Source organism: Tamandua tetradactyla, chromosome 20, assembly GCF_023851605.1.
Source record: "Tamandua tetradactyla isolate mTamTet1 chromosome 20, mTamTet1.pri, whole genome shotgun sequence".
NCBI classification, from domain to species: Eukaryota; Metazoa; Chordata; class Mammalia; order Pilosa; family Myrmecophagidae; genus Tamandua; species Tamandua tetradactyla.
Window position 1 is genome coordinate 44,962,038 of NC_135346.1, and position 144,179 is coordinate 45,106,216.

At 36.8% G+C, this 144,179-nt stretch overlaps 2 long non-coding RNA genes and 1 pseudogene across 2 annotated transcripts; 1 reads left to right on the forward strand and 2 right to left on the reverse strand.

Moving 5' to 3' along the window:
* Window positions 1-3,466: 3,466 nt before the first annotated feature.
* Window positions 3,467-119,944, reverse strand: LOC143664582 (uncharacterized). Its single transcript, XR_013166524.1, has 3 exons — window positions 119,751-119,944; window positions 115,616-115,746; window positions 3,467-4,673 (listed from the first exon to the last, which is right to left on the reverse strand). It is a non-coding gene; the product is annotated as an uncharacterized LOC143664582 (long non-coding RNA).
* On the reverse strand, window positions 26,953-28,415 carry LOC143664579 (isocitrate dehydrogenase [NADP] cytoplasmic pseudogene; annotated as a pseudogene).
* On the forward strand, window positions 97,950-101,409 carry LOC143664580 (uncharacterized). The gene is made up of 3 exons (XR_013166523.1): window positions 97,950-98,135; window positions 98,379-98,521; window positions 101,117-101,409. It is a non-coding gene; the product is annotated as an uncharacterized LOC143664580 (long non-coding RNA).
* Window positions 119,945-144,179: the final 24,235 nt, after the last annotated feature.

A 144,179-nucleotide genomic window follows, 5' to 3' on the forward strand; every position in this document is an offset into this window, starting at 1 on the left:
AGAGACCTGACAGAAGCCTGTAGTCAGTTTTCATGTTACTAACTTTGAATGCAGTTATCAGGACATGGCTAGACACACAGACCTGAGAGCTACTTTGATGTGAAGAGATGACTTGCCAAAGCCAATAAAAAGCATGCTCTTTTTATACTTCCAGTTTTGATAGGATCTTTCCTTTGATACCTTCCCCACCCTTTCCCACTGGTATCATTTCATTTTGGGGAAATAAAGAGCAGAGAAAAGAGGCTGCTTTATGTGATCTTCCCCCTTCCCATCTATGTCCACTGTGCCCAGAAGTCATCACATACATATGCAGAGTCACACAACACTCACAGAGTTGTCTGCTCCCTCTCTTGGCTTCAGAGAGGGAGGGAAGTTACATGAGTGACGACACTTTTCATTTGGGTTGAACAGGCTAACAAGTCTCACAGTCGACTCCTTGGCTCTTCCCTGCCTACCAACTCACAGATCCTATAGTTCAATAGTAGAAGAATTACAAGTGATGAAGTGTCTCCATTTCATTTCATTATGGTTAAGCGAAGAACTGGAAAGCAGAGCTATCTCCCTCATCTTCATCAGGAAGAGAGAGGGGTCTTGGGTGAAAGTGTCATTTCTTCCTATAATAGATTGATGGATGTAGATCACTTCCTTCCCTTCTGAACTCAAGACCTGGCCACCCCCAGACTTTCATATTTCACATTGAAAATATGTGAAACTGCAGACCTCTTATCCTTCCTGGAAGGTAATTTCTGGTAATCTCTGGGTCTGTTAGGCCTGTGAATCCCCTTCCACTCCATCCTCCTCAAGAAAGTGGAAGAGGATAGGGAGGAACGATTTGAGTCAGTGACTGGAGTTGGGATTTTAATGAATTTTCTCCCCTTTATAGGTTCCTAGAGATTGTAATCGGTGGTACTGGAAATTTTTTTAGTGAAAAATTGAGGAAAAATATTTTAAATTAAAAGGATATCAGAGAAGACTTTAAGGCATATTATGAAGCCACAGTGGTCAAAACAGCATGGTATTGGCATAAAGATAGATATATCGACCAATGGAATCGAATAGAGTGCTCAGATATAGACCCTCTCATCTATGGACATTTGATCTTTGATAAGGCAGTCAAGCCAACTCACCTGGGACAGAGCAGTCTCTTCAATAAATGGTGCCTAGAGAACTGGATATCCATATGCAAAAGAATGAAAGAAGACCCATCTCTCACACCCTATACAAAAGTTAACTCAAAATGGATCAAAGATCTAAACATTAGGTCTAAGACCATAAAACAGTTAGAGGAAAATGTTGGGAGATATCTTATGGATCTTACAACTGGAGGCGGTTTTATGGACCTTAAACCTAAAGCAAGAGCACTGAAGAAGGAAATAAATAAATGGGAACTCCTCAAAATTAAACACTTTTGTGCATCAAAGAACTTCATCAAGAAAGTAGAAAGACAGCCTACACAATGGGAGACAATATTTGGAAATGATATATCAGATAAAGGTCTAGTATCCAGAATTTATAAAGAGATTGTTCATCTCAACAACAAAAAGACAGCCAACCCAATTACAAAATGGGAAAAAGACTTGAACAGACACCTCTCAGAAGAGGAAATACGGATGGCCAAGAGGCACATGAAGAGATGCTCAATGTCCCTGGCCATTAGAGAAATGCAAATCAAAACCACAATGAGATATCATCTCACACCCACCAGAATGGCCATTATCAACAAAACAGAAAATGACAAGTGCTGGAGAGGATGCGGAGAAAGAGGCACACTTATCCACTGTTGGTGGGAATGTCAAAGGGTGCAACCACTGTGGAAGGCAGTTTGGCGGTTCCTCAAAAAGCTGAATATAGAATTGCCATACGACCCAGCAATACCATTGCTAGGTATCTACTCAAAGGACTTAAGGGCAAAGACACAAACGGACATTTGCACACCAATGTTTATAGCAGCATTATTTACAATTGCAAAGAGATGGAAACAGCCAAAATCTCCATCAACAGAAGAGTGGCTAAACAAACTGTGGTATATACATACGATGGAATATTATGCAGCTTTAAGACAAGATAAACTTATGAACCATGTAATAACATGGATGGACCTAGAGAATATTATGCTGAGTGAATCCAGCCAAAAACTAAAGGACAAATACTGTATGGTCCCACTGATGTGAACGGACATTCGAGAATAAACTTGAAATATGTCATTGGTAACAGAGTTCAGCAGGAGTTAGAAACAGGGTAAGACAATGGGTAATTGAAGCTGAAGGGATACAGACTGTGCAACAGGACTAGATACAAAAACTCAAAAATGGACAGCACAATAATACCTAATTGTAAAGTAATCATGTTAAAACACTGAATGAAGCTGCATCTGAGCTATAGGTTTTTGTTTTGTTTTGTGTTGTTTTGTTTTGATTTTACTATTATTACTTTTATTTTTTTCTCTATATTAACATTCTATATCTTTTTCGGTTATGTTGCTAGTTCTTCTAAACCAATACAAATGTACTAAGAAATGATGATCATGCATCTATGTGATGATGTTAAGAATTAATGATTGCATGTGTAGAATGGTATGATCTCTAAATGTTGGGTTAATTTCTTTTTTTCCGTTAATTAAAAAAAAAAAAAAAAAGAGAAGGGATAATTGGAGCTGAAGGGATACAGACTGTACAACGGGACTGGATATAAAAACTCAGAAATGGACAGCACAATACTACCCAATTGTAATGCAATTATGTTAAAACACTGAATGAAGCTGCATGTGAGGTATAGGTTTTTTGTTTTTGTTTTTTTTTGTTTTTTTTTCTTTCTATTATTGTTTTAATTCTTATTCTGTTGTCTTTTTATTTCTTTTTCTAAATCGATGCAAATGTACTAAGAAATGATGAATATGCAACTATGTGATGTTATTAAGAATTACTGGGCGGGCCGCGGTGGCTCAGCGGGCAGAGTGCTTGCCTGCCATGCCGGAGGACCTCGGTTCGATTCCCGGCCCCAGCCCATGTAAAAAACAAACAAACAAACAAAATACAATAAAACAAGAAAATGTTTAAAGATGTTTCCCTTTCTTCCTTCCTTCCTTCCTTCTCTCTGTCTTTCCTTCCCTTCCTCCCTCTTTAAAAAAAAAAAAAAAAAAAAAAAAAAGAATTACTGATTGTACATGTAGATTGGAATGATTTCTAATTGTTTTGTTAATTTTTTTAATTAATAAAAAAAAATGATAAAAAAAAAAAAAAAAAGGATATCAGAGAACATGCAAATGAAAAACCGTCCAATGGCAGTGGGTGTGCAATGTCAGTGTTAACTTTCATCCCCAAACAGGGTCTTTTAGAGGCCAAAATAGGAACTAAATAGATGCGGAAACTACCCCTTTATTTTATCTAAGTTCAAGCTATTGCATACCCTAAACCTCCACCCCAAATGTGGCACAGAAAGACACAACACCCTTTTATTTGAACAAATAAATATATTTTAAAGAAATTTCTTGAGGTAGGAAGAACAGAAAACATGGCATGTGGGGGGAAGTAGGATGTATAATTAAGTGCAGGAGACACAACCCATAAAGCAGAGCAGGGGAAAGTGGCAGCAGCCGCCTCGAGAACCTGGCTCCTTTGGTACTTGCTGGTGGGCCTTGATGTGAGACACCGACTTGCTAGGAGGGATGGAGGGAGGATGGCGTAGACACAGTTGCTGGGAGAATAACACTGACCTACTTGGTTTTAGGGAAACTTGGTGACTAATTCCATTTCTCCATCAACAATCCACTGAACCATATGGCTAACCCCTTTTCACAGTTTGCTTTATTTTGAGGACTATGACCCTTTGGGGTCAACATCCTGAAAAGCTTGGCGTTTCCCTCTGAAAAGGGAAGCCCCTAATCATGCATCCCCTTCTGGGTACTCTCAATGGGAGCCTCTCAGCATCCTTTTTTCCTGTATTTAGATTTAAATTGGTATCCTGGACCCTACAAGGGGCCTGAAACTTAGATGTCCTTTGCATCTGTTGTATTGGAACATGCCCTTTGCCTCCAAGAGGATGCAGGATCCCTGGGAAGAGGCCATATCTCCTTTGTACACAGTTGGGATTTGGGACTCAAAGTTCTTGGAAGAATAACTGAGTCAGGGGACGCTTCAATGTCATAAGCAGGAGCCTGGCTCTGTGACTCTCTCTCCAGTTGGAGCTTTGACTCTCTATCAAGATGGTCTTTCACATGTGCTTTCCCTATATTCTGCTCCCGCAAAAGGCTTGGTGGTAAAGGGCATTCATCAGTGACTGGATTCCCAAGACAGGTCAGTTGTTCAATGATAAATTGGGAACTTCCAAGTTCACTGGCCATCAGGGAATTTCTTCATTTGGATCTGAAACAGTGGGTTTCACATCCTTGATGCTTCCTCATACAAACTGCTCTGGTTGATCATCAATGCTCAGGAAAAGATGGGTTCCTGGGGTGTCCTGATCAAGATCAGGTAATTCTGAAATTATCCCAGAATTGAGTTCACAGTCCTGCCTCAGTTGTCTTAGAAATAATCCCTTCTCTTCTTTCTTCAACCATGTCTGGATGTCTGTTCTCCTTGTGACTCTTATGTCCCGGAACTCCTGAAGAACAAGTTGGAGACTAAAGAAGATTCTAGATGTCACATGGAAGTTTCTGGGTATCCCCAAAGTAAGTCCTGTGAAAGATGAAAAGAAAGACATCCTTTATGGAGAATGATATGAGAAGGTGAAGTGGACAAGCTTTTCCCAGATAACTGCTTTTAAAAGAAGGCTGAAATGGGCAGACATGAAAGCTGGCAACCCACAGAGAAACTGGAGATGAACTCTCTAGGCCAATGATCAATAGAAAGGAAAGCAATTCAGATTGAGTCAGCAATAAGGGGCCATATATGGTGGGGGAGTGGAGAGGCAAGTAGTGGAAGATGCAGGGGAGTGATTTAATGGGATACATAGGGTAGCAGGCTGAGTTTGGGGAAACAGTGATGTCCTGAGAATGTGGGGTCAGCTGAGGACATCTTTCTCTTCTCTCTGCCTTGGCCCTGAAAGAATGAGGGGGTGAAACCCAGTTCTCACTTTCCTTTCTCATACAAACTGAAGACCTTCACTATTCATAAACAATAGACTTTCTATTATGGGACTCTGTTCCTTTCTTGTTATTCTTTTAAAAGGGATCAAAATATTTTCTATCATTCCTCTTTTGATAGACTCAAAGAAGGTTTTTTTGTGAACAATCCTTTATTGATAGTCCAGGCAGTAGTCCTGTGCTGAGGAAGGTGCAACCTCTGACCTCGAGGTATGTGTGCTCCCTCAGGTAGGATTCTGTTCCCTCAGGCCAGAGCTCATGTAGAGCATTTGATCATCAACTTTCAGGGACTCAGTCTTGCAATCCAGAACAGCCCAAAGATTGAGGCTTTACCCAGACACACCAGAATCTATATATTCATCTTTGTGTGTGTGTGTGTGTGCGTGTGTGTGTGTGTGCCTGGCCCACAGACATATCCTACACTCTCTTAATCATTAACCCCAGGGACCCTGAGTCACAAGACTTGAAATTTATCCTGGAGTCCTCTGCCATCCCCAAAGAGATTAGGCTCTGAGTGTGGACAGAAGCCCCTCTGCCTGCTCACACTGTAAGCAAGAAAATTTCTCATCCTCCCAACAAGGCCCATCTCTGGAGTCTGTGCAACCATAACTGATTTACTCCAGTGAGAGGTACAGGGAAAGTAAGAGTCCACTCTGCTGGGGGATGGATCTGGGGCCATTTTACTTGTTTTCTGTCTTCTTCTTCCAGAAATAGATTCATCTGGACGATGTACAGAAAAAGAAAGAGCAACATCCCACACAAAAAGTATAAAAAACAGAAAGTGGTCCACACGGATGAGTTCATGCTCACTTATGGGACTCTGGGGCTTCTGGGATAGTAGAGAACTGTCTCCATCTTCCACAGTGCACATCTGCCTCCGGCAGGACTGAGCCCTGGGCACGGTGCCTGGGCTGCCTAGAGGTCCAGGCCCATGTCACAGAGGCATGGTACAGCCAGGGGGGTGTCTCGGGCAGGGGGAGGGGCAGGCAGAAGGGGATACCAGCCCCTCACCCACCTTAAAGATCCCACAGCCCAGCCTGGTCCTTGCTACTTTCCAACTCCATAGTTACAGCATATCATACGTATACTTAAGTACAGTGTCTATTCCCCATGTTATCAGATATGAACTGGTCCAGCTTAGTCCTCTCAAGTCTGACATCATCAATTCCACAACCTTGAAAGTTTGACATTTTCCCAGGATTTGTTAATTCCCAGGGCTTTACATTTTCAGGGTCTCCTCTGTCCTCAACTCCTGTTTCCGTTCATAAAGTGGTCTTGCATTTCATCCACGTGGACATAAAACTCAACCCCTCACTTGAAATTTACTCCAAATAATCTACTTTTACAAAAAAGCAAGAGTGAATGATATCGTCTACATTAAAGATATTGAAGGAGTGGCAATGTGGGAGGAGATGTCCTAGCACACCCCATGGGAAATAATTTAGCAACCTGTCACAGTAATTTTTTTGTTGTGGTGACACATATATAACACAATTTTCCCATTTTAACCATTTTTAAGTGTTCACATTATTGGAATTATTTGCATTCAGAATGTTGTGCTACCATCACTACCATCCATTACCAAGCCTTTTCATGACCTCAGTCAGAAACTCTCTGTACCTATTAAGCAATAACTCTCCTTCACCTTTTTCTAGCTCCTAGCAACCTGTAATCAACTTTCTGCCTCTTTTGATTTGTTTCCTTTAGGTGTGTTATTTGTGACCCTTTTGGACTGCTCTACCTCTAAGTCTTTTGAAATCTACCCTCTTGGCCCATGATGCAATGTCCTACTTTGACATAATTTTAAACATAATTGTACAAAGTCATTCTGCTCTCCCAAGTATGCCCTTCAATTCTTACATGCAAACCTGTCTTGATTTGGAACCTGCAAGGCCTTCTCTCTAACAACTCTGAGAGATCTTCAAAACAATATATTTTCTCTTTCTCTGATTACTTTCCCTGTGAAAGGGTTTTCTGACTTTTACCATCTACAGCCTAAGTTTTTACCAGAATATCTGTTGGCCTCACCATAATTCTTAAAAATCTGTGTGTGTGTGTGTGTGTGTGTGTGTGTGTGTGTGTGTGTGTGTAGTTTATCTTCCATGGTTGGTAGACACAAAATAGAGTTATAGTTTCTGACAGCTATGTTACCAACAATATGTTCATAACTTTGAAGGATTCTCTAAGACAATACATGTTTTGCCTATAATTGTCCTCACTTCTTTCTGAGTCCTCAATAGTAAAGTTGATAATATACATGTTTTTACTAACACTGTGTTCAATGTAATTTAGGCTTTCACTATCATTCTCCTCACATTTTTTCCATCCTATGGCCATTTCCCAAATCTAAAACCACTTCCACATTTTTAGGTATTTTTATAGCCTCACCCTACTTTCACATCCTAGTGTCTATATCGGATTCCTTTTGCTGCTGAAACAGATTGCTGCAAACTTACTGGCTTAAAAAACAGAAATTCATTACATTATAGTTCTAGAAACCAGGAATCGGAAATGGGTCTTTACTGCATAAAATCAATAAGTGAGCAGGGCTGCATTGCTTTCTGGAAGCCCTAGAAGACAATCCATTTTCTCCCTTTTTCTAACTTCTGGAGTCCACTTTATTTCTTGGCTCATAGAAACCCCCTTCCTGCATTCTCAAAGCCTTCCATGGCTGGTAGAATCACACATTACTCACTCTTCTGCCTCTTTCTTTCATTTGTCAGGTCTGTTGTGATTACACTGTGCCACCTGGATAAGCCATGATCATCTCCTTAACTCAAGGTCACCTGATGAGCAACCTTTCTTCCATCTTCCACCTTAATGCCCCTTGCCACGTGACATAAAAAATATTCATTGGTTCTAGAGATTAAGTGGACATCTTGGGGGGCATCTTTGTACCACTGTTGTCATATGAAGAAATGTATCAGAAAAGCATCATGAATCACAAATACATTTTAGTTTATGAAAACTTTGTCCTGCATAAACTTATGTTCTTGAGCTTATTTATATATATATATATATATATATATATATATATTCTCCCAAAAAAGTAGGGAAATGACCTCAATATTATAAACTATGGTAGATAAAATATTTCATATAAAAAGTGTATGGGAGAAAAATCTGATATGATAGTAAGATCATGGTCAAATAGATCATTTCAAATATGCAGTTGGCATAATTTGTTTCAGAAGTTTCTTTTACCCTCAGGCAGATCATACAGCTTGAAATAAATCTGTTACAATGCAGACACATTTATCATTTTCAACTATTCCTTCAATTTGTGTTATAAGAAATTCATTTGGAGATGCTAGAGAATCCTTCTCAAACACATGCTGTTGATTAAACAGTAGCTGTAGACCGAAATTGGCAGAGTTATTGAGGGAGAAGGCAGTGAGAATTGATGTGAATAACGGTGTCTATCCAGGCCTTGAAATCTTCTTTAAATTACACTTGTGAGTGGATGGGAGGGCACACTCTCTAGAAGCCACCATCAATCCTCTCCCCAGCTTGCAGTTCTCTTTAATCGAGCAGCCAGCCTCCCTTCTAGCACAACCACTCTTCTGCTGTCTGGAAATGAGGAATCAGCTGCAGTCTTTACAGTGGCAATGAGGGCCATTGGCTGAAATCAGAGAACAAACTGTTTAACTTCAAGTCCTCTGGAAAATTAAGTCAACGTCCAAGGATGAAGATTTTCTCAGTATAAGTTGTTTACAATTGAGTTGACTTGAAATTTTAGCTGATTTTTTTTAAAGGCAGGGAAAGAACACATTTATCAGCTTCCTTTCTTGGTTCTTCGTACATATTCTTATGTCTTTAGTAGTTGCCTAAGAGCGGTTTTTAATAGAAAATTTACCTAATAACCCTTTGTAGAAGCAATAGAGTCTAGTAGTTAAAGGGCCCACAATTTGGATAATACAGATTTTTTTTTTTTTTTTTTTTTTTTTAAAGGAAAGACAGAGAGAAGGAAGGAAGGATAGAAGGAAGGAAGGAAGGAAGAAAGGGAAACATTTTTAAACATTTTCTTGTTTTATTGTATTCTGTTTCTCCGTTTTTTTGTTACATGGGCTGGGGCCGGGAATCGAACCGAGGTCCTCCGGCATAGCAGGCAAGCACTTTGCCCGCTGAGCCACCGCGGCCCACCCGATAATACAGATTTTAATTCAAATCCCAGCTCTATCACTAGGAAGCCATGTGCTTTGGGTAAATTAGTCAATTTCCTTACCTGTGAAATGGGAATAATTATATCTAGTGCATTGGATGGTTATTAGGATTACATTGAATACTACATGTAAAGAATTTAGTGACATGCTTTTATAAATATCTTGATATCATCATCGTTATCCTTTCCCACCAGACTTCTGAAATCCTTTCAGAAGCCATAAATTTAGTGTGTATTAGAAGCTGATTGTAAAAGATAGCGAGTAGGGGAACTTTAACAAATTGGTGAGCACATGAACTTAAATAAAAAAACTGCTTAAAGCACTTGGTACAGCAAACAAAGTAACCACAGGAAAACCCTGGCCTGCAAGTTCACACACTCCTGCCCCTCTAATAGGTCTTTCAACTTCTGAAGACCATAGTGCAGTCGAATTCTTGGAGTTGGACATACCAAGATTTCATGTCTTGGTTCTGCCACTTCCCTAGCTGGGTGAACCACTTTTAGTTTCAAATGATCCGAATCTATAAGAGTATCTGTGTCTTCCCCACAAGAAAGTTGTGAGGTTTAGAGGTAACAACTTAAAAATATCTAGCCAAAGGCTTGAAAACTATGGGTTCATAATCTATGATAGCAATGAACTCTCACAAAAACAATCATGGTGGTTCCTCAGAAAATTGAGAACAGAATTACCATATAACCCAGCAATTCTATTTCTTGGTATATGCCCAAAAGAAGTGAAAGCCGTGATTCCAATAGATATTTGTACAACAATGTTTATAGCTGCATTATTCACTATTCATTATTAAAGCCAAAGAATGGAAGCAATCCAAGTGTCTATCAATGGATGAATGGACGAATGGATAAACAACATGTACTATATACATACAATAGAATATTATTCAGCCATAAAATGAAGGAAGTTCTGATGCATGCCACAATATGGATGAACATTAAAGACATTGTGTTGAGCAAAATAAACCACACAAAACAACAAATATTGTATGATCTCACTTATATGAAATACTGAGAAAAACCAACTTCATATAGACAGGTGACAGTTTATTGGTTATGAGGGACAGAGAGATGGGCAGGAAGGGGGAATTATAGCTTAACAAGCAAGTAGTTTTTGTTTGAGGTGATTAAAAAGGCAAGGTAATAGTGAAAGTAATACAATATTGTGGATATATATAATACTACTAAACTGTATACTTGGAAGGTGTTTAAAATGGGAAATTTTGTGCTCTATATGGGTTGCTGCAATGAAATGTTAAAAAATAATCATAGCGCAAGTACTCATCTTCTGGTATAATCATTATAATTTTTTAGTCTTTCTAGAATTATATATATATATATATCTGTTCCCCCAGTGGTAACTACAAGGATTCTTACTTCATTCACTTATTAAATCACAAAGCTCCATGCATACAGCTGTATTCAGGTTTAACAGGGCACAAGGGGAAAAGTACGAATGAGATTAAACTGTCCAACTACATACATAGAAAATCTATTCTTGTAGTAAAGAACAAAAATGTTAGAATGCATCACCTCTCAGAAACAACTTTAGACATTATACTTAGGTTTTGTATAAAACATTGGTACATTTATATGAATGAAATCTGAGTTTGTGGGTACTCATATAAATACAAACAACATCGATGACATGGTTTCTAAGGGAAAAAATATTCTCTGACCAAGCAGCTTGATCAGAGATACAATATAATAGCTGTTAAAAGAAACAATACAATAATCATTAAAAGCGTAGGTTCAGGAGGCAAAGAGCCCTTCATTCAAGCCAAGCTCTACTGTATCCTAGCTGAGTGATTTGGAAAGTTCCTTAATTTCTTTGTTTGTTAGTTTCTTCACCTGCAAAACGGGGGGTTGCAGGACCACTATCTCATTCTGTATTTGTAGGAATAAATAAGATAACGAATGCCGAACACTTAGTGAGCATGTATTAAATTCCAAATATTGGCCTTTTAATATTACTATTGTTACGTGTTTGAAAAAGCTCTTTTTAAAGTAGCCAATGTTTTTGTTTAAAATCTTGAAAAATGAAAGGACAATTGAGACACGAAATACAATGGCCTAAATGAATTGTTAGTTTGTGTTTTTACCCAGTAATTGAGAACCAAGTGAGGAAAGCATTTATTCTTGTATTTAATGATTGTTTTTCACAATTTTAAGCCTGAATAAGGCCAAAAGTAGAAATTTAAGAAAGAAGTCAGTAATGCAAACATGATGATCTAAGAACAGTGCTAAATATTTGTTCTGTTGTTTTAGTGTAGTCTATAGTCATGTAAATATATTTTAGAGTTTGGTATATAGTGTGATCTTTATCTAATGCTTTAAACAAAATGTAAGAAAATATAGTGCTTTCTATTATATTGTAATTGATTTCTCCTATATCTTTACATGCACAGACACACTATTGTGTTTTCTCAGAACTTATATCTTTCATTGAATGAAATAACATGGATAAAATATTAAATAAAAGAAAAAAAATGAAGATAACTCAGTAGTTTGTATCTGTAGCATTTTCTATTACTTATCCTTGAAGGTACTATAGCATGGCTTCTACTGAAACACAGTAAGAAGTAAAAGTTAAAGTTATCTATATGATCCATCTTTCCGTACACAAATTATTTCTCTCAATGTTTATATACGCACATCATCTAAGCTGCTATTCATTTGGTATTTAGCAAGATGTTAGACTGATTTTACAGACTAAGGAGACATAACACCCAGATAATCGGCAAGTAGTACACACCCAGTTTTATACTAAGGTTACAGAATAAACTACAATCTCTAAAGGTACAATACTTTATAAATCTAGGGCATTTTTATCATTAACATTAGTTTTGGTGTCAACAGATTGGAAGAAGAAATGATTTTTTTCCCCAACGTGTGGTGATTTAAAGATGTATATACCCCAAAAGACACGTTCTTAAAATTTAATCCTTTCCTGTGGGTGCAAATCCTTTGGGTGCAAATCCTTTTGCTAAGGTTACTTCAGTTAAAGGGCATCATACCTCAATCAGGATGGGTCTTAACTCTATTACCGAAGTCCTTTATAAGCAGAATGAAATTCAGATGGAAAAAAGAAAGCTGCAGGAAGCAAGAAACAAATTTGATGGAACCCAGGGCAGAAGAGAGAGACTCAGAGACACCGCCATTTGCTTTGTCATACGACTAACCAAGGACCAAGGATTGCTGGCAGACGGCCCCAGAAGGACGGTCTTCAGGGACAGAGCATCACTGTGATGATGTCTTGATTTGGACTTTTTCCCAATCTCAAACCATGAGTGAATAAATTCCCATTGCTTAACCTGAGCCACTCTATAGGCTCTGCTTGAGCAGCTTAAGAAACGAAAGCACAAGATGTGATTGGGAGTGAAAATGATAAGTGAAAGAGTGTCTCTTTCTGTTCTTTATTTCTTCCCCTCTCCCAAAGTTATCGAACATCTTCATATGTTAGACATGACTTCCGGCATGGAGATAAAGATTGTGGGATTAACCCTCAAAGATCTCAATCTATGGGAGAGAACAGACATGAAAATCACTGAGTATAATTAACCCAGGATGCTAAGCACCAGGATAGAGGTGCATCAAGTTTGAAGGGGAAAAGGAGAAAGGCTGTTTAAGGGCTGGCATGAGGAGCAGGGGTAAAAATGGTGGAGGGAGGCACTATTTCCAAGAGGAGGTGACAGCTCAATGAGGTTTCCTTCTTCATGCACTTCTTTTTAAGATCAGATTTATAGCAGTAGAATTTACATGCAATAAAATTTACCCTTTAAAAGCGCTCAGTTCAATGACTTTTGACAATCTCCTCATTAGTATAACCACTGCCACAATCAAAACATAACATTTCCATAACCATATATCGTTTCTCCTTTGCCTCTTTGCAGTCAATCTCCTAATCTTACTTCTAGTCCCTGGAAATCACTGATCTGATAGTTTTTGCCTTTTTCAGAATGCCACATAAATGAAACTGCATGCTGTGTGTTTTTTGTTTCTGGTTTCTTTCACGTAGCACTGTGGTTTTGAGATCAACCATTTTTGTTGCATATATCTATAGTTAATTCCTTTCTGTTGCTGAATAGTATTCCACTATATATCCCTACCACAATTTATTTGTCCATTAATCAATTGATGTGTATTTGTGGTGATTCCAATTTTGACTACTGTGAATAAAGCAGCTATAAACATTTCTATATAGGTCTTGTTGTGGACACATATTTTCATTTCTCTTGGATATTTAACTAGAATTGAGATTGTTTAGTTATATGGTGGGTCAATCAGTTTTCCAAAGTAGCTGAATCATTTTGCATTCCACAGCAGCAACTGATGAGAATTCCAGTTATCTGATCTTCGCCTGCAAACAGTATGGTGAGGTTTTTTTTCCTCTATTCTTTTAGCTTTTTAAACCTTTCTAAATAATAGGTATGTGGTGATATCTCTTTGTAGTTTTAATTTGCATTTCCTTATGACCAAAGATGCTGGGGTATTTTTCATCTGTATGTCTTCTTTGGGTAAGTGCTTATTTAAGTCATATGACCATTTTTTAATTTTTTTGCATGGGCAGGCACTGGGAATTGAACCCTGGTCTCTGGCATGGCAGGCGAGAATTCTGCCAGCTGAGCCACCATCACACCACCCCCATTTTTAAATTGAATTGTTTTTTTTCCTATTGTTGAGTTGTGATTTTTTTTTAATATTCTTGGCTAAAGTATTTTGTCAAATTTATGTTTCACAAGTATTTCCTCCACTCTGTTCTTGTCTTTTTTTTTTTTAACAGAGAATAGGTTTTTAATTTTGATAATGATCAAGTTATGAATTTTTAGTTTTATAGCTCATATTTTTGGGGACATATTTTAAAAGTATTTGTCTAACCTAGGGTCATAAAAGTTTTCCCCCAAGTTTTTTCTTGAAGTTTTATGTTTTAACTCTTACATTTACATCTATGACTCATCCATCCCTTTTGTGCTAATGTTTCTATACGATATGGGATAAGAGTGGAGATTCTCTTTGTGTACATGGATACCTAACTGTTGAAAAGACTATCCTTTTTCTACTGAATTACCTTGCCACTTTGTTGGAAATAAATTGGAAAAATATATGCATTCTATTCTTTTCCCTTTAGTTTATATGTATACCCTTATATGAATGCCACACTGTCTTGAATATTATTGTTTTCTAGAATGTCTTAAGATGCAGTAGCGTGAGTATTTTGTTCTGTTCTAAAATTTGCTCTTTTTCAAAATTGTTTTGGGCCTTCTAGTTCTATTGTCTTTCCATATACATTTTAGAATTAGTTCTTAATGTCTACAGAAAATCCATGGAGATTTGACTGAAATTGCTGAGAATTTGTAGATCAACTTTGGGATAATTAACACCTTTCTAATAATGAGTTTTCTAATCAATTAATGTACCTTTTAGGTCTTTTAAAATTTTTCTCAACCATAGTTTGTAGGGTTCAGTGTACATGTTTTGCATACATCCTGTTTAACTCATCCCCAAGTATTTCAAGTTTCAATGCCATCATAAATGGTATATTTTAAAAATTCCAATTTTCAATTGTTTGAGGAAAAAAAATGCACTCTTAAGGTTTCATAGGCCTCCATGTTCTCCAGTTTATGCTGTGTAGAACGATCAGAAGTGTCACTTTAATGCATGATTAAATCCAGGAAATAAGGCAAAATAAGATAAAATACTTATGACTTGTTTGTATTTGTTTTATCCTTTCCATTTACAAGGTAACCAATACTTCCTTAGAACAGCCAAGGACAGTCAACTCATTTCTTGATGTTGGTAAAATAAATATTCACTGTTTGCCCAAGCAGTTGTGCTGTGGCTGGTTTGTGACCTGTGAGGGGCAGGAAGTTGTGTGACCACGAATTGAAGGGCTTAGGGGAAATATGGCTGATTACTGGTTAGCTGCATGTGGAAGGTGAGCAGGAGCTCAATAGGCTGAGGCTATTGAGCGTGTTCTGAACATTACTGCTAGAGAGGAACTGATATGTATCATATTGCGAAATAGGCAAATATATATTTTATTGTTTGGTGACACATTTAATGTTGGAATAAAATACCTTTTTGGGGGTAATGAACTAAAACCCGAAAGTGCATGTTAAATAAATTAACTCCTGAATTTCTGATTTTCTAAGCAGGTGATGAAAAACATCTAACTTACATGAAATATTTGTTGATCTATGCCACTGCCATGGAGGGCACAGTGGTATCAGTGATCACGTAGGAAACAAAAGACAAATATGCTGAAGAAGCATGAGCATCTACTTCAAAAGTGAAGAGTTATATAAAGAAGAATGTGCCTGACGACTGTGATTTAAGATGCAGCTACAGATGGTATGTTTATATGTCACTCTGTGAAATATCATTTATCATTTAGATAAAATAGCTGTTTAACATGGATTTTATTCATTTTTTATACCAGACTTTCTTACGCAGGTATGGAAACTGAAGCAGTAGCTGTGAATGTGTTGGCTGCATTAGCATAAGAACATCTCCAATCATTAAATGATGGCAGGTTTGCATCAGTGTGTTCACAGCCTTACAAGAGAAAATTACTTAATTCCAGTAATGGATCAATTTTTTTTTCCAACCAATTTATGGAATCAAAGTAAACATCTTTGAACATTCATTCTGTCAAATGTGAAATATCTGCTACTAAAGGGGGATGTTTTGTAAAATTCGTTTAAAAGGTTCAACATTCAAAATAAAATTATTTGGTTTTGCTCAGCTACTACAAATGATAGAGTGCAGCATCACAGGATAAACAGTATTTTTGTTAAAATAAGAAAACTTGGAGCAGTATACTTGGTATTCATCTTGGTAAACACATAATTTATCATTGTTCATATTCTATCAATGACAATGGAAGAAATAGTTGTCAAAATACATGAACTTTTAAATATATACACAGTTTAGAGTAACTGAACTATAAAATTTTCATGCGGGAATCTCCTCTGAATAAGAATAACAACAACAACAAACTGGAAAAACTTTTCTTCCTTGCTACCCACCATCAATCAGATATTAGAAATCTTTTAGACTCTGGAGACTTTGGAAATAAACCTAAATTTCTTATTATGAAATTTAACTACTTTTGAAAACAAGCAGTCTAAAATTTTGTAACATTTATCCAAAATCAGTTAGAAAACTTTAATTAATGTATTCAATGAATGGAACAACAAAAATCTTCAGCTCTTTTTTCCTTAATGCTTTTTTTTTTTTAGCAAACTGCATTTTTGAAGACAAAGTTGATGAGCATAAAATTGTTGCAGCACATCCCTATAAAAGCAAGAGAAATTCAGAACAATTTAAGTATGATTCCTCAAATGTTATGCAGGATTTAATTATGAAATTCTATAATTGCACTTTCAAATATTTTAACTTGTGGGAAATTTTTGTGATGGTAGCTTCTATTTTTAACTGAAAAGAAATTATATTCTGTACTGGAAAGGATGAGTTTGAGAAGTTCTATGAGTTCTTAGCATTTACGTTTGGTGAGAGATGTAAAATAAAATATAAAAAAAAATAAAGACATTCATGTTGTATAAATGTTACAAAGAAAGGTACTTAGAAAGGAGGCAAAAAGGTAGTACCCGAGTAAATATATTCGGTTGGAATTTTTACAAAATCCAATATTGAAACATTACAGTTGAGAGTGTTTTCCATTTGGCAGAATTTTTTCTGCTCACCTTAAAACGTATGCAGAGAATCTTTCGTAATTAAAAAAAAAAAGCATGGCCTATAGAGAAGAGTCAATTGAAAGTGTCAACAATTTCAAATTTGTTAACTGAAAAATGCAAATTTGAGGACTTCAGAAAATTTTACTTAGAAAATAAAAATAATAAGACAATATTTAATAAACACATACTTCAGAATAATATAACACTTTAGCATGATATGAGAGACATATGGTAAGAAACTGATTAAAGTATATGAATATGTTCCAAGAAAAATTATTCTTGTTATTTTTAAATGTTCAGTAAACTAATAGAAAAAAACGTTTAAATAAACATATGCATAAGTTTTCATTTTTACAAAGAATTTTATTCATTTTTTGAAAATAGCTTTTGAGTAGAACTGATAGAGAATTGGTATGACTTTTCAAAGGTAACTATCTTCTGAAAAAGAATTCAAATGTAATTCTTCCTCTCATACAAGATTCCTCTTTGACTTAAACATTTCAATACTATTTCCTAGAGGCTGCATATTAATAAAATAAAACACAAAACACTATTAGCATTTTGGTAAATATTTCACATTTACAAAATGAAGATTCAATATATAGAGAGAATCTATTTAAATTATTGTTCCATGTCTCCCCTTTTCCATGCCTTTTCTGTCCTATCCGTACTTGATTTTCATTATTTTTTATCAGTGTTATGATTGTTTATATCATACAGGGCAGGAGTCGGAAAACCATGGTCTTCATGCCAAACCTGAGCTACTGCTTGTTTTTGTAAATAGTTTTATTGGAACACAGCCACAACCATTCGTTTATACATTGTCTATAGCTGCTTTCACAGTACAGCAGCGTATTTTGCAGTCGTGATAGAGACTGATGGCCTAAAAAGCCAAAGTGTTGATTATCTGAACCTCAGAAAACATTTGTTGACCCAGATACAGGAGGAAAGTGATTTAACAAGGGTTCTAAAAAGAGTTCAGCCAGGAACAGAAGCTTCTACCTGCCGGAAGTAGGAGGAGCTCGGACATTGTGTGGTATAGTTTTCATTTAGCAACATGCTATCAAAAAAGAAAAAAAAAAGCATATCCACAGCCTTTTCCTCTTTTTGTGTGTTTCTCAACAGATATATGGGCTGGGCTCATGTCCAATTTGGGAGAAATGATAGTTGTGCACTAGTTTTAAGAAAAACAGCTCATCAAAATTTATGTCATTTTACTAAAAAGGTTAATATAAAATGCCTATAAACATATTCGTTATTTGATTTGAACACTAAATTTTTATTGGTTTATGGGTTGTTTTTATTTTATTGGCAATGAACATGTTAAAATCAAAACAAGATTCAGCCATGTCATTGTAAAGAGAAGCTCTAGAACACATTTTGGCATGTCTCTTTTCTTTCCCCACCACTCATCCCCCACAGGTACAGCCACACTACATACATGCTTGGGAACCACACACACACGCCACGCAAGTGGATCATACATACATGTACTCATATATTACTGTAAGTATAAATGTATACGAGTATGCACCCATTGTCTATAGCTCATATTATCTATAATTACACTGTACCTTTTCTTGTTCACTTGGTCATGATTCCTCGATATGAAGAACTGTAAACTAAAGAAGGCAGGAATTGCCTTTATTTTTTCCCTAGTACATACACTCAAGATACAGTGATGGGAGCTAGATACATTAGCCTTCTACCAAAAGAGGAGAAATGGGAGACGCATGCCAGTCACTAGTGGTACAATTACACTATCTGTGTACATACTGTCAGTTTTGTGACTAGGGCTCATTCTTGCTTTCTGAGAATGATTCTGTACAGTTCATGGTTCTGTCCTCTGAGTAATCCTCTTTCTCCCCTAAAATATAGCCAGTGTTTACAGCTAAATAGCTTTCTTAGCTTCTTCTCTGCCCTTAGAAGTTTTGGCTAGCAAATGCCTCTTTTTAACACTTTGCATTGTCTCTATCTCTTTTAGTGAAAGTTGATACACTATCTTTAAAAAGTTTTGGGATTTCTTATGTATAAAATTATAAATCAAAAACATTAGGCAAATGCCACACTCACAAATGGTCTACAGGCTAAGTTTGTATCTTGGGCTCGCTGTCACATTGCTGAGGGATAATAGCCATATGGGTCTTAGAAGCACTATTATATAATCTTGGGACCACTATTGTCTAGCCCTTAATGTTCTTGGAATCTTTTCTGTATAAATGAAAAGATGTTTTAAGTACTGACATTTGAAGACAGGACCTTATAGCCAAACTTGGATTCCTTGAGGATGTGTTTTATTTGCAGCACTCTGAATCTGATCTTTTCCCTAAGGTTATCTCTTTGATTGTGTTTCTTGAAAAGATTGTCCTGGGCACTTTACATTTTCTCTAAATTTTATATTAAAAAAAATGAACAGTTTATCTTTGTTTCATTTTGCTTATCATTAATTTTGTTATAGGCATCTTGAAGAGGTCAGATGGTATCTCCAATACTTCCCAGAAATCTCCTTAGCTAGATCACTGGATTCGCCAGGAATAATTTCTATTTTCTTTCTCACATAGGTGACAGTGTTGTCAAGCTTTCTGACCCTACATAACAGGGATCTCTTTTCCTCCAGTCTCCAATAAATTGTTTCTCACTTTCCATCAAGCACTCTGACCGCCAGCTTGAGAACCTCATACCTGCTTCCATTCCATGTTCCCCAGTTCCATGCCACATGTTGTACTGTCAGTTTTTCCACTTCTGTTATAAAATTCTGTTCCATCACAGAACTGCATAGCTACATCAAAACTTCCTGGCTTAAAACATCAGCTATTTTATTATATACCTCAGTTTTCTCGGTCAGGCATTCAGACAGGGCTTGACAGAGTATTTCTTCTGTTCAATGTTTATGTTATTATTATTAGAGAAGTAGTTTTACAGAAAAATCATGCATAAAATACAGAGCTCCCATATACTACCTTATTATTAATACCTTGATTTAGTGTGTTACATTTGTTACAATCCATGAGAGAACATTTTTTATAATTTTTGTATAAACTATAGTCCATCATTTGCAACAGGGTTCACTGTTTGTGTTGTACTATCCTATGTTGTTGTTTTTTAAATTTTTATTCTAGTAAATATATATACCTGAAAATTTCCCCTTTTCACCACATTCAAATATATAATTTAGTGTTATTAATTAAGTTCAGTGTTAGGCTATCACCCCCACCATTCATAATCAAGACTTCTCCATCAATCCAATAGAAAACCTATGCAATTTACACATTAAATATCCACCCCAGCCCCTGGTAAACTATATTCTAGTTTCTGACTCTATGAATTTCTATATTCTAGTTATTTCATATCAGTGAGATCATACAATATTTGACCTTTTGTCAGACTTATTTCATTCAACATGATTTCTCCAAGGTTCATCCATGTTGTCATAGAAACCAGAACTTCATATCTTTTAATGGCCAAATAATAGTCCACCATATGCATTTACCACATTTTAATTATCTACCATCTGATGGACACTTGAGTTACTTCCATCTTTTGACACTTAGAAGGTTACTATAAACACTGATGTGCAAGTATCTGTTTGAGTCCCTGTTTTCTTTTCTTTTGGGTATATACTTAGAAGTGGGTTTACCAGGTCATAAAGTGATTCTATACTTAACTTTCTGAGGAGCTGCAAAACCGTCTTCATAGTTGCTTCATCATTTTACATTCCTACCAACAATGAATAAGTCTTATTTCTCCATGTCCAATTCAACAATTGTAATTTTTCCCCTTTTTTCAGTAGCAGTCATTCCAGTGGGTGTAATATAGTATCTCATTGTGGTTTTGATTTGCATTCCCTAATAGCTAACTATGTGGAGCATCTTTCCATGTGCTTTTTGGCAATTTTATATCCTCCTTAGAGAAATGTCTGGTCAAGACTTTTGCCTATTTAAAAAAAAAATTGGATTGCTTGTCTTTTTACTGCTGAGTTGTAGGATTTATTTATATATTTTGTATATTAAATCCTTATTGGATAGGTAGTTTCCAAATATTTTCTCCTATTGTATAGGTTGTCACTTTATTTTCATGATAAGGTCCTTTGAGGCACAAAAGTTTTTAATTTTGTTGAGGTTCCATTTATCTATTTTTCCTTTTGTTTCTTGCACTTTTGGTATAAAGACTAAGAAACCATTGTCTAACATGTCTAATCATCCTGAAGATGATTTCCTACATTTTCTTCTAGAGGTTTGATAGTTCTAGCTCTTATATTAAGTTCTTTGATTCATTTTGAGTTGATATTTGTATATGGTGTGAGGTAGGAGTCCTCCTTATTTTTTTGCAAAATGAGATCCAGTTTCCCCTCATCAATTACTGAACAGACCATTCTTTCCCAATTGTGTGATCTTTGCCACCTTATCAAAAATCAGTTGGCCATAAATGTGAAGGTTGATTTCTGAGCTCTCAATTCTATTTCATTTGTCTATGTGTCTGTCCTTGTGCAGTACCATGCTCTTTTGCTTACTGTGGGCTTGTAAAAAGTTTTAATATTTGGAAGTGTGAGTCCTCCAACTTTGTTTTTCTTTTTCAAGGTGGCAATAGCTATTTGGAGTCCCTTGCCTTTCCATATAAATTCAATAATTGGATTTTCCATTTTTGCGTAGACAGTTGCTACAATTTATATTGGGATTGCATTGAATCTATAAATTGCATTGGGTAGTATTGCTATCTTAACAATATTTAGTCTTCCTATCCATGTACACAGAATGTCCTTTTATTTATTTAGGTCTTCTTTAATTTGTTTTAGGAGTTAATTTATGGTTTTCTATGTACAAGTCCCTTACATTCTTCATTAGATTTTTATCTAAATATTCTATTCTTTTAGTTGCTATTTTGAACAGAATTTTTTTCTTGAGTTCTTCTCCAGAAAAACTGTTCAACAGTATAGAAACACTATTGATTTTTGGGTGTTGATTTTTTTAACTACTTTTTATTGTCTACCTCTTCCACTTCCTGACCTCCATACACACTTAGTGCCACACACTTTGCATGCATTATCTCATTACCTTTCCAAGTCTACAAGGTAGGTATTACTATTTCCTTTTACATATGTAGAAACTGATACATGTAGAGATTATTATTTGCCCAGGGTTACTTGGCTAATAAGTAATTCAGTCAGAAATTGAACTCAAGGTGGTTTAACTTTAAAGCCAATTATCTTGCCTCAAGCTGGATTCCTATTTTTATGTTTCCATTCTATTGTTTTAAATCCATAACTGTTTTTCTTTCTCTGTACAGTAGATTAATTAATAAAATTTGGTGTTTGGGGGCTTTTTGCTCTCTATAAAAAGAAACTGGTCATTTTTCCTGTATCCCCGCATTTCCAGGGCATGCATTCTTAAAATGTCCATGTGATATCTCCTAGTTCTTATTTTAAGCAACTGCTAACTAGGACCCAAGTGTGTTAGTGCACCTCATTGGAGTTTTGTTAGACATTTTTCCCCAATTTTTCTAAGTGAGAATTTTCAGTTCTCATGAGAAAAGTGAACTTTGGGCCTTCAGTTTAGTGGCCTACTTCTATATCCTTCATATCTGTGTGTGTATGTGTGTGTGTGTGTATTTAAATTAGTTTGGGTACCCTTTTTACCTCCTTCAACTATAGTTCAAAAAAATCAATAAACTTTAAATACCTGACCATAAAATGATATCTGTGTTTGGCATTATCTAGGATTATAAAATGGTTTCACTAGCATTTTCTTAAAAATGCTCAGTTATACAGGTGTGAATACAGACTCTAACAATTCTATACTTAAATTCCATTGGAAATGGTTCTATGGGAGACATGGTTCCCAGAGCTTCTAATATCTCCACTAACCTTGACCTGAAGAGTAAATCCAGCAGAAGCACAGTTTTGTGATGGTTCAGGTATACTAGTTGAAGACGCTTTCATGTAATATACATTTTTAAAGAGAAGATCTAGAGCATTAAGCTGAGAGAGAGAGAGGGCAGAAAGAGAGGGGATAGACAGGCCAGACAGACAAAAGAATTGAAACATTTCTGAACAGCAATTGAATTATAGGTCAACTTGTGTTAAGATCAAACATTAGAAAAACGAACTCAAAAGTAGCTTACCTTCTTCTCTAATTGCAGCATTTCTAAGTGAAAGTGCATCCAATTCTGATAAATTGCCTTAGGTGAGATCCATAATCTTTATTTTTCCCTCATCTTCATTATTTGAAGCAATTATTTTCCCATGTGACTCAGTGTGTCAACATACATGCCAATATGTAACTGGGGATTTAATTTGTCGGTCATGGAGCGAAATGGAGGATAAGATCCCAGATTATAACATCACACATGTTTTCTCAGGTGCTTCTAAGTGGCAAGCTTTATTGATAAAGTGGTCTTTTGATTACTGAAATTTCCAGCAGTATTTTTAGTTCCAGTACAAGTAAATAAACTCTTATGAAGTTATTTTGAATCAAATCATTCTGAATCTGGCCCAAGAAAGATGAGGAAAAACATGCAGTAACTATTTTATGTTTATTTTGCATCACACATTGTAAAGTGCGAAGAGAAGAGCAAGTGCTTTAATTAAAAGGGACAATTTTCTTAGGAAAAACAATTGCTATGCTTGCTAACTGAATCTCATGTGCTGCTGATCCAAACTGGGGCTTTAATATATGCCATCTTTTTAAATGCCAAATGAACCAGCAGTAGTTGTGACTGCATATTTACTCAGTGTAATTGATAGAAATGTTTAATTAAATATTATGAAGGGTAATTCTCTAGCTTTCTCTATCAGACAAATTGAAACCACGAGCTTCTGAGATTAGTCTCCTATAATTAAATAAAAACGCTCAAAGAATGGAGAAGCAATGCTGCCAAAGTTTAAAATAGTTTCAAAATACATTTGTTTACCAAACTTTGCATAAGAATTTCCTCAATTGTTTCCTCTACCCTCCTTTCTTCCTCAAGCAGCTACAATGTGAAATGACTATAGGGGATAGAACTCATCAAAGAGTCTATGGATTAGTGATAAGGGATTAATTGTCAAGTAAATACACAGGGAATTAATGCCACAAGGAAGAGTAAAGTATATTATATTTTCAACTGAAGGGGAAAACCCCATTTGAAATCATTCACATTTAAACATTTTCCTGATTAAAAAAATAGGCTGCCTCCATAAACCCTCGGTCATGCTTGGTAAATAGAGGGTGGATCTTTCATTAACAGTCTAAGTGTAAATAGGTCCCTGTCACAATGTTAGCCATGAATCCTAGTCATTTCATGCTCAGGTTAAATATCCAGCTCTACACTTGCACATTTTAGCAATTGAGCATTAAATGGCAAATGCATGCCCCCCTTTAAAAAACTGATTTAAATTTTTACAAAATTTTGTAATTTACAAAATTTGTAGTTTTTTACAAAATTTAAATTTACAAAATCACTTTTTTACAAAAGTGATTTAAAATTTTACACTTTTATGAAAGTGTCCAAATATCAACCAGTTCTGACAGCATTGTAATTCAAAACAGCTGCCCTCTGCTCCTTCCCTTACCAATCTCCTTGCCCCACAATATCCCTCAGAACTGTTCTAAAAGTATTCTAGTTGTTTCATCTGGGAGTTACCTCCATGTCTTTAAATAACAAGATTATCCTGCCCATCTTTGCTTTGAATGGTGAAGATATACCAAGGATGACTATTTGGGAAGTTTCTTTCTGCATGTCTATCTCATCTATTTTCAGAAAAAAGATAACCAGTTTTCATCTGATTATTTGAGAAATTAATTTGTACCTCACTCAGCCTTTCTCAATACAGACATAAGGAAGGTACTTTTCCACTGAACAGACAACCAAGTTTTTTCTGGGTGTCATTTTAATTTATAGGAATAATTTGTGCAAAGTAGAAAATTAATGATGTCAGAAGGCCAAATGCTTTATTATGTTTGCAACATGAGAAACAATAAGTGACATGCCAGGAGCTCTATTTTGCTAAAGAAAAACAACAGGTCTTGAATGTTAATGTTGTTTTCTAGCTAAAACCTCAAATATTTACAAGACAGAATCCTTAGGATAATGTTTTCTATGAAACTGACCTCCTATTTCATTCAGGTTGAATCCCCTTGCTGGGCGTTTCCCTCTCCATTCCCAGACTATTAGATTCCTCTAAATAGCTTGTTGTGATTCAGTTTCACTGGTTTTCTTTGTCTTATTCCTGTGAGTTTCTTACTGTGTTTCCCAAACTGTGTTCCATGGAATAATAGTTCCAGGGTGTGTTATGGTGTTTTGACATTTTCTTTCCTTGCAGATTCACAACATGCAATAACATACCGAAGTCTCTTGAAAGTGCTACCATGGGAAAACAAAAACAAAAACAAAACCCACAGAAACAAAAACATAAAAACCTCTCTTACACTTACACCCTTTCCTTACTTGTTAAAACTAGAATATTTTTGTTTGAGAGTCAGCTAAAAAAGGTGATGAGCAGGCAACCAGTTTTAAAAGCATTTTTTGAAGATTTTCTCTTACCTGTAACATTTTTTACTTTTTTTCCTGCTTTCTATGAGAAAATCTCATTCATCTTGTAAGAATTGTGTTCTATTACTTTCATAGAAATGTGCCTGGGATTTGGGTAAGTAGGGAAAAGGAAAAGGTATTTTGGGTCAGAAACAATATAAAATGTGTTTATATTATTTAACAACTATTAATGTCAGTGTATCAGTCTCATTTCTCATCCATATTCTGAGCTTCTTTAAAACAAATAGCACTACAAATACAGCTTCTCAAATTATCCTGAAATACCACGTGCACTTCTGGAAATCACACCTTAAAAGGACATTTTATAGCTTAAAAAAAGATCTAGTGAAGGATTGGAGACAAGGAATTACCACTTAGAAACATCCGGCTAAGGGGAAAACCGACTTTTTGTCCTAATCTGGAAATACCAGCTCAAGTAACTATGATGTGTGATTTGAATGAAGAATAGGAAAAATAAAGGGAAGCAGTAAAGAACCACTAACAGATAACCTCAGAAGAAAATATAAGTGAACATAAAGACGGTTTAGATAAACTTACAAATGGCATTATGCCTAGTAAGAGAAGCTGGAGATAACACTACTGATTTTCATTTGTTACAGAAGAAAACATACTTCCGAGGAAAGGAAATCTTCACAACATTTTTTCAGATGACTATCATTTACTGGCTGGTGTGACTTTATGCAATTACATGACTTCTCTGTGCTATAGTTTCCTCATTTATAAAAAATGAAGAATGGTGCTTATGTCAGAGACAATTTTTTTGACATTAGTACTCAATTTCAATTAAAATTAACCATTCAGGTGAAAAACAGGACTAGAATAATGTTGAACATACACTTCTGAAAAATCATATTTATAGAAAACAAACAAAACAGGCCAGTAGGAGTCCAAAAAAGGTGCAGCTTGGGCTATTGCACTTGGATGAAATATGCTAATTAAGGTAGCATAATACTTAAATTACACAAGACAAGGAGGAGGGGAAAAACAGAGAGGACAAATCTCCAGGTTGTATTTATCTGGATTTCAAATTCTCCTGTGGACTAAAAACTATTCAGCATTTTCAAAACATTCAACAAGAACTCTTTTCAAAAATGACTGCAGAGTCTTCAACATGTTTTAGTTGCAGGCAGGCTCTTTGCTCTAAATTGTGTTCCTGCCATACACAGCTCCTCCTCTCTAAAGGGGGCAAGGTAGGGAAGGGAGTGAGTTTCTGCTTTACACGTGTTTTAGGGAACGATACTGTGGCTATAATTTACCTTTCAAAACCAACACCCTTGATTTTGGTCATTTATTCCTGAACACGAGTAAAAGAGCAGCACACATGAGTACTAAAGGAATCCGTAGGCTGCTACTAGAAAAGGAAATCAAATCAAGTCAGAGTCCCTTGCCATATTCATGAAAGTGGCAATAAATGTAGGCATAAGAAGAAAGACTGTAAATTTACAAAAAATATAAACTTTAGGCTTGTAAACAAAATTACAAAATTGATTTTTGCCTTTTTCTTTGAGAGTTAAACAGAAAAAATGTAAATCAGTGAACTTAGCTATAAAACAGACAAAAAACCTTAGCTGAGGCATGACCCCTGAGCCAGTTTTATTTTCAAGTTTTCGCCAAGTTTGTCCGTGAACTCAAATGTATTCAAGTAGTCGAAACGTTGCATGTTGGACAAACCTTTAATGCAAGCAGCCAAGTCCTTGGTCATGAAGCCAGTCTTGATGGTTTCAACAGACTTCTAAGACCTTTACAAAGAAGCAAAACTCTTTGTTCTTACCAGGCCTAGGTCTACGGGCTAACCATCTGGCCCAGGCAAAAATGGAAGCAATGGGATTGGTGGACATCTCCTGTCCTTTCTGGTGCATGAGGCATGGCCATGTTACAGTCCTGTGGGCAGCTTCTGCTTCTACCACCTTGCGATCCAGACATGCTGTCATCATGCCAAGAGAGCCAAAACTTGGGCCACAGACCTTGATTGTATATCACCATCATAGACTTTACAGGCCCAGATAAAGCTTTCCTTGACTTCATGTCTTGGACCACCATGCCATCGATGAACCTGTGTTCAGACCAGATCTCTTAGTCTTCAAATTAGGATTTGTACTGCTTTTCATGCATCTCTTGAAAGATGTCCTTAAAATGCCCATTGTATTTCTTCAGAATAGTGTTTTTGATGCTCAGATACAAAGACCAACCCTCAGACAGAACCATATGGAAAGAACTGTGTGCAAAATCTTCAATGGATTTATCTTGATTGTACATCACCATGGTAATGCCATAACACTCTTCAAAGTTATGTACTAAGTATGCCATTTTTTAGGCTCCATCACTTGGTGCATAGAGTACCTCTACTTTGCCAGGTCTAGAAGCAACAAAATCAGCTGCTCTGTATTGATCCTTCAAAAGCATAATGACTTAAGATGATGGCTTTTATCCATCTGCTCATAAGCAAGGAGATATTTCTGCAGATAATAGCTTTCCTGAAGACAGTGCTATCCAGAATATTCAGATGGTGCCATATTTAGATTTCCACATTTGTTTCAAATTTAACTCTTCAACTGTTTTCTCATCAGGGGTGCTAGTTCACACTTGACACCAATGTTATACTTTATAGTTCTGCAGCGTCCTTAGTGATCTGGCTATGAGTGCCATCAGGATTCTCTATGCCTAAATCATAGCTGTGCAGATCCAGGCCCACATAGGGTAAAATGAGCTTTTCTTTAATCAAGTCCCAAATGATCCATGTCATTTCATCTCCTTGTGTCTCTAGTACAGAACCACCACGGATTTTCTGGGACATTTTGACTTTGATAAATTAATCCTCTGTAATGAATCAGCCTCTAGTCTCCCAACACAGCTGAATCTTGCTGACTCAGCTGAGTACAACTTGTCTGCTATAGAAGTGGATGTGCGGGCGAGGCACTGGCTGCACCACTGCCACTCAGACTCAAACTAAGGTACACACGCTGGCAACCCCAGGTGGACTCTAGCTGTTTGCTTCTGATACGATGTCTGCAGAAACTCCCTTCTAGACTATTATGAAGATAAAAGCAACTGGCTTTTAGTAGGGGCACAATGTGTGATAGCTCTTTTTATTATCACTTTTCTCCATTCCCTATGGTGACTATTAATGACATTAGTAGCTAACATTTGGTGAGTTGTTGCATATATTTTGTTACCCACTTCAATCATCTCATTTAATTATCACAACGCGGGGATGTGAATATTATCATCTCCATTTTACAAATGTAGAAAAGGAAGCCTAGCTAGGTAAAGAAACTTCCCCCAAAGTAACACAGCCAATTCATTAGGATTTAAACTGAGACAGTTTAATTCCAAGTCTGATTCTTTACCAGGACATGCTCTTCTCTGACTTAGACCTTTCCTTGTAGGTTGAGAATGAGTTTCAAGTATGCTGAAGTTTTGCTTCGTTGAATCCTAGGTGGAGACTTACTTCAATGAACCATACAAAACACATTTGTGTGTGTGTGTGTTGCAATGTGGAATACACTGAAAAGTCCTTCTCTGCCAGAGGATGAGAACACTAGGCCCTTAGAAAATGCTAGTTGATTGAAAAAAAACAAGAAACTTGACTGAAAGATTTTTGATTAGAAAAAATTTTCCTTTCTCACCTCCTGTCCATCTCTACCATTTTCTCTGTCCTTCAGCCTTGTGACGCATTCCATGCATTTATTCTTCTCTCCTCTTATATTTTTCTTAAAACTTTTTTTTATTGTAGTAACATATTTACAACTCAAAATTTTCCGTTTTCACTACTTTCAAGTATACAATTCAGTGGTATTAATTACATTCACCATATTGTGCTGTCATCACCAACATCCATTATGCAAACTTTTCATCACTTCAAACAAAAACTTGTACCCATTAAGCAATAATTCCTCCATCCCCTCACCCCCAACCTCTGATAACCTGTAATCTACTCTCTATCCCTGTGGATTTGCTTGTTCCAGGTATTTCATATCAGTGAGATCATAAAATATTTGCCTTTTGTGTCTGGCTTATTTTACCCAACATGTTGTTTTCAAGGTTCATCCATGTTGTAACACGTATCAGAATTTCATTCCTTCTTATGCTATATAGTAAGTCCAGGCCCTTTCATGTCCTGATGCACATTACACCCACCACCACAAATACCCAGCTATGCTTCATTCTTTTCTGCTTGCCTGAGATCCACTCTTGCTCATAGGACAGAGAGGGATTGTTGAAACATGTGGTGAGTTCTCTAGACAGAGAAAGTCACTCCCTACACACCATTTTCTACATAACTGGGTCATTATTCTTGTTATATTGCTGAAGTTGGCTGTGTGATTACAGGCCTGCTGGAAGACAGGCTCCTTGAGGATGCAGCAGAGAACTTTTCTTGTTTATTCCTGCTGCTATTACCTAACATGTGGTCTAACTCCCATCATGACCCAGTCAGTGTCTGCTGCATTAACAGGAGCAAAATCTTGAAGTTAGTATTGTCTTTACTGTGAAACCGTTTCCTTGGATTGGAAAGCTGGAACATGATTTTATATCCCAATTGCAACTTCTCTTCTGATGGCTGTATTCTATTTGTGATAAAGAGAAAACTATGACAAACTTCTTTAAAGGCTGAGAGACATGGATAATCTAGTCTAGTGTATCCATCCAGGTCTTGTTATGAATTTGGATTGAAACTGATTTTTTTTTTAATTGATGGCTTGGTCTAGTGAGTGTTGCTGAAGCTCAAATATACAAAGAAAGAAAAATACAGATGCAAGCGATCTATGAATGATTTGACAATTTTACTGCATTATAGGGATATTATCTATTTAATCTTTACACTACAATGGTTTTTTAATCATCCATGGTATGCATGTTTGTGGTTTAGGGCTATGTACCTCAGAAAAACATGCTTTGAACTTAATTCATTCTGCTGAATGTGGACTCATGGTAAATACAATCTTTTCAAGATGTTACTTCAGTTAAGGTGTGGCTGAACTCAATCAGGATGAGTCTTAACCGATTACTGAAGTCCTTCATAAGCAGAATGAAATGCAGACAGAGAGAGAAAAAGCCATGGGAAGCAAGAGCTGGAGGTCAGTGGAACCTGGAAGAGAAAGAAGAGGCCAGGAGAGACAGCCATGTGCATTGTCATGGGAGAGAAGAGCCCAGGACCCAGGAGCATCAGCAGCCAGTCGCAGAAGGCCACAGTCTTTGGGGAGAAAGCTGCACTTTCATGACAACTCCATTTGGACTTTCCCTAGTTTCAAAACCCTGAGCTAATAAATCCCCATGGTTTAAGCAACTCAAACACATGTCATTTGGTTGAGCAGCCAAGGAAACTAAAACAGAATGATAGACTCTCCTAGACTTCTGCTGAACCAGATCTGAGTAGGAAAGGAGGATTTTTGCATATCCTAAGACATCTTAAAATATCCAAGATTAGTTATCCTGGAAATTATTGTCTGGGAGTATGATTCTCTTTGATGGTTTTTGATTTATAGTCAGTGGACATTATACAGAAAAATAGAATAGTCCAAGAATATCAACATATCATGAAAGGAATTTTAAGATTTTGAGTAGAGAAAGATCTTTATTCTGATGAAAGATATAGGAAAAGAATTATAATTTTGAAATATTCGGTGGCCTGGGTATATATTTTTTCCATGTCTTTGTTATCATCAGCCTTCCTTTATATGTTTTTGTAAATTGCAATAACTCTTGGAATTTTAATAATCTATTCAATGTTAAGAGGTACTGTAGTTAAAGTAGCCAAATGAAACCACCTTGGCCATGAATTATAGCTATTTTAGCAAATTTCCTTTTGATGGTGAATTTGTCATTTTTAATGACATTTACTCCCTATGCAAGGTACTCTGACCATAGTTTCTGTCACCATGGTAACAAGTTGTTGCCAGAGTCATGGCTTTTATTCCCAGAATTGACTCTTTCATATTACACTATTTCATGATTCCAAATATACCTCAGCCAGTGTTTCCCAAGTATATGTTTCAACAGAAACTATCAGAGATATTACAAATGGACCCGTCCACTCCAACCTTGGGATTTAGTGTAGAGCAGGCACACCACTCCAGACTTTTCAAAGGGCAGTTGGTACACCTCTGCCTATAAATCCTGAAGGAACTATTAAAAATACAGATTCAGGAACCCATGAAGACAGCCTATTGAATAAGCATCTCTGGGAGTCCTAGAAATCGCAGGTCAAACAAGCATGTCAAGTATAGTCTGCTCACTGTGGGAGAAGAAAAATGACATCCTTTCTTATGAAACTCAGCAAATTATTATTAAATCTTAGTGATAAATGAATGGTCATTCATATGTCTTCTTCAGATCCCAATGGATCTGACAGTTTTTATTGTATGTGATTTCCAAGAGTTGGTATAGAAATGCTCCTTAATTGAAATAGTCCTCATTTTTGGTTTTTATTTTATCGTCCTTTACTTCTTGGCATCTTGTACATGAAATCAGAGGCTGTTTTAGAGACATGAGATGACAGCTTTTTCAGAGCCCCGTTCTGGATGCTGATAGCTCTGAGCTTCCCAAGGCAAGCAGCAGGTCGATCTTGCGAACCACGGAGAAGCTTATTGCATGATGGACATGTCACCTTGTCAGATGAAAGGCCACTGGTATCCAGGTTCCTCTGTCACGTGGAAAGGCACATGGTAATATCTGCAGGTTCTTCTCTCCTGGTTCTGGTTTCAATGGCAGTCTCCAAATGTATCTGGGCATTTCTCTCTTAGCTTCTCTGAGCTTTCTGAGTTTCATCTGTCTTTTCTCCAGTCTGAAGAAACATTCACCATCTTCATCATGTGGTCTTCAGCTTTCCAAGGTCATTCCAGGCACTGAACTTTTCTATTCCTGTGGTTTTCCTGCCTTAAGTTTGGCACTTGTAGAAGAAGGTCTGTTTCCCAGGGAGTAGAGGTGGCATTGACACTTCTGTAGTAGGGAACTCCGAAGGCTGCTGGCAAGTGCAAACCCAGGAAAAGGCACACACCCCTATTTCTATCTCCTGAAGGTCTCTGTTACCAACAACATATTCCAAGTTTATTCACTAATGTCAGTTCATATCAGTGAGACCATACAGTATTTGTCCTTTAGTTTTTGGTTAGTCTCACTCAGCATAATGTTCTCAAGGTCCATCCATGTTATTACATGCTTCATAAGTTTATCCTGTCTTAAAGCTGCATAATATTCCATCATATGTATATACCACAGTTTGTTTAGCCACTCGTCTGTTGATGGACATTTTGGCTGTTTCCATCTCCTTGCAATTGTAAATAATGCTGCTATAAACATTGGTGTGCAAATGTCCATTTGTGTCTTTGCCCTTAAGTCCTCTGAGTAGATACCTAGCAGTGGTATTGCTGGGTCATATGGCAATTCTATATTCAGTTTTTTGAGGAACCGCCAAACTGTCTTCCACAGTGGTTGCACCATTTGACATTCCCACCAACAATGAATAAGTGTGCCTCTTTCTCCACATCCTCTCCAGCACTTGTCATTTTCTGCTTTGTTGATAATGGCCATTATGGTGGGTGTGAGATGATATCTCATTGTGGTTTCATTGGCATTTCTCTAATGGCCAGGGACGTTGAGCATCTCTTCATGTGCCTTTTGGCCATTTGTATTTCCTCTTCTGATAGGTGTCTGTTCAAGTCTTTTTCCCATTTTGTAATTAGATTGGCTGTCTTTTTGTCATTGAGTTGAATAATCTCTTTATAAATTCTGGATACTAGACCTTTATCTGAGATGTCGTTTCCAAATATTGTCTCCCATTGTGTAGGCTTTTTACTTTCTTGATGAAGTTCTTTGATACACAAAAGTGTTTAATTTTGAGGAGCTCCCATTTATTTCTTTCTTTCTTCAGTACTCTTGCTTTAGGTGTAAGGTCCATAAAACTGCCTCCAATTATAAGATTTATAAGATATCTCCCTACATTTTCCTCTAACTGTTATATGGTCTTAGACCTAATGTTTAGATCTTTGATCCATTTTGAGTTAACTTTTGTATAGGGTGTGAGATACGGGTCCTCTTTCATTCTTTTGCATATGGATATCCAGTTCTCTAGGCACCATTTATTGAAGAGACTGTTCTGTCCCAGGTGGGTTGGCTTGACTGCCTTATCAAAGATCAAATGTCCATAGATGAGAGGGTCTATATCTGAGCACTCTATTCTATTCCATTGGTCAATATATCTACCTTTATGCCAGTACCATGCTGTTTTGACCACTGTGGCTTCATAATATGCCTTAAAGTCAGGCAGCGTGAGACCTCCAGCTTCGTTGTTTTTCCTAAAGATACTTTTAGCAATTCGGGGCACCCTGCCCTTCCAGTTAAATTTGCTTATTGGTTTTTCTATTTCTGAAAAGTAAATTGTTGAGATTTTGATTGCTATTGCATTGAATCTGTAAATCAATTTAGGTAGAATTGACATCTTAACTATATTTAGACTTCCAATCCATGAACATGGTATGCCCTTCCATCTATGTAGGTCTTCTGTGATTTCTTTTAACAGTTTCTTGTAGTTTTCTTTGTATAGGTCTTTTGTCTCTTTAGTTAAATTTATTCCTAAGTATTTTATTCTTTTAGTTGCAATTGCAAATGGAATTCGTTTCTTGATTTCCCCCTCAGGTTGCTCATTACTAGTGTATAGAAACACTACAGATTTTTGAATGTTGATCTTGTAACCTGCCACTTTGCTGTACTCGTTTATTAGCAAAACAGTAGTTTTGCTGTGGATTTTTCAGGGTTTTCGATGTATAGTATCATATCATCTGCAAACAGTGATAGTTTTACTTCTGCCTTTCCAATTCTGATGCCTTGTATTTCTTTTTCTTGTCTAATTGCTCTGGCTAGAACTTCCAACACGATGTTGAATAACAGTGGTGATAGTGGACATCCTTGTGTTGTTCCTGATCTTAGGGGGAAAGTTTTCAATTTTTCCCCATTGAGGATATTAGCTGTGGGTTTTTCATATATTCCCTTTATCATTTTAAGGAAGTTCCCTTGTATTCCTATCCTTTGAAGTGTTTTCAACAGGAAAGGATGTTGAATCTGGACAAATGCCTTCTCTGCATCAATTGAGATGATCATGTGATTTTTCTGCTTTGATTTGTTGAAATGGTGTATTACCATTGATTTTCTTATGTTGAACCATCCTTGCATACCTGGGATGAATCCTACTTGGTCATGATGTATAATTCTTTTAATGTTTTGCTGGATTCAATTTGCTAGAGTTTTGTTGAGGATTTTTGCATCTATATTCATTAGAGACATTGGTTTGTAGTTTTCTTTTTTTGTAATATCTTTGCCTGATTTTAGTATGAGGGTGATGTTGGCTTCATAGAATGAATTAAGTAGCTTTCCCTCCACTTCAATTTTTTTGAAGGGTTTGAGCAGGGTTGGTACTAATTCTTTCTGGAATGTTTGGTAGAATTCACATGTGAAGCTATCTGGTCCTGGACTTTTCTTTTTGGGAAGCTTTTTAATGACTGATTCAATTTCTTTACTTGTGATTGGTTTGTTGAAGTCATCTATTTCTTCTTGAGTCAAAGTTGGTTGTTCATGCCTTTTAGAAAGTTGTCAATTTCAACTACATTGTTGTATTTATTAGCATAAAGTTTTTCATAGTATCCTGTTATTACCTCTTTTATTTCTGTGAGGTCAGTGGTTATGTCTCCTCTTCCATTTCTGATCTTATTTATTTGCATCCTCTCTCTTCTTCTTTTTGTCAATCTTGCTAAGGGCCCATCAATCTTATTGATTTTCTCATAGAACCAACTTCTGGTCTTATTGATTTTCTCTATTGTTTTCATGTTCTCAATTTCATTTATTTCTGCTCTAATCTTTGTTATTTCTTTCCCTTTTCTTGCTTTGGGGTTAGTTTGCTGTTCTTTCTCCATTTCTTCCAAGTGGACAGTTAATTCCTGAACTTTTGCCCTTTCTTCTTTTTTGATACAGGCATTTAGGGCAATAAATTTCCCTCTTAGCACTGCCTTTTCTGCATCCCATAAGTTTTGATATGTTGTGTTTTTATTTTCATTCACCTCGAGATATTTACTGATTTCTCTTGTAATTTCTTCCTTGACCCACTGGTTGTTTGAGTGTGTTGTTGAGCCTCCATGTATTTGTGAATTTTCTGGCACTCTGCCTATTATTGATTTCCAACTTCATTCCTTTATGATCCAAGAAAGTGTTGTGTATGATTTCAATCTTTTTAAATTTGTTGAGACTTGCTTTGTGACCCAGCATATGGTCTATCTTTGAGAATGATCCATGATCACTTGAGAAAAAGGTGTATCCTGCTGTTGTGGGGTGTAATGTCCTATAAATGTCTGTTAAGTCTAGCTGATTTATTGTAATATTCAAATTCTCTGTTTCTTTATTGATCCTCTGTCTAGATGTTCTGTCCATTGATGAGAGTGGGGAATTGAAGTATCCAACTATTATGGTAGATGTGTCTATTTCCCTTTTCAGTGTTTGCAGAGTTTGCCTCACATATTTTGGGGCATTCTGGTTCGGTGCATAAATATTTATGATTGTGATGTCTTCTTGTTGAATTGTTCCTTTTATGAGTACATAGTATCCTTCTTTGTCTCTTTCAACTGTTTTACATTTGAAGTCTAATTTGTTGGATATTAGTATAGCTATCCTGCTCTTTTCTGGTTGTTATTTGCACGAAATATCTTTTCCCAACCTTTCACTTTCAACCTGTGTTTATCTTTGGGTCTAAGATGTGTTTCCTGTAGACAGCATATAGAAGGATCCTGTTTTTTAATCCATTCTGCCTGTCTATGTCTTTTGATTGGGGAGTTCAGTCCATTAACATTTAGTGTTATTACTGTTTGGGTAGTACTTTCCTCTACCATTTTGCCTTTTGTATTTTATATGTCATATCTAATTTTCCTTCTTTCTACACTCTTCTCTACACCTCTCTTTTCTGTCTTTTTGTATCTGTCTCTAGTGCTCCCTTTAGTATTCCTTGCAGAGCTGGTCTCTTAGTCACAAATTCTCTCAGTGATTTTTTTGTCTGAAAATGTTTTAATTTCTCCCTCATTTTTGAAGGACAATTTTCCTGGATATAGGAGTCTTGGTTGGCAGTTTTTCTCTTTTAGTAATTTAAATATATCATCCCACTGTCTTCTTGCCTCCATGGTTTCTGCTGAGAAATCTACACATAGTCTTATTGGGTTTCCCTTGTACATGATGGATTGCTTTTCTCTTGCTGCTTTCAAGATCCTCTCTTTCTCTTTGACCTCTGACATTCTGACTAGTAAGTGTCTTGGAGAACGTCTATTTGGATCTATTCTCTTTGAGGTGCACAGCACTTCTTGGATCTGTAATTTTAGGTCTTTCATAAGAGTTGGGAAATTTTCAGTGATAATTTCTTCCATTAGTTTTTCTCCTCCTTTTCCCTTCTCTTCTCCTTTTGGGACACCCACAACATGTATATTTGTGTGATTTACATTATCATTCAATTCCCTGAGTCCCTGCTCATATTTTTCCATTGTTTTCCCTATAGCTTCTGTTTCTTTTTGGATTTCATGTGTTCCATCCTCCAGTTCACTAATCCTAACCTCTATCTCTTGAAATCTACTATTGTGGGTTTCCATTGTTTTTTTCATCTCTTCTTCTGTATCTTTCATTCCCATAAGTTCTGTGATTTGTTTTTTCAGACTTTCCATTTCTTCTTTTTGTTCATTCCTTGCCTTCTTCATGTCCTCCCTCAATTCATTGATTTGGTTTTTGATGAGGTTTTCCATTTCTGTTCGTATATTCAGAATTAGTTGTTTCAGCTCCTGTATCTCATTTGAACTATTGGTTTGTTCCTTTGACTGGGCCATATCTTCAATTTTCCTGGTGTGATTTGTTATTTTTTGCTGGTGTCTAGACATTTAATTACCTTAATTAGTTTATTCTGGAGATTGCTTTCACTTATCTTACCTAGGATTTTCTTGCTAGATAAGTTTGTTGTCTATCTGTTCTTTGACCTTCAGTTCAGCTTTTTCTGGGTCTCTAGCTTAAGTTTTGTTTAACAGAGGGTAATTTTTCAGTTCTTGTTTTCTTGTTTCTTGTCCTGCTTGTAAGGTGCCTTTTCCCTCCCCACACTTAGGAGGGTCTACATAGGTATTACAGACTCCAGCCGGGTTTTCCCGGACCAAACTTGCCTCCTATTAGGGGGAAGGAGTCACCTGCATCAGTTTTCCCTGAGGGTGAGACCCACCAAGTTGAAAGACTTTCCTGTGAAATCTCTGGGCTCTGTTTTTCTTATCCTGCCCAGTATGTGGCACTTGTCTGTCTGCGGATCCCACCAGCAAAAGAGGTTTTGGCTCCTTTAACATTGGAAGGCTCTCCCTGCTGGGGGCATGGTGGAGACAGAAGAGAGGTTGTAGGTTGGTTTTAATGGCTTCAAATTGCCAAGCCCTGGGGTCTGAATTCCTTGAGAGAGGGATTCCACCTAAGTTGGGCTTCATCCCTCCCCTGGGGAAGGCACACGTGGGAGATAGCCCTGAAAGCAGTCTGTTTCTGCCTATTCCTGGGGCAGTTGCAGCCCGAGTAGTCCCACCACTGAATCCAGAGGTAGCCAAGCCTCTCGAGAAACAGCCACAAAAACCTGTTTCATTCCCTTTCCTCTTTTTCAGTTATCCCAATAAACAACCTCCTCCTTGACCAGTTTTGCCTGAGCTGGGGGCCTATTTTTAGCAATCAGAATTCGTTTATTAATGCCACAATTGGTATTTGGTTGGACTCTGTCCCTGCTACTGTTAGAGTCTCTTTCCTTTCCCTCTAGGAAGCTGCCTGTTGGGGAGGGGCACCAGGTATTGGCCGCCACAGCTTGGGGAACTCACGGTTCCAGAGACTCGCAGCCAGTCCAGCTGGTCCAGACTGGGGTACGCTGTGTGTCCGTTCACTATCGTGGCTCCGGGAGCTGTTCTCTACTGTTTCTGGTTATTTAGTAGTTGTTCTGGAGGACGAACTAAAACGTGCACATTGCTAAGCCACCATCTTGGCCCCTCCCCTCTTGAATTCCCCAATGGCCTCTTAATTGCTCATGGAGTAAAGTCTTTCCTAGATTTTTAATTGTGCAGTTCTGGTTTGGAAAGTGGGTTCCTCTTCTATGGTCCATTCAAATAGGCATAATGGTATAAATGAAATGGTCCATTTAATTAACATTCTAATCAAATAATCAAACATAGGCATATAAAGTAAATGCTTTCCTTTCCTTGAAATTATTATTTTTTCACCAATATTACCCAATTGAAAGTGGTGGTGTATGTGGAAAGAACCAGAATGAGTGACAGAATCTACAACTTATGGTCAGTCCAAGAACCAGAAGTAAAACTCTTGAGTTATAAGTTATCATTTCTTTTGTATAGTAGGCTTGAGAAGTGCCAGATAAATATAAGCAAGGAATAATATCTGATATTTATATATGACTTCATCTTTCTTTGAGGACAAATTTTTATAGTTTTCTTTAAGTGTATGGCTATGACTTCTTTGAGCTCAGTGACTGCAGCATCTAATAAACAGACATAATTTCACTTCTGCTCAACCTTTTACAAAGGGACCAAATGAAATGGCAACATACAAGCATTTAGTGATTATCTGTTAAGCATATCCTAGACACTGATAATAACTGAGTGGGTTACAAAATACGCTTTTCACTCAAGAAGTTGAAATTATCGAAAGAAGGATGGAAGTTTGCCTCAGGTCATTTGACTTCTTAGTTTTAGGGTCAAGATTCAGATTTTTTCTGAAGCCAAACAACACTATGGGATTGTCTTCTGAGACAAACCATGTCCATTAAACAGTGCTTTCTGGAACTGAAATTCAGGCACTTTAAAAAGAACGTATTGACCTTTCCCTCCTTTTTTCATGCAAATGAGAGCAATGGGCAATGAATGAATTACAAATCTAATGAGTACACAATATGAACATAGATTTCATAACCCTTTTGAAATTGAAGATTTGTGGAGGTCATTGCTTTGGCACTTTTCAGTCACACAGAATAATCTGTTCTTTTAATTTTCATCCCTTAAGAGCCCTTGGTTTGGACAAATGTGCAGAGGATTCTGCTAAATTATAAGGCCAACTCATTTTAAAGGTTAAAGGATGAGATGCAATTAGCCTCTAAATTCAGACCTGATTATTGAAGTCAGTTTATCCTTTGGTTTAGAACAATGTACCTAGACATTTCAATGCATAAATGTGCCCACAAGTGGACAATTAGAGCTGTCAGTTTAAGTAGTCAATTGAAGAGGGCAGGCTAAACTGAAATCGGTAGTATCTTTGTGACCTTGCACTTAGAAACGTTTCTCTGGAAATACAATCATGAGCTTTGAATTGGTGAAGGAATTTGTAGAATCTAATTATGACTAAAGTTCTATTAACTACATGGTTTCATATACATCACAAACAACTGACCCATGAAAGGATGGATACTGCATGGATATTCTCGACAGGCAGCAGTAATTGGTACTTAGGCAACCAAGAAGATCAAGCGAATTTTGTAGACTATGATATGTTTTTGAAATAGAGTCTGGATCAGGGCTAGAAAGAACAACAAAAGAAAATACTGTTCAGAGTTTTTGGTAGAAATTTTCATCTCATCATTTATTCCTGTCTCCTGTTTTATGTGCATGTATATGAACTATGAAAGGAGAATTATGGTTTTCACCTGAGCATGAAAATAGCAGCTTACTAACTGATGGTTAATTAGTCATTTTTAATGATGTTTACTGATTCTGAAGTTCTTTGTCCAGAGTGCCTGCCACCATGGCAACCAGTTATTTGAAAAGTGCATTAGGCTAAAAACAAACATTTGTGTGGGAAGTAAATGGATTTTTTTTCCCCATTCAAATTTGTATTTAATTATGTGAGTGTTAATGAGAGATGAGATGAGAGATAATTAACCCAGACCATCAAGAATTTCTCAGGGCAAAGACCTGGGTAGAGCCGGCCTAGTCAACTTCAGTCTGCAAATAGCAGCTGGGGACATGTGAACTGCAAAGCCAAGCCAAAGAACACAGGCAGGGACTTTAGATGGGTGTGCCCAGCCAACTCAGGGGAGAAACAGGTGGTCAACATTTTGCTCCAAATTCAATAAAGATTAGCTGTAATATATTCTTTTGTTCAGGAGATAGAATTATTCTTTGTAATCACATGTCATGATAGCATTTAATTTTACACCTTGGCTTGTCTTTAAGGAATTTTGTATGTTCCTAAGATTATGGCCAATGTGAAAATGGTTACATAGGAAATATTTGTAAGGCTAGCCAGATTCATTCATAGTGCTTTAAATAGTTTCCACAGTAAAACTGTACTAATTTACCTCCTTTCCTTGTCTCCCCAAATATTATATTTGCATCTTAACAACCTTTACTATAGCAATTCATTGGAGGATATGTCTCTCTACTACTGTGTAAAGTAAGTAGTAAGTAATATGCTTTAGTAATATTAGTAAAGTATCAGTAATATGCTTTTCTAAGTCCAAAAGCATATTAATGAATTTAAACTGGATCAAGGCAACAGTTCCCTGGCAACTAATTCATACTTTGTTTAATCAAAATTTACAGTGTGTAGTGTGATTTCTTGCGAAGCGTGTGAATATGGATTGAATGGCATTTTTAACTCTTTATCTCCTCTAATTTACTTCCCATATGAGTACCTAATAAATCTGTAGTAAATTGGACATAATTATTTACTTGTATTTTCATTTGAAGTTGATTTATAAACTAACAGTTAGACCGCATGATACAGATGCCATTTGTCCAGAGATGGTTTTGGTCATAAGGAGATAAAAAAACAAAATCTACCAGATGTGATTGTGTGATTGTGAAAACCTTGTGGCTGACACTCGCTTTATTCATTGTATGAATAGATGCGTAAGAAAATAAAGACAAAAAGTAAATAATAGTGGGGGTAGTGATAAGGGGTATGGAATGTTTTAAGTGTTCTTTTTAAATTTTTACCCTTATTTTTATTTTTTTGAAGTAATGAAAGTGTTCAAAAATTGATTGTGGTGATGAATGTACAATTATATGATGATACTGTGAACCACTGATTATATACTTTGGATGGTTATATGGCATGTGAATATATCTCAATAAAATTGCATTCTAAAAATCTACCAGAGAAGAGAGCTGGACATCCTTAATTATTTTACATTGTTCTCATTCTCTATGTTAAGTGATATTTGGTCAAAAGATGGAGTTGCATGAAATAAAGAAGTATATAGACCAAATGATACACTGCCAGGTTGCCTATTGATGTGTGTCAGTGAGAAGATATTTTTATAAAACCTTAGCAAGCTAGATTGCCAAGGAAATGGGTAAGCTGGTTAGCTGAATTTTCTGTTTAATTGAGAATGAGTCAGAAGGATATTTTGATTGCATTTTGTTAAAGATTCCAAATTCAAAGTTCCTGCATCTTTTTCTTAAAATGTACTAATATAATTTTTAATTACTTTCTTTGGTGAGACTCTTCCAGGGGCAGGGTATCATAATTCTGAATAATAATTTTTGTTGTACACTAGTTAAGTAAATGACAAAGAGTTAGGTGATGAATGTGGTCTGACCCCTGGACCAAAGTATCCCAAACTGGTGGTCACATCTTTCTGAGACACAGCCAGTTCCACAGCCTTGCCTGCAGAACATATATGTTCTATGTTTCAAGTATACACAATTCTCTAATTGTTAATGAATCCATTTTTAAGTGCTACTGAATTCAGTGTGACTTAGCTATGGCATTTTCCCTTAGATAGCTGCTTAAAAGTTTAACTCCTATTATGTGATGATGAGAACAGTGGATAAATGATAATAGTTGATCAATTATCGTGACTAATGTTTATTGACTGTTAAGTATAGGTCAGATGCTCTTCTATGCACTTTATAGGTATTATCTCATTTAAATTCTCATTAACTCTATGAGATAGGTAATTTCAACACCATTTTTCATAAGTGGAGAAAATGAGACACAAAGAGATTAATTATCCAGTCCAAGTTCATATTGCTAGTTACTGATAGATAGAAAGATGTTAAAAAATAGGTTTTTCTACCTGAAAAGTTTGGGACCCAGTGCTCTAGATGGCAGCATAATTTTTCAAAAAAATATCCTTGGGAGACTTGTTTTGGTCACTTAACAGCTGCTAAGGTTTGAGGCAGGACAAGAAATCTGGTTGGTAACATGGAATAATTGGGCTCAAGTTGGCTGTGGTTTATTCTAAATGAGTATGACACAGAAGTCTGTTTACTGGTCGCCGTGGCAATCAGGAGACGTCTGTTGACAGCAGACATACCTGTGTCACTTGGAATGTGTCTGCTTAGTATTTCTTGAGATTACCTGCTTTTAGCCCTATTTGAGGTGTTCAGCACTGCAGCAGCCAATCTCCGGGGTCTCAGCAGAATCCAGGCACTTGCTCGCCAGGCAGACCTGAAATAACTGTTATTTATTTATAGCCTCTGGCACTGTCTGAGACATTCTGCAGCACAACTAGGTTAACAACTTCAAGTTAATGTAAACACTCTGAAAATGAAAGCGCTGGAGCTGAACTGCAAATATGTCCAGGCACAGGATAGAAATGGGTAGGGGGCAAGGAACAGGGCACCCACAGACTTCAGAGTCCGTGAAACATTCTCTTAAGTGAAAGTTTGAAAACGACTGGTTGCTGGTTGGTGCTTGATGCTATGAAGGCTGTATTCTGTAGGCTTAGGGATATCACTGTTTGGACATGGCTATTACAGGTGAAAGGAGTAGGACTGAGAGGCAGAATTTCGTGACAGAATATTTTAATGACCACTGCTCAAGGAACTCCTCTCCTGCCACTTTACTTGTGCCATGTGAACCACAGGGCTGATGCTCCTTGAACATGCCCAGCTTGCTTTCAGCTAGATCCATGACTTGCTCTTCCCTCTACCTGATACTGGCATGGCTTAATCCCTTAATTCATTCAGGTGTTTGTTCCATGTCCTCTCATCTTAGAAGCATTTCTGACCACCTCTTCTAGTTATCTATTGCTGCATATCAAAGTACCCCAAAACCTAATGGCTTAAAACAATAGCCAATTTTATCATGGCTCACAATTTTGTGTGTCAGGAGTTTGGGTAGGGCTTGGCCAGATGGATCTTCTGTTGCAAGTAGCACTGACAAGAGAACATGTCATTCAGTGGTATTCAGTCGGTGAATGGGCTTGGAGGGAGGTTCCAGCATGTTCTCACTTACATGCCCTGCACACTGGCAGGGATGAACGGAAGGCTGAGCTCTGTTAGGATTGTCTTGAACCCAAAGCTTAGCTGCTTAAAAGAATATATAGCATTATCTCAGTTTCTGTAAGCCAAGAATCTTGCACAACTTGGCTAGGTCTTCTGGCTCGGGGTCTCTCATGAGGCTATGATCCTTTAAAGTCTCAGCTGGAGTTGCTTCTGAGCTAACTCATGTGGTTGTTATCAGACCTTAGGTCCTTGCCTTTTGTTGGCCTGAGACATTAGTTCCTTGTTACATGGGCCTCTCCATGGGCTTACTCACTGTTTTGGTTTGCTAAAGCTGCCAGAATGCAATATACCAGAAATAAGATGGCTTTTACAAAGAGGATTTATCAATTTACAAGTTTATAGTTCAAAAGCCATGGAAAGATTCAACCAAAGGCATCCAAAGAAATATACCCTGACTGAAGAAAAGGTCGATGATGTTCAGGATTTCTCTGTCACAAGGGAAGGCACATGGTGAAGTCTTCTGGTCCTTTGCTTCTGGGTTCCTTTGCTCTTAGCTTCAGATTCCAGTGGCCCCCATATGCATGGAGGGCATAACTTAGCTCCTCTGAGGCGAACTCTGGGTTTCATCTCTTAGTTCAGCATCTTTAATGCCTGCATCTGGTTTCATCTCTCTGCTCTCTGTATTGGCTCTCCAAACATCTGTGTCAGCACTCTAAGCATCTCCAAAGATCTGCATCTATTCTTTCTCCAAAATGTTCCCATCTTCAAGGACTCTGGTAAGCTAATTAAGACCCACATTGAATGGGTGAAACCATATCTCCATGGAGACAATGTAATCAAAAGGTCTCACCCCACAATAGGTCTGCCCCAAAACTGGATTAGGATTAAAAGAACATGACTTTTCTGGGGTGCATAACAGTTTCAAACCAGTATGCTTACTTGGCAGTTAGCATCTCCCAGACTGTAGATACTTGTGGGGAGAGAGAGAGCAAGGCAGGTCAAACAACATGGAAATTCTTATGTTTTTTTTGTAACCTAATCTTAGAAGTGACATCCTGGTACTTTGCCATATTCCATTTGTTAACAGCAAGTTACTAAGCCTGGCTTGTATTCAGGGGGAGGAGATTATACGAGGATGCGAACACCAGGAAACAGGGAATAGTGGAACCATTTTAGAGACTCCCTACCTCAGTTTCAGGGCCTACACATGGTGTCTTCAGTATGGTTCTCTCAGGACTCCCAGAGAGAGATTTCAGAGAGACCTGAGCAGAAGCTGCAAGGCTTCCTATAAACTGACCTCAGAAGTCCCATAGCACCACTTCATCTGATTCTATTAGTCAAGCAAGTTCAGCCCAGATTCAAAGGGAAGGGAACCAGACTCAACCTGTCACTACAAGGAGTGTCATCTTCTATCTACCACTCTACTCTATGTAATATAGTACAGCCCCATCTCCTAAACATTATTTAAAAAATATATATTTTTATTGGCAAATCTTCACATGCATACAGTCCATACATGATGTACAATCAATGGATCACAATATCATCATGTGGTTGTGCATTCATCACCATGATCATTTTTGGAACATACGCATCACTACAGAAAAAGAAATATATATATAAAAAAGAAAAAAAAAACCATATCTCCCGTACCCCTTACTTTTCCCTTCATTGATCATAAGTATTTCAATCTACCTAATTTATTTTACCCCTTAACCCCTCTATTATTTACTTTTTATCCATATATATTTTTTTTTACTTATCTGTCCATACCCTGGATAAAAGGAGCATCAGACATGAGGTTTTCACAATCACGCAGTCACTTTGCGAAAGCTAAATCATTATATAATCATCTTAAAGAAACATGGCTACTGGAACACAGCTCTACAGTTCAGGCACTTCCCTTTAGCTTCTGTAATAGACCTTAAACTGTAAAGGGGATATGTATATAATGCATAAGAATAACTTCCAGGATAACCTCTCAATTCTTGAAATCTTTCAACCACTGAAACTTTATTTTACCTCATTTCTCTCTTTTCCCTTTTGGTCAAGAAGCCTTTCTCAATCTCATGATGCCTGGTCCTGGCTCATCTCAGGAGTTCTGGTCAATGTTGCCAGGGAGATTTACACCCCTGGGAGTCATGTCCCATGTAAGGAGGAGAGCAGTTGTTCACCTGCCAAGTTGGCTTAGAGAGAGAAGCCACATCTGAGCAACAAAAGAGGACCTCTGGGGGGTGACTCCTAGGCATAATTATAAGTAGGCTTAGCTTATCCTTTGCAGGAAGAAGTTTCATAGGGAAAACCCCAAGGTCAAGTGCTCAGCCTAATGATTTGGTTGTCCCCTTGCTTGTGAGAATATCAGGATTTCTCCAAATGGGAATTTGAATATTTCCTCCTTTCTCTCCAGTCCCCCAAGGAGACTATGCAAATACTTTTTTATTCACTGCCCAGATTACTCTGGAATATATTGGGGGGATCACACTAACCTAGACAAGCCCACAAGATCTCATGTCTTATTCAAGATTCCATGTACTTATGGTGTTCAACTAAACTGACCATACAAGTTAAATTAGGTAATGTGCTAACCAAAATATAAATTTTGCACCAAATAAACATTTCTTCCATTGATCTCAGAAATTGAAGTTTCAAACTGTGGACAATTCATCCTTTACTTTTTACTCTGATTTATTTCAGTCCTAACTAGATCAGCTTCATTCATATCTCTAGTCGAAGTCTGATTCCTTTTTCAACTTTTTAAACAGTTCCTGTATGGGGTAGTGCTGACCTTTACAGCTTCAGAGCTCTAACTCTGTGCCTCAGGTGTCACATAAATACCTGAAGTTTGGGGGAATGATCAAGTTATATACAAATAGCTCAGTATCTCAGAATTTAGAAATAACTCTTAAATATATGTGACTGCCGTAAGAGCTTACAGTCTAGGACCCTTTACAATAGGCCCCAACCTGATAACCCATGCTCTCGACTTCCATTCCCTGAGTTTCTACATTACAGTTAGTCCACAGAGTGAGGCATGATAATATTTGTCTTTTTGTTTCTGACATTTCATTCAACATACAGTCTAAGGTTCATACACCTAGTTGCATGCCTCACAACTTCATTTCTTCTAGTGGCTGCTCAGTAGTCTGTTGTATGTATACACCACAGTTCCCCCTTCCTTCTCTCAGTCATTGTACCCTTAGGCCACCTCCATTCAGTGTGAATTGGGAACACTGCTGCCATAAATGCCAGTGTTCAATTGTCCATTTGTGACCCCACACTCAGTTCCTCCAGCTATATACTGTGTGTTTTATCCACTGCTCTGTCCTTTAGCATCCAGAAGAGTGTCTGACTCATGACAGGTACTCAAAGTAATTTTGTCTATCTATTGAAACAAATCTACCAATAATCAATGTATAGAAATGCTGATTTTCTCCTTAGTTTTTTTATTATAAAATTTATCTTAAATTCAACGCCTATATGTCTTTCTCATTGCCCCCCACAGTGCTCGTTTTATTGCTCTAATCACAAAATCACTGAATGTCATTACACTACTTTACTTAATGGCAATAAAATATCTACTCAAGATGGGGCTAATGACCTGGAAGTAATTGGAAGAGTGTGCAAACAACGAGAGCTGCCAGCTGGCCAACAGGGCTGATATTTTATGCACAGAACCTTGGCCCCGCAGCAATAAATCTGGTTTGGCACTTGGCTTTAGACCCATCAGTGAATTGATAATTAAAACTTGGGAGAGCTTGGAAAAGCCACCTGGTAACCAAGATCCTTTTAGAAGGTGCATATACAAAATAATGAAGGAGAAATAAAAAACAACATTTAGCATGTGTGTAGGCTACATTTTGAACCTAGTAAATTGTTAAACAGTTCGGGATATCTTCTTTTAAAAACCATCCTCTTGGTAGCACAATATTGTAAGTGTAATTAATAAAGCAGAATGTGAGTATGGTTGAAAGAGGAAAGCTAGAGTCACATACGCCACCAGAAGGAAAGGATAAAAACTGGACTGTATAACTTAGCAAAATCCAGAGCGGACAGTAATGGTGGTTAATTGTGTGTGTATATATATATATGAGAATTCTTACATGAACTAGAACAAACGTATATCACTGTTTTAAGGTGTTAATTAATAGGGTGTTATATGGGAAAAATACAATTGATGTAAACTAATGTCTACAATTACTGTAATATTCTTTCATTAATTGAAACAAAGGCACTATACTAAAAGAATCTTAGAAATATCAGTAATAGGGGGATATAAGGAACATGGGATTTTTTTCAAGAAATGAGAATGTTCTCAAACCAACTGTAGTGGTGAATGTAAAACAATGTGATTATATCAAGTCACTGATTGTACATTTAGGATGGATTGTATGGTGTGTGAATAAAACTGTTTAAAAAATCCTCTTGCCCCTTCCTTTTTCCATACTACAAAGCTGTTTTGGGGGAAAATACAATATCATTCTCTCTGGCATCCTGCAATTTAGGGGAAAGTAATGAGCCTATTATTGCTTCTCTGGGTTGGATGGTCCAAATGACTATGAGGTTCTTGGTCAGGTAAAGGAGTAGAGTTTAATCTTTGGGAACACGGAAGCCTGACCATTTCCTCTTAGTCTCTTACGCAGTTATATGTGCCTCATCTGACCCAAATCCCTTTATAGAGTGCACCTCATTTCTAATACAAACATTGACTAGCAAATCATATATGTTGATTTACTGTTTAAATCCAGACCAAATTTTCAAAAAATAAAAGAAAAAAAGTATTAAATAATAGAAAGTGTCTACTGGATTACAGATGATAGTTCATGAATTCTAAGATCGGGTCACTCACTTGACTCTGCTCAGTTGACCTCTTTCTCCAGGAAGAATTCTACTGCTGAAAGAGGAGCTTATTCGGTGAGACTTCTCTGATCTAGGCGCTTAGCTGGAACTTCTCTGTACAATGACAAAGTCCTATGTATGGAAGTAGGGAAATCAGTTATGTCCCTTATGAGCATAGTAAGCTATCTATGGTTTATTAATGGGAGATGATGGGAGCACTGAACCAGAGTGCTACCAATTCACTAAGCATGCTTACTTTGGTTGTATTTTGATAGGTAAACAGTGCCAGGGGTTACTGACTAGAATTGCATTTAGAATTTAGGTTTCTTATCTGTTAACAATAGCTTTTGCATTCTTTTCAGGAAGGCAGTAAATCTTTCATTCCCTTGTTCTTTCTCATTTCAAATGTCCCAAACTTCTGTCAAAAGAGTTTCTTCAAAACCCATTTGAAAATTGACAAGTTGTAGCATAGTACTTAGAAAGCAATAAGATCATGGTTTTATATATATATATATATATAACCAATACATATATATATGTATATGTATTGTATATGTATTGTATATGTATTGTATATAATATTGGTCTTCATCAGATTGTAAATTCCCTAAGGACTGGGTCCAAGTTGCATCATTGTTTTATTTTGGTGTCTGAAGATGGTGCTTAATAAAATATTTGTGAGTCATATATATATATATATATATATATATATATATATATATATATATATATATATATGTATAACCGATACTGTTCTAGTTTGCTAGCTGCCGGAATGCAACACACCAGAGATGGATTGGCTAACACACCAGAGATGGACTGGCTTTTAATAAAAGGGTATTTATTTTGTTGGTTCTTCAGAGGAAAGGCAGCTAACTTTCTACTGAGGTTCTTTTTTACGTGGAAGCCACAAGATGGTCTCTGCTGGTCTTCTCTCCAGGTCCTTGGGTTCCAACAGCTTTCCCCGGGGTAACTTCTTTCTGCATCTCCAAAAGGCCTGGGCTGAGCTACTAGTGCTGAGATGAGAAATGCTGAGCTGCTTGGCTGTGCTACACTGCGTTCTCTCATTTAAGCACCAGCCAATTAAGTCAAACGTCACTCATTGCAGCAGACACGCCTCCTAGCCGACTGCAGATGTAATTAGCAACAGATGAGATTCACGTACCATTGGCTTGTGTCCACAGCAACAGAACTAGGTATGCTCACCTGGCCAAGTTGACAACTGAATCTAACACAGATACATATATATGTATTGATATTGCAGCAGGAGCTGGAAGTCTTTAGCCTCCCTAGCTCATTATTTTTTGGTGACTTTTGGCAACTTATTTAAATAGTCTTCTCTTTCATATTGATACATTTGGGAAGTTATTGTGAGGTTAAAAGAAGAGATACAGCAATGCTCTTTGGAAAAAGACACCATTGTTTTCATAATGGCATTTAACACTCTGAAACTAACTTCTTTGTATCACCCAAGTTCTAAGTGCTACAAAGTAAAAGCAAAATGTTACGAGAGGAGGAGGGCAAACAGATCCAGACTAATTGGGAAATGTTGAGTGGAGATGGTGGGTGATAATTATGTTCAGGTTAAGGGCACAGTGTAAACAGTGGTATAATATTGGTCTTTATCAGATTGTAAATTCCCTAAGGACTGGGTCCAAGTTGCATCATTGTTTTATTTTGGTGTCTGAAGATGGTGCTTAATAAGCTATTTGTGAGTAAATTAGTTAGGATGTAACTTAAATAATATCTTTCTGAAAAATGACAATAATTGCTTTGCAACTTATCGACTTCTATTTTACCCATTTTAAGGCAGGGTTAATAATTTGCCCATGGTCACAGAGCTGGTAAGGGCAGAGCTCTAACATAAGAGGAAAGAGACACAATAGCATGTGGTAGCTCATCCCTACCTGTTACTTTCACACTGAGGGGCCTTTAGATATCCTATAGCAACGAGTCTAGAGATGATCCTGTGAGGTTGTCTAAATGAACCGTTGTTGTATTAAAAATTACTGTCAACACAGAATCTCTCTGAATCACAAAAATGGCCACATTTCTTGTGAGGTATTTGTTTCAGTTTGCTAAAGCTGCCAGAATGCAATATACTTGAAATGCATTGGCTTATACAAAGGGAATTTATTAAGTTACAAGTTTATAGTTCTAAAGCCATAAAAATGTCCAAATTAAGGCATCAACAAGAGGATACCTCACTCAAGAAAGGCTGATCGCGTCCAGGGTTTCTCTGTCAGCTGGGAAGGCATGTGGTTGGCATCTTCTGGTCCTTTGCAACCAAGTTGCATTGCTTTCAGATTCTGATTCCATTAGATTTCTATGTCAGCTCTCCAAGCATCTCCAAATCTCTATGTTTAGGCATCTGTTCTCTGTGTTGGATCTTTTAAGGAATCCAATAAACTAATTAAGACCCACCTTGAATGGGCAGGGTCACATTTCCATGGAATAATCTAATCAAAAGTTCCCACCCACAGTAAGTCTGCAACCAAAGATGGACTAAAAGGGCATGGCTTTTCTGGGGGGAACTTACAGTCTCAAATCAGCACAGTGTTAAAGAGTACCAACTTAATTAACTATTCAACATTCCATTTCTATTTCAAAGACAAAAGAAAATGTGTTTCTTGTATAATTTCTGTTACTTTTGTTAAAGTAACAATCTTTAAATTTTTTCATGAGACTAAAAGAAATTTAAAATGCCTTCTCTTTCATACCAGTGATAAGGGAGACATCCCCCAAATCATGACTTACTGATCATTCACCAAAATAGAATGCTGGCATCATCTATACTAAGCTGTTCATTTCATAATCAGCATTATCACCTTTACTGTAGTCCTAATTAGCATTTACTTAGGGCTTTACTCTAAATCAGGCACTTTAAATGCATTATACCATTGGGTGCACACAACAACCTCTGAAATTAGAGATCCTGTGAAGAAAACAGTATTCACACAAGCCCCTTTTGTAGGTAGACTGTGGTACAGAGTTATTCAAGGATGCATAATCTTTAAGGCAGTGAGATGGATGCTGAGAGAGAGAGTAGAGCCAGATGCAGCACAACTTAACATAGCTTCCCCTGTGTCCTGCAGCACTTAGGCTCCCAGCTTCTACTAGCAAGACGAGATCCTGCCATATCTGAGAGACTTTGCTATGACACAGTTCCTCTGACACTCTGACCTCTTGTGTCATTCAGAAAGTTACACAAATAATGTCTGTGTTCCCTTTTGAAGAACTGTTCACAAACATGGGACTCTCCTGATACATAAACCAAACTTAGGAGAATCAAGCCCATCTCCTTATCTGGAGGCAGAAAGTAGATTTATAGCCTCCTTCAGTTTTCTTGTACTTCATAAAATCCATTTCCCTGAAGTCTTCTTCTATTGTGCTTTTATAGTCTTTTATCTGGGTGGTTTTAATACTGAGTTCATAAGGTGACCGTGAAAACAAATCCATTTTCCCACAGCTAGATATTATTATTATCCTTACTTTAAGATGAGAAAATTGAGACTCAAAGAGATTAGTGAACATGTAAAAAGTCTTAACAGAATGTAATTGACAGAGTTTGGCTTTTGAAACGAACCTGAGCTCTTAACAATTAAACTATTCTGTCTAGTTTTAAAGGAAATAATGCCTGGGCTTATCCTATATTGTTTTGTGGCATTAGTTAGCTTTGTAGCTAGGGATGTAAAATTATGTAAAATCATTTTATGCATTTGGATTTCCTATAAATATAATTCTTGCTCACATATGAATGAGAAAACTATCAGAGAATCCTTGTAAATCCCTTGCCCTCAAGCTAAAAAGCTGCTATATTTTTATCTTGAATGATGTACAGGTATTTGTATTGGTAATATGTATGACTTATGAAAGGAAAAGACATGGGGCTCATTCTTTATTTGTATGATTAAATGGAGGACATATATGAATCAAATGTGGTTAAAATCAAGGGCACAGCAGTAGAAGCAAAAGCAACAAAAGTATAAGGCATCAACAGAAATTCTATAAAATGTGCCTGAAAATGGCTTTCTTGTTTTCTCCCCCCAATCTGTACATTGTCCATTCTTCAAAGACTTCATGAGCATAAACAACATGAAGGCTTTTTATTTTTTTATTTTTGCCATTTCAGAATTCAGTAGTATGGGGCTTCTCCTTGCATAGATTTGCAATAAGATTAGACCTGTATAATACAAATTATTTTCTATTACAATCCTCAACATAACTTTTATTCTGTTATTAAGGAAAGCTATAAGTTCTTGTGAGAAGTGATAATCCACATTAAATAAGATACTAGTTATAAGATTCACTCTAATTTTAGATATTTAGACATGTTAAATAAAAGAAATCCTGAAATTCAGGATCTAAGTCATGTGGGAATGATGTGTTTGCTAGTGTTAAAACATATTTATACACACACACACACACATATATAAATATATATACACGTGTGTGTGTGTGTATTCCTTCTACAGCTATTATATCTCAAAAGCAGGGATTGATATATTTTAAGGCCTTATTGTATGTAGCATCAGTGCTGAATACATGTACCATATGCGTGTGTTTTTGTTTTTGTAACAGCTTTATCAAGATATAATCCATATAATCGGAAACATCTATTTAAAATGTACAATTCAATTGTTTCCAATATATTCACAGAGTTATGCGACCACCACAACAAATTTTAGAACATTTTCATCTCCCTGAAAAGAAACCCTATACCCTTCAACTATCATAACCCAAATCACTGATCCCCACTCCCTGGTTTTAGGAAAATAATCTTATAAAGATTATAATATATAATCTATCTAAAGATAGAAAGTATCTTTATAGATTTGCCTATACTGGACGTTTCACAAAAAAGGAATCACATAGTGTGTGGTCTCTTATAATTTACTTCTTTCACTTAATGTTTTTAGGGTTTATCCATGTTATAGCATGTATCAGAACTTCAATTCTGTTTATTGCTGAATAATATTCATGCTGTTATGAACACTCACTTGCAAGCTTTTGTGTGGACATGGTTCCACTTCTCTTGGGCATTTAGTTGGGAGAAGAATAGCAGGGTAAAATGATAATACTATGTTTAGCTTTTTGAAGAACTACTAGACTGTTTTCCCAAGTAACTACACCATCTTACATTTCTATCAGCAGTGGTTACATATTCTGATTTCCCTGCATTCTTGTCAATATTCTTAATTATCTTAATATTTGATTACAGCCACCTTAATAAGTATGAGGTGATATCTTGTGGTTTTGATTTGCATTTCCCTGATGACTAATGATGCCAAGGAGCTTGCACATGCTCATTGGCCATTTGTCTGTGTTGTTTGGAGAAACGTTAATTCATATCCTTTGAAAATCCTTTTAATTGGGTCATTGTCTTTTTTATTATTGATTGTAGGAGCTGTTTATATATTCTCGATACAAGTCCATTATCAGATACATGCTTTTCATATATTTTCTTCCATTTTGTGGGTTATCTTTTCACTTTCTTGATGGTGTCCTTTGAGGCACATTTAAAAAAATTTTTGACAATATTCAGTATTTTGTTTCTTTGCTGCATTGCTTTGGGTATGATATCTAAGAATTCTTGCCTAATCCAAGCTCTCAAAGATTTATGTTTTCTTCTAAGAAAACAGGTTTTGAAGTTTTAGCTCTTACATGTAGCTCTTTGAAAACTTTAAGATTAATATTTGTATATGTATAAAGGAGGGGTGCAATTTCATTCTTTTGCATGTTGTTATCCAGATGTTCCAAGATCATTCTTTGAAGACTATTCTTTCCCTATTGAATGTCTTTGGCCCCCTTTTAAAAAGTCAGTTGATCATAAATGTGAGGGCTTATTTCTTGACTCTTGTTTTAGTTTCACAGACTGTTTAAGCAAATGCCATGAATTGTGTTAGGTTAAACAATGGGAATTTATTTATCACAGTTTTGAGGCCCAGAAAATGTCCAAATCAAAGTACTATCAAGGCAATTCTTTATCATTGAAGATTGTGGCATTCCAGGGCTGGCTGCTGGTGATCTTTGGTTTCTTTGTCACATGAAAAGGTACATGGCAGCATCTTTTGCTTTTTTCCCTTCTTTTCTAGGTTTCATTTGAACTTCTTGCTTCCTGTGGCTCTCTCTCTGTTTCTCAATTTCATTCTGCTTATAAAAGGCTGCAGTAATAGGATTAACATTCATTCTGATTGACATGGGTCATAATATACCCTATGTAACTTCTTCAAAAGGTTCTACTTACAATGGATTAACACCCACAGGAATGAATTAAATTTAAGAACAAGTTTTCTGGGGGTACATTCAGCTTTAAACCACCAGAATTCTCAGTTCTGTTCCACTGATCAATATGTCAATCCTTACACCAGTACCACACTGTCTGATTTACTGCTGCTTTCTAGTAAGTTTTGAAATCAGGAAGCATGGATCATCTTGCTTTATTTTTCTTTTTCAAGATTGTTTTGACTATTCTGGGTCCCTTGCAATTTCATATACATTTTAGAATCAGCTTGTCTATTTCTACAAAGTAAACTGACATTCTGATATGGATTGTGTTGAAAATGTAGATCATTTTGGAAGAAGTGTCATCATAACAATATTAAATATTTCTATCTATGAACATAGGATGTCCTTTTATTTATATTTTTTAAATCTTCTTTCAATAATGAAAATTTAGTTTTCAGAGTGTACATTTTGTACTATTTTGTTAAATTTTTATTCTAATTAGTTTTTTTGATGCTCTTGTAAATGAACTTGTTCTCTTAATTTCACTTTCAGATCATTCATTGCACATACATAGAGATAAAATTAATTTTTGAATATTGATCTCCTATATGAAAACTTGCTGAACTTGCTTATTAATTCTAATGCTTTTTAATGGATTCCTTAAGGTTTTTTATAAACAATATCATGTAATATGCAAATTGATTAGCTTATTTTTTTATTTTTCAAGGCTTAAAGTTATTTTAATTCCACTGAATTTTTTTCAACGTACAGGTAAATATAATGAAATCACCATCAATGAATTATTACAAAAGTTGTTTTTAAATCATCAAAGTTGAAAAATAAAGTGTTAAATGTCTTGAAGAAATAAATCATGAAAGCTCACAATGTGATTAACATACACTCCAAATTCAAAAGTCTCATTCTGTTGCCCCCCCCAAAAAAACTTATACAAACAACATGAAAAGTATGAGTTTTGTTAGTATGAATACTATTGAATATTCTAAAATAGAGGCAATTGATTGTTATGCAGAAACAAGTGTACTAACTGTGTGTTTTGAATAAAAACATGAGTGATAAAATAATCAAAGCTTTCATTATTTCAAAATTTCCTTCTGGAATTATCCTTATTTCTTATTTAGAATCTGTGTCTTTTATTTCTTTTTTCTTTTCTTTTCCTTTTTTGCATAACTACCTTAGCTAGAAGTTTCAGCACAATGCTGAACAGAAGTGGTGAAGGTGGTGTACATCTTTGTCTTGTTCTTAGTCAAGAGGGGAAAAGCATCCAATCTTTCATCATTAAGTGTGATATCAACTATTTTTTTTTTTTTTTTTTGGCAAAGGCAGGCTTAGGGAATCAAACCCAAGTCTCCAGCCTGGGAGGCAAGAATTCTTGCCACTGAGCCACCATTACACCAGCCCAATTGTGGGGTTTTGTAAAAGCCTTTTAACAAGTTGTAGAATTTCCCTTCTATTCCTAGCTTGTTGAGTGTTTTTTCTTTTAATCATGAAAGGGTTTTATCAAATGCTTTTTCTATATCTACTGAAATGATTTTTTTTTATCCTGTTGATATAAAATGTTACATGACAATATTTGATTGTTAAACCAACCTTGCATTCCTGGGATAAATCCCATTTGGTCATGGTGTACATTCTTTTTATATGTTGCTGCACTCACCTTACTAGTGAAATGTTTTGTTGAGGATAATGATGTCTATATTCAGGTGAGATATGGGTCTGTAGTTTTCTTTTTTGTTATGTATTTGTCTGGTTTTGCCGTCAGGTAATAAATGCCTTACAGAATGATGGAAAAGTGTTTTCTCCTCTTCCGTTTTTATTTGGAAAAACTTGTGAAGAATTAGTATTAATCCTTCTTTACATATTTGTCAGACTTTATTGGCAAAGCAATCTTTGTCTGGAATTTATCTGGAGATCAAATTTTGATTACTATTTCAATTTCTTTCCTTGTTTTATGTCTATTCAGACTTTCTATTTCTTGGTGTAGACACCATCTTTTTATCAATTACATTTAAAATAAATAAAAGCCTGTTGAAAAATAACTTCTTATAACACACAAAAGAATTGCTCTTAGATGTAGATCAGATTATTAGTATATGTCTAATTATATTAATTAATATGTCAGTTATATGTCTTCACAGTCATATCCTTTTAATGTAAATATGTTTGAAATGTTTTGTATTTCTTTGACACAGCAATTGGTTTACCCCATATTTTCATTTCAATTTACAAAGTGTTTTCACTTAAAAATCTTACTTATTCCCATTTATTATTATTGTGATTTCAGTTAAAAATTCTCAAAAAGTTTATGTAACTAGCCTTGCTCCCAGAGCTTGTGAATCTTATTGTAGTGATTTAAAGTAGCTTCTTTTATTCTGAATCCTATAATTTCCCCTTCCCCTATTCAAAATAAATAAGTTCATTACCAATTTGAGTTGCGCTACAACCCAGTAATTCTGTTACTTGGTATATACCCAGAAGATCTGAAAACAGGGACAGACACTTGTTCACTGATATTCATAGTGGCATTATTGAGAATTGCCAAAAGACAGAAACAACCCAAGTGTCATCAAGACACACAGATGAGTGGATAAACAAAATACAGCATATACATTCAATGGAATATTATGCAGCAGTAAGAAGAAATGAGGTCTTGAAGCATACGACATCATGGATGAACCCTGAGGACATAATGCTGAGTGAAATAAACCAGAAACAAAAGGACAGATACAGTACGATTTCACTAATATGAATACCCTGGAAAATGTCAACTAAGAATCTTAAAATGTAGAATACAGGGGACCTAAAGAAAGACAAGAGCTTGAGAGGGAGGAATGGTTACCTACTATGCACAGACTAGATAATGAAATTGAACTGAACTATATAGGAATGGATAGCAGTGATGGTAGTTCATTGAGTTTATATGTAATTGTGTTGTACTGAATGTAAGTATAATTGAAAGGGGTTGTTTAGAACCATGTACCTCACCAATTAATACTGTACTTATAAATATGTTCTTACATGAACTACTTCAAAGATATGACACTTGTACAAAGAGTTAATAGAGGGATATATGGAAAAATCACTTATTGCATGCTGTGATCTATACTTAACAGGAGTACATCACTAGTGCCACAATAACACAAGGGGTAAATAATTTGGTGGTGGGAGGGAAGGAAGACAAGGGTTAAGGGGAGTTTTGAATTTTCTTTTTGTATGGGTGTGTCTATCTCCTAGTTTTCTCTTTGGAGTAATGAAAATTGTCTAAAATTGACTGTGATAATGATTGTAACAACTAAGTGAGGATACTGTGAAACACTTTACTTTTGATAGAATATATGCTATATGAATGTATCTCAACAAATTTGAATATTCAAAATAAATAAACTGATTAAAGTGCTAGAGAAAATGTGGGGAGAGAGGTATACCTATTCAAAGTTGGAAGGGTAGCAGAATGAGGTAACCCCTCCAGAGGGTAATGTAGCGGATTCACAGGAGGTTAAATACAGGGTCGCCATATGATTAAGGAATCCCATTACTGGGAACATACTCGAAAGAACTGAAAGCAGGGACTGGAATACACATTTGTGTACTGATGTCTATGGCGACATTATTCATGATGCCCAATGGATGGAGGTGGCCAAAGGGTACATTGAGAAGGAGAAGGGTGAATTGTGGTGTATACAAATGATGGAATAATGTGTGGGAATAGAAAGGAATGAAGTTATGAAGCATGCAGCAAGATGAATGAACCTTGAGGACATTATGTTGTGCAAAATAAACCAGAAACAAAAGAATGAATATTGTATGGTCTCTTTTAGAAAATACTTATGAGAAAATTGGAGCCTAGATTGTAAGCTCTTACAGCAGTTACATTTATTTCTAAGCTTTAGGTGTTATTTCTAATTTCTTAGATGCTGTACTTTACATGTATAACCTGGTATTTTCCTGCAACTTTGTGTACCTGTGTGACACCTAAGACTCAGAGTTGGAGTTCTACAGCTCTGAAAGTTAGCATTGCTACATACAACAACTGTCAAATAAGCCAAAAATGAGATCAGTCTTCAATTAGAGATAAAGTTGAAGCTGATCTGGTTGGGACTAAGGTAAATCTGAATACAGAGTAAAGGATGATATCGTTTGTATTTTAGAACTTCACTTAGTATATAAGACCAATGGAAGAGAGGTTTATTTTGTCTAAAACCTACATTTTCTGTAGCAAACAATCTAACAACCTATCTGGCCGGTTCAGTTAAACGATCTAAACACATGGAGCCAAGAATTGGGAATTAGGTCATGCAATTCTGTATAGCTTAATGTAATACCTGGATGCACTCCAGAGTTTGTTTGGCATATAATTAAAAAGCATTGGCAAAGTCCCTTGAGGGGCTGGAGAAAAAATATGGAACTATTAACACCTGTACATCAGGAAGTCTCTGACATTCTTTCAATTACGGACACCCAAGTTTACAGGTCAAACCCTTGATCTTGAGGCTTGCTCTTATGAAACTAATTTCTATAATGAAGATGCTAAACCTACCTATAATTATGAATAAAAATTATAAGAACTTCTTTTGTTGCTTAGATGAGGCATCTCTCTCCCTAAGCCTAACTGCATGGAAAATCATTACCCTCCCCTCTACATGTGACATGATTCCAGGGGTGTAAGTCTCCCTGGCAGTGTGAGACATGACCTCAGGAATGAGCGTGGCCCTGGAACCATGGGCTCAACACTGCCTACCTACCCAAAAGTGGGGGAAAATGTAGGAAAATCAGGTATTAGTGGCTGAGAGATTTCAAATGCAGTCAAGAGGTTATTCTGGAGGTTACTCTTATGCAAGATTCAGTTAAATATTGCCAATTGCCATGGTACGCCAAGACCCAGTCGACAGTATTCCTGTCAACCCTAAGGAATACCCAGGGCTCTATCTGAGCTTCTATAAAAGTTTCACTCACTGAATTTATTTTTCAGAAACCTAAAACTTCCAGATAATTCCTAGGCCAGATAAGACCTGAAATTCAGAGGTACCAGTCATCCAAGAACATTAACGAGCTGCAACCCCCTACCTCATAATGTTGACAACCCTTTTCAACATGAAGAATTTAGAATGCTCATTTTCCAAATATCCCTAAAGATTGAGAGAAGGATCAAAGGAGAAGGAGCTATAATAGAGAGGATAGGATTTAACGAATGGAAATGACTGCTGAATCATTGTATTGATATTTCCTTTTAGTCTCCAGTGTCTTGGAGCAGCTAAGAGGAAATATCTGAAATTGTGGAATTGTAACCCATACCACACTGTTCTAGTTTGCTAGCTGCCGGAGTGCAACGCACCAGAGATGGACTGGCTTTTAATAAAAGGGAATTTATTTTGTTAGTTCTTCAGAGGAAAGGCAGCTAACTTTCCACTGAGGTTCTGTCTTACGTGGGAAGGCACAGAATGGTCTCTGCTGGCCTTCTCTCCAAACCTCTGGGTCCCAACAACTTTCCCCAGGGTGATTCCTTTCTGCATCTCCAAAGGCCTGGGCTGAGCTGCGAGTGCTGAGATGAGGAATGCTGAGCTGCTTGGGCTGTGCTACGTTGTACTCTCTCATTTAAGCACCAGCCAATTAAGTCAAACATCATTCATTGCAGCAGGCACACCTCCTAGCCGACTGCAGATGTAATTAGCAACAGATGAGGTTCACATGCCATTGACTCATGTCTGCAGCACCAAAACTAGGCATGTTCACCTGGCCAAGTTGACAACTGACTCGAACAACCACACATGCTATGAACTTTGCTCTATGACTACCTGCTAAAATGTACTTGAATTTATCTCTTTTTTGTATATATATTTCACAATTAAAAAAATCCCTTCAAATTCAATTTTCTCAGTGAAATTAATAAATGATTCCTAAATACTTATGGAAATGCAAAGGACCAAAACTAGCAAGACATTATTAAATGAGAAAAGCAAAACTGAAAAAATTATGTTACCAGATATGGAGACATAGAACTATAGTAATCAAAATGGTGTGCTATTCACATGAGGCTATCCAAATAGAGCAGAATGCAGAAATAGACCTGCAGTAAGGATGATCTTTTCAATAAAAGGGACTGGATCAACAGGATATGATATGGAAATAATGATTTTAATTCATCATTGATACCATATTCCAAAATAAATTTGCATTGTTGACCAAAATGTGAAAGGTACAATGAGAAAATTCTAGAAGACAGCATAGGAAAACACTGTGTGAACTTAAGAGAGGCAAAGATTCCCTAAATAAAGCATAAAAAGCAGTAACCATACAGGAAAAATAAAAGGTCTACTGGACTTAGTTAAAACAGAAACTTCTTAAATACTCAAGAGAGTGAAAAGGCCAGCCACAAAAGATAGCAGTTATTCGCAATACACATATCCAGAAAAAGATTTGCATCCAGAATATATAGAGAACTCTTTACATTAAAAATGAGAAAAAAAAAGTCAGTTGAATATGGGTCAAGTGACTTCAGCAGTATTTAATGGCCAATGTATATGACAATGCAATCAACCTTCTTAGTCATCAATGATGTGCAAATTAAAAATCATGATGCAAGACCACTATATAGCCACCAGATTGCTAAACGTGAAAATGACTATGATGTCTGGTGCTGTCAAGGATGTGGTACAGCTGGATCCCTCATACCAAGCTGGCAGGCATGGAAACTGAAATAACCATTTTGGAAAACTGTGACCTAACACTTCCACAGTGTTAGGATTCTAGGTATAATCCTATCAGAGCTGCATACATATGTTCATCTAAAGACATGTCTAAAAATGATCATAGAAGCATTATTTGTAATAGCCTCAAACTGGAAACATCCCCAATATTCATCGATAGTAAAATGGATACAATGTGGTATAGTCATAAAATGGACTTACATACAACAATGAAAATGAACAAAATACTCCCAGTGTAGCAGCACAAGGTGAATCTCAAACACAAGGTATGAATGAAGATAGGCCCAAAATGGGAGATACTGTATGAGTCTGTTTATATACATTTAAACAAGACATAAACTAACCGTTGGTAGTAGACTCAGAAGAGTGGTTAATTTGAGGAATGAAATAAGTTGGGAAGGAGCATGAAGGAGGCTTCTGGGCTACCAGTGATTTTTTTATTTCTTGATCTGGGAGGTGGTTGCCTGGGTCTGCTTACTTCTTAAAAGTTCCTCAAGCCAAGCATTTATGATTTGTGCACTTTTCTGCATGTAGTATAGGTCAAAAAGAGTTTATAAGCTATAAGGAAATTTTTAAAAGCTCATGGAAGAAGCTTAAGGAAAAATCTTAATTAAGAATCAACATCCCTAAATTGCTTAAGATGTGTCTTAAGTTTTCACTTAATAGACATATGACCAAGTGGCCCGTCCATTCCATTATCATGTGCCCTTCCTGAACCTACCTTGGAGAACTTTGCACAGGTGGCTTAATCTTTTTACAAAGCAGTTTCATTAAATATAGATTTTACTTCCATATTTAAAGCAACTGTGCTGAACAAAGGAAATGGGTTAATTGATGCTTTAAAATCCTATAAAAATGCTAAATTCTAGCAAATTTAATCTACATCTTAAACAATCAATTTTCACAAGTGAATGTGTAAGCTTAGGAAGAAACAGCCTGGCAAATTCATCTGGTGTTCTGTATAAATACAATTTTAAAGTACTTCCAGTTTGTTCATGCTATGCCATCTGCCGAATGGCTCTGGGAATGGAATTTTAATCTTTAATTGCAAATTCAGGGATTAAAAAGGTTACATTCAAAATGTGCTGGGAGACCAACTAACAATTCAGAAAGAGAATGAAAAGTCTCTATCTGCAGGTTTGGCTAGTGTAGATTTTTTTCTGGAAATGATAACCTGGCACCAGGTCTTTCACGGTCAGAAGTGGAAAAGGAAAATAACCTGCTCCGGTTGGGTCTGACTGTCTGTATCTTGTGTAAATTTGAACTGATTTTGTCCGTGGAACCAAAGTAAGAATGGACAACTCTAGTTTTCCATTTCTTTAGGAAAGAGGGCATTCTTTAACTGACATTTAAAAAAAACAAAGAACACTTTTTGGTCTAGAGGCATCTAGCCTAGATTTAGTTAAATGAATACATAGAAAAAAAATAGTTGGAAATGTCGAGCTGTAAACAAAAAATCAGAAAAATCTACAAACAAATGACAAACTCATAACATGTTTCTAAATTAGCTAGAAATTTACAAAAATATTTCAAGGTTTTTTTTAGTTTTAATGCACTTAATATAGAGACAGTTCTGTCAATCCCCTTTCTAAACTTTCTCTTACCACTTCTTCATGAAATTTTCCGCTGCTGTGTACAAGAATGTGTTAAAATGTGCACTCTGTGCTTCTAACTTGCTATGTACCCTTGTATCTCTTACTTGGACTGCCCTCTGCCAAAAGAAATTCTTCTCTGCGATGACCAAAAAAAGTGAAAGATCATTATAGAATAAGATACGTGCACTTCTGAATTCAATAATAGAGAAACTTGGTAAATGCATTTGATTTTCTTGTTCTGCAATCGGTTATATGTGCATATTTGGTGTAATCAACTCCAGATCTCTTCTTGTTTTATGTTTCCTAATTAAAGAGAGAGTAGAGGGGCACTTACACAATCAAAGCCACTTATCTAAATTTAGCACAAAGACCATGTAAAGATTATAATGCATAATACTTTCGCAATATGAAAGATTAGTTTCATAAATGTTCATTTCCTCATGTCTCATATGACTTTTTCAAATAGACTGTACCCATACAAAAGTGGTAAATGCTCAAACTCTTCATTCATCCTAAAACGGAATTTCTCTATGGGAATATTTCCTGACATCCATCTTCCTTACTCCCTCCCTTCCTTTTGTTCTTCCTTTGTCTGTAAAATGACCCAGAACACCCAACGGAATTAACATAAGATAGGGTGAACAGCCCAAATGGGAAGATACTGTTGGATCTCCCTGAAGCTCAGGTAGGAACAGATATGATCAATCAAGAGTAACGTTGCCTCTAGGTCCTGGCTTTGATAATGACCAGCTACTGAAATCTAATCAAAGCTTCTTGGCAAAGGGGGAAAAAGTGAGGGAGAATGGACTTCTAAATACTTCTTTAAAAAGGCACTGGCAACTCAGAATAGCAGCAGATAGTGGAAAAGCCAAAGGGTGAATGCTTTTATCTGAGCATTACATTCACCTATCTGCAATAGTTGACCCAGTAGAGATTAGCATCCCATGATAGGAATAAAAATAGTACTTAAACTAAATGAAGAAACTTCTAATAAGTCTACTGTGAGGAGGCCAGGAGAATAATGTGAAAAAAGAAACTGTGGACTCCACAGTGAAATGATCCACTGCTTTTTTTTTTTTTTTTTTAAAGGAAAGACAGAGAGAAGGAAGGAAGGAAGGAAGAAAGGGAAACATTTTTAAACATTTTCTTGTTTTATTGTATTCTGTTTCTCCGTTTTTGTTACATGGGCTGGGGCCGGGAATCGAACCGAGGTCCTCCGGCATAGCAGGCAAGCACTTTGCCCGCTGAGCCACCGCGGCCCGCCCTCCACTGCTTTTTTTATGTGACTTTGTTAAAACAAGGCAATTGAAAAAGAAATAGCTTCTCCCAACTCTTGAACTCACAATCTTCCAAAACTTTCAGCCTTCTTCCCCAACCCACATAATGCTATCATGGTTCAGTTGTGAAAGATAATTAAAAAAAAAAATTTACACAGGCTTTCAAACACTATAGTCTCTAGTCAAATAAGATGTGAGAGGGATATTACTTTGAATGGTGAGGAATGGACAGATAGAACTAATGTTTCTATATCTCCTTTTGTCTACCACAGTCATTTCCTCAGCGCGACTTTTTCCTAAGCGCGACTTTTTCCTAAGCCAGTCTGCATGAAACCATGACATTTCACGCTTAAATCTATAAAAATCGATTACTCACAGAAGTCTATATTTATTCTTGTTCTGTGATCATGTAGATTCAACAGTAAAGAATCATCTCCTTATCCCTAAGTATCTAGTAGGGACCATTACAATGATTTTTATAGAGTATATGTGAGTTTTCTTTCTCTCACAATACTGCTATTCACCTTGGGGATTCCCAGGAGGGTCCAATGGCATATTGCTCAAGGGAAACTTAAAAATAAGCCATGAAACAATGCTGGTAGGTTCTGTTAGTCTCCTGTGAGGAAATTACAAAATTTATTGTTGAGTGCTAGAGCAAAAAGCAAACAAAAACAAAGACAAAGAACCCCTCCAAACAAAACAAAAACAAAAGTGAAGTTCATAATGGTAAAAAGACACCCTTGAAATATTTGCTTGAGTTTAAAATAAATGGCTCTATCTTCTTGGCTAGAATCAGGCAAATCATGCAGAACTTTATTAGCAGTCTATTTCCTTCTCATCCAGATCAAATCGCTCTTGTTAAAGCTTTGACCCAACTATCATATGCCTGTAATTGACATCAGAATGAAACATATTGTCAAAGCTGGCTGTCAGTATTAGAGATGAGTGTGGAATGGAAGGAATAACAGAAACATTCCCAACAGCTATTGAATGCTTTGGGAATTTACGCTACATTATCCTAGCCTAAGTGAAAGGACTTTCCTAAAAGCCATGAGCTCCTATTTTTCACCAGTCTATTTGTCAGAGCAAAAAGAGTTAGGATGTTGACTGAGGGATAGAAAAGCCTTGAGCTGGATATTGCAGGCAGAGGTGAGGTGAAGGGAAAATGTAAGTGGTGGAGCCAGGAACGACAGAATATTGAAAGCCTGTGCTGAAAGGCTGTGGCTCAAAGTATGCTTTCCAGGAGCTTCTTATCATTGTTAGTGAGTAAATGAAATGTGTAAAGGAGATTGTCTGGTTCATACAAGGTTGGAGATTAAGGGCTGAATCACTTACATCTAGAATCTTCAAGTCAGCTACACCAATGAGAATTGGCAGCTACCGAGCCACCTGTTGTTGGTTTTTTCTATATAGGAATAGGATCTGTGTCTTCTTCAAATTCCTGTTATATTCTCTTCACAGGTCAATACATGTCTACCCAAGTAGGTGTGTGTGTGCATACACACACACACACACACACACTCCTGGTATTTGGGGGTATATCATAACTTCAATTGATATGGAGTAGTAACAGTGCACTTACCAATATGTGGACTTTTAATTATTGCTGTTTCTGCGATACATGTTTTAAATAAGTAAGTAAGGTTCTGAATTTCTTCCTAAATGTTTTCACTGAACATTTCTGGAGACATTTCTTTGCAGGAGGGAGAAAAATTATGGACCAGATACTGTGGTGTCTGAACATAGTTTTTTGTCTTACATTTATCACCCTTATGAGAAAGACACTTTTTCAATTGTCAGAATAGCTATCTAATGCCTCCCAGTTGACAATGAGATTCGGGACAAATCTGCCTGAACTTAATCTGATGCTAGGGGCATCCTTTTCCACTGACATTAAAAGGACTGGGTTGAATTTCCTAATACTAGGTTATGCAAATATCTGCATATCTTTATTTCCCTAAGGCAAACGTCAGAATAGATAATGGAACTATTTTCTAGCACTTCTACAATTTGTCTCTCAGATAAATTTGAGGACAATGATTTTCTGAATAGCCTTTGCAGGAGCAATTCTCATTTGGAAATGGGTCGTAGGACTGAAACATGGTTTAAGACTGCTGAGACACATTTGTTTTCCATTGTTGGGAGTTAGAGGTGAGAAGAACCTGACCTGAGCATGTAAACAGAAGGAAATAATTTTTGCTGCATACGGAAAGCAGTATTTTAAGGTTCTCCAAACTCTTTCATTCACTGAACTTTTACTAAATACACTCCGTTTCAGGCACTGGCCTAAGCACTGGGGAAAGTTGAATATGATGCTGTATTCTCCCTTAACTCATGGATTTGAGGGTTGTTTGATGTTCTGAATAGTATGTGAAGGTTATCAGTAGAATAGGAGAATGAATGCAATAGATTAGGAAGGAAAAGCAATTCTCGATTGAAGAGTCTGTGGTTCCTTGTATATTTTGATTACTTCAGCTACTATATTGCCAGCTGTGAATGAAGCAGGAACATTCAATCACTGAACTACCACTGGGGTTACCACCTGCCCAGGTGTGCCCAGGTTCAAGCGGCTTCCAAGTACTAAAACCAGGAAAATCTTGGGTAAATCTTGGCATTTTTCAACAGATTGGGGCATTTTAAACTGTTTAAGTCTTTAACTGTCTTCTTTCTAAAGAGTGTCTTTAATAAGAAGTTGATGGGCAGTCATTTCCATTGACAAAGTATCTACTAGACTGAGAAGGTATAAAGTGTGTAACTTTTATTTTGAATAATATTGCCAGGTAGGAGTCCAGTGATCAGGAATGATTTCTTATGGGCAATCCCAAGTGTGAGGGTGATTGCAGTAGAGTAAGATGTAAGGCATAGAGGAAGACAAAATCTTAGAAGTAATTACCCTCTGTTTTGGTTTGCTTCAGTGGCTGGAATGCAACATACCAGAGATGAGATGGCTCTTCCAATGGAGATTTATTAGCTTACAGATTTATAGTTCTAAGGCCATGAAAATGTCCAAATTAGGGTATCATCAGGATGATACCTTCTCTGAAGAAAGGCTGCCAGCATCTAGGACACCTCTGTCACATGGGAAAGCACATGGCTGACCTCTGCTGGTCCTTCTCTCTTGGGTTTACTTGCTTTTAAATTCTGGCTTCACTGGCTTGCCCTCTCACCTCCTCTGGAGGCTTTTTCCTTTAGCTTTTCTTAATTTCTTCTCTCTTAAAGGACTCCAGTAAAAGAATTAAGACCCACCTTGAATGGGGTGGACTGCATTTCAGTCGGAATAACTTAATCGAAAGGTTCCACCTACAACAGGTTTGCACCCACAGGAATGGATTAAAAGAACATGGCCTTTCTAGAGTACTAATAGCTTCAAACTACCATACCCTCTTTTTCCAGGTTTTCCACATTAGCCCTTGTGATCTTTTATAAACATAGATTCCTGAGGCTGTTCCCAAATTAATGAATGAGATTCTTTTGGAGTGAAGTTCAAGAGTCTCTAGTTTTCACAAGAAATACCCACTGAAGTTGAAGGATAGTTGCTTTATCCTCTTTTCTGCTTGTTTTAATAAGTCACACAATTCTACTTTAAGTCTGTTAGTTCACACTCTATGCTCTTAGGACACTTTTAAATAGTTCTAGATTTTGGGGGGAGATTGAAGGGATTCAAAGACCCCAAATACTAAATTGTAACTATGAAAGGTACATTAATCACTTCTGTCTTTCAGACGCTGCAGAAATCATTCCATTGTCCTGGTTGCCCTTTAGGACATTTCTTTTTAGAGACAAATGTTTACTTGGATAATAATGAAACTAAGCTTTCACATGTTTCAGTAAAAATAAGCTTTTTTTTTTTTGACCTTGACCTGAAGTTTTGCCTCTTATCTATTCCTAAAAGAAAAATACATTCAGTTCTCTACTGTCACAGGCACACTCTTTAACAATATAAATACCTATATATAAATATATATACAAACTTGTGCTCATGTCAAGATTTGGCATTGCAAATATAAGTTGTATACACGAATTGAATTTGGCATAGAGATAGAAAATCATGGCATTACTGTCAGTACGAAGGCACCAGCAAATGCCTCCCCTTAAAAAATGAAACAGTTGAAATGTTTTAACCCATGAAACTTAAATGTGCAAGAAAAACAATATTTACTTTTCCACACCTGAACATAGCTTGTATCTAAAGTGTCTGCAGGCAGAAAACAAGAACTTACATTTTGTAGTACACCCATATTTTCATGGTTTCAAAATATCTTTCCTGCTGACTAATTTTGTTACAGATTTGATATAGATTTTGCTGTGTTTTATTTTATACAGCATGTTTACAGTTTAAGTATTTTTGGAAATTCCTTACACCAGCCATGAAGCAATACTCTAAGAGACTAATGCAAATGCCTAATGAATTTATCTTTTTTGGTGCCTCAGACAAGTGATTTTTCAGTGCTGTCCTCAGATTAGCAGCATCAGCATCACCTGGGAATGTGTTAGAAATGCAAATTCTCAGGCCCTATTCCAGATCTGAATCAGAAACTCTGGGGACAGAGCTAAAGTTTGAGTATCCTTGGCTTAGGCAATAAGATTTTTAACATGTTATGCAGCAACTTATCACAAGTTCTTCCTCTCTTGAAAGGGTCCAGCAAGGAAGATATATAGAAAACGTGGTCAAGAACACATTGCCATCCAAAGAGATATTATGAAATCATTTTCCTCCTATTCTAAAGGCTCTCAATGTTTTCTAAAATTGTAAATTGGAAAAGGCAGCATGGGACAGCCTAAGAAAAAAACGTACCCATTGCAACTTTGAATGACAGATATAAAATAATTTAGCTTTTGTTGAAAAAAAAAAAGCCATGCAACATATACATTATTTCCATTGAGACTATTTGCAGCTCAAATTAGCTTAGGGGACAAGAGAAGATAAATTGTTGTTTTAAAAATATGCTTCTGATGTGCTCTTTTATAGTGATAAGGTGAGATATCATCTGCATGCAGTAAACAAATCCAGATAAATGATTTACTGTTTCTAAACATGTGGGAGTAGAGAGAATGCTGGCTTGAGGGAGACTGACCTTGAATTCTATCTCTCATTTTCAAAGGCAACTGTGAACCGCACCTCAGTAAACTCTTTAAAAAGAATATCAATAAGGATGCTTTGCTTTGCATCTGTAAACCGCATAGAAGTTAATGTTCTGTTATCTCTCACCTTCCAACTCTTCTAACTATGCTTAGCATCAGCAAAATAAAGCAGCTGATAGAAATCAAAGAAGTGATTAAATGGAAAAGTTTTTTTTCCCATCTCATACTTACTGCATAAGATAGTTTAGATACAGTGAAAATAATCTCTTGGGTACTGAGGACAAATACAATGCTTCCTGGCAATCCTCTGCTTCAAATCCTTAATTGATACTCAGAAAAACGGCAGTACATCGAAGTTTTTGAAAGCATAGCAGGAGCAAAAAGATGTTTTTTTTCCTACACTGGAAATTGAGGAACGGATGGCGAATTACCTCATATATACATAAAATAAAGTTTAAAAATGACAAAACAAAAGATAAACAAGATTTAATATGCTAGTTTATTGTACTGCTTGACAATAGTATACTAAAAGACCAATGAATGATATTACTATCCACACAAACTAATATATGTGTAGATTTTTTCCCACACAATTTCAGGTCAAGCAAGAATTCACCCCAAGTTTAGATTAAGGGTCTTTGCTCCAGGCGAACCTCTGAAGTTGTAATAATAACCCATTTATGGATGATACAATCTCTAGCTCTGAGATGTTCAGCAAGTTGACCAAAATCTGCAGTCAGCAAATGGTGGGTGTCAAGATTCACGTTTTGGTCTGCTTGACTCCAAATTTTGCATTCTTTCTGCCCCACCCCACCATCCTAGGATGGAAATCTGGTTATTTAGAGCAGATTTCCCCTAGGAGCTGACACTACTTTTTCCTGTTTTCTCCCCCCTTTGGTCAACTTGATGTTTCCATAATGAGGGTTATACAGAGAATTATACCGAGACCTGGTGGAGACGTCAGTGTACTCTGAACTCTAACTCCAAACCATGTTTGGAAGTGACACTGACACTTATTAGAAGCTCAGCAAGTTGTTAAAGGAACAAGGTCCATTGGTTTTTTGAACATGCAATGTGATTTTTATGTCTTTCTCCTTAAGGCGGGATAGGTAAAGAAAGAATACTCAAAGACATCTCCGCATCTCTCTCTCTCTTCCTCTTTGACCCCAGGATCTGAGAAATGAAGTACTTTTACTGTGCACTATATATTTTGTTAATTCAAAACCACGCTTCTCTGAGTGTCTGGTCTCTGGGCCTTTGGGATTCAGCCTGTCGACATTTCAATAGACATGGAAAGTGAACGTTGAATATTTATTTAACACTAATGACCCCTCCTAAAGACCTCCTTTGTCAAAGTGGTTTCTTCAGCTTCATCCTATTGTATTCCATCATTTCTATAACTTATAACCATGCCAGTGATATTGAATATAAGACAGTTTTTTATTTAGATTATTTTTCCTCACACTTCCCAGCAGAATTCAAATTAATTTTTGGAATACATTCTTAGTCTTTGACTATACGTACCACTTTTATAAAATTATTTTTTTTGGATTGCATGGTCTATCAAATGTATTTTTAATTTTACCAATCCTATAATTTTTCTAATACAATTACATAAATACAGAGTGATGCATATTTAGTTATTAATTTATATTCAAAATACTAATAGTGCAAGTGAAGTTTGTGGCAATTCAACATTTATCTTTATATACACTCAAGTGTATATCTTCAGGGGAAAATGAAGAAAAGTAAATGTATATGTATGTACCTGTATGTGTATATTTAATTAAAAACAATGGAACTAATGAATCACAAATCACTTAACATTTTTTTTTAACTTTTAGTCACATACAGGGGTCATTCACATGAGATCAGAGTTTTGCTTTGTTTTTCCCCCTCTCTTCTTGGTTCCTGCTCTTCACTTTTCATGTACAATTATAACCTTCAGTGTCTTGAATGAAAATATCCTCTATGGTAGCTAAATTAATTGTGATATCATGAGTAAAACATTATGACTAGAGATGGAAGTCATATTCCAAACTAAATTAAGTACTGGCTAAATATGAGCATTCTAACAAGCTAATAATAATTAAATGTGATGTGGAGAAAAAAGAAAAAATATACAATAAACTAATAAAATTTTCTTTTGAGTTGTTCATATAAGATCTGCTGATACAAATGCCCACAACTTGTTCTAGTTTTCCAGGGTAGATGACCTATGATGACTTGGCTGCTTGATATCCATTCTTCCATTTTCTATTAATTGAGTCTCAATTATCTTCTGAGATTCCCACTACAACCTATTTCCTTTTCTAAGGGTTTCCAGTGGCGTTGACGCCAATCCTTCCCTAAGAGGGGATCAGATGACCTGCGCCTTAGACAACCAGTATCTTGCATCCTGCTGGCAACAGTGATATGCTCAGGAGTGGGCACATGACCTATTCAGAACCACTGATGCAATGAGAGTTTTTTGGAAATCCTAGGAAACACGCTCTCATTCATTCTTACTGAAATTCTAGCTGAGATGAGGTAAGGTCAGGATTTGATGCAGTCACCAAAGAAACAAAAGAGAAGAACTGTCTAAGAACAGAGCTACCATGCAGAAAAGAGTACAACTGAGTTTAGAAAGTGTCCTTGTAACATCAAGCTATACCCAAATGAACTCTATCACTCTGATCTTCTCATTCACAAGAGTTTATGAATTCTCTCTTGGTATAAGATCATATGAATTGAACTTTCAGCTACCTGTTGCTGAGATCCAATATGATTTACTAAAATGAAGAAGGCATATAAGATAGAAATTCTTAAAATTTCTCATTATGGGGAAGAGACGGTATTCTCATTAGAGATGGGCAATAACTTTTTAGCATACCAGCAAATCTCGGTCTGAACAATGTAGACATTATTGATGGAGAAAGTGAAAAAGTTTGGTCACGAGCAAAGGCACATCTGCTCTAAAGGAATTACTTTTAGTATCCATACTACCATTGCACAAGTCCAGATAAAAGTATTATTCATTCTGGTATGCATAGGTTGCATAACCCAATTGTTCATCTAGATTTTCTATTATTTAATCAGCTGACTTGGTGTTGTATGGGTAAAGAACTGCTTACATGCTAGAAGCTATTGCAAAACAAACTATTATTATAAAATAAGAAAGAAGACTTTAGCATAAGAATTTCAACAAGTGAATGCAAACTCTAGGATTATTTCAGGAGCCCTGTGCTAAAATAATTCATGAAGGGACACAAAAGTGGCCCTAGATTAACCTGAAGACTCCCTCTCGCAAGGAACAGAAACGGTACTGACACTACTGCACAGCTTGTCCTCACTGTGAGGACCACCTAGCTTCTAGCTCCAGCTCTACTTCTCACCTAGAAATTGATGGGGTCCTTCATGTTATTGTTTATTCTGTCTCAGGCTAAAGACTGGATTATTCTGCTTTCCAGGACTTTCGAGAGGAAGATGACCTCCCCACCACCTTCTTCCTCTTCTTTTTTTTTTTTAGCACCATTGGCATCATTCAAACCTAATTCTAAATCAATGGAGAGAGAACCTGACTCACTGGCTCAATCTATAGTGATCAGGGAGATGTGGGGTTTAAGAAATGATTACATGGCCCAAAGGACCAATCCTTGTGAGTCGAGAATACAGAAATGTGGGGGGTTTAGAGTAGGTGAAGGGCAGGGAAGAAATTTTACATGTTTGTGTTTTTACAGAGTATAGTTCCTGAAAAGAAAGCCAGATATATCTTGGGTTACTACGTGTGAATGACTTACCTCTTGATATTGGTAACTCTCTATTCTGATTTAAAATTGAATGCATATTTAATTTTCATTTACTTTCTCAAGTAGATTTCCTTATGCTGATTATTGTTGAATATTGCCACAACTACCCTGACTGATTCCACCTCCCATCTCCTACCAAATATTTTTAAGCCAAAGTGGGTCTTACTATGTGATATTTCATGTATATGAAAGAGATAAAACCTATACCTAAGAAACAAAGAATAAGAAACCGAACACCCACTGACTGATTCAATTCAGCCATCTAAAGCATTACCAGTGCTTCTGAAATCCCCTGGCTACCTTTCCCAATCCTTTCTCTCTGTCCCTTCACCAGGTCATTCTTCTGAATTAGGCCGATTATTTCTTTCTTTTGCATTACAGTTTTTCTAACCTGTGTATGTATCTATAAATAGTATGCTACTAATTTTCAATTTTATTTAAAGGACAGCATGCTGTATTTATTCTTCCTAAATTTCCTAATTTCTTCTGGAAATTGTTTTTGAGATTTATTCATATTCACACACGATGCACTAGATCATTTACATTCACTGCTGACGTATTAAAGTGGATATGCCACAAATTAATTATCCATTTACTTGTGAAAGTTATTGAGGTTGTTTGCAGTAAGTTGCTATTACAGACAACTCTTCTGTGAACTATATGCAAGACTTTCACCAGAGCAATGCTGCATCTCAAACTGCACTAATGTGCATACAAATCACCCGGAGATCTTGTTAAAATATTCATTTTGATTTAGGGAGTTTGGGGTTCAGCTTGATATTCTGCATTTTTAAGGGTAGCAGGGGAGGCCAGTTCTGCTGGTCCACGAACCACTCTGAATTGCAAAAACACAATGATTCATATTCTAAAATCTTCTAATTCTATTAGCTGTCAGACTTCCCACCCCCAAAGCCACTGTCCCAATTTACATACAATAGGGAATACAAGTACACACTCCCTATGTCCTCACCAATACATGGTACTGTCTGAATGTTGGTGTTAATTCTGCTGAGGTTAGTCTGTATCTATTAGACTCAATATGCATTTCCCTTATTAAGAGTGAGGTTGAACATCATTTCTTATGCTTTTTGTGTTTATGCTCATCACTTTTATCTGTTGTGAAATGCCTATTCCTTCATTGGCCCATTTTTCTGTAAGTATTTTTAATGTTGATTTATAGATATTTTAATTTATATTACTTTTTTTTGTGGATTAAATATATTAGAAATCTTTTCTCCTGGTTTTATTTTATATCCAACACCCTCTGATTAATTTTAAACTGATTTAATTCAGTGCTACTCAAAGCAGTTAATTCATGAGGTCAGTATATCACACTTTGAATAGCACAAGTTTATTTAATTTATTATTTTAGAATTTCATTGTCAATATCTTTTGTTTCTTGGTAAACTTTCTTAAGTAAATATTTTATTCTTTTCTAAAAGGGCTTTGAATTTACCTTCAACACACAAGACTTTAATTCACCTGAAGCTGAGTTTTGTTCATAGTGTGAGCAATTATATGGAATTCATATATATTCATAGTGTGAAAAATTATATGGAATAATTTTTCATTTCCTACTGGTATGTAGTGTTGGCTCTGCCATTTATCAAGTTCCCACATATGTGTGAGTCCTCTGCATTCTACTCAACTTGTTTATTTATCTATACCTTGAATGATTCTGCACTATCTGAATTACTAAACATAGTTATAAACATTGGCATCTGGTAGAGCAAGCTCTCACTTTATTTTATTTCTTGGATATTTTTGGCACTTTGTGAGTTCATAAAATTTTAGAATTAATTATTTGTTTCACAAATAGCACTGTTGGGCCATTGATTTGGATTACAGTGAACCTATAAACCAGTTTGGAGAGAAGTGACATCCTCATGCTATTGGATTTTTTTTTCCATAAATGAGGTAGAGTTTGGTTCATTTATTTATATCTTGTTCAATATCTTTTGAAGTAGTTTTATACTCTGCTTATCAAATATCCAGGTGCATCTTTTGCCAAAATAAATTATATTTTTGAAAATGTATTTCTCTTTCTGGCTACATACAGAAATGCAGATGATTTTTGTATATTGATCTTATATCCATCCTCCTTGTTTAACAATAATAATGCTACTAATTTCTAGTTTCTTGGTATTTTTTTTTTTTTTGGTAGACCATCATATCTTCTGTGACTAATGATCTCTTTGTTTCTTTCTTTTGGATTCTTGCATATTTTATCTTTTTCATTGAAGAGTGCTAGTTAGCTTCCTTGAATTGTATCTGATTTTAAAGGGACTATTTTAAAAATATTTTAGCATAGATATGATGCTGAAATCATTTATTAAGTTAATTAAATTCCTTTTTGGTTTTAGCATTCAAAGGGATTTTTTAAAACATCAACAAATGTTAAAGTACATTGAAAGTTTTTTCTACCTTTATTGAGCTGATCTCACATTTCTCCATTAATGTGTGTAATGAGGTGAACTGATATTAGATTGTATAACGATAAACAAACTTGCATTCCTAAAATAAAATAAACTTTTACATGTTATATTTTTCATTTATTGCTGGATTTGTTTGCCAATATTTTACATAAGAATTTCATATCTATGCTTCTGAGGGAGGTCTCAAAACATAATTTGTCATCTGAGTCCCAGAAGGAGAAGAGGAAGAGGCAGTGCAGAAAAGAAAAATTGAAGAAATAATAACTGAAAAACTGCCCACATTTGGCAAAAAGGCATAAAACTGCAGATTCAAAAAGCAGAGTAAAACCCCATTCAGGACAAACCTAAAGAAATCTATATACAGATACAACATAATCAAACTGATGGAAACTAAAGCAAAAGCAAAATAATTATACCATCCAGAAGAAAAAGATGGATTACTTTTATGAGATCAATAATTTAAATTCCTGTGATATCTCATAAAAAACTATGGAAACCAGAAAGCAGTAGAATAATGTATTTTAAGTGCTGACAAATAGAATTGTTGCTCCAGAATTTCATGCCCAGTGAAAATATTCCTTAGAAATGGAGGTGAAATGAATACATTCTCAGAAAAAGCAAGCTAGGAGAATTTGTCTTTAGCAGCCCTGATTTAGAAGATGTGCTTAAAGAAGTTCTTTGTACAGCGTAAAGTGATACCAGAAGGAAATTAAGCATCTCAGAATGAAGAGAAACAGAACAGTTATTATCTGAGTAAACATAGTAGACTATTTTTTCCTTCTGAATTATTTAAAATATGTTTCACAGTTGAAAGAAAAATTATAACATGGCTGGCTCATTGAATCTTCAATGCATATATTTACAATATACGACAACCACATCATAAAAGATGGAAGCCAAAGGGACATTTATTTAAACTTTCTACAGTCCAACTGAGGGGCTAAAATAGTGATTCTAAGTAGAGTGTGAAAAGTTTAGTATGAGTATTGAAACCTTAGTGAATCCACTAAAAAAAAATACAAAGAAATATACTAAAAAAAATTAAAACCAGTAGGTAAATTAAAGTAGAATATGAACAAGTGTTTACATAACACCAAAAAGGTAGGGCTAGGGAAAAAGAAGAATGAAAAACAGAGGAAAAAAGAAAACAAATAATAAAATGGTAAGCCTAAATCCAAACATATCAATAGTTGCATACTAAATGTAAAGGGTCTAAACACATCAATTAAAAGACAGATATTGTCAGAATGGATAAAAAGTGTTATCCTACTATGTGCTATATGCAAGAACCTCATTTAAAACACAATGGTATAGGTAGGCTAAAAGCAAAAAAATGAGACAAAGATGTAAGATGGGAACACTAATCCAAAGAAAGGTAGAGTGGCTTATCAGTGTCAGAAAAAGTTGACTTCAGAGCAAACCTAACTACCAGGGACAAAGGTGAACATTATATATAATGATAAAGGAGCCAATTTATTAAGAAAACATAAAAATCTGAAATATATATACACTTAAAAATTTGATAGAACAATTATGAAACTAGTAGACAGAAAAGCACCATCCAATTGAATGAAATTGACCTTTGTAGAAAACTCCACCAAACAACAGCAACACACATATTTTTCAAATACGCATTGAATATTTACCAAGATAATTCATATCCTATATAACAAAACAAACTCTAACACATTTAAAAGACTAGAAATCATACAAAACATGTTTTCTGACCTAATGAAATTAACCTAGAAATCAACAATGGAAAGATACCATAAAATCTCTAATCACTCAGAGATTAAACAACACACATTTGAATAGTCTAATGATCATGGAGAAAGTCTCCAGGGAAATGAGAATATATTTTTAACTGAACAAAAATGAAAATACAATATGTTAAAATTGTGGGGATGCAACTGAAACAGTGCTTCAAGGGAAATCTGGAGTATTGAACACTTTAATTGAGTAAGAAGAAAGATCTTAAAAAAAGAATCTCAACTTTCTCTTTATAAAGCTAGAAAAAGAAGACTAACAGACACCTCAATCAAACATGAGGCTGGGAATAACAAAAATAAAAGCAGAAGGCAATGAAATTGAAAACACAAAACCACTAGAGAAAAATCAATGAAAGTAAAGATTTTTTTAAGTGTAAATTAGAATTTATGGAGGTTAGCTTTTACCTTTATTCTTAGGTAGGAAAGATTAAACAAAATGATGAACTCAAAAGAACCAACAATAAATAAGACTAAGTGATAAAACTGGATTATTATAGTTAAGTTTCACCAAGGCTGTCTCTTCTGGAGTACTATGGGCTTTTAAAGATCAGATTTATTTTCACTAAAGGAATAGAAAATTACTTGTCACAGACTGTCACAAAACCAGGTGAATATTATCTCTACCTCCACTATTCAGCATGAATAGTTATGCATGTTATGGTTACCCTAAAACCTTAGGCAATTAGGAATTATTAAGAGGTTGGGTGACACAGTTATTTTACTAAAACCACTTTTGCAACACATCATGAAATGGACAGAAGAGGTCAAAGTTATGAGGACACAAGTTAAGCAGCCATTCCACTTTTCTAGCTGTGGCAATCATTCCAGCTGTTTTCCAAACATTTACATTTCTCCTTTCAGGCACCTAAGATTCTATTTTTCTGCTTCCTTGAACTTGGGAGAGGCTATGTGACTTACTTTCGCTAGGCAAATGTGAGTAAAAGTGAAACAACCACTTGAGTAGAAAATTTAAGAACAAGTGTTTAATTTAGCACTAACCTTTTTCTTACAGCAACTTTGCAGATGGTGGCTGCTTCTTCAGCCTGGGTGCTGAAATGAGGGTGACAGAAAGATTGACCTTTGTCTAATATGAGACATAAATGAGAAACAAAGCCAGTGTTTTAAGCCTGTAAAAATTTGTGTTTGTTACTGAAGCACAACCTACTCAATTTTATTATCCCTACTAAGTAAGGGATAGTAAAAGTCTTAACTTAAAGATGGGGATGGTGGTAGTAGGGAGATAGAATACTTATTCAGTGTTTAAAAGATAGGGTAATGATGGGTGTAGCTGCTGAGGGAAGGAGAGAACCTAGAAAGATTTCCAGATTTTGGTTTTAAAACTATTATATGGCTACCATTCCTATTTTTAGGTGAGAAACTGTCGGGATGTAATGGTAGCATCCAGATACATCATCAAGCAGGTTATCTCAAAGAACATGGGACAAAAAGCCTCACAGACCTTATTAAGTTGTTCATGTCATATAGTTTATTGAAACAACTGAAGATATACAGGAAGAAGGAAGGAGAAAGCGATGGGACAGGGAAATACGCTAAAAATGGGATAGTAGAAGATAGCAAGACCACACAACCAGAATTCTATGCTGTGTAGTATTTATATGTCATGTTTCTCTCTGCTGCTTAACCGTTCTTGCTTTCTTGAAGGTGGGCAAAGGGGCCTGAAGCCAATACATGTTTACACTACTGGAAAGGTACAGGTGCAAAAATATGCCTTCCTATTCTTCTGCTTGCTAAATTGGGTAAAGTATACTACGTTTTCAAACATATTTATTAAAAAAACATAAGAAGGCTATGTTTATAGGCAATCCTGAGGCTTGATTTTCCCTCTAACGTAGTCTCCAATGGTTAGATATTTCTTAATAATATTTCATTAGCATATGTTTGATTAATGAAATTGACTAAAACCTGATTTTAAAGAAATAAAGTACACTGAGCTCAAACTTAGACATCCTTCTCTGTATTATTAAGTGTTAATGGAGAATCACATCTTTTTCAGAGTGAACTGAAATTTCAAAATGGAGACTGTTGTCATGTAGGGTGCCGTCCAGTTAATTTAATTAATCAGATATCATTTTATTTGTGCCAAAACAAAATTTAGCATCTTTGGAGACATATTTCATTATGTTATTTTATTTGCATCCTACATTTAAAATGACCTAAGCCATGGAATGAATTTCATTATTGATTTAGGTGATGTAGAAGCATATAACAATCTTAAATGGATGCTTTATTATTATTTATTATCTTATACAAGCCAATCAGTTGTTAATAACCAAAAACAAAGCAAAATAAAAAAATATAAACAGAAAACCACATTTAATCAAGAAAGAAGACTAAACGGTATGGAAAAATGATGAAACTGTATTATACAGTTGTTTACCCAAATCTGTTCTATCTTTATTGAAGGCAATTGAATTCAATGTGAAATTTTAAAAGAATCAAATGATAGAAGAAAGTAAGCTACTTTTAGGTACAAAATGGTTTGGTTAGGTGAAAACTTGTTTGTCAGACTAACACAAAATTTTATATTGGCATGAACATCTCCTTAATTGGTTAATGGAAACCTGTCCTTTATTTTTTTTTTCTAATTGCATTCACTACTTAACACAGGGATCTTTGCATACTTATACACCAATATAAATTTTGGGTACTATTTGAAAGAGACATCTTGTGGTAAAATTTAGACTGAACTTGATTTGTTCTCAAATAATTTACCTAGAAGCCTAGGGATAAGAGGCTTCAAGGAAGAATGGTTGGTCAGTAGTTTTAAGTTTATGAAAACAAGAAAGGTTCCAAGTTTCCATTGGATAACGAAAGGCTGAATATAGAGACGGTGTATGCCTGAGTCCTGCATGTTTATTTAATCTGAAAAGCTCTTTCATTTGATTGGTATGTTTAGACCATTTACATTTAACACAATTACTGATATGATTAAACTAATCCTACCCTCTAGTTTTCTATTTTCCACTTGTTCTTTAATTCTTTTTCACTTTTTCTGTCTACCTCTGGGTTGATATTTTTATTATACCATTGTCTCTGCTTTATTTGATTATTATTTATAATTAATATAAATATAATTTATATTTAAAATTTAATAAAAATTTTAAAATATTAGTCATTGTCCTAGGGTTTACAAGTAAATAATCAATTAATCTTTAATTAATCTTTTAATTTATCACGATCTATATTCAAGCAATTTCATACTGCTTAGGAAGACCTTCAGAAAAGCAAAAGCAGCAACTTTATTACCATCAGACCTGTGCTATAAGAAGTGTTAAAGAAAGTTCTTCAGAGAAAAGATTATGATAGCAGCAATTACTTTTTTTTCTACACAAACAAACGAAGAGTACTGAAAATGGCATCGATAAAAAGAAATAAAAATTTCTTTTCTTATTTTTAATTGCTCTAAATCAAAAAAAGAAAAGAGAATAGTAACAATGTATGTTTTGTCTATAGCATATGTAACAGCAAAATGTATGACGACAGGTTTGGCAATGGTGGCTCAGTGGCAGAATTCTTGCCTGCCATGCCAGAGACCCAGGTTTGATTCCCGGTGCCTGCCATGTGAAAAATAAAAAACAAAACAAAATATATGACAAAATGGCCCAAAGGATGGAAGCAAGGAATTTGGAGAGCATGCTTGCTACTTATACGAGGTATATAGGAACAAGTGGAAAGTATATAGATATAGGTGAAACTTCTCTGAGAATACTTTTCACAAAGTTCTGATTTTGAACAGTGTGAATGATTTACATATCCCAAAGTTGATTGAATTAGAAAGGTGAAATGGCAAACACTAAAATGAATACAGATAGAGGTGCAGAAGATGGTGGCTTAGTAAGATGCGCGGATCTTAGTTCCTCCTCCAGAACAGCTACTAGGGGAGTAGAAACAATACAGAACAGATCCCGGAGCCATGACAGAGATCAAAAAGACAGTGTACCCCATCCTGGAATGGCTGACTGGCTGAGAGAACCCACTCCGGTGAGATTGCTGAGGGGCGTGGGCTTCCCCGGGCAGGGCGGTAAGCGGCAGGAGTCCCTCCTTTCCTCCTTCTCGGGCCAGCTGGCAGAATTGGGCAGGCGGTCCCCTCAAGCTGCGGCAGCTGGCGTCCCCACTTCGGGCGGCCCTGCGGACCAACTGAGAGAATTGGATTGGAAATCCCCAGGCCGCGGAGAACGGTGACCGGGGGGGTCGCTTCCAAACACGTGACTCCCCGGTCCGGCTGGGAATGGTGCACTCTCCCGGGCAGGCCGCTGCGGCTGGTGCCCTCCTGCCATGCTTGGCACCCCAGACTGACTAGGAAATTCAGACGGGCGCTCTCACAGGCTGCGGCGGCTGGCGACCCTCCCCGCGTTTGGACACCCGGGCCGCCTGGCACACTTCCAAGCTGCTTCAGCTGGCAAACTTTCCCCACGGCGAGAGTTTTCCAAAGTTAAAGGACCCACAGCACCTTTTACTGGTGGGACCCACAGACAAACGTGTGCCACGAGCGCCACCTACTGGGCAGGATAAGAAAAACAGAACCCAGAAATTTCACAGAAAAATCTTTCAACCTGTTGGGTCCAACACCCAGGGAAATCTCACAAAATGCCCAGACGCCAGCAGAAGATAACGGATCACGCTCAGAAAATTGAAAATATGGCCCAGTCAAAGGAACAAACCAATAGTTCAAATGATACAGAAGCTGAGACAACTAATGCTGAATATACGAACAGAAATGGAAAACCTCTTCAAAAACGAAATCGATAAATTGAGGCAGGACATGAAGAAGACATGGGCTGATCAAAAAGAAGAAATAGAAAAACTGAAAAAACAAATCACAGAGCTTATGGAAGTGAAGGATAGAGTAGAAAAGATGGAAAAAACAACGGATACCTACAATGACAGATTTAAAGAGACAGAAGATAGAATTAGTGATCTGGAGGATGGAACATCTGAATTCCAAAAAGAAACAGAAACTATCCGGAAAAGAATGGAAAAATTTGAACAGGGTATCAGGGAACTTAAGGACAATATGAAACGCACAAATATACGTGTTGTGGGTGTCCCAGAAGGAGAAGAGAAGGGAAAAAGAGGAGAAAAACTAATGGAAGAAATTATCACTGAAAATTTCCCAACTCTTATGAAAGACCTAAAATTACAGATCCAAGAAGTGCAGCACACCCCAAAGAGAATAGATCCAAACAGGTGTTCTCCAAGACACTTACTAGTTAGAATGTCAGAGGTCAAAGAGAAAGAGAGGCCCTTGAAAGCAGCAAGAGAAAAACAATCCATCACATACAAGGGAAACCCAATAAGACTACATGTAGATTTCTCAGCACAAACCATGGAAGCAAGACAGTGGGATGATATATTTAAAATACTAAAAGAGAAAAACTGCCAACCAAGACTCCTATATCCAGCAAAACCGTCCTTCAAAAATGAGGGAGAAATTAAAACATTCTCAGACAAAAAGTCACTGAGAGAATTTGTGACCGAGAGACCAGCTCTGCAAGAAATACTGAAGGGAGCACTAGAGTCAGAACCGAAAAGACAGAAGAGAGAGGTATGGAGAAGAGTGTAGAAAGAAGGAAAGTCAGATATGATATATATAATACAAAAGGCAAAATGGTAGAGGAAAATATTATCCAAACAGTAATAACACTAAATGTTAATGGACTGAATTCCCCAATCAAAAGACAAAGATTGGCAGAATGGATTAAAAAACAGGATCCTTCTATATGCTGTCTACAGGAAACACAACTTAGACCCAAAGATAAATTAGGTTGAAAGTGAAAGGTTGGGAAAAGATATTTCATGCAAATAACAACCAGAAAAGAGCAGGAGTGGCTATGCTAATACCCAACAAATTAGACTTCAAATGTAAAACAGTTAAAAGAGACAAAGAAGGACACAATCCACTAATAAAAGGAACAATTAAATAAGAAGACATAACAATCATAAATATTTACGCACCGAACCAGAATGCCCCAAAATACGTGAGGAATACACTGCAAACACTGAAAAGGGAAATAGACTCATATACCATAATAGTTGGAGACTTCAATTCACCACTCTCATCAATGGACAGAACATCTAGACAGAGGATCAATAAAGAAATAGAGAATCTGACTATTACTATAAATGAGCTAGACTTAACAGACATTTATAGGACATTACATCCCACATCAGCAGGATACAACTTTTTCTCAAGTGCTCATGGATCACTCTCAAAGATAGACCATATGCTGGGTCACAAAGCAAGTCTAAACAAATTTAAAAAGATTGAAATCATACACAACACTTTCTCGAATCATAAAGGAATGAAGTTGGAAATAAATAATAGGCCGAGTGCCAGAAAATTCACAAATACGTGGAGGCTCAAGAACACACTCCTAAAACCAGTAGGTCAAAGAAGAAATTGCAAGAGAAATTAGCAAATACTTCGAGGTGAATGAAAATGAAAACACAACATATCAAAACTTATGGGACGCAGCAAAGGCAGTGCTAAGAGGCAAATTTATTGCCCTAAATGCCTTTATCAGAAAAGAAGAAAAGGCAAAAATGCAGGAATTAACTGTCCACTTGGAAGAACTGGAGAAAGAACAGCAAACTAATCCCAAAGCAAGCAAAAGGAAAGAAATAACAAAGATTAGAGCAGAAATAAATGAAATTGAAAACATGAAAACAATAGAGAAAATCAATAAGACCAGAAGTTGGTTCTATGAGAAAATCAATAAGATTGATGGGCCCTTATGAAGATTGACAAAAAGAAGAAGAGAGAGGATGCAAATAAATAAGATCAAAAACGGAAGAGGAGACATAACTACTGACCTCACAGAAATAAAGGAGGTAATAACAGGATATTATGAACAATTTTTTTTTGGAATATCTTTGCCTGGTTTTGGTATGAGGGTGATGTTGGCTTCATAGAATGAATTAGGTAGTTTTCCCTCCACTTCGATATTTTTGAAGAGTTTGAGGAGAGTTGGTACTAATTCTTTCTGGAATGCTTGATAGAATTCACATGTGATGCCGTCTGGTCCTGGACTTTCTTTTTAGGGAGCTTTTGAATGACTAATTCAATCTCTTTACTTGTGATTGGTTTGTTGAGGTCATCTATGTCTTCTTGAGTCAAAGTTGGTTGTTCATGTCTTTCCAGGAACCCATCCATTTCATCTAAATTGTTGTATTTATTAGCGTAAAGTTGTTCATAGTATCCTGTTATTACCTCCTTTATTTCTGTGAGGTCAGTAGTTATGTCTCCTCTTCCATTTCTGATCTTATTTATTTGCATCCTCTCTCTTCTTCTTTTTGTCAATCTTGATAAGGGCCCATCAATCTTATTGATTTTCTCATAGAACCAACTTCTGGTCTTATTGATTTTCTCTATTGTTTTCAATTTCATTTATTTCTGTTCTAATCTTTGTTATTTCTTTCCTTTTGCTTGCTTTGGGATTAGTTTGCTGTTCTTTCTCCAGTTCTTCCAAGTGGACAGTTAATTCCTGCATTTTTGCCTTTTCTTCTTTTCTGATATAGGCATTTAGGGCAATAAATTTGCCTCTTAGCACTGCCTTTGCTGCGTCCCATAAGTTTTGATATGTTGTGTTTTCATTTTCATTCACCTCGAAGTATTTACTAATTTCTCTTGCAATTTCTTCTTTGACCCACTTGTTGTTTAAGAGTGTGCTGTTGCGCCTCCACGTATTTGTGAATTTTCTGGTACTCCGCCTATTATTGATTTGCAACTTCATTCCTTTATGATCTGAGAAAGTGTTGTGTATGATTTCAATCTTTTTAAATTTGTTTAGACTTGCCTTGTGACCCAGCATATGGTCTATCTTTGAGAGTGATCCATGAGCACTTGAGAAAAAGTTGTATCCTGCTGATGTGGGATGTAATGTCCTATAAATGTCTGTTAAGTCTAGCTCATTTATAGTAATAGTCAGATTCTCTATTTCTTTATTGATCCTCTGTCTAGATGTTCTGTCCATTGATGAGAGTGGTGAATTGAAGTCTCCAACTATTATGGTATATGAGTCTATTTCCCTTTTCAGTGTTTGCAGTGTATTCCTCACGTATTTTGGGGCATTCTGGTTTGGTGCGTAAATATTTATGATTGTTATGTCTTTTTGTTTAATTGTTCCTTTTATTAGTATATAGTGTCCTTCTTTGTCTCTTTTAACTGTTTTACATTTGAAGTCTAATTTGTTGGATATTAGTATAGCCACTCCTGCTCTTTTCTGGTTGTTATTTGCATGAAATATCTTTTCCCAACCTTTCACTTTCAACCTAATTTATCTTTGGGTCTAAGATGTGTTTCCTGTAGACAGCATATAGAAGGATCCTGTTTTTTAATCCAGTCTGCCAGTCTATGTCTTTTGATTGGGGAATTCAGTCCATTAACATTTAGAGTTATTACTGTTTGGATAATATTTTCCTCTACCATTTTGCCTTTTGTATTATATATATCATATCTGACTTTCCTTCTTTCTACATTCTTCTCCATGCCTCTTTCTTCTGTCTTTTTGTATCTGACTCTAGTGCTCCCTTTAGTATTTCTTGCAGAGCTGGTCTCTTGGTCACAAATTCTCTCAGTGACTTTTTGTCTGAAAATGTTTTAATTTCTCCCTCATTTTTGAAGGACAATTTTTCTGGATATAGGAGTCTTGGTTGGCAGTTTTTCTCTTTTAGTAACTTAAATAAATCATCCCACTGTCTTCTAGCTTCCATGGTTTCTGCTGAGAAATCTACACATAGTCTTATTGAGTTTCCCTTGTATGTGATGGATTGCTTCTCTCTCGCTGCTTTCAAGATCCTCTCTTTCTCTTTGACCTCTGACATTCTAACTAGTAAGTGTCTTGGGGAATGCCTATTTGGGTCTAATCTCTTTGGGGTGCGCTGCACTTCTTGGATCTGTAATTTTAGGTCTTTCATAAGAGTTGGGAAATTTTCAGTGATAATTTCTTCCATTAGTTTTTCTCCTCTTTTTCCCTTCTCTTCTCCTTCTGGGACACCCACAACATGTATATTTGTGCGGTTCACATTGTCCTTGAGTTCCCTGATACCCTGTTCAAATTTTTCCATTCTTTTCCGGATAGTTTCTGTTTCTTTTTGGAATTCAGATGTTCCATCCTCCAAATCATTAATTCTATCTTCTGTCTCTTTAAATCTGTCATTGTAGGTATCCATTGTTTTTACCATCTTTTCTACTTTATCCTTCACTTCCATAAGCTCTGTGATTTGTTTTTTCAGTTTTTCTATTTCTTCTTTTTGATCAGCCCATGTCTTCTTCATGTCCTCCCTCAATTTATCGATTTCGTTTTTGAAGAGGTTTTCCATTTCTGTTCGTATATTCAGCATTAGTTGTCTCAGCTTCTGTATCATTTGAACTATTGGTTTGTTCCTTTGACTGGGCCATATTTTCAATTTTCTGAGCGTGATCCGTTATCTTCTGTTGGCATCTGGGCATTTAGTCAGATTTCCCTGGGTGTTGGACCCCACAGGTTGAAAGATTTTTCTGTGAAATCTCTGGGTTCTGTTTTTCTTATCCTGCCCAGTAGGTGGCGCTCGTGGCACACGTTTGTCTACGGGTTCCACCAGTGAAAGTTGCTGTGGGTCCTTTAACTCTGGAAAATTCTCGCCATAGGGGAGGTTCGGCAACTGAATCATCTTGGATGAGTGCCAGCCGGCCCGGGGTTCCGAACGCGGGGAGGGTCGCCGGCCGCCACAGCACGGGAGAGCGTCCGGCCGAATTACCTAGTCGGCCCGGGGCGCCAAGCGTGGCAGGAGGGTGCCAGCTGTCGCAGCCCGGGAGAGTGCACTGTTCCCAGCCGGACCGGGGAGTCACGTGTTTGGAAGGGACCCCCCGGTCACTGTTCTTCGCAGTCTGGGGATTTCCGACCCAACTCTCTCAGTTGGTCTGGGGGGCCTCGCGTGGTGGGGGCGCCAGTCGCCGCAGCCCAAGGGGACCGCCTGCCCAATTCTGCCAGCTGGCCTGGGAAGGAGGAAGGGAGGGATTCCGGCCGCTTGCCGTCCCGCCCAGGAAAGCCCGCGTCCCTTGGTGTTCTCACCGGAGCTGGTTCTCCCAGACAGTCAGCCGTTCCAGGATGGGGTACGCCATCCCTTTGATCTCCGTCGTGGCTCCGGGAGCTGCTCTTATTGTCTCCACTCCCCCAGTAACTGTTCTGGAGGAGGAAAGTGAGGGTGGCAAGGCTGTCGAGGCCAGTGGCGGAGGAGCCGGTGAAGGCAGAAGAGGGCACCGTGGTGGTTGGAGAGCCGCCGTAGCAGGAGGGGGAAGAGGGGAGAGGCTGGCGGACAAAGAGGGGAAGAGGAGGGCAGGCGGGTTGGCTGCTGCGGGACGTGGGCGCCGCGCGGCGGGCCGGCGGACAAAGAGGGGACAAGGAGGGCGGGCGGGTCGGCTGCTGCGGGCCGTGGGCGCCTAAGCATACCATCTTAACTAAGAGATCAAACTAATCATCACCAATAATGGAAAAAATGAACATCATGTGCCACTTGGCATAACATAATGGCAAGTGTACAAATTGAGGTACATGGTAGTCTTACCTAAAATGTTTAAATGGAATCCAAACACACTAATCTGGAATTACACCAATCCAGATTGCAAAACATTCTACAAGAAAACTGGCCTTACTTCTTCACAAATGTCTATATAATGAAAGAAAAGAAAAATTCTGAACTAAAGGAAATAAGAATCATAGCAACTGAATGTAATTCTTGATCTGATTCGATCCTCAATTTTTAAAAAAAAAAACCTATAAAGAATAATTTGGAGACAATGGGAAAAATTTGAATATGACTCTTTATGATAATATCATCAAAGTCAAATTTCCAGGGTATAATTATCGTGCTGCAGTTATGGAGGAGATATTTGCTGAAGTATTTAGGGATAAAGTACCAATATCTGCAACCTACTTTTCAAATGGTTCAACTAAAACATCTGTGCACCCTCACGTGCTTTTGCGTGTGTATGTGTGTGCGTGTGATGTGTATATAGAGATAGAGAATGAAAAATGTTGCAAAATGCTAGCAATCCTTGAAACTAGGGGAACCTTATATACATTCTCTCAACTTGCTTTGGTTTCAAAATTTCAAGATATTTAAATGTTTGCAGAAATACGTATTGAGCTAAGGATTTTCATGTTTGTTCGCTGTTGTAGTCTGAGCACCAAAGCAATTATTCCTGGCATAAAGCTCAATAATATTTTTTAATCAACTGAATGAATATACTTACGGTTCTTATAAATAAATCATAAAAAATAACCAACAAACTAATATTTATATGGAGACAATATAAAAATAAGCAGCTAAAAAAGGCAGAGAAGCAAATTATGATGGGACATAAAAATAATGTTTAGCTTCACTGGTAATTAAGATTATATGAACATAAAGTAGTTTATTTTGTCTTTCAAAATGGCAAAGATCAGCAAGAAAATGATAATACCTAGATTTGATGAGAATATGTAAAGGAAAATTCAAACACTACCCACTGAAACATGAATTAATACTAATCTTCTTGGAGGCAATTTTATACATTTTTTAAAAATAGCTTTAAAATATGTATAACCTTTCATGTAGCAATACCACTTCTAGGAATTTGTTCTATTAAATTAATCAATAAAGAATGCAAAGACATATGTGAGAATATTCCTTGCAGTGATGTCTGTAATGAACATTAAATGAATAAGTCAAATTTCCACTGCTGCTGGAGTTTAGTTTACTCAAGACTCAGTAGCATATTAGACTTGGCAAATCCAAGTATTGTTTCCTTCCAGCTGCAGTGATTAATTAAGGATCAGGCACATGGGCCATCCAAACTAATCCTCGGAATTTTGCTGGAGTGCTTGGAAGAAAGATACTTACTTTTTTACTGGATTTGAACCTGAAAGACTATAAACCTATGAACTTCTAGTGCTACCTCATGGAGAAAAGTTTTTTGAGAATGAAGCCGGAGCATTGGAAAGTACATCAAAGAGATGGAGAGAGTCTCATTTAAGGATCCAGCTCCACATCCATGAGTGAAGCCTGGGAATATTTAGTTAAGCAAGTTAATAAATGATTTTTTTACATTCTGTTAAATCTAATTTGATTTGTATTTCTTATCACCTGGAAATGAAAACATTTTGACCAACATATATGGGAATCAGAAATGTGCAAAAATGAAGGATGAATAAATAAATACTCTGATATGCAAGAGTATAGATCCATTATTTGCATTTGTAATTAGAAATGGAAATTGTCTTAATAAGGCTTTAAATAGAAAAATCATACCACAATGCTTTTCAGTGTTATTTTTAGTCTCTGTGTCTCCACAATTATTTTTGATTCAGCTGTTCAACTGGCTGCATCATAAAAAAGGAGTCAATCACATTTACAGGGTACTCTTTTTGTTTATTTGACAGTTATCACCAAGTTTATCTATATCACAATGATTCTCTCTTCTATTCCCTACTGAGTCACCTTCAGGCATGTAGGGTAGCAATTTAAATTCTAATTCACATTGAAAATGGAGTTAGGATGGTTCCAGTGAAAGCAAGATGAAAATATAATTTATGTGTGGGGATGGAGGCTGGCATCTGAAGTATTGAGACTCTCAAGATGATTTTTCCAATCGTTTCAAACGTTTTAAGTACACCAGTGCTGTGGATATGCAATACATAGAAATATAAGCTTATTTTTCCCATCTGTTGGTCTCTCCTCAACTCAATTTTTCATCATTCTATGAAATTGAAACATTAAAAATAAAAGGGAGTAACATCTACCTTTGAAATTAAAACTGCAGTTTTCAAACTTGGTTTCATGGAAAGGCAATTCAGGCGTTCCATAATGTTAAACTTTTTCCCTTCAACTTAACAATACGTTTTTTTGTTTTTATTTTAATTTTTCATTGAAATATACTATATATTCACATACCATGTAATCATCCGAAGTGTACCATCAATGGTCCATAGTATCATCATATAGCTGTGCATTTATCATCAACTATTTTTTCTTTTTTGTGAAAAAGAACATATATACAAAAAAGCAATAAATTCAAAGTACATCACAACAATGAGTTATAGAATAGATTTCAGAGTTTGGTATGGGTTACAATCCCATAATTTTAAGTTTTTACTTGTAGGTGCTCAAAGATATCGGAGACTGAAAGAAATATCAATATAGTGATTCAGCATTCATACCCACTTGTTAAACCCTACCTTCTCTGTAGAATTCCACCATCACCATTGATTCCCACTCTTAACAATATGTTTTTTAAAAATTAATTAATTAATTAATTAATCTATTTATTTTGCATGGGTAGGCACTGGGAATCGAACCCAAATCTCCAGCACGACAAGCGAGAATTCTGCCACGAAGCCACCGTAGCACCACTCTCTTAACAATATGTCCTTAATATGCTTTAAATCTGTAATTAAAATATGATCTAAAATATCAACATTTACAATCTACAAAATTTGAACATGCTGGGGAACCCAGTGTGTTATTCCTGGTAGGGGAACCTGTGTTTGTGCAGCACTTAAATATTAGGATACAGTTTGTCTTGTCTTTCATATTTAATGGGATACTATCCTAAGATTTCAAGATAAGGTGTTAAAACACTTTCACTTTTTAATTCATCACTGGCTAAATCAGATTGTATTAATTAGGATTCTTTCACATGTAAATTTGACAAACTTAGAGAGTGTGAAAAATAATTTTTTGGTTCATGAAATGTAAAAGTTCTGGTGCAGCGTGCTTGACCCAGGAATTCTAACACACTTAAAATTTAAGTTCCTTTCTCTGGACTAAAAGGTTCTACAATATCTGGTTCTAAATCACTGATTTTGTCTGTTTCTGCTCTTCATATTACATGCACACTCCAGATCTAGTGAACTTTTTGAAGTTTCTAGAACATATTATCAATTAAGTTTTCTAACTATGTTTGCTTGGAATGCTTAGTTTTAGCTTAGTTTGCTTATCCATATCATTGAGGTTTCAGCTCAAATGTCAGTTCCTCAGTAAGACTTGTTTGACTCCTCTATCTAAAACAGACAATGTATTTTTCTAATCTAGTACTGTGTAAAAAACCACCAGAAAGATTAGTGGCTTCAAACAACCATTTTACTGCTCATGCTTTTGTTTGTCAGGAATTCAAGCAACGCTCATGGGCATCTTGGCTCTGCTATATGTGAGGTTGGCTGGGTAGATCGATTGGGGTTGGATGGCTGGTATGGCTTCACTGACATGTCTAGGACCTTGGTGCTGGCTAGCAGATGGGATACCTTAATTCTCCTCCACTTGACTTCTCTCCTCCTGTGATCTCTCATCCTCTGGAGCATCTCTCTCCATTTGTTTTTTTCTAGGGTATGATAGTCTTGCTAAATAGGAGCTGGGCTCCAAGAGTGAAAGCTGAAGCTATAAGGTTGCCTAGGACTTATACATATAAGCCTTCAACCGCACATTTGAGTAGTCTCAGAATGTCATTTTCATCTCATTTTGCTGGTCACTACAAGTCACAAGACCACCCTAGATTCGAGTGGTAGGGAAACTGACTCCAGCTCTTGATGGGATTTGATGCAGGTGGCATGACCAGAGATTTGATAATGTTGGTGGCCTTTTTTGCTGCCACAATCCACCTCTGGCCATACTCTTTTACATTCCGTCCCTTAACGACTCCCTAAATCTTTTCCAATTGTAGCATCATAACCAAAATTCAGTGTCTTGTGATCTACATTTCATTTGTAGAGGGTAAGCCTTCTTGACTGTGGCTCCTCTTGATCTAGAGACTTGTGAACTATAGGCCAAGTCATCTCTACCCTCCACCCTCTACTCATGTCAACAGACAATGGTGAAACAGGACAAGCTAATTGCAATAGATACTTCCATTCAAGGATCGGAGGAAGGAGGGACATAGCAGTCACTGGTCCATAGCAATCCTAAAACACATCTGTGTACCTGCCACGTGCTGCCCTATTCAAGAGAATGCTTCTCATTAGGGCCTGGTTTTGCTGCTCCTTGAGATTTGTTCTGTAGAGAGCATTGTTTTCCTTGACTCATGGCTCAATGAGAAGTCCTGTATTTGCAGTTTAGCAGCCTTCTTCCTTGTTTCCTACCCATTGAAAGTTGGGGATCCAGAGGCCTCCTTTCATTTTAACTATCTCAATCCCTTTTAATCCAGTCTGCCATTGCTTCTACCAGTATAATGCTCTTAAAATATTTGTGGACATTTCATATATCTTATCAGACTATACTCCATGACCCAAAAGCCATATTAACACAACACACACACACACACACACACACACATTTGTTTGTCAAGATTTACTATATATTTATCTACTTTGACACTTCAGGTTGTGGGACAATGTTTTAGGAACCATGGTTTTATCTTAATTTAGCCGAGTAGGAATAATCAATTAATGTTTCTGAGATGTCATATGGCCACATCCTTGGTTTGATCTTTACTTGGAGGCAATTATGAATTTGAAAACATTTCTTTTTCTGACTGGAGAAACTGTCCTGGGTACTTTCTTCTAAATTACACTAAATTCTTCCTCTACAATTCTTTTTCCTCTAAATTCCTCTAATTCTCTAAATTCTGCTTGGAAATGGAACAACTTCTTCATTTCATCTCTCTCTTCTTACACTTCATCATATACAACTTTATGAAGCCAACTATCACTTTCAATCTTATGCCTAAAAATGGTGGCTAGATTCACAAATGTTGTCAACTGCTCTACCACTGTGTAACACAGCTCATCCTTTCTTCACTCTTTAACAGCATTTTTTTTTCAGTGCTCTTTCAACCTTCCTTCAACCTGCCACCTGATTCCAAAGACAACACTATGTGTTTTAGGCTTCTGTCACAGCAGCACTTCAATTCTGGTGCCAATTTGTGTTTCATTTATCTATTTCTGAAAAATAAAATACTCCAGAGATGAGTAGCCTACAAAAAAACAACCATTTCATTGTCCAGGATTTCATGAGACAGGAATTCCCACTGGGTTTTTAGTAAGGCTGACTGATTTCTGTTCCAAATGATGCTGGCTAGAGTGCCTTGACTGGGGCTGGAAGGGCAAATAGGGTTTCCCTCCTATGTCTAGAGTCTTGGTACTGACTGAGATGCTTTGGTTCTCCATATTGCTTCCCTGTATGCATGCTCTCTGTCCTTCAGGGCATCTCTCTTCATGCAGGCTTTCTCACAGGGTAGCCTTGATTTCTTTACATGGTGTCTGACTTTCAAGAGTAAAAGTGAAAACTATAATTCCTCTCAAGGCTTGGCTTGGACTTCCCAGAATGTTTCTTCTACCTCATTTTATTGGCCAACATTTTTACAAGGCCAGCTCAGATTCAAAAAGTGAAGAAATGGATGTTGCTTTTTCATGGGATGAATGGCATGCTCATGGAGGAATAAGAGGAATTCTTGGTGATTGTTTTGGTAGACCAGGGATCAGCAATTTTTTTTTCCTAAAACAGCCATACGGTAACTATTTCAGGCTTTGCTAGCCACATATGGCTGCTGTTATATATTCTCTTTCTATCTCTTTTTCTTTTAAGGAACACTTTAAAAAGGTAGAACAAAATTTTATCCAATGGCTATAGTCTGCTGATCCATGCTTCCGACCATATAGTAATGTAACCCTAGGCTGCTCTACTATCTGCCTCATCATCCTTTCTTAGTATACATTGCTTTATTCTTTCCAAGCCATTATATCACTCTGATATTATTTTTAAATTTTCAATACCCAGCTACCCATTATGAAGTAGTCATCATAGGAACAAAAGCATTTTTTTCTTTTATTTGCTACTATTATCTGTAACTGCCCTGGTCCACAGTCAATGGGCAACAAATATTTGTTGAATAAAAGAATTACTAGAAGAATGAATGTGCCAGAATTTATTTTTACATCATCTTGTGGAGCTGTCTTCTTATTTTATGGAGATATTCTCAGGCTGTATATAATGGTAGGATGGCTGCAAACAGTTCTGGGTTCAATGCTTCCAGGTTGCAATTCAGTTCTCTTTCAATAGCAGCAGAGAGTGTGCAGAGTTGGTCTCCCTAAGGGATCTTAAAGGAGTCAGATACTCTGTTTTGTAACAATTGTAATAGCAAGGAAAAGTAAGGGGCTCTAAATGGCCGAGTCTGACTAACACGACAGAGGGAGAGTCACTAACATCCCCAAATGCATGAACTGAAAATGGTGTAATCAATGTCCAGAGGACAATCACCTTATGGTTATTGGATGAACAATGAATAGACGCTTCCCAGTTAAAAAAAAATGCCTGAAACACAAGCTTTCTTACCCAAAATTCTTCAACTAAAAGAAACATAATGCTGAAGCAGATTGACTCTCAGGTTGTTACAAGAAGAATCTTTTATCTGCATCATCCAATTTCTAATTATTGCTACCATGAAAATGGCTTTATTTTCTAACTCATTGACATTAAAATAAATAAATTTACACTTCTTAAAAAAACATTTACTAGTAAAATAATACCACTGTCTCTCTTATTTTTGAGAGTTCTCTCTTTGGCTTAGTTTGAAGAAAAAATGGTGGTAGTGCTGCTAAAAAATAAAATTGAATATAAGTGACTTAGATTTAATGACTCAATCAGTTGTGCTATCCTTGTTTTATTAGGATTGCCTGTATCTTATTTATTACTCCTGTGTTAGTAAAATATAAGGCCTCAGTGGAGAGGAATCATTTTTACTAAAGCAAGGACTTTTGGTCAGAAATTGATTTTTTCAGAGAAAACTGAAAATCCACATATGATTATTTTTCTAAACACTGTTGAAAACCAATATGTATTATCTGACTAGTGTTTTGAAGAAAATTTACTATTATTTTTTAAAACATCGTCTATTGAAAATCAATTTAAAAAAAATGCTCTATGTTTGAGCATACATGCCCTATTCCTTCTCTAATTGCTGAAACAAAAATAGGCTGGATAGCATATAGGAAAGCATCTTGTTCCTTCCTAGAAAAGCTCTTACATTAAACTGCAGTTTCAGTTATGACCTGTTTCCAGCCTACATTTTTCAGGCCAGATGAATATTGAAAAGATTTCCATTTTTAATCACTTGGCAGTTAAGGATGAGAATTTATTAGAATATTCTGAGTAAGATGCTTTTTCTTTTAATGTTAGATATTAGTTGTACTTTTTTTCAAACACTATTTTTCTAACAATAGAAGAGCAGAGATGCATGCTTCCTAATATGACTTAGAAAACACTGATTTCAAGTTTTTTATCAAGACTTTTGTAGGTTTTTCTAACAGTCACTTTGGATGTGTGAAGCAGAGTCGACTAGACGGTACTATTAGCAAACAACCAAGACTGATGAAATGACTATTTTGGAACACCTTTTTCAGCCAATTTAGAATCTAAGCTGTATTTCTGAGAAATTGCGTAAGTGCCAGTTATCCCATGTTGTTTTCCAAGCCAGTCTGCAATATCATTTTGTACTTGAATTCCTTTTATAATTTAGTACACAGCAAACTAAGAGAAGCTGTTCTTTTTTTGGTAGGCATTCACACTGATAGCAAACAAACAACAATTTCTTTCCTACACTTCCCTCCTTTTACCCCTTTCTCCCAATTTATGTAAGGATGCTTGGAATTGGAATTATAGACAACCCATCAAAAAAGACATTTCCCCCTTTCCTATCCAGTGAATTACTGCATAGCAGGAGTGTATTTCAAAGTGACATGCACAGAAGATAGACTGCCAAATGGTTTTTACTCTAAAGCAATACAACCTATGGGCATCTCAGAGTAACCTTATTTTATATTGAATTCTTGTGCTGTCTTTGCTTTCCTATCCCTCTCTCATTTTACAATGAATTCTAAGTCCTCCCAGCAGCCACCACAATTATGTAAAGATGTATGAAGATATAACCTGTTTTAGTTATCCCAAGAGTAGAAATGGAGCAACGCTCCATATCGATTACTCTAACTTCTCATTCTTCCCTGAAAGAGGTTTGAAGGTTCCTTCTGGTAGACCTCAGTGTGCCATCACTTATCCGCCAAGCCCTGGTGCAGCTTTGTGTTTTGTTTCAGCGATCTGATCTAATCCATTCTGTCTGCTTATATTGAAATTAACAAGGCATGTGCCCTGAGGCATAGGCCATATCTACAATAGTGTGGCACAAACGAACTTGAACATGAGGTCAATCAACAGCACAAAATACATCACACAGTTATTCCAAGTCTCACGCTGTGTCTATAATTGCCCCCTTGTTCTGTCATTAGAGCTCCCTTACAAGTCATTATTTTGAGTCAGCAGAGCTACAGGGAGTGTTCTTCCTGATGGTTAGTATAAAGTTGAATTGATAACATAAATATCTCCCAGCACAAAAATACAAGGAGCAGGTATTTAGATTAGATCTAATAAAGTGTGCAGCTGTTCAGTCTCTTTATGAATCCTGGCTAGAACAATAATCACAGCTTTCAATATGAGTTCTCCTTCAGTAGCTCTATGAAAGAGAAACTAAGCTTTTCTAAATGAATGGACAAAGGCCCTGCTAGAATTTGCCTGCCAGTTCTTATCACAGATCGTTTTTGTTTGGCCCAGATCAGCATCATTCAGGTTTCATGGGAGTTTTGCCTTAGTCAGCATCATACAAAAATTATTCCCTTTGAAAGTAGAAGTAGAATTTATTCATCTGTTTTGTGGAGGGAGGTGGTGTGAATTTAATGTTGAAATAATATACTAAGTTTGTGTCCTCAAGCACATTTCCAGAAGTATTACCTTTTTGTGGGAAAGGTAAATTCAAATCCTCTGCTCCAAAGACTAGCTGAAAGGATTCAATTGAGCCTGGTAGAGATGAATGCAGGGATTTCCTCATGTGTATGTAGCCGTTGGACAAAAACAGTGTGGCAGAAATGACAGGGAATTTGAAACTATCCACATATTATACTCAAATGAGGACAATATGATGATTTACAAAGAGTGACCCAAGAAGGTGAATCAGTGCTCCTGAGATCCAATTACTTGGCTCTGGGAAAGAGATTTTCTCTCTGCATGTGTTTTCCTAATTGTAAAATAAAGTGATTAGATAGAACAGAGAATGTGAAATAAAGCTCTGTGGTTCAGATCTGACTCATGTGAAATTTTGTTTGAACTGTGTTGCTGTTTAAAAACTTGAATTAGTTCCTAACTTTCAAATATCAGAAAATTTCACCTAAGAACAGGAATTTAAGGGGTTGCGTAGCAGTTATCTATTACCACAATAATGCTCATAACAAACAACCATGAAAACTCAGTGGCATACAGCAGAAAGGTTTTGCTCGTGTGTCTGGGATCATTTAGTGGCTAGCTATGTGGTTTCACTCATCTTGGCTGGGATCACAATTCTGGCCCTGAGCTGGAGTGATTTGTCTTTTGCCCACATCCCTGTCTCTCATCCTCATCAGCCTAGCAAAATTTATCCTCACTCTCAACCATACATTCTCATGGTGATGTCAGAAGTAAAAGAGAGGAACATGCAAGACCTCTTAGTTCTAAGCTTAGAACTGGCATTTATCATTTGAGCTTCATTCTGTTGGCCAAAACATGGCAATGGTTAGCTCAGAGTCAGAGTGTGACAAGCCTTGTGTAGTTACTTGGCAGACAGCGTGGACACAGGAAGGAGTGGGGGAGAATGGGGCCATTTCTCTTATTTACCACACTTTGCTGAAAAATTAAGAACATCTGACAGTACTGGGACCATATTAAAGGTGTGGCACTAATTGATTGGGTTGAGTAGCTGCTGCTAGCTTTAGATGATCATGCATTTGCTAGTTTAGTAACAGTGCTTACCCATCTTTTATTATCTTTCTGAAACTAACACCAGTGTTGACTTACTGTTATCATACCACTTTAACTGTAACTTTTCTTAAAGTAGAGAGTCTTTTCTGCATCTATGCTATGGGAAAATGAGATGCAGACTAAGAGGGTCATATGATGTTTCTCTTTCCTAGTTTGCTTCATTCTTTTATGCAGCTTGTCTAGCTTTGGTGGTTATCTGAGTTTCGGGCCAGGTGACTTTTGTTGTTGAAATGTTCTTCATGAACCCAGGATAGAAGTTAAAGACATTGGAACTTGTGACATAACCTGATAAATTGTAAGTATGTAATAAAGTTGTAAAATTTGCAATAATATTTCTGTGAGAGCTGGAGAGAGCTATCAGTTAGAATCTCTGTAAACAAAGTGCAATCACATGTAACTAACTTGCTCCATAAAGGTTCAATTAACTTCCATCATAGACAAATACACATATCTTACACGGATAAGGCATAGGTTGTTAAAAAGGGGAAGTAAGTCCAGACCAAAAGACTCAATTAACAGATAAAATAAATGCTCTTTTCCAGAAAGCTCTGCATCATATTTCTCCCGGAACAGTTTTCAGGCACGAACTCCCTCAGAATCCTTGATAACCACATTTAGGAAGATGCATCCTAAATGTCCTTCCTCTCTCCTTTCTATCCCCTTCATAGTCTCAATTCATCTATTATTCATTCTTTTTGAATTTTTGAATTTTATGTTTGTATATGTATAAGTGAGTGTGTGTGTGTGTGTGTATATATACACACTTGCATATTTATATACAATTTCCTTGCAACACCACTATCCCCACAAATTGTATCATGTTTGAATATTTTGTGGGGTAAAGAAGAAGACAGTTTAGGATAAGAAGACCAGCTGAGGGGACATTAAACTAGACAGTTAGCTTGTCTTTCTGCCTCAGTTTTCTCGTCTGTAAAATGGAGATAATGATTTCTAATGTGTGAAGCATAGAACCCAAATATTATTGGGGTTGTTATCACCATTATGAACATTATTGTTGTTGTTTCCAGATCTATCATTGTAAAAGCACAAATACAGAATTAAAATCACTTGCACATGTGTATGAGCATCCACTTATTCCTTCTTTCCACTTGTGACCTCCACTTTCTGCCATTTTCATAATTAGGGGTATTGCTATACTGTGCCCCTGTATTAGGACAGTTTCACTTAATTCTTAAATGAATATACTTAGTAGCTATTTTCTCTTCAAAATTATGCATACCAGCCAACACTAGGCTTTGGGAGGGGTCTTCCAAGGAGCATTCTCACTTTTTCCCCTAACAGCCTTCCTGAATGAGGGAGACTATTCATTTAACCAAGGCTTATTGTTCTCCAGGAAAGTCCTGCCTTGCAATAAGCTCAAGGTTCCCTTTTACAGTCATTCCTGAAGATAATTCTCTGGTGAATACTATTCCTTGCTCTGGACATAACATTCCTCTCAGAGGAGGAGTGATGCGATCCTTGACAGCCATGGTGCCAATATGATATCTTTGTGTGGGGACTTCACTTCATTCGTAAGGACATTTAAACCTTCCATGGCATGAACACAGAGAGGGGGACATTATTGCTCCCTACTTGATGATTCCCAATGAATGACTATCAGCAAGTACAGTTTATATCCCCTTACTATGCTCTCAAAGTCTTCTACTAATCTCTAGAGCAATGTGTCTTCCCCTCCCTTTTGCCAAAAGTGGGGGGTGGGGAGGAATGGAGAAAGAGGAAGGGAGAGAGACAGCAAGAGATGGTTGAAAGGAAGGGAAAGCAAAGGAAAGGAAAACATATAGTCAAATGTATTTGTGGAGTGATGTACGCTGTTCCCCTCAGAAAAATTTGGTACCAAGCTTGAACAGAATCCAAGGGAAGCATGGGGGTTAGCTTAGAACATCCAAGGAAAGCTGAACCACCAGAACTTGGGAAGAAGGGAGAGTCATATAGCAGGAAAAGAGGAGTGACACTTCATGGCACTGAATCTGTCTTTGTGTCTGGCTGGTAAAGTAGCACTTTCTTAGGAGGGAGAATCTAATTGGCCTGGACTGGGTTGTGTGTCCAACAGTTTGTGAGGGGGTATAACTTGAGCACTCTGATGGAAAACCGTAGCTCAAGCAAATGTCTTGTTCCCAAAGGAAAAGTGGGCAGCTTTACCAAAACAGGGAGAAAGAGTCATGGTAGGAATGCACAACAGGAATCAACAACACACTCTGCCTTTTACAGCATCACAGTGCACATTCGCTCTGAATATTCTCTCCACTAGAGAAACCTATTCAACCACATGTAATCTGAGCTCATATTTCTTGTTATTTATGTAATGTCATTTGACCTCAGGAGAAGCTAGAATTCCTTTGAAAATGCTGATTTACTTTTCTTGGGCACCACACTTTAATCTTTGCTTATATTCTTCCTCCAATCTATTTCCTAGTCATTTGATAGAATTAGCTTCACAATTTGTATATTTTAGAATATCAGCTTGTATGGGTGACAGGTATTTGCTTCTTAATCACTTCGAATATAGCAAATATTTGTAAATTTGCTTTAGGGCCATCCATCCTCTTTTTCTCCTCAGTGCCTTTATCCTGGTCTATGGTTCTTCTCTCCACCCATTTCTGGGTCTCTTTCCTTTGGAATGTGGTTTATATTCTCTGGCTCCTGCCCCTGTCAGCTCCTAGTCCTTACTCATACATGGTTTCCCACAAAGCCTTCTTTCTTTTGGCTTTCTGATTTTTCAGTTGTTGACCTTGAGCCTTGCGTTTCAATTGGAACCTGTTGTATAAATACCGCCACTCCCAAGATGCCCCCACTTTTCCTGCATCTCACTGCAGTCTCATTCTTTTGTTCAAGTGCCACTTTACTTATTGATTACTTAATCTTTCTTCAGGTTCTTTCAGGATTTGATTTGTAATAGCAAATTCTGAATTGGCAGCAGCTCTGGAGGGAGAGAGGAACAATTCCCACCGATTTCAACAATAACTGTTCACCAAGTGTAACCCCATCCACTAGTCTGGAGGAGAACTCCAGGATTCTGAAGAGACACAGGTTCAGTCAAGTTACTTTGGTATAATTTGAGATACACATGTATCCATGATTAAACCCTGTTTAATGTTTGCCTACTTATTTTACAGTTACTATTAGTGGTAATTGAATTGGCCAATAAATGATGATCATATATTATTGGAGAATGATGTACATTCATCATGCTGCTTTCTAAAGTTTACATTTAGATTTCATTTTTGTCAGTTTCCCACACAGCTCATTTTCCATTCTGCTTTTTTCCCCCCATTTCTATTGCTTTAAAATAGGAAAGAGACATAAATTGGCTGCCGGAAAAGGACACATTTTTTTTTATCCTCAAGATCAAAATTGTTTACTAACACACCACCTGTTTTTCATTTAACAAAACTTCCAATTGCAAAAAAAAAAAAGTGTAAAAGAAGGGACAAAAGGGGAAAAATTTTCCTGCTCTGATTTCTAACAGTTGATCAGTGACATTATTTATTACACAGTGACAGATGATAGAATTGAAAGGACTTCCTTTAGTCCTGTCTCTCGGCTTTATGCCATAAACTCTATCTAATCTTTCTCTAGCAGACACCCAGGCTTGTCCACTAGATACAGTGTTTCAACGTCATTCTTTATGTCCTTTTCATGAATCTTCTTCCAATATGGTCCCTGACTTTAGTTTGGGACGAGGCAGGGGTTGCTGGAGGATAATGGACAAGCCAGAAATAGTTCTGGAGAGTTTGAGATGTCTGACTATTCTTTGTGAGCATTTAAACAAATACTGTTTATTTATGTTTCTGAATATAAATAATAGCACATATTTATTGGGTCCTTTTGAGGTTCCAGTCATTGGGCCAAGGACATTGTGCCAAGGCCATTTGTTTTCTCCTTTAATCTTCACAACAAACTCAAGAGTATGCAGAAACCACTACTTTCCCCCAAGTGTAGATTCTTCTCTTTATCCTTTAATAATAGGAACTTAAATATAGCTAGACACAGGATAGTGTCCACTGACTGGACTGCATTTCCCAGTCTCCCTTGCAGCTGGTGTGGCCAGATGGCTAAATTACCATTGGCACATGAGTGGAACTGATATGTGCAGATTTTGGGCCATGGTCTTAAAATGTGCTAAAACGAAAGCTTGAGCAAATTTTGCTTGGATCTCAGAGAGTTTTATTGAATCAATTCGTGAATTGGGGAAACTTCAGTTGCCATGAGGTAGAGAAGAGTTCTGCTGAAGAAAGAGGGCAATGTTCTTTTTTTAAATTTTTTTTTTTTTTTGCACGGGCAGCCTCAGCAATGGGTTTTTATAGGTAAAATAAGTTACTACATTGGGAGATAAATTTTGTTGGCTAGTGCAGACTACATTTCCTAATATGGTTTGTGCAGGTGTTTGCCTGGGAATGAGGAAGTTAGCTGGTGAAAACTGATTGGCTGCATTTAAGTTTTGTCTTCTGGGTGAGCTGGGCAGTTACAGGAACTAGAGACTTACTTAGGTTTTTGATTTGCTGATGTGGGGTTTAGCATGGGTGGCTCCATGTAGGACTTGATTTTATTTATCAAAAGAAGGGGATACCTTTCCTTTTATCTCTTGTTGACTGACAAACCACCCCAAAACTTAGTAGGTTAAAACCACCACCATTTATTTTCGCTCATAGTTCTGCAGCTGACAATTTGGGTCAGGATCAACTGGCTGATTCTTCAGCTGGCATTAGCTGAGCTTTTAGCTGTGATCATCTGTCAGCTACCTGGGGGGCTGAATGTGGGCAGGAGTTATAGGAGTAGTTGGACTACATGTCTTTTTTTTCCACACAGTGGGCTAGTTTCAGCATATTTACACAGGGGCTAGCAAGTTCCAGGACAGCAAGCAGAAGAGTTCAAGATCCTTGAGACATAGATTCAGAACTCTGAGAACATTATTTTTGCTACATTTTATTAGATAAAACAAATCACAAGACCAGCACAGATTCAAGGGGTGGGGAATTTGGTTACCTTATGGGAGTTGTCGCAAAGTCACATTATTAAGGGGAATGGACACAAGGAAAGTAGAACAGTGACCATTTTTGGGGTCTGCATTACTTCCTCTTCATTTATTAATTTTCCCACTGGCTAATATATTCATGTGATAGTAAGAGATTAAGGAGAATTTTTTATAAAAATACAGACTATTTATTGAGCTTGACAAAGCAACATGAGAGAATGAGCCCTTTTTCTGGCACCTGAGCACTGCTATTTCAGCCTTAGACTGCTTATGATCTGTTATTATTTGAAAAGAGAAATAAACTTCTATTGTATTAAATGCAATATCATTTTATTGCCTTTACTATAGCAATTTAACGAAAATCCAAACTATTAATAAACCCATTTTATGTATGATAAAATTGAGCTTTAGAAAGACTAAGTAAGTTTCCCAAAGTCACCCAGCAGATAAGTAGCAGCGGCTTTAATTGAACCCAAGACTGTGTGATTCCAGAGCCCATGTGCTTAAACACTGTACTGCATTTGAACATTGCAACAGTATTTACTTTTCTTACCTACAAGGAATACAATTTGAAAGGTCTGTTTTTCATCTACAGAAGGAATTTACGATTTCTACTGGATGAGTACATTGAATGTAAAGTCTCAGTCATTTGTAGTTCAAAATATATTTGATCCTTATATAATTTTAATATATCCTTTAAGCATGTAAATATTGTTTTTTTTTTTGACCTGTCAGCTTTTTCTCCTTTATCCTTAAGGACTGTATGTGAAGTTATTAAGGTTGAACATGAATGGTTAGCCAATCAGAAGAGGAAATACACAAAAGATTAAAACATACTGGGTAATTTTATAATATACATCTCATGCTGAGTGTGACAAGAAACAGACTCTGAATTTAACTATTCTTGGTCAGAAATTGTAAAATAAATAAAAAATGGTGCATGCATAGCATTCAAACTTAGGTACAACTTAAATATACAAATGTTATATTACCCCTGGTTTATATCTCTAATAGCATGTTCTACCATTCTAATTAAGTTAGAGACGACATCATTTGTTGGGCTTCTATAGGAATGTGTTAAAATTGAGAATGAGAGTTGACTCTTGATTTTTGTCTGTCACAAGAAAGCATATTGGTGATCCAGAAGAACTGTCCACCAGTACTTGCTTTCTTTTCCATTGGGCCATTGTATTGTCCCTTTCATTTTTTCTAAAGACTTAAAACCAGAAATTTCTATATTCAAGTAAAGGTTTTCTATGTCAAGTTATTAGTGTGGGAGTACGGGGGAGTCTCAATGCTGCCCGTGCAGGCAGCTGAGAATCTTCTACAATTTCTTCAATCCTTTGTGTACATGATGAGCTAGAATAACCTCGCTGAACTGAATTATTCTTCCATGGTATGGTTCAGTGAATACCATAATATTTTAGCACAGCTTGAGTGATTTTTAATGCCAAAAACATCAGCAAGAAATACAAATGTTACAAAAATATTGAAACAATACTGTAAAAAAGCCCAGGATCATAAATACTTTACTTTGCAAGGTCTCAAAGGTCAACATAGCAATACTGTGGAAAATTAAAATGCTCTGTGTGAGAGCCTTTCAGGGGAAAAGACACGCAAGCATACACAGTTAGTGGTTTACTATCAAAATGCAGAAAACCATTCTCTGAATACATTTTAGGCTGATTAACAAAGAAAAAAAATAACCGTTTTCCAGGAGTAAAAATTTATGAAGTTATTCATCTGCATGTTTCTTTATTTGATTTTAATTACAATCTAATTAAAGGAGAATTACAGCCTGTGATAGAGAGAGATGACTTTTATATAAATTATGTCCTTAACCACACAAAAGAATACAGCATGTAGACAGAAGGCAGCTGAGGATTTGGATTTGGGCAGTTAAAGTACCAAAAACTTTTGACTAAGAACAGATTAAGAAATCTGGAAAACTTCCTTTTAGCCAAGTGCTCATTGAGCGACTGTGTCACAGGTGTATGTAAAGTCAATCAGGAGAAAGGAAAAAAAATATATGGCTTGTAATATCTATGCACAGAACAAGGAAAGCTGGTCTTTATTTGTTCTATGGTATTCAGGTGCGTGCTGGCTTCTAATGGATCTGCCCACCATTGATCAAATCCTCTTATCCTCTGCTTTCCTGGGAAATGTGTCAGCTTCAATCAAAATCAGTGAATCCATGGAAAAATAACCCAACCTGATAATGAGAGATGATTCAGATAGTTGGAAATAGCAGATTCCCTTTTTAGATTTTTTTTTTTTATCTGTTATTGTCTAGGGCATCTCATGGATTTAGAGCCTTCTATGTTCTATCGGGCCTCTCTCTCCCCATCTCCTCAAATATCCTTTTGGACTGCTCATTTCCACCTTAGGTAGCTTGCTTAATTGAACTGCAGTTTCAGTTAGGCCCATCTTTTATTTGATTCATTTTTAAAAGTTTATCAAAGAGTACAAAATATCTGGCCCATTGTTATATGTATTTTTTGGAGTGGAAAAATTTTAATAAGGCATGATAACTGTGAAAGGAAAAGAGGAGGAGGTGGGGTTGGACAGGGGGAACCATCCCCCTGGTACATCTAGGAGCTCTGAAGCACAGATCACACTTTAGAGATGGCCCACTTTTGGCAGAAACAACTGGGCCCTTATACCATAGCCCTGTTCAGGCATTGACCAGGGACCAACCAGAGAAGAGTACAACTTCTTAAAAACTGAGACAGACCCTGAAGGAAATAACAGCTGAAGGCTGTCATTCTCTTGGCAGCTAGGCAGCACTGTTTTCCTGAAGAGAGATCTGAGCAGGCACATCCATGTTGACAACAGTGGTCATTGTTTCCAGTGCTGGCCGAGAAAAATTCTGAGCAAGTGTTGGGACTCAATGCAAAAGGCAAGCAGAGGTGTCATGACTGATTTAGGCTTTGTTCAAAGGTGTTGAGCAAGGAGGAGAGACCTGCCTGCCCAAAGTCTATCCTACTGGAATAGATTGTCTCAAAAATCTACTTCAGCTCCGACAAGTTTAGTTCTTTGGTTTCTTCTTCAGCAGTTTTTCTCAGACTCCATGGTTAACAGGATGTTCAGACCCAAGACGATCTATGCTACCTCCTGAGGAGAAAATCAGTCAAATGTCTGGAAGCTCCAGATTGATGGAATCATAGCTCACTATTTAAAGCCATGCCCTCAGCTTTGACTCTGTGAATCCATTTCACAACTTCTTTCAAAGCCAGAAGGTTTTCAGCTACCTTTAGAATGTCAGCTCCAAGACTTTAATAACAGACAGTTACTTTTCTGAATGGTCAACCAGCTCTGGTTTCTCTGAGAATGTCCTGGCGGTCAGAGGTCCAAAGTGAATCACACTGGACTAAAATCAAGGTATGGCAGAGCTGTGTTCTTTTTGGAGGTTCCATTTTCAGCTTCTGGAGGTTGCTTACATTCCTTAGCTGGTGGTTTCTTTGCAATAGTGACATCACTTTGACCTCTATCTCCATCATCACCACTGCTCCTCTTTCTCTGTCTCCATCATCATATTGCACTCTCTGATTCTGATCCTCCTCCCTCTCTCTTATAACATCCCTTATGATTACCTTGAGTCTACCAGGATGATCCAAGATAATCAACCAATCTTGAAATCCTTAACCAAATTGTGTATGAGAAAAAATACCATGTTTCTGTAATGCTGGATTAGGCAAATAGTTTTAGGTATGACATCAAAAGCATAATACATAAAAGAAAAAAATTAGACTTGATCAAAATTAAAATTTTCTGCTCCTTAAGAGATACTGTTAAGACAATGAAAAGCTATTGGCTGAGAGAAAATTTTGCAAAACATATAACTGACAAAGGACTTATATTCAGAATACAAAATGTACTTTTAAATCACAATAAAAAAAATCTAAAAATATGGGCAGGGCATCGTCAACATGGCAACCAAAAATATCCCCCCCAAAAACACCTCCCCAGAGATTCAGTGAATAAAAGAACAGATTCCACTTGCTTAGAACTCTGGAGGATGGCCGCGAGAGGAAGAAAGACCCCACAAATGCTGAAGTGAAGGGAAAGGAAAATACCAGGCAGTAACCTTCTGTCCTGGATCATCAGTCCATTCTCTCTCCCTTACTAGGTCCAGTGCACCTTGGAGAGTTGCTCAGAGAAGGCAGCCCTGATTCCTCCCACCTCCCACCTGGCAGAGTATCAACAGAACCCCGGGCATATTCAGAACAGGGACCCGAGTCCACAGAGACCAAGGGTGGAACACAAGTTGGCTGAGGAGTGCTGCACACAAAAGGGCCTCCAGGAGGTTAAAAAAAAAAGAAGAAAGAAAGAGTGAGATTGTGGTAAAACTCTGGCTGGAAAGTGCTACTCTCACTCAATGAAAGTTAAATGGACTTTTCTGAAGTGACCCACCTTTCTGGATTGATCCCATCTGGATAGAACACCATACTGGGGAAGAAACTGGAGTAAGAAAAAGTCTTATGGGGAGGGGGCAAAAGAGGGGTATGTGTGGATTTTAACTGAACTTCTGTAAGACAGGAGGATCCCAAAACTGAAAAGAATGAAGAAGACAGAGCACTGAGTAAGGGAGGGAATTTAAACAAATCATAGGATCTGGAGTGAAAATTCTGCACACAAAAAAGCCCAGTTCAAGATTTCCAGAGATGGAACAGAGGAAAGTTTTCTCTTGGTGGTGAAATAATTACACAAAAAGTACAATCTTAATAATTGTACCACATATCCAGGGAAAGATTCAGATGAAGAAGAGCTGAGAAGAACTGATCATTTAAACACTGAAGGTCTAGAATAAGTTGGCTTAATCATCAAAGAAGGGCTTTAACAAAGAGGAATCTACAATAAAACCCTAAACAAGAGAAAGAAACTAACCTTCAGAGTAAACTCACCAAGATAATTAGATGCTTAGACATCAGCAAAAATTACAAGCTATACTAAGAAAAAGGAAGATAGGGTTCCGTCAATGGAACAAATTAAAACATCAGAGGAGACACAGAATTTGAAACAAATAATCAAAGAAGTTCATACTGAATTGTGAAAAACTGAAAGCTTTCCCTCTAATATCTGGAACAAGACAAAGATGCCCCTGTCACCTATGTTATTCAATATTTCACTGGATATTCTAGCCAAAATAATTATTCAAAAAAAAGCATCAAGATTTGAAAGGAAGAAGAAAAAAGTTCACTATTTGTAGATGACATGATTCTGCATATAGAAAGTCCTGAAAAATCTACAATAAAACTACTAGAGCTAAGATACAAGTTCAGCAAAGTGGTGGGGATACAATATCAATGCAAAAAAAAATCAGTATTTCTAATAATGCGAGCAATGAGCAAGATGTGAAGGAAACCAAGAAAAAAATCCATGTACCATAGCAACTAAAAGAATCAAATATCTAGGAATAAATTTAACCAAGGATGTTAAGGACTTGAATTCAGAAAATTCTAAAACATTTCTAGAAGAAATTAAAGAATACCTAAATAGCTGGAAGGACATTCCATGTTCATGGATTGGAAGACTAAATATTATATCAATTTTACCCAAAGTGTTTTAAAGAGTCAACGCAATCTCAATGCAAATTCTAATAACTTTCTTTGCAGAAATGGAAAAGCCAATTATCAAATTTATTTGGAAGGGTAAGATGCCCTGATTAGCCAGAAATATCTTGAGGAAGAAGAAAAAAGTTGAGGAAGTCACACTTTCTGACTTTAAAGCATATTACAAAGCTAGAGTGGTCAAAACAGCATAGTATTGGCACAAGGATGGTCATATTGACTAAGGGAATCAAAATGAAAGTTCAAAAATAGACCCTCACATCTATAACCAATTGATTTTTGGCAAGGATGTCATGTCCACTCAATTGGGAAAGAACAGTCTCTTCAACAAATTGTTGGGAGAATTGGTTATCCATATGCAAAAGAATGAAAGAGGGCTGCTATCTCACATCATATACAAAAGTTAAGTTAAAATGGCTCAAATACCTAAACATAAGAACTAGAACTATAAAATTCCTACAATAAAATGTAGGGGATCAGTTATAGGATCTTGTTTAAGGCAATAGTTTCTTAGACTTTACTACCAAACCACAAGCAACAAAAGAAAAAATAGATAAATGGGACTTATTCAAAATAAAAAAAAAATATGCATCAAAAGTCTCTGTCATGAAAGTGAAAAGACAATCTATTCAATGGGAGAAAATACTTGGAAACTACATATCCAGTAAGGGTTTAATATCCAGAATATATAAATAAATTCTAAAACTCAACAATGAAAAGGCAAAAACAGCAACAACAACAACAACAACAACAACAAAAAAAAAAACAGTTAAATAGTGGGTAAAATACTTGAGAAGAAATTTCTCCAAAGAGGCTACTTAATAGTAAATGAAAAGATGCTTATCATCTTAGGGAAATTCAAATCAAAACCACAGCTACCCACAAGTGTTGGAGACAATATGGAGAAATATGAACAATCATTAATTGCTGGTGGGAATGTAAAATCATGCAGCCACTGTGGATGACAGTTTGGTGGTTCCTCAGGATCTAAATACACAATTACCATATGATGCATCAATCCTGCTACTAGGTAGATACCCAAAGGAACTGAAAGTGGGGACTCAAGCTCACATTTGCACACCTGTTTTCATTGCTGATCCCTGGTCTACCCAAACAATTGCCAAAAGATGGAAGCAACCCAAGTGATGGCAACTGATGAATGGATAAAAAAAATGTGGTATATACGTACAATGAAATATTATTCAGTTGTAAGAAGGAATGAAGTCCTGATGCATTTGATAACATGGATGAACCTTGAGCATGAAGTCCTGATGCATTTGATAACATGGATGAACCTTGAGCACATTATGTTGAGTGAAATAAGCCAGACACAAAAGGACAAATATTATATTATCTCACAGTTTCAAACAAGTTATAATAAACAAACTCATAGAGTTAGAATGTAGAATATAAGGTACCATGAGATAGGTTAGGGTTATAGAATGGGGAGTTGACACTAAACTCATACAGATTTTTAAATTTTCTGATGGTAAAGGTTTGGAAATAGATGATGGTGACAGTAGCATTTTATTGTGAATTTATCAAGAACACTGAACTATACAGGTGAATGCTGTTGAAAGAGGAAACTTAAGGATGTAATATTACTAGAATAAAAATGAAAAGATAAAACATAAGACTGTACAGCATAGTAAACCCTATTATAGACGATGAACTATAGTTAATAGTACAAGTACACAAATGTTCTTACATGGATTATAACAAATTTATTATACTTATACAAGTTGCCAATAATAGAGTGATATATGGCAAAAATATACCTACTGTAAATAATGGATGATAGACAGAACTATCTGATAATATTTCATCAATTGTAACAAAGGTAATTATTGTTAAAAGATTATTTAAAAAGTGCTATAATTAATAGTAACAAATGTTTCACAACAATGAAAGGTGGTGGTGGTGGTGGTGGGGAATATGGGAATCCTATATTTTATACATGATTGTTTTGTAAACTAATAACTTCTCTAATTAAAACCAATGTGGTATATACATAAAATGGAATATTATTCAGCTAAGAAGGAATAAAGTCCTGATTCATATGACAATATGGATGAAACCTGAGGACATTATGCTGAATGAATTAAGACAGATGCAAAAGGACAAATATTATATGATCTCACTGACATGAACTACTTATAATAAGCAACTCATAGAGTTAGAATCTAGAATATAGGTGACCAGGTATTGCCAGAATGCAATATCAGAAGTAGAACAGTTTTTTAAAGTGGTAATTTATTAAGTTGCAAGTTTACAGTTCTGAGATCATAGAAATGTCCAAACTAAGACATCCAGAGAAAGATACCTTAACTTCAAAGAAAGGGCTGATGTCACTTGGGGTTTCTCTCTCAGCTGGGAAAGTACAAGGCAATGTCTGCTAGCTTTCTTTAACAGCTTTTTCTTGGCTTCTCCTTCAAAGGCCTTCCCAAGGACATTTACCTTCTGCATCTCCAAATGTCTCCACCTATGTGGGCTCTGTTAGCACTGAAGCTCTTCCAAAACGGTTCCCTCTTGAAGGGCTCCAGTAAGCAATCCTGCCTTGAATGGGCAGAGACACATCTCCATGGAAACCACCTAATCAAAAGGTCCCACCCACAACTGGATGGGTCACATCTCCACAGAGACAATAAAAATGATCCCACCCAGCAATACTGAATGAGGATTAAAGAACATAGCTTTTCTGGGTACCCAACAGTTTCAAACTGGCACACAAGGGTTGAGGATAGAGTATGGGAAGTTGATGCTTGATTTGTACAAAATTTCTATTTAGGTTGACTGTAAAGCTTTGGAAATGGATGGTGGTCACGGTAGGTAGCACATTATTGTGACTGTAATTAATAGCACTGAATTATACAGATGGATGTGGTTAAAAGGGGAAACTTTAGGTTGTGTATGTTACTAGAATAAAGTTAAAAGATAAAGTGTAACATAGTGAATTGTATTGTAGAAGAAAATACATACACCTAATGTACACTTTGGATGATAGTTAAAAGTACTATTTTTAATATTTTTTCATCAATTGAAAGAGGGGTAATTAATGTTCAAAAATTTAATACAACTATAAAAGTGCTATCATCAATTGTAACAAATATTCCATATCAATGTAAGGTGGTGATGTTGGGTGGTGTATGGGACTCCTGTATTTTATTCATGATTGGTCTGTAAACCCACAACTTTTCAAATAAAAAAATTAATCATCATTCGTATAAATAGATTACTAACTACAAGTAACCTCTCCATCCTTATTAGAAACTAAGCTCAAACATCAAATGACTTCCAGTGCACTATTTTTTTTACTACTGTGGGCAGTTTTGGGTAGACCATTAAGCTTTATATTGAAAGATAAAAATATTTGAAAACTCCATATGATGCAATCCACAAATTCAAGATAACCATGCATGGAATTTTTTAAAAATTAAATAAACATAACTAGTGTAAAATAAGATACTACAATTTTATTGAAGAAATGGGCAAAATACCTGAATAGACATTTCTCCAAAGAAGATATAAAAACAGCCAAAAAGCATATGAAAAGATGCTTAACATCATTAGCCTTTATTTGGGAAATGTAAATCAAAACCAAAATGAGATATGATTTCACACCCACTAGAAGAACTACTATTAAAAAATTGGGAAAAAACAAGTGTTGGAGATGATGTAGAGAAGTAGGAACACTCATTCCTCGTTGGTGGCGATGTAAAATGGTGAAACCAGTGTGGAAAACAGTTTGGTGATTTCTCAGAAAGTCAAGTATAGAACTACCATATGACCTGGCAATGCTGCTTCTAAGTATATACTTCAAATGATTTAAAGCAGGGACACAGATATTTGCACACCATTGCATTATTCACAATTACCAAAAGTGGGAAGCGAACCAAGCGTCCATCAATGTAGTACATGCATTCAATGGAATATTATTCAGTCCTAAAAAGGAATGAATTTCTGGTGCATGCAATGACATGGATAAACATTGGAGGCATCATGCTGAGTGAAATAAGCCAGACACATATCATATGATCTCACTGATTTGAAATTATTAGATTTCATAGAGTCAGAAACCAGAGAACAGGGTACTGTGGGCCAGGGTGAGGTTAAGATTGGGGAGTTAATGCTGACTTGGTACAGAATTTCTCTTTGGGGTGATGGAGAGGTTTTGGTGGTGAATGGTGGCAATAATAGCACAGCATTGTGAATGTAATTAACAACACTGAGTTGTATATTTGAATGTGATTAAAAGGGGAAATCACACACACACACGCACACACACACACACACATATATATATATACACTACCAGAATAATTTTTTTAAAACCCATAGGAATGTACAATAGAACAGTGAACCCTACTGTAGATCCATGGCCTATAGTAAATAATACACTTATAATAATATTCTGTTATCAATTGTAACAATAGTTTCACACTAATGCAATGTATTAATAATCAAGGGTTGGTATATGGAAACTCCGATTGTTCTACCTGTATTAATAATCGGGTTGGTATACGGAAACTCTGAATGTTCTGCAAGATTTTTCTATAAACTTATAACTTCTCTAATAAGAAAATTCATATTAAAAAATGGAAAAAAAGGGGGGCAATGGTGGCTCAGTGGCAGAGTTCTTGCCTGCCATGCTGGAGACCTGGGTTTGGTTCCCGGTGTCTGACCATGTTAAAAAAAAATGGAAAAAAAGGGTGCATGTGTGGTTCAGTGGCAGAATGCTCGCCCTCCATGTGGGAGCCCTGGGTTCAATTCCAAGACCATGCACCCACCCCCTCAAAAAAAAAGGTAAAAATATGGACAAAAGTTTTGAACAGATACTTCACCAAAGGAGATAAATGGATGGCATAAAGGACATGTGAAAATATTCAACATCACTTGTTATTAAGGAATGATATACATACTTATTTAAATCACTTAAATATCAAAAATGTAAAACTCACTGCTGGTGGGAATGAAGAGCAATTAGAACACTTATACTTTGCTGGGGAACGTAAATTGCTACAACCAAATTGTAAAATAGTTTGTTAGTTGCCAATACAGTCAAAAATATACCTACTATATTACTCATCAATCCTATTCCAAAATATTTACCTAAAAGAAACATGTTGAGAAGCAAACTTATGTATAATATTGGCTTTATGAGCACTTGGCAAAACCTGGAAATGACACAATGTGTTTAAAATGGTGAATGAATAAACAAATCGTGGTGCAAACATACAGCGGATTACTACTCAGCAATAAAAAGGAGGGAAGTACTGGTGCATTTAGTACTATGGGTGACTCTCATAGGCATTAGGCCAGGTAAAAGTAGCCATATTCAAAAGTCTGCAAACTGTGTGATTCCATTTATATAACATTTTGGAAAAGAGAAAACTATAGGGCCTATAGGGGGAGAACAGAGTAATCATAAAGGTGCATGAAGAAATTTTGGGGGGTGATGGACCCATACTATATTCTTATCAACTTGGTAATTATACATCTGGGTGATAGAAATATACACTATTTTGATTGTCTGAATACCTAAGTGTATGTGTTTGTCAAACTCTTAAAATCTTACACTAAAAAGACTATTTTAGGGTGGGCCACGGTGGCTCAGCAGGCAGAGTTCTCGCCTGCTATGCCAGAGACTTTGATTCCTGGTGCCTGTCCGTGAAAGAAAAAAAAAGGAGTATTTTACTACATGTAAATTATGGCTCAATAACTAGATAATATTAGACTATGGCAATTTTTTGCATCTATCATTAGAGTCAATCACTATGACAATAATTAAAGACCTGAGTCTATTATAATTTGTGTTTTTCAGGTCACTAGTATATATGGATCATAATCATTGCATACCTTACTCTGGGTCAATTATATTTTTACCTGTCTGTGTGTTTGGGACGGAGAGGGAGGGGGGAGTTGTTGAGTAAATGGTAGGTGGGGTGGGAGAGTGTAATAGCAATCTGTCACTCTTTAATATCACCTCCTATTTTTTCCCCTTGCCCTCTATCAATAATGAATAACTCAAAAGTGCCTAACTGGGCTATGCATTCCATGCCACTATTCCTTCTTACTCACCCTAGGTCTTCCTGGATTTCCCTTGTCTGATGAGCGAAGTTTCTTTATCTCTCTTTTTTTTACTGTTTCTAAAATAACATTTATTGTCTTTCAAACTTGTAAGTTAATTGTACAACACAGAAAATAGAGAAGCACAAAAAACGAAGAACACAAACATCATCCAGAATCACAAACAGTTTACAGTTTGACATATTCTTCTAGGGTTCACATCTTGACATATTTTTCTTGGTCCTTTATCTGTATACACACAACTGAGTGTACACTTTTTTTTTTTTTCATGGGCAGGGAATCGAACCCAGGTCCTCTGGCATGGCAGGCAAGCATCTTTGCCTGCTGAGCCACCGTGGCCCACCCATGAGCGTACACTTTTATGTGGTTGAGATCTCACAGAATGCATCGTGCTTTTCCATGAATATTTACCAATTCAAAGTCCCAAAGCCATGAGTATTGTGATAACCAAGAATACATGACAAACTCAATCAGGGGAAAAAAAATACATATTCCTACTTTTCTTGGGGGCCAAATGTCAAAGAAGACAAAAATGCAACAAGCATCTACAGATATTAGCAGAGTTACAAATACTGCATTTCCTTAGTGCTCAATTTAAAACGAAACATAAAGCAAGAATGCAATAAGAATAAGGTACCTAAAAGAATTCATGGTCAGATCTATACTGAAATAATAGCAAGGTATACTTCCATGAATTATTTAACAGTGTTTGTACGGTATCCAAGAGATGCATACATACAATGGTCACATCAAAGTGGAACTATGAGCACATCTGCACTTTCTACTGTCCCTCTGCAGCCGATCTAATGAACAAGTTCAGATGCAAGCTGCTCAAAGACGTTTTAATAATTCCATGCCAAAAATGCTTTTCTATTAACAAAAAGACAGTTATAAATTCATTAATTCACTAGCTCTACATTTTATTATACATTGTTACTTCAAGATATCAAAAAAGCTTAGATATTGTGAAATAAAAATTAATTTTATCTGCAATAAACACAGATGTTTTACAAAAATGCACATAAAACTGTGGTTATAATCTAACACAGTCTTCTAGATAATACAGATACTAGCAGAAAGCCTTCCCCGTGCCTTTCCTCGTCTTCCTCTCCCATCAATTCAGTGACTAAGTACAGAAATACATCTCGCTCCAAGAGGTGGATTAACAATGCTCCCAGAAGACATCCTTTCTATAAACTAACACAGGACATTTCTTTTTTTTTTTTTTTTTTAAAGGAAAGACAGAGAGAAGGAAGGAAGGATAGAAGGAAGGAAGGAAGGAAGAAAGGGAAACATCTTTAAACATTTTCTTGTTTTATTGTATTCTGTTTCTCCGTTTTTGTTACATGGGCTGGGGCCGGGAATCGAACCGAGGTCCTCCGGCATAGCAGGCAAGCACTTTGCCCGCTGAGCCACCGCGGCCCGCCAGGACATTTCTATAGGGACTACTTTTCTACTTCTATTTTAAATATACTTTGGACATTAGAACTTAATCTTTAATGCACAGTAATAACTAAAATGCCTATACAGAAAACAGACAACCCGCCCTTCCCTCTTCCCTACACTACCCACCCTGTCATCATACTCCTATAAGACATCGGTTTACAATGCCACTCCGCCAATACAGCTGTTCCTCTGTACTAGCAGAAAAATATTTATAAAGTGTTATTTTTTACACTCTCTACTTTTAACATGTTGCATAGGTGGAAGCATCTAGAAAGACTAGATGTTTAAAATAAGGACTTACATTTGTCCATGATACACACACAGCAGCATTGAACATACCATATACATATAACAAAGGAAATAATCTGAAAGCATCTTCTAAATAGGAACATCCTGGCCTAGAACTCTTCCCCTTTCCACCTTTATCAACCCAGTATTGCATCTGCAATGCTTAGAGGGGACTTTAATAATTTTGCTTCCACAAGTAAATTCTGTTGTTTTTCAGAACGAAGTCTTCCCTATGAATTTTAACACATAATTTATTAGTTTACTAACTCTACTTCTTTCACACACTGGCAAATTCTTTAGCATCTAGAAAGACTAGGTGATACAAAATTAGGATTCTTTTGTCCACTACACACACTTCACATAGTAAAGTGAAACAAAATGTACAGAACACAGAGGACGATGGTTTATATTGTCCAACTATTGACTTACTGGCATAGAGCCCTTGATACTTCCTTCTCCCTCCTCTCTGAAACAGCACAAACAGAATGTGTATTGTCCTGAAAGGGGTTTGACTTTTCCATTCCAAAATATATCATACGAATTTTAACAAAACAATATCTACAAAATGTGTTATTTTAATACCTCTATTTTTGCCATACTTTCTGCACTTCTAAACATATAGAAAGACTAGATGGCTCAAATAAGGACTTAAATTTATCCACTACATACACAATAGTGTTAAATAAATCTCACACCTGTAACAACGGTTATATTTGAAAAAAACATTCTGTCCAGAGTTCTTCATTTCTCCTGATTCCTTCTCTCCACCATAAACCCAGTGGATGAGTTACAGGTATGTGTGTCACTTAGATGTGGTTTTACAATTTCATTTCTAAGGGTCATTTTCAGAAGACAGCTTGTCTATGAATTTTAACACAAATTGTACAAAATGTGTTAGCTTACTAATTATATTTTTGTCATACATTGGCAACCTCTTTAATATCTACAGGCTGGATGTTATAAAATTAGGACTCATTTGCCTGTTTATACACAATATATTCAGTACAGCAAAGTTAAATGAGTGCACATAACATACAGGGCGATGGATGATCAGAAATTTTCTAGCACATACTAGCCAAACACCTTTTGCAGTTTCTCCCCTCCCACCTCTTTCAAACCAATAAACAAGTATAAGAGTACAGTGTTCAGAGGTGGTTTAACAATTGCATTCTCAACGACAGTATTTTCCATCAAATTTTTTTATTTTGCATGGGCGCATCTCTGGGATGGGTCTCCGGCACGGCACGTGAGAATTCTGCCACTGAATCACCGTCACACCGCCTTCCCATCAAAGTTTAAAAGTTATTTACAGTGTTATCCTACTACCTCCATCTTTAAACACATCAAGAACTTCTAAACATTTAGAAAGGCTAGAAATTCCAAATAAGAGCATACGTGTCCACTGCATACATAGTATTGTTAAATAAAACTGCACAAACAGTAATGGGTATAATCCGAGGTGTCTCCTAACTATTACATCTTGGCCTCGAACCATTCCCTCTTCACTTTCTTTTCTCCACCACCATTTCAGCAGACAAGTACAGGTAAGTGTAACGTTTAGAGGTGGTTGGACAAATTTATACTCAAAAGTCATTTAAAGTTGACAAGTTTTCAAATGAATTTCGACCCAAAGTATACAGATATGCTAATTTTATCAACTATGCTCTGTCATGTACTGGCAAGCTCTTTAACACTACAGACCAGATGTTACAAAATTAAGACTCATTTGTTCCTTATATACCCTATACATACAGCCAAACAAATGCACCGAACATACAGAATAACTTTTTTCTGAACACACTAGCGTATTCCTTTTTGTAATTGCTTTCCTTCCACCTCCTCCAAACCATTGAATGAGTATATAGACAGTAGTGTGCTGCTCATAGAGATGGTTTAACAACCCCATCTCTAAAAGACACTATTTACAAAGTAATATTTTACCACTTCTATTTTTAACATACGTTGGGCACTTCTAAACATCTAGACGGACTAGATGTTTCAAATACGGACTTAGTTTGCCCACTATATCCAGAGTAGTCTTGAATAAACCGCACACATGCAACAACAGCTGATCTGAAAGTGTCTTCTAAATATGAGCATTTTGGTCTAGAACCTTCCCTTTTATACTTCCCCCACCAAAACTGTGGGCTGCAATGCTCAAATTTTCAGAAAAAAACTTTCTAGAAATTTTAGCACAAAATGTGCAAGATGTATTAGTTTACTAACTCTATTTTTGTCATAGACTGGCAATCTCTTTAACATCTAGAAGACTAGATGTAAATTAGGATATATCCGTGCATTATATACACCATATATACATCAAAGTAAAACTAAACGCACAATAGTTACTCTTGCCTCCTTATAAACACACTGGCATAAGGCTCTTTACACTTCCCTCTCCCTCCTTCCCCAATTCAGTGAACAAAATGTGTACTGCTCAGAGAATTGGTTCAGCCATTCCAAGAAAACCCACAATATTTCAATATGAATTTTAACAAAAAGATAATTTAAAAATGTTTTCCTACTATGTCTACTTTTAACATAAGTTGGGCACTTCAGAACATCTAGGAAAGGGATATATTTTAAAAAGTACTTAGCATTGTCAACTCTAGATAGAGTAGTGAGGAGTGAAATGCACACACAGAATGATGCTTATACTATGAACATATCATCTAAACATGACCAGTCTGGCATAGAACCTTCTCTTCCTCTTCTTAGTCTTCTGCTCTATGTCCTCTAACCCACAGAACAAGTATGCATGTGTGTCCTCCACGTGTCACTTCCAGAGGAAGTCTAAATTCCACTTCAAAGTCATTTCTAGAAGACATTTCCATGATTTTTTTTCCCCTAACAAATGGGCATTACAAGATGTGTGATATTCTAACTCTATCATATGTCCACAGCCTTTACATCTAGAAAACAGATATGGCAAAATTTTCTTCCAAAAGGTTGGATGGAAAGTTGAGAGCAGCTTTTTCATGCCTTCTGTAAAGGGCCAGTAAATCTTCCCAAAGGGTGGTGGGCACTTTTTATTGAACAAATGTGGCATTATTCTACTATTTCTCTCTCCTAATATCAAGCAAGGTTTAGCCACGTGATGTCCCGCTGACCCTCCCACCCGTGGTGGCCCAGGGACTCACCTTCCAGTTGCTAAGGCCTTTGCCCGTCCCTGTCAGGACGAGGTGGCATCTCCTCCAGCTGCACTGACTGGTCACCCTTGGTCCCGGATCTGCACTGCTCCACGGCCTGAAGGGGTGGCCGCGCTTGTGTCCACGCAGATTGGCGTTTTGGGCCCTCGAGTCCCCAACGACTCTCCGCGACGTTCGGGAAGCGGCCGTTCTCCTCTCCCCGCACGTCTGGGCAGGGAAATCGGGCGGCGGGAGAGGTCCAGGCCCGGGGAGGCCGCTGCGCCCATCAGGACCCCCAGGGCTGCCTCAGGGCTGGTCCCGGCCAGCGGGCAGCCAAGGCGAGGACCGCGGGTCTCCGTAGGGCTGGGACGGCTGCGCCCGGGTCACCCGCCGACCCCCGGCGGAGGGCTCGGAGAACGCAGGCTGCGCTTTGTTTTCCACCGCAGGCTGCCTGAACTCCTTGTCTTCTTACCTTTCAAGAACTAAATTAAGCTTTATGCTTTCAGTGAAGCGTCCTGCTCCATCAAGGCAGTCACAGTCAAATTTGCTCTGAATTATTGTCCTTCCTCCATTCTTTCACTTTTAGCTCCTTCATGTGATTAATCACAATATATATTATTTTACCACTAAATAGCAAATTACTGAGAAAAACACCTTGTTTTAGAAAATTTCAGATCCTCTTAGCTCTCTGTGCAGAGCATAATATATGATGGGTTCTCAGTAGTTCTCGATACATTTTCACTAAGTGAACTAATGAATAAAAATATACTTTTTTTTTGTAAAATACATATCTTTCATTTGTATTACACATTTGTTTCTTTTTTGTGGTTTCTTCTTAACTGATTTGTAAAGAGATAGATCATATTCATATCCCCTCCAATGTACTGAAACGGTAAAGGGTATAATTTATTTAAAATGTGTTCTTTGATTTTTAAATACAATCTAATCATCACATAAAACAAACCAAAAAACCGAAAAGTAAATTACTAAAGCCTTTCTATTTCTGGAATGTTAACTTTGCTTTAGATTAGGATAATAGAGGAACGGCATTTTGATCAGAAGTGTTCCCATTTTTGTACTGCTAGAACCTTATTATCAGTCTTTTGGAAAGCTTAGACAATCAAATGGACTCTTCGTTCATTTGCAATTAAACAGCAGAGCTTAGGAAAAGCAAGAGATACGATTATTTACAATCCCATGTGAAGCACAGAGTTTATTAATCATAGTTATATTTTACTACACTCATGAACAGAAAGTAGTTCAACATTTTTTTTTTTTTGTATGCTGTATGGCAGGGGTCACATTTCATTATTTTTCCATGTGAATATCCCATTATTGCAGAACCATTCGTTTGAACTTTTTTGTTTGTTTGGCTTTTGTTTCTTTGTTTGTTTTTGGGAAGTGCATGGGCCAGGAATCGAACTTGGGTCTCCCATATGGCAGGCGAGAATTCTACCACTGAACTATTCTTGCATCCCCCTCAGCATCTATTTTTGATGTACGGTCAAGGCTCATGAGTATACAAAGGTTGACAGTCCTTGACTGGTGGTCATTACTAATTTAATAAGCAGTCTTCAAAGGTCTTGCAGATACAAAGGAATCTGAAGTTACATGTGTAATATACAGCATGAACAAAATACTTAATTCCCTTCACTTTGGAACCTAGAGGACAGTTATTAAAATTTTATGGTGCAAATTAAAATTTAAGTTTAAAATACAAGATCAAAAAATCATCTCTTTTCCCTAAGTGCTGTTAAGGATCGGTGTTTTGAATAGAGAAACCGAATGTCCAATGTCATGTTCTTTCCCTCTGGAGAGTCAGAATAGAGCTAATCAGAGGTAAGTAGAGAAATGTATCTTTCTATATATTTTTTCAAGTGGGAATTTTGAATTACTTCTTAATATATAATGTAACCATAGTCACAGAGTGGAAAATACAAATCAAATATGAGTGGGGCAGATTTTGGAGAAATAAGTGTGGTATGGGAAAAGGCAAAGTTTACATCAATGATAATCTTAGAACTCTGAAAAAGTACATCATTGAATAACAACAAACACCTCCAACATGAGAAAATACAGAAACACACAATTTCACCTTTATGCTCTACTACTTGTGATTCATAAAAGGCATTACCATATGACACAGCAATCCCACTTCCTGGTATATACTGAAAAGAGTTGAAAGCAGGGCCTCGAACAGATATTTGTATAGTAATGCTCATAGCAGTACTATTCACAAGAGACAAAAGGTGGAAACAATCCAAGTGTCCAATTTCATTTTGTGATTATGAAATATTACTCAGCCATAAAAGGAATGAAGTTCTGATACATGCAAAAATATGGATGAAGCTTGAAGACATGATGTTGAATGAAATAAACCAGAAGACACACAAGAAGACAAATATTGTATGATCTCACTTATATGAATTATCTGGAATAAGCAATTTTCAGAAAGGCAAATAGGAGATGAAAGGTTACCAGGGGCCAAGAGAGGGGAGAGGTAGGGAGAATTAATCCTTACTGAGTGCACAGTTTCCGTTTGAGGTGATGAAAAAGAGCAATGGATGTTGATGATAGCAGCACAGTAGTATTAATCTAATTAACAATGCTGAATGTGGTTAAAATGGGAAATGTTCTGGGTGCCATATTTTAGGAAAGAATGGAATTAGTACAAAGGAAAGGGGTCCAGACAGTGAAGGGTTGAGAAATTATGACATAGAAGTTGTTGAAAAAATTTAAAACATTTAACCTTAAAAGAAAATCTAAAGGGGTAAGAAACTTGGGTTGCAAACTCAAGGTGTAAAGACTGAAGTAGACCAGGTAGGCAGTTCTATCAAAAGTAATAAATTGTGCCATGTGGGAATATTGTCACACAGGCACAATAATGCTGGATGTTCATATTTGACAAGAGGAGTCAGAAAGCAAGGTTTTCATGTGACATCTTCTGATTTTTAATTGTCATCTCCCTCTCTCTTTTTCTAACTCACTTGGTGGTCCAAAGTATATCTGCAGGTCTTGTCTGGCTATTGTGTTGTCTCTTGGTTTATGCTAGGAATCAACAAACCATGGCTAAATGTCAAATCATGCCTATTACCTATTTTTGTATGGCCTGATAGCTAAGGATAATTTTATATTTTATTAGTGGTAGAAAAAAATAAAAACAGAAAAATATTAAAATTCCATGACACATGCAAATGATATGAAATTTAGATTTCAATGTAGAGAATGCCCATGCTTATCCATTTGCATATTGTATAGGCTGCTTTGATGATTCAAAAGCAAGTTAAGTAGTTGTAACTAAGACTATAAGTAACATTCTCATCAGGCTCAGTACACTACAAATTGTGACAGTAATAAGTTGACATCATTTAAAAATGTTTATCACTGTACTACAATGCTTTATTTATTTGTTCTTTATTATCAGTGTATATCCATCATTTCAAAACAAGAAGAGAAAAGTGGACTTTCAGTGTGTGGTAGACTAAATACTCCAACGGTGTCTATGTCCTAATCCCTGAAACCTGTGAATATATTTCCTTATTTGGCAAAAGAGACTTTTCATTTTTGTTTAAGTTAAAGATCTTGAGACGTGGAGATGATCATGGATTATCCTTGTGGCTCCAAAGTAATCACAAGGGTTCTTATAAGAGGAACACTGGAAAGTCAGATGGTGAGAGAAGGCAATTGAAGTGAGAAGCAAAGATTGGAATGATGCAACTAACAGCCAAGAAATTCCAGATGCCTCTAGAAGCTGGAAGAGACGAGGAATGGATAACCCCCTGGAGCCTTCAGAAAGAACTGTCCTGCCAACACCTAGATTTTAGCCCCATAAGACTCACTCAGACTTTGAACCTTCAGCACTATAAGAGAATAAATTTGCATTGCTTTAAGCCACTAAACTCTTGGTAATTTGTTACATCAGCAATAGAAAACTAATACAAAATGCCACATATTAAATGAACAGAAGAATGTGAATTATTTTATTTTTGAATCCGCAGCATTGTGATTATTATGCAATGACACTAGAGATGTGATAAAAGAATACATCACATGCTGACATTGTCAGAAGAAGCCTTATAACAATATCCCCAATGCAAAGGAAAATAAGAAACTTTTAAAATAATACCTCATCTTAGCAGACATTCTTTACAAATATAAAAGTGGATATGAAACTGTGACCAAGGTAAATTTCAGAAGGCTCATTTGTTAACTAAGCAAGAAAAACTGTTTGCCCATGATGAGTTAATTCAATCATTTGATTGCAATAAACCAGGAAATATTTCCAGAGAAAACAGACTCATTTAAGGCTATCAGCCTTTGGCTAAAAGCAGTTATGTTAAGAGTTGAGGACATTTGCAACAACATCAATTGCCGATTAAAAAACAAGACAAATACACTCTGAGTGCATTTTCTTAGGTACTGGTGAGTTGACAGATGCTACTGGTACTGCTTAGTCATTTGTTTAAGGTGCCAGTGCAGTGTTTGAAGTGTTTCAAGAATTAACCTTTATGAATAGTTTCTGTGGAACATTTACAATTGATTCGGTTGATAGGGAATTCTAACTTTTAACAAATTTAAGTGAAATCTTATCTGCCAAAGAGAAAAGAATACCTTTCTTCTCATTAGTAGACTTCTATTAAAAAAAAATACTTAAAAAAAAAACACTGTATTCAGTACAACCTGAAGTGGAATCTGCTAAGATGTGTTATAACTAAAGGTGGTAAAGTTATGTATGGAGCAGGAATAGATTTAGTCAGGCCAATTTACAATGCTTGTGAAAATGTAAGATGTATAAATACTATGGTTTTTCATTATGTCATTCACTCGCAGTTACTTTGCAGAAAATATTTGAACCAATAATGCGTTATTAAACTGGTAGTGTCAATGGTGAACTTCATTTACTCTTGTAAAGTAATCATCATGATTTTTTTCTGAATTTTTGTCAAAAATAGAAGCTGAATACCTGACTTGCCCTACCATACATAAGTCTGATAGTTTACCAATGGTAAAGTTTTATTTTGATTGTTTGAGTTCAGCACTGAGATTGAATTTTTCCTGAATGAGAACTATCTTCATTATTATGATGCACTGCATGTTTTTGAAGTTAGCTTTTGCTGTAGGCTTGATAATGTTTCTTAGTGAATTGAGTCTTAAATTACAATGACAAAATAGTGCTTATATATGAAATTATACTATGATAAAGTCATTCTGAAAACTAACATTGCCTGAATCACAAGTAATATTAAATTGCTCTATATACTTCCTATACTGTTAAAAATTTAAAAAAAGCAGTAAGATCACCAATCCCATGTAAATATGCAGCAGATTTATTTTCCAAGCTCAAACTACAGTCCTCACAGCATTTTGTGAACCTCATACAAGTGAAAAAGAAATTTACCTAATTTCGTAATCCATTTAACCATACAGTGGAGGAGTTTACCCCTAATCTTCACTTGGAGGGAATTAATCCACATTGTAAAGACACGTTAAAAGGCTAATATCAAAAGAATTTAATAGACTTTATAAATGCCTTCCGAAAGATGCATCTCCTCACTTAAAATCAAATACTTATGAAATGGTACCAGTACTTGGCAGTGCCTACCTGTATAAAGACAATTTCAAAGATGAAATACATAATACAGATCAGCACTAACCTATGAACATTTACAATTGATTTGGTTGATAGGGAATTCTAACTTTCAACACATTTAAGTGAAATACTATCTGCCAAAGAGAAAAGAATACCTTTCTTCTCATTAGTAGACTTCTATTTAAAAAATACTTCTTATTATTATGTTTTCAATGAAAATTATTGGTATATTTTTTCTCTTGTTACATAGCTGCCTACGTAATGTCCTCAGTTTTACCTCCTGGTTCACAAAGCCTAAGATATTTATCATCTGACTCTGTACAGAAAATCTGTTGACACTTAACTAGTTGATATTTTCAAATGCCTGAATTAAATTGCGCATATCTATCCTGATTTGTGTGGACTGAGAGTGTGTGAGGGAGTGAGGGGGAACTTCCCAAGTACAAATGCAGGATGTTTCTGGAAGCAGAAAATCCTCTGGTAGGCAAACAACAATGAACTTACTCCCGTGCTATACCTGAAGTTTATCTACCTTCTACCCAGCCTCAGAGTAGTTACTTCCCCTGCAGAGAAGCCCTGTCTAGAATCCTCATCAGGTGTCTATACTCATAAGTGGCCAAATCCACACCATAGAGAGCAAAGGTGCATTTGAAACTTCAGATCAGAGGAATTAAGGTAACGTGCACCACCACCCTAATTAAACACCAAGTTATTTGAAGCATCCTTGCTTCTCTGTCTGTACTGCTCCAGGCATCGGCTCTCATGCACTACTGCCCTGACTTCCAACTCCCTGAGGATTCTTTCTGCCATCTGGAGCCTGTATTCCCCAGACCCCTGGCAGACTAGAAGGGCCATAGGATTGGAATTCCTGGGAGCCACCCTCAGCTGAAGATGCCCTCCAGTAGGATGACTCAACACATGGGTCACACTCATCCCCAGATGCCAGGGGGGATGGAGATCAGTGGATTGACCTGATAACGTGCACTTCATTGCTACCTCTCCTTCTCTGCCTCACTTCCCTGATCCTCTGCCTGTGCCTCATGGGGTCACCTCCCAAATAAACCAGTGGTCTCTGAACACTTGTCTCAGTGTATGCAACGTAGAAGCTAGGCTTGTAAATACATTTGCAAAATATCTATCTTCTACTAAAGCATCAAAAATGGGCCTGGGAAGGTTGTATAATCTCCTGACCCAGAAGTACACTCTTAGCATGTATTCAATAAGAGAGTATTATACACTTATAAAATTGGAACATTTTAAATGGTTTAAGAGGGTAAAAATATAAAAACTGAAAATGAACACTGTCATCTCCCCACAGTTAGCTACTATATTAGTTAGGGTTCTCTAGAGAAACAGAATCAACAGGAAATATTCGTAAATATAAAATTTATAAAGCTGTCTCACGTAACTGTGGGAACATAGAATCCACAATTTGCAGGGCAGGCTGTGAAGCTCATGATTCCAATGGAGGGTCTGGATGAACTCCACAGGGGAGGCTCACCAGCTGAAGCAGGAAGAGAGCCCATCTCTTCTGAATCCTCTTTAAAAGGCTCTGGTGATTAGATTAAGCATCACTCATTGCAGAAGACACTCCCCTTGGCTGATTACAAATGGAATCAGTTGTGGAGGCAGTCGTGTGATCATGATTTAATTCCATGAAATGTCCTCATCTCAACAGGCAGGCCAGCACTTGCCCAACCAGACAAACAGGTACCACCACCTGGCCAAGTTGACACATGAACTAACCATGACAACTACTATTAATTATTTTATTATTCTTCTACAAAAAGGAGAGTATATGGACAGAGAAAAAGAGAGAGGTATCACTCAGTTTTTGATGAAAAGCTGGTTACTAGATGAAGCCAACTATGTTTCTTAAAACAATAATTCAATCTGTGAATATCTTCCAGCAACATAACCTGTAATTTTTACATTTATATTTAAATGATGATATTGCTGGGTATTACATATGCTCAGTTAACAGTAAAATCCAATAAAGACTTTGCTGATTGAGAATGGTAATTGGTGCTGCAATTCTCACCGTATCTCTGAGGAGAGTATTTTTATCCCCAGAGTAGCCAACATTTTTACAAATGAGCCTGATAAAACTCATGTATTTGGGTTAATTGATCAGTATCAGTAGTTTCTGTGCCTTTTGAGCCATGCTTTTAAATATTTTCAATGCTGACATTATTAAGAGAAATGTCTTTGATTTTTAAAATTTCTTTTCTTTTTATTTGTCTTTGATCTTAGTGATACTTTATGGAAGGAATGGCATAGAAAACTGACGTACTGTTTTATAGATGGTGTCTGCAGCTTCTAGGCGGACCACAGACTAATGGAGAAAGACTCCATACACAAAAAAAGCCCACCCAGGAAAGGAAGAGACAGCACTTCTCACAGGAGTTTGGTTTAGAGTCTCACATGATGCCAAGCAGCTGCAGGTAATTTACTCACAACAGTGGAATCTGCTATTTCTGGAAGGTTTAGTTGTTACCACACCACAGTCCTTTTTGACTTGATGCTTTTATGTCCCCTTCAGAAAAATGTTCACACATATGTGCATACACACACAACTAGGCACTTCCATGAATGGAAATGTACAGAAATATGGAGCTCCTTGTATACCATCCATATCAGCCAGTTCCTATTATCCGCTGAAGGAGGAGAGGTTAGTACCCAGTTATTCCTGAACAAGCATTTCAGATCCCATCTCCCATCATTCTAGAAATCTATCTATTCAGCTACCCACTAGTCTCAGCAGATTATATAAACTGCAACTTTCCTCCAAATTATTTGAAAACCTTCTTTATCAATGGCAAAATGGGCATTTAAATAAATTTGTAGACTCTATTCTGTTTCATTTAATTTTGTGCCTAGCCTTGAATTGTACCAAATTAGTTTAACTATGGCTGCTTTCTATTATGTTTCTCTCTCTCTGATAGACTACTTTTTCTCCTAATCCTCTTTTTTTAAGCATCTTCATATGGCTACATGAATTATTTTCCTACATAAACTAGTTTGGGTGCTCTGGGTCAAATTCATTGGAATCAGAAGGAAATTGAGGAAATCAAAGTAAGGAAATGACAAGTGCTTGATTTTTCACAGTTTGTAATCTTACTAATGAAGCTATCAGTGTTACAGCTATGCTATCTGCCTGCTAAAATGGGAGATAAAACTGATACATATACATATTTGTATGCATGCATGTGTATAAAACTACTGACTACTTTTAGGAATTATTGAGTTGCCCATTGGATTTTGATGAGAACTTAGGAAATAGAAGGCAAAAACCAGAAATCCCCTCAGAAGGTAAGTAAACACGTTTAATACTTAAAAAAAATCTTATGCAGTGCTTTATAAAACTTCAACTTCTCCTCACCCAGGCTCCAAATCTAGTGGGTTTTGGAGAGCTTGGAGCTGGGACTTACAAGGGGGATTTACTTTTTATAATTACAGGTGAAATTATGGGGAGGACATGGAAATGTGGGAGGCTGGGATCAGGAAGATGGGGTACTGCATGGATTGAAAGGGGAGATTTGCAAGGCTTTGGGGTCAGAAATTACTAAATTTTAAACATTTAGTTTAAACAGATCATTAAGTTACTAAACTATTTGTCATGGAGTGTCCTAGCATCTCTCTCAAACTTGTGGCACTTATAGGTACTTTAATAGAAGCTACATTGCTAACATGTTTTTTGTTGTGTTGTGTTTTTTCTTTTTTCCTATGAAAATGGATAGATGGGGTAAACTTCAAAGGTGGCTGAGTTTTATATCTGGGCTCATGCAAGACAAGATCAAATTATGTGGGGAAACATTAGTTTAGGGCAGAGAAAATGCTGAAAATGGAAAGCACTGAGAATTCACCAAAATTATTGAGAAATCTTCAAACATTCTGGGCTATGGATTGGATGGTATCAAAGCTGAGAGAGACAAGGGATAAAGCTGGAACAGTTTATATCTGATGATATATAGAATAAGCAGACTTTATACTTACGATATATATAAAAAGCTATAACTATGGAGTTGGAAAGTAGCAAGGCCCTGACTGGACTGGGGGGGGGCTTTAAGGTGTGGGGGGACTGGGGTCCCCTTTCTGCCTGCCCCTCCCCCTCCACTGAGATGCCCCTGGCTGTCCTGTGGCTCTGTGATGGTGGTCTGGATCTCTAGGCAGAGCAGACGCCATGCCCAGGGCTCAGTCTTGCCTGAGGTAGGTGTGTGCTGTGGTAGATGGAGACAGATCTCTACTATCCCAGAAGCCCTGGTGTCCCATGGATGAGCCCAAACTGTTCTATGTGGATTGTTTTATGCTTTTTGTTCTTATTGAGTAGGATGTTGTTCTTTCTTTTTCTGTACATCTTTCAGATGAATCTATTTCAGGAAAAAAGGAGACAGAAAACAGTAAGGGAGTCCTAGATCCATCCTCCAGCAGAGTGGACTTTTACTCTCCCTGATCCTCTCACTGGAATAAATCAGTTTATGGTTGTACAAACTCCAGAGATGGGCCCTGTCGGGAAGGATGAGAAACTTTTCTTTAGGGAAACAAGATGAGCAGGCAGAGGGGCTTCTATCCACACTCAGAGCCTAATCTCTTTGGTGGTGGCAGAGGACTTCAGGGTATAGTTTCAGCACTGTTACTGAGTGTCAGTGGGGTAGGTTTTTAAGAGATTGTAAGACATATCTGCAGGGTAGAATTTCCTGATAATTCTTCATCATCCTCCCTCCCAAGTCTGGTATGTCTGGGTGAAGCCTCTTTCTTAGGACTGGTCTATAGAGCAAGGCTGAGTCTCTGAAAGTCTGATGCTAAACACTAGCTCTGGCCTCAGGGAGCAGAATCTCACCTGAGGCAGCACACATACACTTAGAGGTCAGAGGCTGCTGACTGCAATATCATAGAGGCATCTAGAGCCTTCACTCACTTTCAGTTTACTCTTCAGGAGCTCCTGGATATAAGAGTCATGAGGAAAGCAGATGTCCCAATGTGGAAAGAGAAGAGGAAAAAGGATTATTTCCAAGGAAATCGAGGCAGAACTGTGAACTCAAGTCTGAAAAAGCTTTAGAGTTACTTGATATTGAACAAGACACTCCAGAGCCCCTTCCCTTCCTGAGCACTGAAGATCAACCAGAGCAGTTGTATGAAGAAATCATTAATGCCAAGGAGCCTACTGTTCCCAGTTCCAGATAAGTAATTCCTTGAGGGCCAGTGAACTTAAAAATTCTCAATCAATGAAGAATTGTTCAATCTAGGGATTCTAGTCACTGATGGATGCCCTATACCATCAAGTCTTCTGGGGGACAAGATGTAGGGAAACCACATCTTTTTACCATCCTGATAGAGGAGCAAAGCTCCAACTGGAAGGAAAGCTACAGAGCAAATCTCCTGGCTGTACCAATGAAGCATACACCAACTCAAAGTGTTTGTCTTTGGGGACTCCTTGCCCCTCATCCTGAGTATACACAAACGAGATGTGGTCACTCCCGGGGTCCCTGTAACTGCCTGGAGGTCACAGGGAATGACCTGCAGAAGCAAGAGCACAAGTACCCTAAAGTTCAGACCCCTTGGAGTGTCCAAGACACCAATTTAAACATAAATAGAGAAAAAGAGGACCCTGAAATTGTCACATCAGGAGGATACCTAGAAGGGGATGGAGAATTAAGGCACTTACTTCCCATAGAGATGATGAGCCATCCTGCCCAAGATCAACAGAGACACAGGCACCCAGTTCATATACCCCTAAAGGAGTAAGGGCCTCAAAAAAGCAAACATCAGAAAAGAATTGGTCATATGGTACTAGTGGAGTTTTCCATGGAGAAATGGGAATATTCACCAAAATACCCTGAAACCAACTAGGTCATTATTATTCTACCAGCTACTGTGTCCAAGTTGTTCTCCCTCCATCCCTCCTAGTGAGCTGATGTTTCCCATCAGGGCCCACCAGCAGGTACCAAGGGAGCCAGTCTCCCCAAGCCACTGTTATTACTTCCCCTTACTCTGTTTTATGGGCTGTACCTCTCCCGCTCAAGCATAAATCCTCCTTCCTCCTAGATAATATGTTTTCTATTCTTCCAACCTCAAAAAACTTCATTAATATATGTTTTATTTGTTCAATTAAAAGTGTTGCATCTCTCTCTGCCACATTTGGGTGGAGGTTTAGAGTATTCCAATAGGTTAAACTTTGATAAAATAAAAGGGTAGCTTCAGCATCTATTAAGTAGCTGTTCTCGCTTCTGAAAGATCTTGTTTATGGAAGGAAGTTAACACTGATATAGCACACCTACTGCCATTGGACTGTTCTTCATTTGCATGTACTCAGATATCCTTTTCATTTAAAATATTTTTCCCAAATTTTCATTTGAATTTTTATTTAAACACTCATTAAAATCTCTAGAAACCCATAATGGAGAGAAAATTCATTCAATTCCCATTCTCAATCCTTGACTCAAATAGTTCCTATCATCTTCCACTTTCTTGAGGATGAAGTGGATGGGGATAAACAGGCCTAATAGAACCAGAAATTGCCCTCCAGTCTTCCAGGATAGATAAGAGACATGCAACCTCACATGAGACATGGAAGTCTAGGAGTGGCTCAGTGCTGAATTCAGAAGGTTGGGAAGTAATATGTCTATTAATCTATTGTGAGAAGAGATGATACATTCACCCAAGACCCCTTTGCCATCCTGATGAATATAGAGTAGATGGACCCTGCTTTCCACTTCTTTGCTTAGCACTTACAATTCTTCTACCATTGAACATGTTCTAGATCTGTAGGCTCTGTTTGTATGTATACAGGGAAAAGTAAAAGTCTACTGTGGGATTTGTTCCCTGCTCTGCCTCAAATGAAAAGTGTTCATCGATCACATAACCTTCCTCTCTCAAGCCCAGAGTCAGGGCACAGCCTTATGAATTGTGCATGACTGCATACAGTTGTGTGTTGACCTTGGCTATTGTTACTGGAGAAGGTGGACCAAAGCTTTTTTTTTTGAGTGGGGGGTGGGGGGAGGCGGGACATAAAGCCATTTCCTCCCACTTTTCTTTTTTTCTGTAAATGAAAGGGAATGAGATAGAAGGGGATGGTTCTCTCAATTCAAACTGAGAGTGGAAGAAGGACATGCTAATTATGGGTTTGGGCAAGATATGTCTTCACATATTCAAGTGCTCCAGAGCAGAGGTGGGGCAACATGGCAGCTTAGAGAGGTGTGGAATTTTGTTAGTCCTCTAGAAGAGCTAGTTCATAGCCACAAACTGTCAGAAACAACTGTTTGTGGGACATCTGTGACCAGGCACACATCGTACACCCATCTGGAATGGGTGGAGGGGCCAAGATCACAGTGCAGAACTGTAAATTAATCCCACAAACTGTGGAGGCTGGTGTCCCTTCCTGACTGGCACAGCAGGTTGTATTGGAGACACTTCTCTGAGGGAAAAGGAAGTAATCTCTGCTACTAAGAGCAAGGGAAAGTAGCTCAACCAAGCTCCAATTGCAGTTTAATTAACAAACTTGGGCTGCTGAATCCAAGCTATGAGCACAGATGAACACAGAGGAAGCAGGAAAGGAAGCCTGAGTTGAGTTGTCTCCTGGCAAAGAGGAGGGAGGGCTGATGGGAAAAAAAATGGAGGATTTTGGATTCAGATGAGCTCAGAATACTAGAAAAGGGCTCTGACCTAAGAAAAAGTGCACATAAAGCAAGGTACCAACTCCAGCTCTTGACAGGTGAAACTTGGGAGCTGGGAACTGGCTCTGAAAAGGGTTATCTTTTTTTTTTTTTTAACCTATTCTAAGTAGCTCATTAGAAAATACCTCAGGTATTTTCAAATTGTCATCACTGACCAAGGCAAGTGTAGTGTTAAGATATGCCTGAGAGACAAAGTAACTAGTCAAGTGAAGGAGACAATTCCCTAAAGGGAATATCTTCCCCCAGAAGAAGGGGATAGGGTGCAGTTTCATGTGTACTGAGAATTAAAGGCAGTGCACCACTTTACACCAGCAGTGAACTGTAGGCTGACAAGCACCACCTGCTGGGCAGGGTAGGAAAAGCACAGAGTCAAGAAGCCTTCACAAGCATGTCAGACAACTGCTGGGTCTTCTCCTTAAGATAAAGTAATACTGCTTACACCCTCCTCCTGATATCAGGGCCTGTTTTGTCCTGGAAAATCTGATCAGGGTTAACCATATCCGAGGAGACATTCCTCAAAAAAATTGTTCCACTTAGGCAGGGCAGGAACCAGTATAAGAAGAGCAGAAAAATTCTGATCAGTTAAACAGAAACTATGCTAGAAGAATAGAATAAGTTGGACTGAATGTCAGATAACAGATAGAGAGCAAAGCCAACCAACAAAAAAATCTTGGGTAAAAAAGTGAAAATGACCTCCAGAATAAACTATTCAAGGAAATCAAATGCCTAGACATCAAAAAGAAATTACTAGTAATTCCTAGAAAAACAAAGATATGGCCCAGTCAAAGGAACAAACTAACATTTTAAATAAGATACAGGAGTTGAAATAACTAATTAAAGATGTTTAAGAGAACATGCTAAATCAAATCAAATATCAAATAAAAAAACTGTAGGAAGATATGGCAAAAGAGATGAAGGAAATAAAGAAGACTCTAGGTAACCATAAAGAAAAACTCAAAAGCTTGAAAAAAAAATTGCAAAACTTATGGGATGAAAAGCACAATAGAAACGATGAAAGACAATGGAGACTTTAAACAGCAGATTTGAAGAGTGAGAAGAAAGGATTAGTGAACTAGAGGACAGGACATATGAAAATCATACACACAAAAGAACAGATAGGGAAAAGAATAGAAAAATATGAGCAGGGTCTCAGGGAATTGAATGAGAACATGAAGTAGTCAAATATACATGTTATGGGTGTCCCAGAAGGAGAAGAGAAGGGAAAGGGGAAGAAAAAATAATGGAGGAAATAATCACCGAAAATAATCCATCTCTTATAAAAAAACATAAAATTACAGATCCTAGAAATGCAGCATACCCCAAACAGAATAGATCCAGATAGAACTACTCCAAAACACGTATTCGTTATATTGCCAAATGTCAAAGACAAAGAGAGAATTATGGAAGCAATAAGAGAAAAGGAATTCATCACATATATAAGGGAAGCTCTCTAAGACTATGTATGGCTTTCTCAGCTGAAACCATAGAGGCAAGAAGGCAATAATATATGTTTAACATACTGAAAGAGAAAAACTGCCAACCAATAATTCTATATCTGGCAAAACTGCCCTTCAAAAATGAGGGTGGGAGGTAGGGCAAGATGGCAGCATGGTGAGTTGTAGAATTTAATTTGTCCCCAAGAGCAGCTAATAAATTGCCAGGAAATGTAGAGAACACTTGCTAGGGGACATCAATGACCAGACACACGGTGTACACAAGCCTGGAACGGGTGGTACAGCTGAGATCCCACAAAGAATTGTAAGTTTTCCAAGCCACGGATTCAGAGCCCCTTGCCCATGGTCATGACAGGCTGAGGGGAAAGGAAATAAAATGTATTAGTAGCAAGGGCTTAGCTCAACCAAGTTCCAATTGTTAAATTAATTAACAAATTCTGACTAATGAAAATAGGCCCTGAGCATAAATAAACCTGGAATAAGCACTAAAGGAATCAGGAGTTTTCTCCCTAGCAGAGACAGGGTAGTTTTGACAGAAAAAAACCACATAAACCAGAGGCTTTTTGAGTTGGACAGCACAAAATACTGGAAAAGGACTGGACCCCAAGAAAAGGATACACACACAGCCTGGTTATGCAGAACCACATACCAATGCAAACTCTTGATTGGAAAACCCGAGGAATGGCAATCTCGCTCTGAAAAGGCTTTTTACCATTTTTTTTAACTTCTTAATAGCTCATTAAGTAGATCTACAAGCATCCTCAGGCTCCAGCACTGCCCGAGGCAAGTAGAGAACTAAGGCATGTCTGAGAGACAAAGCAACTCATCAGGGGAGAAGGATCAACACCCAAGAAAAGGAGGGTGAAGCCCAGCTCAAGCAGAGGCTTTCTTTCAGAGAATTCAGGGCCCAGGGGCTGGAAAACAGGAGTAATCAAAGCCCACCTTCTATCTCAGCCTCTGTTGCAAGTGCTGAAATTAAAGTCACTGCATTACTTTATAGTAGTGGTAAGCCATATCAGACAAGTGCCACATACTGGGCAGAATAGGAAAAGCACAGAATCTAGAGGTTTCATAGGAAAATATGACAACTTGCTGGGTCTCACTCTCAGGGAAAACTGATGAGGCTACTCTCTTCTCCTAAGATATGGGCCTGTCTGGTCTGGGAAAATCTGGCTGGGGTCAATAATATCTGAGAATATGCTCCTCAACAAAAAGGCTCCATATAGGCAGACCAAATAACAGAAAAACAAGAACTGAAAAATTCTGATCAATTAAACAGAACCAATGCTAGAGGTCTACAATAAGTTAAATTTAATGTCAAAGAACAGATTGAGAACAAAGCCATCCAGCAAGAAATTCTAGGTAAAACAGTGAAAACAATCTCCAGAATAAACTAATTAAGGAGATTAAATGCCTAGACCCCAGCAAAAAATAATGAGTCATACTAGGAAAACCAAAGATATGGCCCAGTCAAAAGAATAAACCATTACTTGAAATGAGATAGAGGAGTTGAAACAACTAATTCAGGATGTTTGAACAGATATGCAAAATTTCATCAAAAACAACAAATCAGTGAAGTGAGGGGGGATATAAAGAAGACATTGGGTGGACATAAAGAAGAACGTGAAAGTTTGAAAAAACAAATTGCAGAACTTATGGGAATGAAAGGCACAACAGAAGAGATGAAAAAAAAAAAAACCAATGGAAACCTACAACAATAGACTTGAAGAGGCAGAAGAAAGGATTAGGGAACTAAAGTACTGGACATCTGAAATCTGACACGCAGAAGTACAGACAGGGAAAATAATGGAAAAGTATAAGCAGAGCCTCAGGGAATTGAATGACAACATGAAGCACATGAATATGTTATGGGTGTTCCAGAAGGAGTAGAGAAGGGAAAAGGACAAAAAGAATAATGGAGGAAATAATCACTGAAAATATTCCATCTCTTATAAAAGACATAAAATTACAGATCCAAGAAGTGCAACATACCTCATATCTCAAACAGAATAGATCTAAATAGAAATACTCCAAGACATTTACTAATCAGATTGTCTAATGTCTGAGACAAAGAGAGAATTTTGAAAGTATCAAGACAAAAACAATCCATCACATATAAAGGAAGCTTGATAAAACTATGTGTACATTTCTCAGCAGAAACCATGGAGGTGAGAAGGCAGTGGTGTAATATACTTAAGATTCTGAAAGAGAAAAACTGCCAACCAAGAATTCTATATCCAGCAAAACTATTTTCAAAAACGAGGGGGAAATTAAAATATTTCAAACAGACAATCACTGAGAGAATTTGTGACTAAGAGACCAGGTCTGCAAGAAATACTAAAGGGAACATTACAGGCAGATAGCAAAAGACAGGAGAGAGAGTCCTGGAGAAGAGTGTAGAATTGAAGATTATCAGTAAAGGTAAAAGAGAAAAGAAAGTTACACATGACATATAAAATCCAAAAGACAAAATGGTAGAAGAAAGTACTGCCTTTATAGTAATAACATTAAATGTCAATGGATTACAATCTCAATAAAAATATATAGACTAAAAAACAGGACACACATACATATACTGTCTACAGGAGACTCACTTTAGACCTATGGACAAAAATAGTTGAAAGGGAAAGCTGGGAAAAGATATTTCATTCAAATAACATCCAGAAAAGAGCCAGGGTAGCTATATTAATATGCAACAAATTAGTCCTCAAATGTAAAACAATTATAAGAGACAAAAAATAACACTATGAATTAATAAAGGAACAATTCAACAAGAAGACATAACAATCATAAAATATTTATGCATCAACCCGGAGTGTTCCAAAATACATGAGGCAAACACTAACAACACTGAAGGGAGAAATAGACATCTCTACCATAATAGGTGGAGACTTCAATTCCCTACTTCCATCAAAAGATAGAACATCTAGAGAGAAGATCAATTAGGAAATAGAATTTGGAAAATGTGATAAATGAACTAGACTTCATAGATATTTGCAGAACATTATATCCCACAACTGCAGAATACACATTTTTCTCAAGTGCTCATGTATCACTCTCAAGGACAAACCATATGTTGGGTCACAAAACAAGTTTCAATAAATTTAAAAATACTGAAATTATGCAAAACACTTTCTTGGATCATAATGGGAGGAAAGTGAAAATCAGTAATAGGGAGAGGGCTAGAAAATTCACAAACGTATGGAGGCTAAACAACACACCCTTAAGCAAACAGTGGGCCAAGGGAGAAATTACAAAAGAAATCAGTAAATGTCACGAGGCAAATGAAAATGAAAACACAGTATATCAAAATTTATGAGATGCAGCAAAGGCAGTGCTGAAAAGGAGATTCATTGCCTTAAATGCCTATATTAAAAAAGAAGAGCAAGGATCAAGGAATTAATTGTTCACTTGGAAGAACTAGAGAAGGGACAGCAAACTAACTCCAAAGCAAACAAAAGGAAAGAAATAATGAAGATTAGAGCAGAAATAAATGAAATTGAGAATATGAAAACAATTGAGAAAATCAATAAAACCAGAAATTGGTTCTTTGAGAAAATCAACATCAGTGGACCCTTATCTAGGCTAACAAAAGAAAGAGAGAGGATGCAAAGAAATAAAATCAGATATGGAAGAGAGGACATAACCACTGACCCCACAGAATAAAGAAGATAATGAGAGAAAACTATGAGCAACCTTATGCTAATAAACTAGACAACCTAGATGAAACAGACAACTTCCTAGAAAGACATGAACAACCAACATTGACTTGAGAAGAAATAGATGGCCTCATTAAATCAATCACAAGTAAAGAGATTGAATCAGTTATCAAGAAGCTCACACACACACACAAAAATTCCAGGACCATATAGCTTCACATGTGAATTTTACCAAGTATTCAAGAAAAAATTAGTGCCAATCTTGCTCAAACTCTTCAAAAAAATTGAAGAGGAGGAAAAGTTACTTAACTCATTCTATAAAGCCAACATCACCCTAATATTAAAGCCAGACAAAGATACTACAAGAAAAGAAAATTACAGACCAATCTCTTTAATGAACATAGAAGCAAAAGTCCTCAACAAAATTCTTGCAAACTGAATCCAGCAGAACATAAAAACAATTATACACAATGATCTAGTGGAATTTATTCCTGGTATGCAAGGCTGGTTCAACACAAGAAAATCAAATCATGTAATAGACCATATCAATAAATGAAAGGGGAAACAACACATGATCATCTTGATTGATGCAGAAAAGGCTTTTTTGGGGTGTGTGTGTGCATGGTCCAGGAATTGAACTCGAGTTTCCCACTGGGAAGGCAGAAGAGGCACTTGACAAAATTCAACATCCTTTCTTGATGAAAACACTTCATAGAACAGGAATAGAAGGGTACTTCCTCAATATGATAAAAGGGAATATATGAAAAACCCACAGCTAACATCATCTTCAATGGGGAAAGACTGAAAGCTTTCCCACTATGATCAGGAACAAGACAAGGATGTCCACTGTCATCACTGTTATTCAACATTGTGCTGGAACTTCTGTCGAGAGCAATTAGATGAGAAAAATAAATAAAACACATCCAAATTGGTAAGGAAGAAGGAAAGCTTTCATTGTTCACAGATGACATCATACTATAAGTCAAAAATCCTGAAAAATCTACAGAACAGCTGCTAGAGCTTAATGAGCACAGCAAAGTGGCAAGGTACATGATCAACACTTGAAAATCAGTAGTTTCTATACACTAGTGATGAGTAATGTGAGGAGGAAATCAAGAAAAAAACTCCATTTACAATAACAATCAAAAGAATCAAATATTTAGGAATAAATTTTATTAAGGATACAAGAAATGTATACACAGAAAACTATAAGGAATTGCTAAAAGAAATCATAGAAGACATAAATAAATGAAAGGGCATACCATGTTCATGGATTGGAAGACAAAATATAGTTAAGATGTTAATTATACCCAATATAGATTCAATGCAATAGAAATTAAAATCTCAACAACTTACTTGCAGAAATAGAAAAAACAATAAACAAATTTATTGGAAAGGGCAGCATGCCCCAAATAGCTAAAAATATCTTGAGAAAGAAAAATGAAGTGGAAAGTTTCACACTGCATGACTTTAAAGCATACTACAAAGCCACAGTGGTCAAAACAGTATGTTACTGGCATAAAGATAGATATACTTATCAATGGAGTCAAATTGAATGTTCAGAAGTAGATCTTCTCATCAATGGACAATTGATCTTTGATAAGGTGGTCAAGCCAAACCACCTGGGTCAGAGCAGCCTCTTTAATAAATGGTGTTTGGAGAACTGGATATCCATATGCAAAAGAATGAAAGAAGATCCATATCCCCCACCCTATACAAAAATTAACTCCAAATGGATCAAAGACCTAAACATTAGAGTTAAGGCAATGAAACTTTTAAAAGAAAATGTAAGGAAATATCCTATAAATCTTATAACAGGAGGTGGTTTCCTAGACCTTACATCCAAAGTACAAGCAATAAAGAAAAATAGATAAATGGGATCTCCTCAAAATTAAACACTTTGTGCATCAAAGAACTTTGTCAAGAAAGTAAAAAGGCATCCTATGCAATGGGAGACAATATTAGGAAATTAATCACATATCAGATAAGTGTTCAGAATCCAGAATATATAAAAAGATTCCTCAACTTAACAACAAAAAGATAAAAAACCCAATTTAAAACTGGGCAAAAGACATGAACAAACACTTTTTAGAGTGTAGGAGAGGAAATTTATTTTTATTTAGAAGAGGAAATAAAAATGGCTAAAAGGCATGTGAAAAGATGCTCAATTTAACTGGCTTTTTAGGGAAATAGAAATCAAAACCACAATGAGATATCATCTTACGCCCACTAGAATGGCCATTATAAAGACAAACAAACAAACAGAAAGTGACAAGTGCTTAGAGGATATGGAGAAAGAGGTACACTTATCCTCTGTTGATGGAAATGTAAAATGGTACAACTACTCTGAAAGGCAGTTTAGCAGTTCCTCAGGAAGCTAAGTATAGAATTGCCATGTGATCCAGCAATCCCATTCTAGGTATATATTCAGAAAAACTGAGGCAAGGATACAAACAGATATTTGCACACCAATGTTTATAGCAGCAATATTTATGGTTGCCAAGAGATGAAAACAGACCACATGTCCATCAATGGATGAGTGGCTAAACAAGGTATGGTCTATACTTATGAAGATTATTACACAGGTGTAAGGCGAATAAAATCATCAAGCATGTAACAACATGGATGAACCTTGAGGACATTATGCTGAGTGAAATTAGCCAGAAACAAATAATGTTAATTAATAATAATTAATTAATATTAATTAATAATAATTAACATTAACGAGTGAACTTTGAGAATGAAATTAAGAATATAGGTTATCAGGAGATAGATATAGGGTAGAGATTGGGCATTTGGTGCCAAAGTGATTCAGATTGTGTAACAGGACCAATTGTAAAAATTTAGAAATGGACAGCACAATTCTACTTGATTGTAGCATAATAATATAAGTGCTGAATGAAGAAAGCTGAATGTGAGTGTGAATGAGGGAGAAGGTCTGGGGGCACATATGAAACCAAAAGGAAAGATCAATAATAAAGACTGAGGTGGTATAACATAGGAATGCCTAGAGTGGACAATTATGGTGATTAAATGTGCAAGTAAAAAACATTTTTGCATGACGGAGAACAAATGAATGTCAACATTGTAAGGTGTTGAACACAGGATGGTAGAGAGAAAAAATACAATCAATGCAAGCTAGTGTCTATAGTCAACAAAAACATTGTACTATGCTTCCACTGAATGTAACAAAGGTATTATATTAAAACTAAATGTTGGGTGGGCCACGGTGGCTCAGCAGGCAGGAATGCTTGCCAGCGATGTCAGAGGACCCGGGTTCGATTCCTGGTGCCTGCCCATGTAAAAAAAAAAAAAAAAAAACTAAATGTCAACAAGTGGTAGATATGAGGGAGGGATATGAATTCTTTGTGAAAGAAAAGGAAACGTCTTCATACAGATTTTGGAGGTGAAGTCATGTCTGCTTATTTTGGTTGGATTGCACAATGTGTGAATAAAATGGTTTAAAAATGAATGCAGAAGGGGGTGCAAGGGTGGTTCAGCAGTAGAATTCTTGCCTGTCATGTGGGAGACCCGGGCTTGATTCCTGGTCCATGCTTTTCCCAATAAACAAACAAAAACAAACAAACAAAAAATTCAACTAATGGTGCTACAATAACAGGATACTCACATGGAAAAATAATGAAATGCCATACAGCATACACACACAAAAAAATGAATGCAGAGAAACAAGTGCTAGAGAAAATGTGGAAAAAAAGATGTATGTATTCACTGTTGATAGGGAAACAGAGATGCAGCTCCTCCAGAAGGCAGTGTGGTGGTTTCCCAGGAGGCAAGTGGTAGGGTTGCCATATGATCGTGCAACTCCCTTGCTCAGTATGTACCTGGAGGAACTGAGTGTGGGACATGAATGAACACTTGCACACTGGTGTTCACAGCAGCAGTGTTTGTGATTTGCGATGGATGGAGGTGTCCTTAGGGTACAACAGCTGAGGGAAGCAAGCAGGATCTGTAGTTTAGGCATACAAGGGATTATTGAGAAGCTACAAGAAGGAATGAAGTCAGGAGGCATGCAACTAGGTGAATGATCCTTATGGACAGTATGTTAAATGAAATGGAAGAAACAAAAAGATAAATATTGTCATGCCTCATTCATATCGATTAACTCTAACATAAAACTCGAGGTATTCAAGTCAACAGCATGCGTTATCAGGTTGGGAGCCTATTGTAAAGAACCCTAGATTGTAAGATCTTATAGCAGTCACATATATTCAGGTGTTGTAACTGTTATTTCTAAATTCTGACATACTGAGCTATTTGAATATAACCTGGCCATTCCTTGAAACTTCAGGTATGCGTGTGACACCTGAGACTCAGAGTTAGAGCACTAAAGCTAAGAAAGTCAGCAGTACTTCATCTAGCAACTGGTAAAAAAGTTGAGAAAGTGATCGGACTTCAACTAGAAATATGCAAGAAGCTGATTTGGATAGGACTAAGGTAAATCAGAATACAGGGTAAAGGCTGGTATGGTTCATATTTTAAAACTTCAACTTCCAGATGAGATGAAAGGAAGGGATGTTTGCTTGGTGTAAAACATGTTTTTGGTCACACATCTAATTTAATTTATATGATTAGTTTATTTGAACACCATAATTACATGGAATCTTGAATAGGGTATGAGATCCTTTGGTTTGTACAGGTTAGAGTAATTTGGGCAGAGAATAAACAAGTATTTGCAAAGTCCCCTTGAGGACTGGGGAGAGAGGAGGAAATATTAAACTTTCTCACCTGGGAAATACTTGATATTCTCACAAGCAGTGGGGACAACCAAATCAATAGACTGAGCTCTCGTTCTTGGGGTTTGTCCCTATGAAATTTATTCCTGCAAAGGAGAAGCTAAACCTACTTTTAATTATGCCTAAGTCACCCCCAGAGAACCTCTTTTATTGCTCAGATATGGCCTCTTTCTCTCTCTAAGTCAACTTGGCAGGTAAACTCACTGCCCTCTCCCCTATGTGGGACATGACTCCCAGGGGTATAAATCTCTTTGGCAATGTTGAACAGGATTCCAGGGATGAGCCAGAACTCAGCATCATGGGATTGAGAAAGCCTTCTTGACCAAAACGGGAAAGAGAGAAATGAGATGAAGTTTCAGCGACTGAGAGATTTCAAACAGAGCCTAAAGGTTATCTTGGAGGTTATTATGCATTATATAGATATCCGTTTTTAGTTTATGGTATATTAGAGTAGCTGAAGGGAAGTACCTGAAACTGTTGAGCTGTATTCCAGTAGCCTTGATCTTTCTCCCCCCATCTAAATAAAATTTATTAAGCAGAATTTTATTTTTAAAATGAGGGAAAATTTAAAGTATTTTAAGACAAACAGACACTAAGAGAGGTTTTGAACAGGAGATCTCTACAAGTAATACTAATGGGAACACTACAGGCAGATAGGAGAGAAGCGTTTAGAGAAGAGTGTAGAAATGAAGAGTATCAGAATAAAGTCAAAATGCATGCACCAATATAGATGAACCTTGAGGGCACTATATTCGGTGAAATTAGTCAGAAATAAAAGGACAAACACTGTATGGTCTCATTAATGTGAACTCATACTAATAAGTGAACTTTGAGAGTTGAAGTTGAGAATGCAGGTTATCAGGAGATAGAAAGAGGATAGAGATTGGGCATTTGGTGCTGTAAGAATACAGACTGTGCAACAGGACTGATTGTAAAGATACAGAAATGGATAGGCAATAACTATCTGATGGCAGCACAATATTGTAAATACTCTGAACAAAGCAGCGTGTGAATATGGTTGAAAGAGGAAGGCTAGAGGCATGTATGACACCAGAAGGAAAGATAGAAGATAGAGACTGGGACTGTATAACTTAGTGCAATCTAGAGTGGATCATGATGTTGATTAAATATACAAATATAAGGACGTTTTTACATGAGGGAGAACAAACGAATGTCAACGGTGCAAGGTGTTTAACATGGGACAGATTTGGAAAAATACAACTAATGCAAACTAGGATTTATAGTTAACAGTAACATTGCAATATGTTTCCATTAAATGTAACAAAGGCAGTATACCAAAGCTAAATGTCA